General features: G+C 35.6%; 5 protein-coding genes across 7 annotated transcripts; 3 read left to right on the top strand and 2 right to left on the bottom strand.

The window, feature by feature from the left end:
* Nucleotides 1-36,521: 36,521 nt before the first annotated feature.
* Nucleotides 36,522-42,052, top strand: LOC141697024 (ubiquitin domain-containing protein DSK2a-like). Its single transcript, XM_074501206.1, has 8 exons — nt 36,522-36,877; nt 38,428-39,216; nt 40,099-40,295; nt 40,382-40,495; nt 40,635-40,693; nt 41,335-41,363; nt 41,450-41,545; nt 41,650-42,052. The coding sequence occupies exons 1-8, from the start codon at nt 36,640-36,642 to the stop codon at nt 41,796-41,798; spliced, it is 1,671 nt and encodes a 556-aa protein (XP_074357307.1). The 5' UTR covers nt 36,522-36,639; the 3' UTR covers nt 41,799-42,052.
* A 490-nt stretch (nt 42,053-42,542) lies between these two features.
* On the top strand, nt 42,543-43,864 carry LOC141698673 (zinc finger protein ZAT3-like). The gene has a single exon (XM_074503447.1). It carries the CDS (start codon nt 42,549-42,551, stop codon nt 43,698-43,700), a length of 1,152 nt encoding a protein of 383 aa, XP_074359548.1. The 5' UTR covers nt 42,543-42,548; the 3' UTR covers nt 43,701-43,864.
* Nucleotides 43,865-58,922: 15,058 nt separating this feature from the next.
* On the top strand, nt 58,923-63,821 carry LOC141698550 (protein NLP2-like). Of its 2 annotated transcripts, XM_074503250.1 has the most exons (5): nt 58,924-59,705; nt 59,803-60,661; nt 61,214-61,261; nt 61,350-62,364; nt 62,593-63,821. In XM_074503250.1, the coding sequence occupies exons 2-5, from the start codon at nt 59,837-59,839 to the stop codon at nt 63,474-63,476; spliced, it is 2,772 nt and encodes a 923-aa protein (XP_074359351.1). In that variant the 5' UTR covers nt 58,924-59,705; nt 59,803-59,836; the 3' UTR covers nt 63,477-63,821. The 2 variants fall into 2 exon arrangements, with proteins under 2 accessions (XP_074359350.1, XP_074359351.1); XM_074503249.1 differs by having other exon boundaries at nt 58,923-60,661.
* Nucleotides 63,822-64,781: 960 nt separating this feature from the next.
* LOC141697492 (uncharacterized) lies at nt 64,782-98,214 on the bottom strand. Of its 2 annotated transcripts, none has more exons than XM_074501897.1 (39): nt 98,060-98,214; nt 97,716-97,792; nt 97,374-97,473; nt 96,721-96,828; nt 96,286-96,402; nt 95,564-95,714; nt 82,992-83,236; nt 82,420-82,524; nt 81,362-81,438; nt 81,161-81,278; nt 79,879-79,962; nt 79,523-79,621; nt 79,319-79,420; nt 78,478-78,546; nt 77,881-77,976; nt 77,639-77,746; nt 76,758-76,871; nt 76,566-76,649; nt 75,892-76,020; nt 75,321-75,519; nt 75,018-75,149; nt 74,779-74,822; nt 73,989-74,072; nt 73,804-73,872; nt 73,647-73,723; nt 72,388-72,457; nt 72,076-72,225; nt 71,343-71,408; nt 71,066-71,210; nt 70,864-70,928; nt 70,467-70,532; nt 68,520-68,613; nt 67,810-67,846; nt 67,464-67,521; nt 67,084-67,194; nt 66,834-66,901; nt 65,616-65,682; nt 65,463-65,531; nt 64,782-65,083 (listed from the first exon to the last, which is right to left on the bottom strand). In XM_074501897.1, the coding sequence occupies exons 1-39, from the start codon at nt 98,108-98,110 to the stop codon at nt 64,982-64,984; spliced, it is 3,807 nt and encodes a 1,268-aa protein (XP_074357998.1). In that variant the 5' UTR covers nt 98,111-98,214; the 3' UTR covers nt 64,782-64,981. The 2 variants fall into 2 exon arrangements, with proteins under 2 accessions (XP_074357998.1, XP_074357997.1); XM_074501896.1 differs by having other exon boundaries at nt 82,420-82,602.
* Nucleotides 98,215-99,127: 913 nt separating this feature from the next.
* LOC141697248 (putative galacturonosyltransferase 3) lies at nt 99,128-105,606 on the bottom strand. The gene is made up of 9 exons (XM_074501530.1): nt 105,408-105,606; nt 104,706-104,758; nt 104,484-104,544; nt 102,387-102,452; nt 102,188-102,316; nt 101,834-101,968; nt 101,259-101,593; nt 100,233-101,178; nt 99,128-99,901 (listed from the first exon to the last, which is right to left on the bottom strand). Exons 1-9 carry the CDS (start codon nt 105,468-105,470, stop codon nt 99,626-99,628), a joined length of 2,064 nt encoding a protein of 687 aa, XP_074357631.1. The 5' UTR covers nt 105,471-105,606; the 3' UTR covers nt 99,128-99,625.
* Between the last annotated feature and the right edge of the window lie 28,682 nt (nt 105,607-134,288).

The following is a 134,288-nucleotide window of genomic DNA, read 5'->3' on the forward strand; positions in this document are numbered from 1 at the left end:
GATTCTGGAGATGGGACGAGTTTCTTTTTGTGAGGCACCCACTGTTGTGCCCATGAGTGTTGTTCGCGAGTTCTATGCAAACGCGTAGGCTGAGAAGAATGGCTTCACGGTGGTTCGAGGGAGGACTGTGCAGAGGCTATTAGGACGGTGATTGAGCAGCCCGTGAGGAAGGTCGAGCAAGATACGTGGAACGATAAGACTCTAGAGGACTTTGAACTAGATCTTATTATTGCTAAGTTGTGCCTGCCCGACACTCACTAGAAGATTAAGAGGGGTACGATCGAGTATTCTACGCTCCCGGCTTCCAGCATGAACATGTTTGCCCGTGCATGGAACGCGTTTATTTGTGCTAACATCATGCCATCTTTGCATGTGCATGAGATTACTGTGGAGCGTGCACGACTGTTATGGGGCATTCTTCAGGGCGATTATATGGATTTGGGGATGGTGATTTATCAGGGTATCCTGAAGTTCTTGAGGGGGAGTACCACGGGGTCTATTTCATATGCGTCTGTTGTGACGAAGCTGTGCATGGCAGTTGGTGTTTATTGGCCCGCACATGAGCAGTTGCAGATCCCGAGTGCTCCTATTGACATCACTACTTTGGCTACGATGCAAGAATGGGATGGAGGTAAGCCCGATCTGAAGGGGTTTGGTTATACTTTTGGCCACCTACCTGGTGGGAGGCCAGCTGTTAGGGCCACTCAGGCGAGCAGGACTGCATGGAGATCTCAGTTAGGAGATGAGGTAGGGCCATCGCAGCAGGCACATGAGGAGGAGGAAGGAGCTGCTATAGGAGCTGGCATGAGCATGATACAGTACAGGCATCTGGCTAGGAGGATGTATGCGATGCATGACATCCACAGCAGGTTTGCACGTAATCTCACCCAAGCATTGGGGACAGCTTTTTGAGCCACCGGTGTTGACATCCAGTGGCCAGTTTTTGGTGAGGATTCCGTGTATCCACCTCTGGACACACCTGACACTCCATCCATTGAGGGTGAGGAGCCTGATTCTGATTAGGTATGCCTGAATTCCATACTATTACCTTCACTAAGGACAATGAATATTTTAAGTTTGGGGGTAGTAGTTGAAGAAATATGTTTTATGTGAGTCACATATAGTTTGCATATTCATGATAGTTTAGTTCATATAGTGCATATTTTTCCATGTAGTATTTTTAAGTATTATTATTTTTTTGGTAGTTTTTATGTTAGTTTGTTCATATAGTTCATGCATTTGCATTATAACATGATCCCTTAGATGATTTTTCCGATTAATTTATGATATTGATGCTAGTGCAGTGATGTCGTATTTAGTGATGTTAAGTCTTATCGAATTAATTTACATGCTAGGGACGCTTGTATTTCACTAAGTCTTATAGGTTTCTTAATTATTAGATCATGATCATGGTTTGTTTGTTTGTCGAGGTTTAATCGCTTATTCATATTTAAAATTTAGGATATTCTCTTAATAATAAAATAACATGGATTTTTAGAAATTAGAGAAAAATTGAAATTCATTGCTAGTTGTTGTGGCTAGGTGTCAAATGGCTAGTAGCCAGATCATATTTATGAGTAGTCTAGGGTTGAACGAGATGGAGCGAAACGCACTCGTTTAGAAATTGAAAAGAAAAAAAAAGAAAAGAAAAAATTGAGAAAAAAAGAGAAAAGAAAAAATTGAAAAAAAAGAGAAGAAAGAAAAAAAAGAATAAGTGTTACTTATAATTGATCACGAGGGGGCTCTTTAGTACTCGAGTTATTAAGTTCTTAGGGGACTTTGTGCCTGGTGACCTAAGGCTTTTATAGTCTGGGATCCGCTAACCTAACGCTCGCTACATGGGTACTATTGTATAAGTCTTTTGTGGACCTCACTCATTGAACGATCAAATAAACATATGTGTGTTATTTTGTTTGAATAAAAGCATGAATCCATATAAAAATCCAATATTTTGAGTCTAACTTTTTATTTTATTTATAACCTTGTGATTGCCTTGTTGAGTAGTGAGTCATGATTATTGATCTAGTTGTGATAGTATATCTGTAAGCATTTGCACACATGCACGTCTCTAGTTTGTAAATTTATTTGTATGATTTGATTGATTTTTATACGAGTAACTGCATTTGTTGAGATGTTGCTCATTGATTGGTTTAGTTATTCTATTGGGATCGTTGCATTCATATTAGTTGCATTCATGCATTTTTATTTCTTGTTCTTTGAGTCTATTTATGTTTGAGGACAAGCATCGATTCAAGTTTGGGTATGTTGAGTGGCATTTATGACAATTTATAATTCTCTATTAAGCTTTGAATTGATGTGTTTGTACTCAAGTTGTTAAGTGTTTTAACGTGTTTTCAAGTATTTTTACATTTCAGGCATTATCTAGGTAATTAGGTGAATTAGAACTGTTTTGGTGCTAATTTGGTGTCAAGGTGGTGTTGGAATAAAAGCTCGTGGAAAGCCGACTCGAACAACAAAGAAAATCAGAAATCTGAAGTTTTTTCCAGAGGTACGGCGCGCCCGCTCTGGTCAAGCGCGCGGCCGCGCCAGGATGTCGGAAAGGCGGCGGGCCCGTGCTGTGATAGCGCGCAGCCGCACCGGTGCGAATTTGAAGAATCCTGATATTATTATAATTACAATTTGAGGACTTCTGGATTGCATGGGGCTGCTATATATCTATATTCAAATAAAGGATGTTTTCAAGAGAGAGACGTACCAGAGCGCAAAGAGAGCCGTAAGAAGACCGTTTTAGCACGGATTCAACGAAGACGAAGAAGATCTTGTTTTTACTTGTGAATCTTTGTTTTAAGTTGTAACTTGGATGCTAGTTTTCTTATTTATGAACCTTACTCTTGTTTTATACTTGGTTTTGTTATTTAAGTATAAAGACTACATTTGTTATACCATGCTTTCATCGGAACCCATGTTGATGATGAGTCTGATTATTGGCTAATCGTTATTGTGGGGTTCTAACGGATTTATTTATGGATTTCTTTAGTTAATTTGTTTCGATGCCTTAGTGTGTGGTGATTGTATGATAACCTTGTATTGGTTGTGCGTATTCATCTTATGAGCGTCGCGAACTTATAAGATAGTGTGTTAATCTTTAATGAAGTGATAGTGAATTTAAGGATTTAGAACTTGCCATGCTAGCATAGGTTCATGTGTTATTATGCATGATTCGTAGGTAATTGTAACCATCTTACTTGCCATGTGTAATCATGATAGATAACTTGTGCTTAAACCGTTATGTTGTCAAATTCTATAGACATATAGGGTCTCAATATAATTGATGTCTATTCAGCTTCTATCTCTTTTGTGGATGTCTGATAGTATATTATTTGTGCAATAAAAGTTGGCGTTTAGCAGTTCCGTGTTATTTGATTAGTGTCATCACCATTGCATGCTCAGGTTAAGAACAATAAGGCTATTGAATGAAGTATTTAATGAAGTTAGAATCCCATGCTTGTCTAATATAATATACAACCCTCTTTATTCTCTTAGTTATAATTGTTAGTTTAATTCTTTGTTATAAACAACCTCAATTTGTTATCGTCTTAGCATTGAATAATAACCATACATTGTTGTTTAAGTGCATAAATTAATTAGTTAACCAAAGCCAGTCTCTATGGGAACGAATCTGATTTATATCTTATACTACTTGCGAACTCATATATTTGCGTGTAATTTAGCGCGTGTTTAGCGACTAACAGTGTGGGATTTTGTTGTGCTTCTTTGCCTGCCATTAATGATTGTTCTGTGGATCTAAACTATTTGTGTATCAACAGCAAGCTCCGATACCAATTGTTAGGCCTTTACTGAATTGTAAAGGGGTTGAATACAATTAAATAGTCAAATCAAAATAATAGACACAATTGAAAGAACAGTTTTTATTATTGATGTATAAAACTAATTACGATATTCTCTCAAAGGATGACAAATATCCTTGAGAGCTGCTAGGTTATGTGAATAATATAAAAAAGTTCGAACACATCAAGTGTAAACCTAATTTGTGCTTATATACCGCACATCTACACAATTAATAAGTAATCCTGATACAATACAATAATGAATCCTAATACATATCCATCTATTAATTGATAAAATAAGTAAAGTCCTACACCGACATATCTCTGTGAATATTTCCTCCTTTGATATCTCCTGATTTCCAGTTTGACAATTATTGAAGTGACTAAATGCTGATGTCAAATACCGATCAGCAAATACTGATGGTAAATGTTGATGATGTCACTTTTGTCAAACTCTGATATCAAATATTGATCAATAAACTATGATAGTTTAAATACTGATATCATCAATTTCTTCTAACAGATAGCCCTTCAACACAAAATAGGAACATGTACGGTGAAAGTGGATCACCCTGCCGTAATCTTCTCTTTGGCATTATATGACCAAATCGTGTTCCATTGAAATAAACTGAGTAGCTAACCGTTGTTACACATAACATAATCTAATCGATCCTTTTCTTAGCAAAACTCATATGTTTCATCCTACCTTTCAAAAAAGACTTGTTTACTCGATCACACGACTTGCTAATGTCTAACTTTAACGCAATCTCCCTTGTTGAACCCGTTCGCTTTCTTTTCATGTGGTGCAGCACCTCAAATGCCACCAAAATATTATCGTGAATACTTCGGCCAGGTACGAATGCAGATTGGTGCTTTGTAATAATACTAGGTAGATGTTACTAATACAATTCGCCAAGACTTTTGCAATGATCTTGTATAACACGTTGCACAATGCAATAGGTCGTAGGTCTTTCATCTTATCAGCATGCTCCTTTTTAGGAATCAACACAATATTCATATCATTAAAACCTTCAGGAAACCTTCCCTCACTCATCCAGTACTTGCAACTTTGAAAAATTTCTACACCCAAAACGCTCCAAAAATTCCAAATAATGCCGGATTTAATCCACCTGGCCTAGAGCTTTTATTATGATGCATTTGTTTAATAGCTTCTGTAAATTCTTCAAAGGTGAAATATTCGGTCATTTTATCATTCTGATCCTATGATATTAGCCCCTCCATTTTTCCCAACCGCGAACTATGCTCCACAGAATCAGAGTCGAACAACTTCAAGAAATACTGTCCCACAATACTACTCATCCCTTTATGGTCAACAACTTCCTCCTCTTCCTCAGATTTAAATTCACCACATGATTTATTTTTTACGCTTAGAGGCATAAGCATGAAAAACTTGGCGTTAGAATCACCTTTTGCCAACCAAAACGTTTTAGCCCTCTGCTTCCAGTATGTTTCTTCGATCCCCTTCCAGTATGTTTCTTCGATCCCCAGCAGGTCATGAAGCTTGTTTTTCTCCTCAAAATACCTTTTCGTACATTGCTCATCATTACACTCCTTATATAACTCCAACACTTCTTTTTGTTTTCTAATCTTTTCCCTAAACTTGTTAAAAATAATTCCCCCACTTCTAAAACACCCTCAATCTTGGGGTTAAGAAATGAGGACCCACACAATTAAACTAATATAATAACAGCAGATATAATAAACCCTGATAATTATAACAGGATCTACACTGGATTAGATATGAGACAAGATTACAACTAACAACCAAAATATATATTACAACCCAAAATATACTTAAATTTAAATTTATTCGATTCCGACATGGAATCAATAGATAACCCATAGTATCTGAACCAGCTTATAAAAGTCCTCCAACTACACGCTTGCTCACACACACAACAATTACCTGCTCTAGCATCTGGAAACCTACAACTCGGTAGGGACCGCCAGGAACGCTCTTTCGAGCGGTGCGCCTAAGTCTGGCCATCTTCTTGCTTAACTTTCATGGTTAGATCAAAGCAAATAAATGAGCAAAGAAGCTCAGCAAGTAACTATATAGACAGTTCTATAATGCAATATCAATAACAATATCTGAGGCATTCAACATTCACTCTCTAGGTGGCAGTTTATTGGCTAAGTAAAGGTCATGAAGAAGGTTTCAGGCTTTCAGGATTCAAGGCTCAAGATTGGAAGAAAGTCGACATTCATCACAAATCATTAGCAGGACTCTGAAAGAGTTTCTCAATTGAAAGAAGCAATTATCCAAGTTTCGAGATTCAACAACTAATTAAAGTAACAGGTTTCACATATTTAACGAAGATACAAATCATTTCATTTCATTTCATTTAAAAGAAGCAAACTGCTTTAAAGATTATATTCATTTTATTTTTTATAAAACATAAAGGAACCCTTGATTGGAATATTCATCTATAAAATATAATACGGGTGATCAGCCCGTACCGACCTCCATCTGGTCATTATGGTACCTATGGCATTATTTCAGCCTTGTATTGGACTAGCCCCGCTAGCCTCTTATATGACTGGACTAGTCCCACTAGTCTCTTACGTCTCTATCCAATCCACCAGGAATTCGTTTGGAAAACCTTTGTGTTGGAAGTAGGAAAAGTTGACTAAGTTCATTTTATCATTACCAAGAATATGAAATCATTTGGACTCATTCAAGTCAAAAATCAAAATCCTAAGTTCAATTTAAGAATTCAAGGAAAGTGAACGAATCAAAAGTAAACAGGGATCAATACTAAAGAACTTGATCAAATTATAGATAGGGTATACTAGTTCAAAATCGAATTGGTTCCAAAGATCGATACATAACAAGGTAAACGGGTTATCGAAAAATCCAGGTTAATCAAAACATTACGTAAGAAGGTTCATAAAGGTTCTCTTAGGTTCACGAGATCAAAAGATAACAAAGTAATTGAGTAAGGTAATAAATGGCAGGGTCAATAGGGTTATTATAAAGAATCGACAGGTATTAATAACAAGTTGTTACAAGGGACAATATCAGGGTTTCTCAGAATCAATAACAGGTTTATCACAAGTGCTATAAAGAATCACTACTTTATTATGGCATTGACAACATCCTCTCTATAACCAAATCATAAGAGAAGGCAAAGTGACTTGCCTCAAATAGCTTTCCTGCTTTACAGTATACGAGCTACTGCCACCTACGACATCTTTTCCTTTACTAGCCTGAACGCCTTTTCTATCTGAATCTACAATTCAACATAAAACCCTAATTAGATACTCGATCACTCTTGACATTTCTCAGAACGTCTAACATTTACCCCAAATCACAATAACACTTAACTGATAAGCATATGCAACACACGTAGCACATCATATTACATACTTTTATACTCTTATATCACCGATTATCCCAATACTTCACATATAACAAGTAATCACGTAATCCCATAATTTTTGACAACTCAATCTTATCAAATCGTATCTAAGCTTACTCGCAATTACACCTAAACACTTATCATATAACATGCAATTCCATTTCACATATAATCCGACTAGCAACTCACGAGAATCCATATTCGATCTTAATTTTACATCCTATAATAACATTTAACCGAGTTTATTCAAATCATTCAAACCGAATTCTCAAAAATTCGAACCAACCAAGAATCATAGGTCAACACTTAAAATCTTCACTTAATCATATGTGATTTTTCAATCAAGATCAAATAGAAGAGAAATTGAAGAGAGATTATATCGAGAGAGAGAGAGAGAGAGAGAGAGAGAGGTGAAGCCGATAGTGAGAGAGAAAAAGAGAGAAGAGAGAATCGGGTTGATAAGAAAAAGAAAAAGGGGAAGGGAGCGGGAGTATATATAATGGAATGGTAGGGGTAGAATGGTCCTTTGCCCATTTCTAGAATCTTGTTTTCTTTTTTTTTAAAAAAATATATAAATCTCTCTTTAGCAAAATTTAAAACATCCTTATAAAATTAGAAAATATACTTAATCTCATTTTTGAAATAAAGAGCATAAAATTAGCTCTTCTCCCATATTTTAAAATAAATTTTTGAGCGAATAGATTATTTGTTATGGATTTTACAATAAATCTCCAATAATAGGAAAATATTTAATAAAATCATTTTAAAACATCAAAACATCAACATAAATCCAACTTTTATTTTTAAAAAGTCCCTTGGACTATTTTAAAGACAATAAAACCAATCTCACACCTTGATCACATTTCTATAATTTTATAAAATGTTTAAAGACCAATAAAATTCTTATAAATCCTTTTAAAGATATTTAAAATACCACTGATCTCAAATTTGGACATGCACAGATCAAATACATATCACATTTGCATTCTTAAACACTTTAATCTCTTTTTAATACAGGTTCCGTTCAACTTGACGGCTCGACAATACAGCTTAATCCCTTAGCTGACTCATCAAACTGGAACGAGTTACTTTATGTTCCCAGTTACTATTATACAATAATGATAATTATACCACAAAGTCATTTAACCTTTTATTAATTCACATAAATCCACATAAATCATATATATAGCACAAAACTATAATTTATTCATTTAATTACATCACGAAATTCCCAGTCGCTACAATCTACCCCCTTAAAAGGATTATGTCCTCAGAATCTAGTCTAAATAAATAGATGAGGATACTTTTCTTGCATTTCACTTTCTAATTCCCAAGTTGATTCCTCTATCATAGGATTTCTCCACAAAACTCTAACCAGGGGCACCACTTTATTTCTAAGCGCTTTCTCTATTCGATCTAGGATTCGCACGAGTTGTTCAACATAAGATAGATCTTGCTGAATTTCCACTAGTTCCAGTTCGATCACATGACTAGCATCCGAATTATACTTCTTTAGAAGAGAGACGTGAAACACGTTATGAAGATGTTGTATTTGCGGAGGTAACGCTAACTCGTATACCACTTTTCCAACTTGCGTCAATACCTCGAATGGTCCAATATATCTGGGACTTAGCTTTCCTTTCTTTCGGAATCTAGATAAACCTTTCCATGGAGATATCTTTAACAACACTTTGTCTCCGGGTTCGAATAACATATCCATTCGGTTCTGAAATGCATATTTCTTCTGTCGATCTTGAGCAGCAATTAATCTTTTGTAAATCACTTCCACTTTTTCTTTCATTTGTTGCACTAGTTCTGGACCAATTAGCTTGCGCTCGCCAATATCATCCCAATATGTAGGGGATATACATTTCCTTCCATACAGTGCCTCGTACGGTGGCATGCCTATACTTGTGTGATAACTGTTATTGTAGGAAAATTCAATCAATGGAAAATGATCGTCCCAATTTCTTTTGAAATCCAACGCACATGTTCTCAACATATCCTCGATCGTTTGAATAGTCCTTTCGCTTTGTCCATCAGTTTACGGATGATACGCCATACTCATTTTCAAATTAGTTCCCAAATGATCATGAAAATGTCGCCAAAATCTCGAGTTAAATCTCGGATCTCTATCGGATATGATAGACACTGGTACTCCATGACGCATTACGATTTCATCCAAGTACATTTTGACCAACATTTTCAATGAGAATCTTTCTTTGATAGGTAGGAAATGCGCAGACTTTGTCAATCGATCGACTATTACCCATGTTGTATCATGATTAGATTTGGTCTTTGGAAATCCTATCACGAAATCCATTGCGATATGCTCCTATTTCCATTCAGGTATGTCTAGTGGTTGAAGCAATCAACTCGGTCACTGATGTTTTGCTTTTACTCGTTGACACGTATAGCATTTACTTATCCATTCCACGATTTAGTCTTTCTTGTTCGGCCACCAATAATTCTCTTTAAAGTCCTTGTACATTTTCGTACTTTCAGGGTAAATTGAAAACCTCAAGTTATGCCCTTCCTGAAGAATCTCGTGCTTTAATTCCACAACATTAGAAATCCAAATACGTGAGCCAACGCAGTATATTCCTTTCTCATCCTTTTGAGCTCTAACATCTTCTCTTGTCAATTTATCCTTCTCGTGGTTTATCACTTGCTCTTGACAATATCGAATCTTTTCCAAAATCTATGGCTGAAATGTCATCGCATACATTTCTTTATTTACAAGTTCTAAAACTTGTATCTTTATTTCCAACTACTCAAATTCCTTAATCAACTCTTCGGGCGAAGTTAACACATTCAATATTTCCTTACGGCTTAGCGCATCCGCTACAATATTTGTCTTTCCAGGATGATAACTTATCATACAGTCATAGTCTTTAATTAACTCCAACCATCTCCGTTGCCTCATGTTCAACTCTTTCTGTGTAAAGATGTACTTTAAGCTCTTGTGATCCGTATAAATATCACACTTTTCTCCGTATATAGAGTGTCTCCAAATCTTAAGAGCAAATATAATTGCTTCTAATTCCAAATCATGTGTAGAATATTTATGTTCGTGCGGCTTTAATTTCCTTGACGCATATGCTATTACCTTTCCGTATTGCGTTAACACACAACCTAGTCCTTTATACGAAACATCGATGTAGATTACAAACTCACCCTTCTCATCGGGTAAAACCAACACTGGTGCAGTTACTAACCTTTTCTTTAACTCTTGAAAACTTTCCTCACACTTATCCGTCCAAACAGACTTCTCATTCTTCCTTGTCAACTTAGCCAATGGGACAGCAATCTTAGAAAAATCTTGTACGAATCTTCTATAATATCCCGCTAATCTGAGAAAACTTCTTACTTATGTGGGAGTCTTTGGCCTATCCGAATTCATCACAGCTTCTATCTTTGCGGAATCTACTTTGATACCTTCACTATTAACTACATGTCCGAGAAACTGAACTTCATTTAACCAAAATTCATATTTAGAAAACTTCGTGTATAACTTCTATTTCCTTAAAATCTCAAAATAAATCTTCAAATATTCCATATGTTCTGCCTCCGACTTGGAGTATATCAAGATATCATCAATAAACACTATCACAAACTTTCTAAATATTGCTTGAACACTCTATTCATAAGATCCATAAATACAGCTGGCGCATTCGTCAAACCAAACGCCATTACCAAGAACTCATAGTGTCCATATCTCGTTCGAAATGTCGTCTTGGGTATATCTTCTGCCTTGATCTTTAATTGATGGTATCCAGATCTTAAATCGATCTTCGAAAAACAAGTAGCTCCTTTCAGCTGATCAAATAAATCATCGATTCGTGGCAGAGGATACTTATTCTTAATAGTCAACTTATTCAGTTCGCGATAGTCGATACACAATCTCATGCTTCCATCTTTCTTCTTTACGAATAGCACTGGTGCACCCTACGGAGATACACTCGGGTGAATTACTCTTTTGTTTAACAATTCTTGTAATTGCATCGCTAATTCCTTAATCTCGACAGGCGCCATTCGATAGGGAGCTTTCGAAACTGGTTCCGTTCCAGGAGCTAATTCAATCGTGTACTCAATCTCTCGATCCGGAGGTAGTCCAGGTAATTCATCTGGAAACACATCAAGAAAATCTTTAACTACAGGAATATCTTCAATCCTTATGGATTCCTTCTCTACATCCTTTACATGAGCCAAATAAGCTTCGCATCCTTGTCGTAACAATTTTTTTGTTTAAATAGCCGTTTAGAAACTTCCTCTCTTGCCTCATTCCTATGAACATCACCTCAACACCATCCTTGGACTTCCATTTCACTTTCTTGCTTTTACACTCGATTTGCGCATCGTGGTTTGACAACCAATCTATCCCTAATATAACATCGAATTCTCCTAACTTAAAAGGTATTAAGTCAGCTGAAAAGTGCCGACCTTCTATAACCATATCGCAATTGTGACAAATTTTATTGACAGTAACTCTTTCTTGATTTGCTACTTTTATAATCAAATTGGGTTCAAGAGGGTACGCAATGCACTTTAATCTATGAATAACACTTTCAACAATAAAAGATATAGTAGCTCTAGAATCCATTAACACTTTGACTTCTACTGAATTTATAACAAGCGTACCTGATACCACATCCGCATTCTGCACTACATCTTTCATAGTCATATTAAATGTTCTTGCCCTTGGCTGGGCTGCTGGTGCTGGTGGGGGTGGGGGTCCAGCAATTCTAAGCACATTTGCCTTCTAAACAGGCTTCTTACAGTTTCTTACCATATGGTCTACCTTTCCACACTTAAAACAAGTCATATCGGGCCTTCCCAAACCACTTGGGCATTCCGTTGAGTAGGGTCCTTTGATTACATTTGAAGCACGTCACATTCATCTTATTACACCTCCCCGGGTGTCGCTTTCCACAAATCTTACACTCTTGAATCTGGGGTCTATTATCCTTCACTGATTGCCCCGTCTTCTGAAAATGATTCTTTTGATTCTTATTCCCGGGCTTAAACTTTTGAAACTCCTGGTTCTGACTTCTAGTATTTCTTCCAAACTTCCCTCTAAACTTAGAGCTTCCTTAATCTTGTTCTGATTCCTCAAACTTTCTTTTCTTTCCTTCATTTTCCCTTTTAGTTGCTTCTCTTTCTCCCTCTACGATCATAGCTTTCTATACCAAAGCAACAGAAGTCCTTATCTCCAGAAGAGCCACTTGACTTCGTATCCACGGCTTAAGTCCTTGTTGGAATCTTTTGGTCTTCTTAGCTTCCGTATTCATGTACTCAGGCACAAATCTGGCAAACTCCAAAAAATTCACTTCATATTCCGCCACTGTCATGTCTTCTTGTCAGACTCAAAAACCTCATTTCCAACTGGTCTTGCATAAAACTTGGCAAATACTTATATAGAAACATCTATGTAAACTTGTCCCATGTTATAACTTCTCCTTCAAGCAACGCCTTAGAAGATTTCCACCAGTAACTAGCCTCATCCTTAAGATAGTAACTTGCATATTGCGCCTTCTTATCATCCTTAACTTCCGTTAACTCAAAAGCCTTCTCCATTTCTCTCAACCAGGACTGAGCTTTAATCGGATCTGGAAATCCTACAAACTCCGGGAGATGAACGGATTGAAATTTTTTATAATTCCCGACTCTAGGGGCTGAGGGTTGTTGCAATAATTAAAAGAGACAGTTCATCATAGGGGTGTCTTGGTTTTGTTCTTGATCCTGGGTTTGAGTTTCTTCTTCTTGGTGATTTGATGAAGTGGCCATTTTATAAACCTGATGAACAATTATTTAGCAATACGATAGCATGGCATACATAACAATAAAGATTCTTTTCAAAATAGTTTTGCGGGTTTTAAGTTTTACCCAGTTGCGCATGCAATCCTATTACTACATAATTCACTCCCCGGTTAGGGTTTTCATATGACATAAGGTGTATTATCACAAAGATTTCTGAATATGGTTTATTTAGAAAACATGATATGTAAAACTGTTTATGAAATTTAAAATTTCACAATACAGAAACAAGATGCATAGATAGATAATTTATGGAGTTCATCGGTTTCTGGCAAGTTAACCAAGGTACATAGATAAATAGTTCTGATACCGTAAGTTCTGGGAATAAGGTACAATAACAATGTCGGGTTAAACAGAGGAAAAACTGAAAAATATCCCCCTATCTACCCCTAAATACTCCTACAACCAGAACTAAGTTCTGAAATACAATACAATATGAAAAGAAAAAGGGATCTCGGCATCTGACCAAGTATCCCAAAGCCTAACAACACTGAAAAGAAACCATAACCATAACAACAACGGGCTCCACCAGATGTCCCGTCTGATCTCACAATCTCACTAACCATCAAAATCAAGAATCTCCCTCAATACTGATATCATCCAACGAATGATCTTATGAACCCTTCGGGCCTCGGCCTCAGCATCACTGGAAGATGGTCCCTCGTCCAACCGTCTCCGGGCAACCTGTTCCACCATCTGAATACGAACTATCCACTCAGTCTCCAGCATTGACGTCTGCTGCCTAGACTCACAAGCCAGCCTATCTACCAATGCTCCCAACTTAGGGATACGGGAGTACACAAAGTCTCGGTCCTGGGCTAACTTGCCACCAACATGGGCAGGTACAGATACAACATGTTCTCGCTCATGGGTTGGGGTCTCTGGAACTGGTCTCAGGGGAGATACCTGCATAGGGGCCTCACTGCTCTCAGATGGATCCTCCTCAGAGTCTGAATTAACATATAGGGGCTCCACTAAAGGGGGTGGAATAGAGTCCACTAGGGAACCAAGCAAACTATGCTCAGAATCTGAATCGCTACCACTACCAGGGTCCTGAGATAAAACAAAAACAACAACCAAGAAACAGTATTAGGGTTAAATAAAACTTCCAACTAACTCGATACCTTAGCTCTAATTGCTATCTCGACCTATTTACCTAACTTAGACTATACCTAATAGTCTAACTCAACTCTATGTGAGACGAACACTCTCGCAATATATATACCCAAATTCCCTTTTTATCATAACTTGTCTCAGGGACTAGATCATGTAGCCCTGATACCAACTTGTGACGTCCTCAATCCCGGGGTTATAAAATGAGGCCCCACACACCATTAAACTAATACAATAACAACAGATATAATAAACCCTGATAATTATAATAGGATCTACATAGGATTAAGTATGAGACAATATTACAACTACCTACCAAAATATATAGTACAACCCGAAATATACTTAAATTCAAATTTATTCGATTCCGACATGGAATTGACAGATAACCCATAGTATCTAAACCAGCTTATACAAGTCCTCCAACTACACGCTTGTTCACACACACAACAACTACCTGCTCGGGCATCTAGAAACCTACAGCTCGGTAGGGACCGCCAGGATTGCTCTTGCGAGCGATGCGCCTAACTTTGGCCATCTTCTTGCTTAACTGTCATGGTTAGATCAAAGCAAATAAATAAGCAAAGAAGCTCATCAAGTAACTATATAGACAGTTCTATAATGCAATATCAATAACAATATCTGAGGCATTCTACATTCACTCTCTAGGTGGCAGTTTATTGGCTAAGTAAAGGTCATGAAGAAGGTTTCGGGCTTTCAGGATTCAAGGCTCAAGATTGGGAGAAAGGCGACATTCATCACAAATCATTAGCAGGACTCTGAAAGAGTTTCTCAATTGAAAGAAACAATTATTCAAGTTTCGAGATTCAACAACTAATTAAAGTAATAGGGTACACAGGTTTCACATCTTTAACGAAGATACAAATCATTTCATTTCAATTCATTTAAAAGAATCGAACTGCTTTAAAGCTTATATTCATTTTCTCTTTTATAAAACACAAAGAAACCCTTGATTGGAATATCCATCTATAAAATATAATACGGGTGATCAGCCCGTACCGACCTCCATCTGGTCGTTATGGTACCTATGGCATTATTTCAGCCTTGTATTGTACTTGCCATGTGAGGAATATGTTGTGTACTTGATGATAACTTGAACAAAATACTTAGTAGATTGTAGTTAAGTGAATTTGTAGCTTTCAATGGATGATCATTATCAACATCCATTGAAAGAGTAGCTAATGTAGCAATAAGACTAGTGGCACATTTCTGTATACTTGGATAGCTTAGTGAACTAGATGTTGTGGATTGTCCAAGTTATGTTAACTACTAGATTGATATGCAAGACGGGATGGTGAATTCTAAATATTAGATGCCTTATAATCTTGTGTAAATGAAGTAGAGTTAACTATCAAGAAGACAGTCTCAACAGATGATTTACAAAGCTTTAACGGATGATCAACATAAGTCTCGACGGATGATCAACCTGAGTTCCAACGGATGCTCAGATAAAGTTCCAGTGGATGTTTAAATTCAAAAGAGCAGTTGATGGTGACTTGACAGTCACATGCATTGATTGTATGCAAATAAAATGTGGCAGCCTGTTTGAAGGATTTAAAGAACAAAGAAGCATTTTTATTTCCATGCTAAACAGATGATATTCAAAGATGCTGGAAAGAGAAGTGTAGAAGCATGAAGTTAGACTAAATATAGTTTGTCTTATTATCTTGTCTTTTTATCATGTAACTTGGTGATATATAAACCAAGGTGTAGCAAGTTGAAGAGAATCCAAGAAAGCAAGAAAAACTAGAGAAATAGATAAAGCAAAATCTGTAAAGAATTTCTCTGTAGTTCTTATTGTTCAACTTGTAAGCAGTTGTGTACTATTTGTATCTCTGGTGGAAAAGTTCAATCCACCAGAAAGTTTTTAAATACTTGTATTTAATTGCTTTGTGATTTGATTTCTGTTATATTCTCATTCCGCACCATTGCAAATCAAACACAGTTATTTATTGGTAGAAGAATTTTTCTTAAATTCAAAAAGAAACCAGAATTACATTCAACCCCCCCTTCTGTAATTCTTGTTTAGATTGTTTGGGAGTAACAAGCCCCGCTAGCCTCTTACTAGTCCTACTAGTCTCTTACGTCTCTATCCAATTGGAAAACCTTTGTGTTGGAAGTAGGAAAAGTTGACTAAGTTCATTTTATCATTACCAAGAATATGAAATCATTTGGACTCATTCAAGTCAAAAATTATTCTTAAGTTCAATTCAAGAATTCAAGAAAAGTAAATGAATCAAAAGTAAACAGGGATCAATACTAAAGAACTTGATCTAATGATAGATATGGTATACTAGTTCGGAATCAGAATGGTTCCAAAGATCGATACATAACAAGGTATACAAGTTATCGAAAAATCCAGGTTAATCAAAACATTACGTAAGGAGGTTCATAAAGGTTCTCTTAGGTTCACGAGATTAAAAGATAATAAAGTAATGGAGTAAGGTAATAAATGGAAGGATCAATAGGGTTATTATAAAGAATCAACAGGGATTAATAACAAGTTGTTACAAGGGACAATATCAGGGTTTCTCAGAATCAATAACAGGTTTATCACAAGTGCTATAAAGAATCACTATGTTAGGTCACACACACTGTAGAGGGGGGTGAATACAGTATATAGCACAATCAAATCGAACTTTAATAACTCAAGTAACAGAAAACAAACTTTATTCAAAACAATAAACTCTGTTACAGTATGGAACTGTTCTCTCTCAGTGATGAACAAATATCACGAGAGCTGCTAGGGTTACAATGAATAATCTTCTCAATTGTGATAACACTTATAGTATAAACCCTATGTCTTTGTTTATATACTACACAGTTACAAGATAATCACTAATTGATATGGAATATAATTCAGCTTCCTAAAATATATCAATCAGATATCTTTTCTTTCCAAGTATTCTATTCTTCATAGAATTTCATCTTCATGCATATCTCTTCTTATGTTTGTCTCGATCTTCTTTCCTTTAACCAGCTGCCTTCCTTATCTGAACGTCCTTCAATACTTAAGTTCTGATATCCATCTTCTGATAATTATCTCCTGATAATATAAGTACTGATATCCTTAAGTCCTGACTTCCAGTAAGTACTGATTTATCCTGTTTAAGTAAGATCTGAAAATTAAACATGAATCACATTAGCCATGACATTATCAAATATATCTAACAATCTCCCCCAACTTATAAATTAGCATAATATACAAGTTTAACAGATATTTGATGATGTCAAAAACATTAAGTACAAATGCATGAGAATTTTACTAGATAACTACAACTTACAGTCCTTAAAGCTTTACCAATCTTTAACTTCTGATAACAACTTCAGTCTGTATTCATATCTGAATTTAAGTAGTTGCAGATCTTGACTTGGCTTCATCTTCTGATCTCTCTGATGTCAGGAGTTGTTCTGAGATAGTTCTTCAACAAACATCTCCCAGCATATCTGAGTTCATCAATCATCCTCCTTTTAGCATCTTTAAGTTCTGCGATATCTTCACCAGTTTGAAAGATTGCAGCCCTGAGATCATTAATTTTAGCTTTCTTTATGTCCTGATCCAGTCTGATCAAATATGCCTTGTCAGACTCAAGATTGAATTCCACAGCCCTGTAACCCAGAAATGTAGTTATAATCTTAGCAGAGTTGGGCTTCATCTCAACAATATCACCCTTGTGATCTCTGTACTTTGGAAGATATGTGCTGTCGGACTTAACAGAATAAAGCCTTTTCTGTCTCTGAATCTGATTCTTCAAATAGTTTGCAGCACTTTCTGTTATTTTGTCATTCACTTGAAATAAGAATAATACATGTTTCAATTCTTCAAAATACTTCAGTGGAATGGCATTTTCCCTTATATGATAAACCCTACCATCTGTCATGAAGTACAACAAGATGTGTTCTTTCAAGTAGGTATGGTAAACCATTTGTACAGATTCTAGTTGATTCAATCTCTCAGGAGTTGCTCCAATACCTGGTTCACTTAAGGAAGTTGGATCATTGGTTGTGTTCTATATTCTTCTTTCATCAGCACTTCCCAATCCAGTTTTATCTCTTGCTTCCTTTCCAGTAACCACTCTTGCTTCAAAACCACTTGCAGCAGTCTTCAAAGATTGAGTCTGTTTGGCTTTGGTGAATCCTGGTAGGAGTATCTTTGAAGGTTTAACATGAGCAATGTCAGAGGTTTCCTTTGATTTATCTTCTGATATCAAGATAACTTGAGCTATGTCAGAGGTTACTTGCTTCTTTGAGATATCAGAACTAACTATCTCTTGACTCTGAACAACTTGAGCCATGTCAGAGGTTATCTTAGAAACTTTTCTTGAAGTCAGAGCAAGATCGGCATCTTTATCAGTAATTTCTTCATTCACAGGAGGGACATAAACCTTGATAGGTTCACCAACTTTCTCTTTGCCCTTAGACCTTGGATCTATCTGCATTTGTGATTTAGCTTTGGTTGCTTCAGGATTTGTCCTTTCTTTTATCACAATGCCTTTGAGCTTTAGAAGTTTCTTTTTACCAGAAGCTTCAGATTTAGATTTGACTTTTTCTGATTTAAGTCTAGCTTCTTCTTCCATCAAACTCTCCAAGTCCATTCCTGGATTTTCCTTAAGAAATAACTGTCTTGACATTTTTTCATCAAGATCCAAAAGTTCATCAGAACTTATCCTTTTACCAGCAGCAGAAGTAATTCTTTTTCCAGCATCAGAACTTGTCCTGTGACTTGTGATTTCAGCTTTTCTTGATGAGAAATTTCTACCTTGACCATGACCTCCACCCATTCCAGAGTTTCCCTGGTCATCTTTTTCATCATCCTTCCCCTTCAGTGTCTTATCAGTTTTGCAGTTGGACTTAATTACTTTCTCCCCCCTTTTGGCATCAGTAGGTAACATAAGAGAGACAAGCAATTCCACTAAGGCTTGGATTTCATCGAGTTGAGATTGCTGAGAAGCTTGATTTTTCAAAATATCATCAATCTGAGACTGTTGCTTCTCTTGGGTCTTCTCAATATAAGCAACTCTGTCAAAGGTAGGTTGGAAGAATTTTTTCTTATCAAGTTTCCTAGTCATATCTTGCTTGAGCAATTCTTCCTTAACTTGACATAACTCTGCATGAGTTGTTGAATGGAGACCTTGCAGATGTCTAGTACTCAATGCAGTGACTCGAAGCTGTGTCTTGAAATCATCAGTAATTAACATTTCATCAGCTTTTGCCAAGTGCTCAGCAAGAATCTTTTCAGATGGAACAAAGGTAACTGAGTTCCATTCCTTAGTCCACTCCTGTCCTCGAGGAGTTTCACTCCAAGGTAATGGTGCATCTCCTCGTACAAACTTCTTGACTAGTTCAGATTTAGAAACAGTTTCTGAAGGTGCATGTCTTGAAGGACCTGCTTCATCAGCATCTGCATTTGGAGCAGTATCACCAGTAGGATCAGCATTTGAAGCATCAGAACTAATAGAATCAGCATCTTCTGATAGAACAACAGTATGAGAAGCAATGGAGGCTTCAGCATCATCCTCTAAGTGCTGATATGGTTCCAAGTTCTGATCAACAGCTATATCCTGATGCTCACCTATATTTTGATCATCAATGTCTAGATGCAGAGAAGATGTAGTAGACAACTCTGGAGTTTGAGTAGCATCAGTAACAGGTGTTGTTAATGGATTAATTGTTGTTGTTGGAGCTTCTAAGTAAAGAACCTCAGGCACAACCAGGTTCTGAATATCAATTTCAGCACTTGAGCCTGGGTTAATAGGAGATACAGTTTCATGTACAGGAGACACAGATGGTGTGTTGGCCTTTTCTGTAGCAGCTTCATGAGTTGGAGTTAATGGAGAAGCAGTGGCTTCAGCAAATTCTTGTTCTTGTGAGATCAGAGATTCCTGATCTCCTTTCTTAGCTGCTGCTTCCTCATCATCTGAAACTGGCCTTTTAGCCCTCTGTTTCTTGTATCTCTTTGAAGGTGGGGATTCCTTTGGAGGTTCAGCAGAAGTTATTCTTCTAAGCCTTTTGAGAAGCTTAGATCCCCCACTTCCAGAATCCTTCTGAGAAGGAACTTTCTCAGCTTCTTTAACAACAGGTTCTGATAAAGAAACCTGTTCCTCACTATCAGACTCATCTCTCAGAACAATCCTCCTTCTCTTCTGTGGTTTTTGAGAAACAGTCTTTGTCCTCTTGGGCTTGGAAGATGAAGGCTTCACAGTAGGTGCTGAGGATGAAGGTTGAGCTGTCTGTGAAGTTGAGAGATATGATTTGAGATATGTTCTGAGGGAGGGTTGAGGTATAGATGTATGAGTGGTATGTTCTGATGGTTGTTGTGGTGTTTGGGATGTGGTGGTGGGTTGTACATTAGTATAAACAGATCTATAGATTTCAGGATCAGCATTTACCAAGATCTGTTGTACAGACTGAGGAATCTGTAAAGGTCTAACCACCTTTTTCTTAAGGTCAGCATTTACCAAGTCATTAAAGGCTCGTTTTACGATTTTAAAGGGTGGATATAAAGAACTGGCTAGTTGAGGGGGATCAGTACAGCAAAAGTTATATATAAGCTGACAGAATCTAGCAAAGTAAACTACATTTATATCTTCTGTCATCCTATCCCCTATGAAACCTATCACAGCACTTGCAAAATCAAAATGAGTTTGGTTAATAATAGCATACCCGATGTGCTGACTCATTATTGGAATGGCATCAAAGTTTGAACACTTATTCCTGAAGGCTTTAGTGATGCAGTCGAAGAAGAAGCTCCATTCGTTTCTGATATGTGCCCGTTTCAACTGTCCAAGCTTAGCCAAACTCTTTTCATACCCCAAACTGTCCATTAACTCATGTAGAGCTGATTCCTCCGGTGTAGAAAAAATACAGCCTTCTGGTAAATGTAAGGCCTTGCGAATTGTACCAGGAGTTACCATATGTTCAGAATCATCCACTTCAAAAACAATACTGGGAGTACCAGTTGCACCGCCATTATCAAAATGCCCAGTACGCCAAAACGTCAGAACTTGTTGGCTTGAAAAGACTGAAGGCTGGGTCAATGCATACCCAATTTCACTGTGTGTAAGAAGATCTTGCACAAAGTGCAACTCAGACGGAGCTTCATCATGATTGAGAATTATAGCATAGTTATTTGGAACGAATTTAGCTCCATCAATGATCAAATCCTTAGGTGCCATGAGAAAAATCGAAAATTAAGAGTGCTTGTTAGGTGTTTGATAAAATGTCTGTATGAAAAACCAACGTCAGGAGATGAGAGAGAGTAAAAGCAAAGAAAGAGAGAGAAAGTGTAAAAGTAAATAAAAGATTGTATAATCTTCTTTCTCTCTTACTTATACTTGGTAAAAAAAAATATAACCGTTGGACACCTGTCAGACATGCAGCAATAATGAATAGTTAATGGGCACGGGAAAACAGTAATCATGACTTATCACATGCAGGTTTTCAAGGAAAAACCGTTCCACTTACCCAGTAATCCCATTAATTGAGGTAAGTCAGTTTTAATTCAAAATTTAAACTGTTCCCACTTATTCAATTATTTTCACTGCAAAACCAATATTCTGAAAATAAATTTCAAGTGTGAGAATGATCAAAATAAATCAAGGAAACAAGTACTGATATTTTAAAGTCAGAACTTAATTTAAATCAATGATTAAAATGATCATCAGAACATGGATATATCAGGATTTAACAGTGCATTTAAATGTGTAAACATCTCAGAGATAGAATCTTGCAAAAATAAGAAATTTCATTAATATATTAAGAGAATACATTCATGAAATTGAAATTACATCAGAGAATTACAAGACTGTCCTAAGCTTCTAATCCTAACATCAACAGCCTTAGTCCTAGCTCAAGAAGCATGGCAAGGATGACGATGAAGAAAAACAGGAAGAAGAAAATAAATTATTTCTTCTTCCTACTCTCTACAAAAAGAATAGCGAGTCTGATGATTCGCTCTTGCTGGCGGAGAGCTTCCAGCCTTTCCTCCTCCAATCATTCCAGATGGCGATGGTAGTCCATGTAAAAGAACAGGAGGTGTGTGAGAACCTCCTGGGGAACTGAGTCCCAAATCTCATCAGGAATGACAGTCACGTGCCATTCCTACTGCCATCCCTCACGGCTTAGCTCCATGTTGAAGGTCTCATAGTTTAAAAACATATTGTAGTTAACCATGATGTTGTGTATATGAGGAAAAAGAGAGTGAGTGTTTGAGGAAGGGAATAATGTTTAGCTGGAAGGAGGTGTTTGTTTATATAGGCAATAGAATGCCAGGAGACGCATGGATAATTTAATGCGGACAGGTAGAAATAATTCTACCCCATCTCCCTAGACTGGGAAGACGAAAAATAGTCATTGGAAGTGTAAGACAGGGTTTAATGCGCACAAGAAACAAGTAAAAAATTTCTGTGCATGTACGTGTTCTACTAACCCTAATTAGATTGACTGTTAATATTCTACCCAAACATATTCTGATTTGAAAAAGGAGACTATTTCAGATTGTAACCACAAATAAGTCAAGTAAAGGATCAGAATTTGAATATCAGAACTTAGACTTATATCAGAACTTAGACTTATATCAGAACTGAACAGTCATCAGAACATGATTTCTGAACTCGAAAAATGAATGCCTATCTCCGTAATTCTTCACCCAAATTCTGATATCGATTCTTCAGAACTTAATCATCAGAACGTTCAACAGAACCTGTCCTCAGAATTTATGCAATCTTACACATAAACTGTTCATCTACAACAACATGGATCACCACAAAAAATTTTATCATTCATATGGAGTGTTAGTGTGTGCATTAAGCTAAATATCAGACAAAGAGTAAAGTCTGATTCACTTCAGAACATCTTAGAAATAAGGCATAACTAAAACTTTACTGAAAATCTGTCATTATTCTGAAGCCTACTATTGAATGAGTTCATGCATGAGTCCACCTCAACTGTCTTGTGCTAATTTTGTGCATCTTTTTAAATTCCATTTTGTAGTGGCTTCCCAGTGTAAGTGAGTCACGACTGCTTATCAGAATTTATGCTATTATCAGAGTATTTCTCCAGTAATCATAGAGTGTGAAAAATCACCAAGAAAAATATTTATTTGCTTTTCTGATGCATATTACTTAATACCAGCAATGCACTTGGGTCGTCCCTTCCACATTTTTACTCTAGATCTCAAAGGAGTCCCTGATTTTTATTCCTTGTTTCTTTTCCTTTTTCTTTTGATAAGTGAGGTTTATCAGCACTTAGTACATTCAACAGATTTACTAGAATCAGAACTTAACAGATGAGAAGCATTATTCTAGTTTTTGACTTACTAATAAGATAGACAAAGTAAACTCAACTAAGCTCAATATCAGAATTTGCTTGTGTCAATAAATTTCCACAGAAATAATTACTTCTAACATGGGATCTCTAGTATATTGAAGACTACTAGGTCAGCATGTAGCACAGTTATCCTCATAGGATTGAATAGTCACATAAACAGACATATCATTATCAGAGTTTAGAAATTCACATCAGACAACAATCAGTACTTAAGCAATTTTCAAGTAAGCACAGAATACACAAGGAAAGTAATATCTGTAAATACTGATCATAAAGTCTGATGCATCAAAACAAAAACTAAGCAGATTTAGAGAAGGAACCTGAAACCATTCCAAGTTCATTTACCAATCTTGTAAAAGTAGCTTCACACAGTGGTTTTGTGAAGATATCTACTAGTTGTTGATCTATTGGAACAAAGTGCAATTCCACTGTACCATCATCCACATGTTCCCTTATGAAGTGGTACCTAATGCTGATGTGCTTTGTCATTGAGTGTTGAACTGGATTACTTGTCATAGCAATAGCACTTTGATTATCACAGTAAATAGGGATTTTAAAATATGACCCATAATCCAGTAACTGATTCTTCATCCAAAGAATCTGTGCATAACAGATTCCTGCAGCAATGTACTCTGCTTCTGTAGTTGATGTGGAAATTGACTTTTGTTTCTTGCTAAACCAAGAAACAAATCTGCCTCCAAGAAATTGGCAGCTTCCACTTGTGATTTTCCTGTCAATTTTGCAACCTACAAAATCTGCATCTGAGTAACCTATTAGTTTAAAATCTGATTCTCTGGGATACCACAATCCCAGATCAGCTGTTTCCTTAAGATATTTGAAAATCCTTTTCACAGCTGTTAAGTGAGGTTCTCTTGGATCTGCTTGAAATCTTGCACAAAGACAGGTAGCATACATGATATCAGGTCTACTAGCAGTTAGATAGAGTAGAGAGCCAATCATACCTCTGTAATTAGTAATATCTACTGATTTACCAGTATCCTTATCCAGTTTTATTGCAGTGGCCATGAGAGTGGATGCACTTGAACAATCTTGCATTACAAATTTCTTCAGCAAATTTCTGGTGTACTTAATTTGACAAATAAATGTGCCTTCTTCATTCTGCTTGACTTGAAGGCCCAGAAAATAGCTAAGTTCCCCAATCATACTCATTTGATATCTTGACTGCATCAGTTTGGCAAACTTCTTGCAAAGTCTGTCATTTGTAGAACCAAAAATGATATCATCAACATAAATCTGGACCAGAAGTAAGTCCTTTCCATGGTTGAGGTAGAACAGTGTTTTGTCTATTGTTCCTCTGTTAAATCCACTTTCCAGAAGAAACTGAGCTAAAGTCTCATACCATACTCTTGGAGCTTGCTTAAGTCCATAAAGTGCTTTATCAAGCCTGTAGACATAATCTGGATATTTGGAATCTACAAAGCCTGTAGGTTGTTCAACATATACTTCTTCCTCCAATTCTCCATTGAGAAAAGCACTTTTCACATCCATTTGAAAGACAGTAAACTTTTTGTGAGCAGCATAAGCCAAAAATATTCTTATGGCTTCCAATCTAGCAACTGGTACAAATGTTTCATCATAATCAATTCCCTCATGTTGAGAATATCCTTTTACAACCAGCCTTGCCTTATTCCTTGTACTTATGCCATCACTATCAGTTTTGTTTCTGAATACCCACTTTGTACCAACAACAGATCTGTTCTTTGGTCTTGGCACTAGGGTCCAGACTTTGTTTCTTTCAAATTCATTTAACTCTTCCTGCATTGCTTGCACCCAATCAGCATCTTGAAGAGCTTCTTCCACTTTCTTTGGCTCAGTCTGAGAAAGAAAAGAATTGTAAAGACATTCACTTGAAGTAGCTGTTCTAGTTCTGACACCTGCATCAGGATTTCCAATTATCAAATCAGGTGTATGTGATTTAGTCCACTTCCTTGCAGATGGAAGGTTTTCTCTAGAACTGGATGCTCCCCCATGATCCATGCTGTCTTCATTAACATTTTCTGAAGCTCCCCCTGAAACTATGCTCTCTGAGTTGGATTCTTCAGAATTTAGATTTTCAGAACTATCAGAACATGGCTTATCAGAACTTGACGAGTCAGAACTTGAAGGGCCAGTTGTCTGTTCTGATGCTTCTTGAGATGTGGTTGTCTCTTCAGTATGCTCCCCCTGCACAGGTGCATTTTCCTTTGGCGTAGTCACCACAGTTTCAATAACATTAGAGCTTAATCCATCAGAGCTTGCAGTATCATGATTTAGACTGTCAGGATTTTCAGTATCAGAATTTAAGTCTTCATTTTCAAATCTCAGCTGCTCATGATCATTGAAGTCTTCAAGCCCAGTAACCTTCTTATCATCAAAGTAGACATTGATAGATTTCATGACCACTCTTGTTCTCAAGTTATAGACTTTGAAGGCTTTTGTGGAAAGTGGATACCCAACAAAAATTCCTTCATCAGCTTTTAAATCAAATTTGGATAGCTGTTCAGGATGAGTCTTAAGAACAAAGCATTTGCATCCAAATACGTGAAAATACTTCAGATTTGGCTTCTTTTTCTTCACCATCTCATATGGTGTCTTTCCATGCTTGTTAATTAGTGTTGCATTCTGAGTAAAACAAGCAGTCTGCACAGCTTCAGCCCAGAAATAGGTTGGAAGCTTTGCTTCATCAAGCATTATTTGTGCAACTTCAATAAGAGTTCTATTCTTTCTTTCAACAACTCCATTTTGCTATGGAGTTCCAGGAGCAGAGAATTCCTGCTTGATTCCATGGTTTTTGCAGAACTCTTCCATTATCAAATTCTTGAACTCAGTACCATTATCACTTCTTATTATCTTCACCGAGTCTTTGACCAATTTATCCAGTTGTTTGACATGATCAATCAATAGAGATGCAGTTTCACTTTTTGTGTGCAAGAAATACACTCATGTGTATCTGGTGAACTCATCCACTATGACCATAGCATATTTCTTCTTTGCAATAGACATGACATTTACTGGACCAAATAGATTAACATGTAGTAGGTGATAAGGCTCAAGAATTGATGATTCAGTCTTGCTCTTGAATGAAGATTTTCTTTATTTGGCCTTCTGACAAGAATCACAAAGGCCATCAGGAGCAAATACTAACTTTGATAGTCCTCTCACAAGATCTTTCTTGACCAACTCATTTATATTGTTGAAATTTAAATGAGAGAGTTTATTGTGCCAATTCCAGCTTTCTTCAATTGATGCTCTACTCAACAGACAGATTGCAGAACCATCAGTACTTCTTGAAAACTTGGCTTCATAAATGTTACCACGCCTATATCCTTTCAGAACAACTTTGCCTGTAGATTTACTTACAACTTCACAATGTTCTTCAAAGAAATCCACATGATAACCTCTGTCACAGATTTGACTGACACTCAGCAGATTGTGTTTAAGTCCTGAGACCAGAGCTACTTCTTTAATGATGACATTCCCAAGATTGATATTGCCATATCCCAATGTTTTTCCAATGTTGCCATCTCCATAAGAAACACTTGGGCCAACCTTCTCCACAAAGTCTGATAGCAGGGCTTTATTTCCAGTCATATGTCCTGAACATCCACTGTCCAGAACTAGGATGTTTTTCCTGTTGCCCTGCAATCACAAAGACCACTAATGATTAGTTTTAAGGACCCAGACATGCTTGGATCCTTTGGCCTTATTAAGTCTGTTAATATTTGCAGCGGATTTAGCATCAGAGTTTATGTTAACATTTTTCTTATCAGAATTTACACTATCAGACTTTGAATCAGAACTTACACTAGAAGGAACAATGATAACTTTCTTTAAAAAAGGTTTTATTTGATAATAATCATAGTACAAACTATGATATTCCTTACAAGTATAAATGGAATGCCATAAACTACCACAATGAAAATAAGGATTTTGTGGCTTATATCTAACAAACTGACTCTTAACTCCTGACTTTGAAGGTAAGGAGTTTATGTTCTAATTTTTCCTGCAAAAAGAAGCCAGATGGTTAGAACTTCCACAGTTATGACACGTTTTCCTAGGAACATCAGGAACAGGCTTATAATTATTGCTTTTATTCACACCTTCCTTTCCATTCCTATTTTTCCTAGGTGACTTTACCTTGTTTGCATTCTTAACATCTTTCAGCTTATGCTTAAGCTGTTTCTTTGTCATTAAGCCTACGTTTACTTCAGTTGTCTTTTCCTGTTTTAGTTTGTCAGAAGTTAATTCCTTTTTAATTTCTGGTTTCTCATTATCAGACTTTACAACTACAGACTTTACAACTACAAACTTAACAATTATAGGCTTAATATCTACAGTTCCTTTATCATTCTTATCCTCTCCATAACCTAAGCCTTCTTTCCAGTTTTCACTACTTAACAAATTCTGAGTTGTTCTGCCAGAGTTAGTCCAAGTCCTGATAATCTCTCTTTCCTTTTCTAACTCAGCTTTTAGAGATTCATTCATTTTAAGTACTTCATCCCTAACATAGAAAGCATCATCTCTATCTTTCTGAGTTTGATGAAACATGACTAACTCTTTTTCTAAATAATCATTCCTCTTTTTGCAAGCAAGATTTTCAGAATTTAATCTTTCACATGTTAAAGTTTGATCTCTATAACTAATGAACATGGTTTTAAGATATCTTCTCAACTCATTAATATCATCAGTATGAAAGGCATAAGTAGTTTGAGGTACCTTTAATTCAGCAGCTTCAGAACTGCTTTCAGCACTTGCCTTATCAGCATTTGCCATCAAGGCATAATTCTCCTCACTTTCAGAATCTGAGGTGTCTGTCCAGCTTTTCTTCTTTGTGACAAGAGCCTTGACTTTGTCACTCTTCACTTTCTTGCAATCAGGAGATATGTGGCCTTTCTCACCACAGTTGTAGCATTTGACATTTGTATAATCTCCTCTGTCAGACTTTCCTCCTTTGCCCTCAGATTTTCTGAAATTCTTCTTATCAGAACTTGTGCCTTTCCTGGAAAACTTCTTTCCCTTCCTGAACTTCCTGTATGTAATCTTTGTGATTCCTTTCACCATAAGAGCACACAGCTTCATCATCTCTTCATCAGCATCCATCTCAAGCAAGCTTTCAGATTCTGAGTCATCATCAATTTCAGAACTTGATGTCTCAGTATCAGACTTTGTGAAGAGAGCTTTACCCTTGTCTTTCCTTGAGGTTGCTGCCTTGGGGGATTCTTCTTCAGCCTTAAGAGCAATTGTCCTTGACTTTCCTCCTTTCCTCTTGCTTCTTTGTTCCATCTCAAGTTCATGAGTCTTGAGCATCCCATAAATTTCATCAAGAGTTGTTTCATCAAGATTATAGTTGTCTCTTATTGTTGTTGCCTTCAAATCTCAGCATTCAGGAAGAGCTAACAAGAATTTAAGGTTTGAATCTTCAAGATCATACTCCTTATCAACCAGTGACAAATCATTCAAGAGTTTGACAAATCTATCATATAAATCAGTCAATGACTCATTAGCCTTTGAGTCAAAGTGTTCATACTCTTGAGTGAGTATTGTCTTCATGTTCTTCTTAATCGTATTCGTTCCCTGACATCTTGTTTCCAAGGCATCCCATATCTCCTTTGCAGTCTTGCAGTTTATTACCCTGTTTGACATTACATTATCAATAGCACTATGCAGTAAGTGTCGTACCTTAGCATCCTTAGCAATTGATGCGATATCTTCAGCAGTGTAGTCACTCTTTTCTTTTGGTACTGACTTTGCTGCTTCACCTGCAACTGCAACTGCGAGCTTGGTTGGTTTGTGAGGCCCTTCCTTGATTCTATCAAGATATTCTGGATCTGTAGCTTCCAGAAACATGGTCATCATCACCTTCCATATGGGATATTCAGATGGTCTCAATATGGGAACTCTAATAGTCTCATATCGGCTTTAAATTTGTATCTTTGGAGGTTCTTCAGTTTTGGTGGGCTTAGTTGGAGTTTCTACTTCAGACATGATTGTTTTTGGATCTTAAACTGTTTGTGTGTTAACAGATAGGCTCTGATACCACTTGTTAGGTCACACACACTGTAGAGGGGGGTGAATACAGTGTATAGCACAATCAAATCGAACTTTAATAACTCAAGTAACAGAAAATAAACTTTATTCAAAACAATAAACTATGTTACAGTATGGAACTGTTCTCTCTCAGTGATGAACAAATATCACGAGAGCTGCTAGGGTTACAATGAATAATCTTCTCGATTGTGATAACACTTATAGTGTAAACCCTATGTCTGTGTTTATATACTACACAGTTACAAGATAATCGCTAATTGATATGGAATATAATTATGCTTCCTAAAATATATCAATCAGATATCTTTTCTTTCCAAGTATTCTATTCTTCATAGAATTCCATCTTCATGCATATCTCTTCTTATGTTTGTCTCGGTCTTCTTTCCTTTAACCAGCTGCCTTCCTTATCTGAAGGTCCTTCAATACTTAAGTTCTGATATCCATCTTCTGATAATTATCTCCTGATAATATAAGTACTGATATCCTTAAGTCCTGACTTCCAGTAAGTACTAATTTATCCTGTTTAAGTAAGATCTGAAAACTAAATATGAATCACATTAGCCATGACATTATCAAATATATCTAACATACTACTTTATCATGGCATTGACAACATCCTCTCTATAACCAAATCATAAGAGAAGGCAAAGTTACTTGCCTCAAATAGCTTTCCTACTTTACGGTATATGAGCTACAGCCACCTACGACCTCTTTTCCTTTACTAGCTTGAATGTCTCTGCTATCTGAATCTACAATTCAACATAATACCCTAATTAGATACTCGATCACTCTCGACGTTTCTCCAAACGTCTAATGTGTACCCCAAATCGCAATAACACTTAATTGATAAGCACATGGAACACACGTAGCACATTATATTACATACTTTTATACTCTTATATCACCGATTATCCCAATACTTCACATATAACAAGTAATCACATAATCCCATGATTTTTGACAACTCAATCTTATTAAATCATATCTACGCTTACTCGCAATTTACAATTAAACACTTATCATATAACATGCAATTCCATTTCACATATAATCCGACTAGCAAGATAATCCATATTCGATCTTAATTCTACATCATATAATCACATTTAACCGAGTTTATTCAAACTATTCAAACCGAATTCTCAAAAATTCAAACCAACCAAGAATCGTAAGTCGACACTTAAAATCTTCACTTAATCATATGCGATTTGTCAATCAAGATCAAATGAACTAACATGCATATGTCCTATTTCATGATTCCCTTAAAACCGAATAACATCCATATTTTAAAATCAAAAATTTTAACTTAATTGTACTTAACTACCAACATATCATTCCATATTCAATCAATCCAAATTTCATTTCCAAATTAACATCGAAACAACTTGTAAAATCAACATGCCAATCAACTCGACATGCAAGGCTACAAATCACAAATCCAACTCGATTTAACCCATATTCTAATCATTTAAACCATTTTCTTTCAAAAACCGAAACTAAACATAAGATGTTCTTACTAAAACTTTACATGCAAGCAAGGAAACAAGTTTAAAACAAAATTTTGTGTATATTATCGGATGCATGTTCATCATCGTCCCCGTCGGCTCACCGGAGTCTCACTGCCAACGGCGGCAAAGCACGGTGGTGCCCGGTTTCGAGGTTTCCAACCGTAAATCGATTTTTGACACTAAAACAAGCATGTAATCACAGAATCATCATCAAAACCATGAGAAAATCAAACCCCTTCTTGATTCACTAAGACCGAACCACACAACAAAATAACTCAACTCGGGGTTTCTCCAAAACTCAAATACAATCACATGCATCCACATATATGCATACAAGAAGCAAAATCTTACATATATATGGGTTTAGAATTAAAAATGGATGAGAAATGGAAGAGAAATTGAAGAGAGAGTATACCGAGAGTGAGAGAAGAAGCCGAGAGTGAGAGAGAAAAAGAGAGAAGAGAGAATCAGGTGGAGAATAAAAAGAAAAGGAGGAAGTGAGTGGGAGTGGGAGTATATATAATGGAATGGTAGGGGTATAATGGTCTTTTGCCCATTTCTAGAATCTGGTTTTCTTTTTCTTTTAAAAAATCTATAAATCTCTCTTCAACAAAATATAAAACCTTCTTATAAAATTAGAAAATATACTCAATATCATTTTAAAATAAAGAGCATAAAATTAGCTCTTCTCCCATATTTTAAAATAAATTTTTGAGCGAATAGATTATTTGTTATGGATTTTACAATAAATCTCCAATAATAGGAATACATTTCATGAAATTATTTTAAAACATCAAAACATCAATATAAATACAACTTTTATTTTTAAAAAGTCTTTTGGACTATTTTAAAGACAATAAAACCAATATTACACCTTGATCACATTTCTATAATTTTATAAAATGTTTAAAGACCAATAAAATCCTTATAAATCCTTTTAAAGATATTTAAAATACCACTGATCTCAATTTTGGACATGCACACATCAAATACATATCACATTTGCGCTCTTAAACACTTTAATCCCTTTTTAATACTGGTTTCGTTCAACTTGTCGGTTCGACAACACAGCTTAATCCCTTAGCTGATTCATCAAACTTGATCGAGTTACTTTACGTTCCCATCGACTATTATACAATAATGACAATTAAACGACAAAGTCATTTAACCTTTTATTAATTCACATAAATCCACATAAACCATAATTATAGCACAAAACTATACTTTATTCATTTAATTACATCGCGAAATTCCTAGTCGCTACAACTTCTACATAAGTCGAAATATCAATAAGCTTTGCCAAAGTAAGTAGGTCTAAGAGCAAGTCCAACTGCCTCTTAACTCAATTCTTAAATATAATATAAAAAATTAGTTCTTAGTGAATTAAGACATGAATAAGGATGTTTGCCTCCAACATTACTACTTATACTTGTTCCTTATTTAATATTTTATTATTAAAAGTACATCATATCAATTAAAAATTAACATTTAAGAGAGAGAAAGAGATAATGGTTCCTTAATATATTATAAATTAATAGTTATAGTATCATTAAAAAGATGAGGCAAATACTTAAAAAAAAGTGAGAGGAAGCTCTTAACTTTTTAAGAAAACACTAAGAGGCTGTTGGAGCACAAATTTTGTTCAAATTTCTTATAATCAAAGTTAAGAGGCCATATAAGTAGTCTCTTGGACTTTCTCTAAGACTCCTCCAATAACCAACTACCTCATCTTTAAAAGACTCCTCTTTTAGCCAGACATTTTCAAATCAAAATCTAAACTGCCTTTTTGAGTGAGATAGGCAATAGAGATCGAGTTGAATAAGCTCGTGATCTGAAGTAATTGTATGATGAACACTCAAGTTACATAACGGAAATAAACTCCACACGCACTAGTTAGGGGTGTTCACGGATTGCTTTGGTCCGGATTCTCGTTTTTTCAAACCGAACCAATAAGAACGGTTTTCTAAAAATCAAAATCAAACCAGACCAGTTAAACGCCAAGACCAAACCAAACCAGACCATAAAATAATGGATTGGTTCGGTTTCAAACCACGGTTTGAATATAATCATTTACTTTTATTTCGTTTTTATTAAAATTACAACGTAACAGTTATTTAAGTAAATGTAATATAAAATTTATTATATATCAGTATTATATATTACATATAAGTACTATGATCTATATTTATAACTATTCAGTTTAGATATGACTTTCATATACTTTAGTTTAATTTAAATAATATTAAGTATATGAATTAGAATATAACTACGATATTTAACAATTAACTCAAGTTTTTATTTAAAAAGTAATTTGATATTTTTAAGATAATATACACCCACACATACACAAAACCATAATTTATAATCTTAACTTGTAGGTACAGGTTCTATGAAGTCCCCTATTTCATTAGATTCTTTGGAATCCATATATGTTCTGCAAGTAAAATATAGCTTAAATTATTGCAGAACGTATTATTTTTTTTAATGATTTTCAACAAATATCACAATTTTATTGAAAATCTTGCAGATTGCATAGATTTTAAAAGTAGAACGTTGCAAAATATATTATTTTACAAAACATGCTTAATTTGCAGAACATTAATGTTCATGTTGCAGAACATACATATTGTACTTGTAAATATATGAGATTTGCATGATTTTATTGAAGTAATGATATTTATAAAACAAGTTTTGCAAGATAACACGTTTTATAAGATATTTTATTTGCAGAATATAGATGGACTCTGAGGACTCCAATTAAAAGGTGGGCTCCATAGAACTTTACTCTGTAGGTATATACTAGAATTTTTATATATTATTATATAACAGTCCGGTTTGATTTAGATAGTTTTAATTTATTGAAAATCATAACCAAACCATTTATGTATGAACGGTCCGGTTAACCGAACCCTTAAAATGGTTATAGCGGTTTCGCTTTTTATTAATTCAAATTACCATGGTCCGGTCCAGATTCACGGTTTAACGGATTTTTTAAACAGCCCTAGCACTAGTAGCAAACGCTCTGTCTAGTCTTTCACACACCCAATTTACTGACCCTCTACTCTTCTCCCATGTGTATTTACCACCTGCAAGGTCAAGCTCCACCAACTCGTAGTCTTGTATGCACTTACGAAAACCATTTAAGAGGTATGCATGATGGCAATGAGTACTTTTTTTATCAGACACATAAAGCATGTCATTGAAGTCAACGATAATACATCACGGAAGACGGACTTGTTAGTTAGTAAACGAATATAATCCCATGCTTCCCTTCTTCTCGACCTTTCTGGAAAGCCATAATAGCATTACATACGCCACTGGTGCAAGCCACCTTTCAGGAAAATTACATCAATGTGATTCAACGATGAATCACTTATAACCAACTCAACACTACTTTTCTAGAACACTGCAAGCCCCCCACTACGACCATTACAATCAACTGAAAAAAACTACGAAAACCAAGCTTAGAACACAACTCTTTAATAATACCTTATCCTACTAACGTTTCTGAAACGAACAAAAAATCAGGTTTACTAGTCAACTAAGTCCCCAAGAACTCAAACTGAACGGGCGTTCCCCAACCCCCGACAGTTCCAACATAAAGAAATCATTGCAGATGGATAGCTTGCATTGCAAGCGTAGCCAATACATTATTTCGAGAAGTTACACAATCAGCTTCAGAAAGAGTAACTTCGTAATCATTATTTTGTATGATGTTCACATCTCCAGCTTTCAGCCCGCCAGGCGTGTCTATAACGTCATACATACCTGGGCCACCTCTCAGCCTTTTCCCATCCACAATTTTTAGCCCATCTAACTCTTCCTCCTCTATCCCAATAAACCGTATTTGAAAATTATCCCGTTGCCATGATTTTAGCGCCTGTCTTAATCAAATTATTTGCAATATTTGTATGCATAACAACCTGATCCTTATCCCTCTGATTACTCCTTCAAAAAATAATGTTTCCTTCTTTGTTTTAACTACTCTCCCGTGATTTCGGGAAGCTGTTACTCTTGCCAGCTCTCTCCTCCCAGTCCACGTCACCATCCTCCCAGAGCCACTTGCTCTTCGCCGGACCTGCTACCCTCCACGGTGGAGCTTTAAGCCAATTCCCAGATTCCCTTTCCACCATGTCCTCATGTATCAAGAAACTTCATAAAGTATCCTTCCGTATCCTACCCACATGAAAAACAAAAATCCCCCAGCCTTTCGTACTTACAAGTAACTATCACATCTTGGCCATTTTTCCTCAGGATCTTCTTCTTACGTTTAAGAGGCTTCCTAGCATCAGTTAAAATTCGTCTCCTCATACACTCATGTTATATACTAGTGTTATTCTTCTAATCATACTCCAAAAATTCACCAAAAAAATCACCTAGTTGTTTACCCATAGACTCTGACATGTACCATGTTGGTAAATCATGTATGTGTATCCACATCTTTCAATGCCATAATGGAATTGAAAGAGGTTCCTCTCCGTTGGGAATTGCTGTTATAACCAACATTGCATTATCAAAGGACCACGGTTCCCCGTTCAACACCTATTGAAGATCCTCCTTGTGATAGAAACTGAAATAAAAAATTTCTTTTTCAAATTCTTTTATATTGATACCCAAAGCAGGTTCCCAGATATCAACCAATTTCGACTTCATTGCCCTTACATTAATGTTCTTTCCAGTAAGAAACCTCCCCACAACACATAGCTCATACTTATCACCTATATCTCTACATCACCTTCGATAATGATAGCATCATTTTCCTCCTCCTCGATTCCCAGATTAAGATAACTGAACATTACGATCTTGATACCTAGCCACATGGACACTCACACATTTCGAACTCGATGATGAATTTTAACGGAGAGAAAAAAGCGCCTCTCACACGTCAAGGAAAGGGGAAAAAATACTATAAAATTTTAATTATATGTTACACCTAAAAATATTAGAAAATGACTCGTGTCTTGCACGAGTTGTTATGTCAGCTGCTTCATAGTTATGAACATGGCGTCTCAATATCAATATTCAATAAATTCATAAAATTATTAAACATAATAATATTCCAATTATAAAAAATATCTATATATGTACTATAATATAATTAACGAAATGATGTATATTTTGGTTCAACGGTTATTTCCATATTTTGACTATTAAAAATAAAAATAAATAGTATTATATACATGTTAAACTACTAGATATAATATTCTTATCCCGCTAAACTACGACCAAAACTTATCTTACTAAAATACGACTACAACTTTTTTCTAATTCTTTTATTATTTTTTATTATAAATATAGAATTATTATATATTTATAATAAAAATTATTATTTAAAATTATTTAAATATTAATGAAATCGGGCATCGTACGAGATTTAAACTGATATTCTTAAACTCGATAAAATTAAAATTTAATATTTTTTATTTGTGTCCATCAAAAAGCTAGTAATAATATTTTTGTAAAAACATCACATCCGTTACATATTTATCAACCCTATAAAACTTGGAAAATACTCCATCCTCTTACTCAGATCATCTCCTCTCTCTTCTGTATTAATAATTTTATCAAACGATTCATTTAGGGCTTTTAACTCACCCACCTCGATCTAAATCAATGGGCGCTGAAGGCGAGTCAACTCAGTCGGTCCCTCCCGCCGCCGCCGATGAAGAATCCGTTCAAATCAACGTCCGTTGCTCTAACGGCGCTAAGTTTTCCGTTCAGGCGAGTCTCCGATCCACTGTTCTCGATTTCAAACAACTTGTTTCGCAGAATTGCGATGTTCCTGCTGTTCAACAACGCTTGATTTATAAAGGACGGATCTTGAAGGATGATCAAACCCTAGATAGTTATGGTATGCGATTAGCTTTTTTCGATTGTTTCGTTTCGGTGTTTGTGTTGTTTAGATGTTTCGTGTTGTTAATTTTTTGGTGCTGAATTGAATTTATGGTTGTTGATTGAGGTGATTTAGGTACGTGTTTGTTGATGTGATGTGCAAGCTGTTGTGATTAGGTATCGGATATCGAAAGTGTTTGATGATTTTGTTTTGCTACTGTAATGATTATTGATGCTAATTTTGTTTTGACATTTTTTGTTGGATCTTCGGGTTGTGTTAAAAGGAAAAAATGGCAATATATGTACATATACATGAAGTATGTAATAAACGGAGTGTATCTGAATGAGGAGATGCTGATTGCTTTGACGTTTAAGTTGTCGTTATCTAAGTTTCTATTTAACTGTGTAGCTATTGCTATTGTGATGACAATGAATGCTAATTTTGTTCAACTATGTTTTTGCTGACATTATTTAATAGATGTCGGGAATAAAAGACTGAGACATTAATATGATGTATGTAAATGAAGATATTATGGATAAAGAGTTTTTTAATGAGGAGATGATCATTGCTTTAACGATTAGGTTGTCGTTATATGAACTGCTGTTTAACTATGTAGCATTAAGTTGTCATTTATGTAAAGTATGTATATGAAGATATACCGGATAAGAGTTTGTTTGGTAAACGAACTAACTGCTCGTTGGTTCTTGTTGTGCTGGTTAATGATAGTTACACATCAAGCACAAGATGCCAATAGTTCATGTTTTTTAATTGCAATTTAACATTATTACCATTTGTGGAAAACAGTACAGCATAAAGCTCTTACTGCTTCCCTCATGGTTTTATTGAGATGTTGGCAAGAAAGGGACATTAGCTTCTTTAATTTTTGCGAATGACGTGGGATGTTTGTTTGCATAAATAAAATGTCTTTCACTTTTCTTGCTTGTATGTAGTGACCCATTTTGGTTTTCTTTCTTCATAAATGCTATGTTTGTCTTTGCTGCTTTCTTTCTTCATAAATGTTATGTTTGTCTCGACCGTGGGACATGCTTCCGTAACCATTATATTTCTTCTTTTAATTGCTTGTCTATAGTACATCGCTTAAGGTTGCGTGTTTTCCAATATAATAAACTTATATATGGGGGTGAGGTGTTTGCCTACTTAAATGAAATCTTTTTTCACAGTCCCTGCTTGTCAATAGTGTCTCCATATGGCTTTCTCTCTCTACACTTAGATGATCTCAAATGCAATTTAAATTTATGCAGTGTTGTTTTCTTTTGTAAATATAAAATATCTCCATTTTTATATTGTATTATGTGTGTGTTGAATAATGGCGACGTATGCTATATCTTCCCTTGAATGTTTCAGTATCTAATGTTGTGGAACACTTTGTTTAGATTGCAGTTCTTCCGGTCTGCTCTGTCATCATTATTATCAAGTCTTGCATTGTTCTGTTGGTTACAACTATTGAAATTGTTCCTATGTTTTTTTGCATCTTTATATTCATTTTCATTGCTTACCTATTACTTATCATTTTACTAAATGTTTCTTTGTTTACTGGTGCTATGAAGGTCTTCAGGCAGACCACACTGTGCACATGGTTCGCGGGTCTCCCCCTCTTGCAACGCCACCAGCAACAGCTGCGGCGAGTGTTGGTAATCCAAATGCCAATCAAGATTCCACCCAGCGTGTTAATCCTAATGATGGAGGCGGGTTAGGAGGTGTGGGTCTTGGGGCATCACTATTTCCTGGGCTTGGCGGCATGGGCTTAGGTGCAGGTGGTGGCACTGGTGCGCCTGGTTTATTTGGAGCTGGACTTCCAGAGTTTGAGCAAGTGCAGCAACAACTGACTCAAAATCCCAACATGATGCGGGAAATAATAAATACACCGGCCATTCAAAATCTTATGAATAACCCAGACCTAATGCGCAGCTTGATTATGAGCAATCCCCAGATGAGGGAGATCATTGACCGAAACCCAGAGCTTGGTCATATTCTTAATGATCCTAGCATTCTTAGGCAAACTCTAGAGGCTGCTAGGAATCCCGAGCTTATGCGGGAGATGATGCGCAACACTGATAGGGCAATGAGTAATATTGAATCGTCACCCGAGGGCTTTAACATGCTCAGGCGCATGTATGAAAATGTTCAAGAGCCTTTTCTGAATGCTACAACAATGGGAGGGGGCGGTGGAAATGATCCGGGATCAAATCCTTTTGCAGCTCTTCTAGGGAATCAGGGTGGCGGTAACCAAGGCACTAATGCTTCTAATGACTCTGCCAATACTGGTTCTGAAACAGCTGCAGCAACTACTATTCCTAATAGCAACCCTCTTCCTAACCCATGGGGTGGTACTGCTGGTAAGCTTCAGCACATAGTTCTATATGTTACCTTCTCTGCACTATTTCAACCTGTCTAATTCACTTTTTTTTCCTGCCTTTCATAAAGATTGTCGGAAGTTTATGAATTTATTGGAATTTTAAGTAGGATAACTGGAAAATATATGTTAGTAGGAGGTAGAAATTGTTTGCCACTTTAAAGACCAAATGTCAGATAAGCTTGTAATGGTATGACCTTAAAGTTCCACGTAAGGATACTGAAATGATTTACTAATTAGAAGCAGGGTTCGTGTTGTAATAATTAGGTTACACACGGAAATAGACATATTGTAGCTTAGCGTCTGGAAAAATACCTGATCTTTTGTTAACAGTGGGTTGAGATCAGAAAATTTAAACCTTTGGGTAACTATTTTTAAAAAAATCATTTGTTTAGGGAAGTTGAATAAAACTCTGTAGTCTCACGTTTCTTCCTGACGAAAAGCCTTTGAATAACCACCTTATTGTACATTCATACTAGATGCTTGACAAATAACACATCCACCTCAAATGCAACCCATGGAAATTCTTTTAAATTCTCATAGATGATGATGATGATGGAGAAGAGGAAGAGAGAATTTAACCGCTGATCCAACCACTTTTTTTGAAGCATTTAATTTGTTGAATTTGGTTGATTGTTGTCCCGTGAGGTAGGCGTATTTTGTTTTACTACTACCTCACATACTTTTATAGAGTTACTATTTGAAACATTAACAGGTTTGTTTCAATGTGTGTATATTTTAATTTTTTTTTCCATTTTATGTATTGTGAACTTATTTTTCTGACGGTGCTAAAAAATTATTGTGGTTTGTAAGCTTGTAATAATATGTTACCTATCCATACTTTTGTGGTGCTATTTGTGAGTAGGTGCCCAAACAAACACAGCTGCAAGGTCAAATCATACAGGAGCAGCAGGAATTGGTGGGTTGGGAGGGCTGGGTCTCCCAGGGTTGGATCGCACGATGGGCATTCCAGATCCATCAGCAATGAACCAGCTTCTGCAGAATCCTGGTGTTTCGCAGATGATGCAGAGCATGCTTTCGAACCCGCAATACATGAATCAGGTAGACGTAATGAAAACTATAAATTTGGAATGTGGTTGTTGCTTAAGATAATAGATATCTTACTCAAAGTTCTTCTTTATTTTCAGTTTCTTGGAACTAATCCTCAACTCCAAAGTATGTCTGACATGAACCCTCAATTAAGAGAAATGATGCAAAATCCAGAAATTATTCGTCAGCTTACCTCGCCTGAAATGATGCAGGTTTATAATCACGGAGTCATCTGTTTGTTTCACTTGTCTTGATGTTGGAGTGGCCCGATATATTTTTTATTAACTATTTACTGATACCATATGTTGAATGTTGTAAATGTGTTGATGCTTGATATATTATCTCTTGTAGCGGATGTCAACATTTCATCAGGCACTTCTCTCTCAGCAGAACAGACAGCCATCGACTCAGTAAGTGCACACTTTTTCCCTAAATTTATATGTGGTTTGTGCATTTTTTTACTGTTTTCCACTCAAGTCTAAAACTGCATAATGATACTTCTTTTAAAGCTTTTATTATGCCTTTACATGTCATTGTCAAGACATGGATGTGTTTTTGGAAGCCTTTAATTGGGTATTTTTTGTCTTGATCTTGTTTAGGCAAAGCTTCAAAAATATTAACCTTTATGCCAGCCGACAACTTGCATAAATGTTGTCAGATTTTATATGAAGTTTTAACTTGGAAACTATGTGATTGCTTTCTAGTCGTCTATCATTCTTAGCTAGTTATTTGTGACAATTAGATAGGGTCAGGGGACCCATAAGGCATAAGCTGTTGCTTTCTGGAAAATTTTCCGATGACATCAGCATAAGTATTCGATACCTTTAAACACCAGTTTTAGGTCTAATATCAATCAGGGGTAATCCAATCAATAGCTTACTCTCCTAGAATTATGTTGGCCTTGTCAAGTGTCACAGAAAACTTCCTGATGTTGACCTCAGAATCCTAATTCTGCTATAAGCATATCCAGAGATGGGTAGGAATCTTTTTTGTTTCACCTAAATTTTATGATCACTAAACTTTATTATTCTCCTTTGCTGCTCTGTTGCAGGGAACCAGCTCAAACCGGAGGGATTGCAGGTATATAAGAAACAGAATGGTATATAGCTCTACTAGGTTTTGAATAGGTTTTTATTTTAATATGCATGTTTTTCTTCAAATTCAAGGTGCTGGAGCACAAAATAACATGGGGCTGGATATGTTGATGAATATGTTTAGCGGACTTGGAGCCAGTGGCTTGAATGTCCCAACTACTCCCGATTGTATGTTTTCTTATGATTGAGCTAAATATTTTTAAATTGCTTGGCATTTTTTTTATCTGCATTTGCAGCCACACTGAAGTTGTTTCCATGCTCTGTCCTTGTAGTGCCCCCAGAAGAGCTCTATGCTACTCAATTATTGCAACTTCAAGAAATGGGTTTCTTTGATACCCAAGAGAATATTAGGGCACTGCGTGCTACATCAGGAAATGTGCATGCAGCAGTGGAGAGATTGTTAGGTAACCTCGGTCAGTAGTATCAAGTCTACCTTTGTTACTTAGTAAAAACTTGTGGGTGTGTAAACAAGTTGAACAAGTGTCTTGTAAAGACAATAGACATGTCGGCACTTGTAATTCCATTTTGGGGGTCTGAATAATAAGTTAAGCATTTCCTTTGTATAACTAGTCTGTGAAGACACCCTCCGTTCGTATTCTTGTCAATGTAAATGCATTGTTTTTAATCATTTTTCTTCTGCTGTTAAATTATGCTAAATCATAAAATTATTACTGATGTTTGTTTCTTTGTTTTTTCTTCTTTTCATGCCTATATTTTGTGGAGTTCAATACTATTTCTTTCATCTATATATTACAAAAACAAAGAAAAAACTGCAAATAACATTTGTATTTCCTAAAATTAACTGCTCTTTTATGTGTAATTTCTCCTGCACAAACTAAGTCCAGTTAATATTGTTTTGTTCGTCATGCAGATATATGTTAAAAAAAATTAAATATATATTTAAAGTTATCAATTGACTATTTTACAGGAGTTTAAATATATAAATTAAGTCTGCTTATTCAGTTAATTATTTTTGAATTAAATAATTAAGAAAAGTAGAAGTTATGGGAGAGAAATAGTAGGGTGATAAAGACGCACAACTGAAAATAACCACCCATATTCTCAAGTAACCGCGCACTCTACACTACTTAAAACCATCTCTCATTTTATCAACCTTTTCTTTTCTTCTCCTCCTCATTAATCCCCATATTATCAGTTTCCACTTTTAATAATGATGATGAACACAAATTCTTCATCTTCTTCTTCTGAACCTCCTGATTTCACTCCTCTTAACTCTGATGATCAAGAAATGAACAACCCTCAGTTATTTCATAACAGCATTGGTTATTCCAATGATCAGAACTTACCAAAGAAGACGATCACGAACCCGAGAAAGAAAAGAACTAAGATGATGAGAATTGACAATGCTGCTACTGCTTCAACTTCTGGTAATGTTGCTGTTGCTGCTAATAAACCGAAATATAGTAAAAAACCAGACCCTTCTGCTCCAAAAATTACTAGGCCTTGTACCGAGTGTGGGAAGAGGTTTTGGTCAGTTAAGGCATTGTTTGGTCACATGCGATGCCATCCGGAGCGCCAGTGGCGTGGCATTAATCCTCCGCCTAATCTTCGACAAGCGTCTAATGTTGATCATCAACACCGCATTGCTGATGAGCGTTATGATCAGGTTTCATCAGTGACTGAAGAGGATCAGCATGTGGCTTCTTGTTTGTTGTTGTTGGCTAATGCTCCCCCTCCTCCTCCTATTGTTGTTTCTGATCAGACCATTACTGCTGGTATTCGTACTAATTATGCAGTTGGCTTTTCAGAACAGGAAATTAAGCAACATCAGAATGTAGTGTTTTGCTGCGGGAATAATGATAGTCCTGTCATGGATCATGGTGCTGGGACTTCTGGGGTCAATAGTTATAAGTTTGAGTGTTCTAGTTGTAAGAAAGTGTTTGGGTCTCATCAAGCTTTAGGGGGTCATAGGGCTAGTCACAAGAATGTCAAGGGTTGTTTCGCAATAAATAAGAACATTGATAATGCTGCTACTGAGGATTACAGCAGTATTGGGAATGTTGATCATGGGGATCCCTGTCGGGATCAGCAGGATAAGATGTTGGTGGCATTGGGGCACAGGTGCAGTATTTGTTTAAGGGTTTTCCCGAGTGGCCAAGCATTGGGTGGACACAAGAGGTGCCACTGGGAGAAAGGGGAAGATCCATCATCTCAAACTCTAGGAGGATCAGAGTCTAATTTACTAGTTGGTGCAAAGGGAGCTTCTGTGGTAGACTTGAACATGCCTGCACTACTTGAAGATGACCATTTATCTTCCTCATTAACTTCTGGACTCTGTCTAGACTTAAGGTTGGGGCTGTAAGCAAATTATGAGCTTCTCACTGCATCATAAGTGGCTCATTTGTACTTCTAATTAGATTTACTAGTTAGGTTGGAAAATGTTGTTAATGGCTCCAAAACTGGGAGCAGAATGTGTATGTGGATGTAGAACTTTAATAGATGATACTATATATACTAGCCTGTACTTTAACTACTAATAACAGAAAGTTCAAATTGGTGTATCTTTTCGTACTTTAGTTTCCTTACTTCTGTCTGTTCTCTCATCTCTTTAAGTTTCAGACTTTCAGATGTTTTTAATGAATACATGTGGGATTTCTTGTCAAATTATTACCAAGAATTGATCTGATTCACTCAATGTGATAGTAAACGGGGTTTTCTTGCTAGAAGAGTCACCTCTTTTCTGTACTTTCTAGTAAAAGGTTGTGTGCATGTTTTTTCTCCATATCTTATGTGTATTTATTTTAATTAAGCCATGCAAGTTGTTTTACTAATACTCAATATTTGTTAGTAGTATATAAACGTCAAGAAATTTATTTAGGTTGATGTCGTACGTTCTAAAATTTTAAGGTAGCCGAATATTACAGTTGCATTTTTAATATATTAGTATGACTTGCATGGCAAATCTAATAAGGCCCTGGAGAACTAATAGAACTCAGAGTAAATTAAGTATATCGAAATATATAGCATGTCTATCATGAAGGGTATTCCAGCATTCCCAAGTGGAGGTGGCCAGACGGCTGGTTTGACTCGGCCCGCACGTGAGCCGGCTCGCCTAAAACTCGCTTGACTCGGCTCGTTGCGTGCCGGTTAATTATTCGGCACTAACCGGCTGTAGAGGCGAACTGAACACGAATCAGGATTACAGAAACTGCGAACGGACCGGCACGGCACGCGACCCGGCCCGTGTAATTCGTAAACGAATAAGGGCCTGGATTAATCGTTATTCGGCCCGCGAACTGGCGAATAACCGGCCGCGAATGAATACCACGCGCTAAACGGTTACAGAACAACGGTCACTTGCAGGCTACGGCAGCTAACGTTCACTTCTCCAACTTTCACCTGCAAGCTCTGTAACCTCCTCCAACGTTCACCTCTTTATTCTCTATAAATAATCTCCCCCTCACTGTTAAGCTGTCTCACTCTTAATCAATCTCTCAATCTCTCTTACTCACTCGAATTCTCTCTGTTCACTCAAGCTCTCTGTTCACTCAAGAGTGAAGCTCACAATCACAACACAAGTCACAGGTTTACGATTACAATTCACGAGTTCACAACACAGTTACACAAGTCGCACACGTAAAGAAATTCAGGCGAAGTTACACGGTTTTTTCGAACAAATCCGGCAACACTGTAACAAATTCCAGCGAGTTCAATTTTTCCAGGCAAGTCTTTCTGAACAATGGAAGAAGGAAGGGGTACTATTTCTTCTCAGGGATCGAGTCAAGCAACTTCTATGCGACCTCCTCGACCGGAAGTTGGTAAAATTCTTCCTCGTTTTTTTGTTTTTATGTTCATATTCGTGTTCTTATATTTCTGTTTTTGTTAATATGAATTTTCATTTTTTTTTATGTTTTTTGGTGTATTAAAATTTTGCATTTTTAATACGTAGGTAGATTATGTACATAGTAATTGTTAAAACTGAATATGTTCGAATCAACATCTTCTTCTTAATTTTGTACATGTTCGAATATGTATATTGTTAATTTATATATATATTGTTAATTTATATATATTGTTAATTTTGTATATATTCGAATGATGTATATTATTAATTTTGTATATGTTCGAATTTTGCAGGGCCCTCTTGTACGTCTACGAGACATTCCTCGCACGTTTGAAATTATTTTTCGAGACAGGCAGTACCGGAAGATCCGAACAAATTCAAAAGCTTCTGTTTACTCTGTATTCAAAGTGGCAGAAATCAATCCCCTTTTCTTCACTCTAAAGGGGCTGGTACCGGTACACTTGATCGGCACTTGAAATTACATCACGGAATCTCGAAACAAAGTCACGAAAGTGGAGCGGCACGAGGAGAATCACCGCAACAAACACAAATTGGTGGTTTCGTGACATCGTCTCCCGGTGGAGGTATGCCTTTCCACTATAGTAGAGATAAAATGATCGAATCTTTTGCTACTTATGTTACACTAGACGAGTTACCTTTTTCTCACGGTGAGAGTACGAATTTAGAACACATGATGAGAGAATCAATAAACCCGGCTTTTAAAAGAATTCCTAGAAACACGTTTAAACGTCACACACAAAAACAATATTATAGTCAACTTCATCGGAATCAGGTATGTCAGCGAACGATCCACAAGAATAAGAAGAAATTGAATAGTTGATAATATTTGTTTGCCTTGTATTTTTAAAATTTGTTATATTTTATATCTTATTTAAAATGTAAACACGGTTTGTTTCGTTTTTCTAGAGAGCAGTCCTCTCAAATCAATTGTAACATTTTTTTTAATTAATAAAATTTATAGAGGTACCGTCCTCTTTTCCTTATAAACATGTTAGTTTTATAAATTCAAAAAAAAACACAATTTTGAAAAGAAAAATTGAAGTTACAAAAAAAATAGTTTCTTTCTGCACCTTCAGTACTATATAGTCACTTATTTGCAAAACAAACTTTGTTTTTAAAAATAACAAATTTGTTTTTATTATTTGATTAAATAAAAATGTTGAAATGTTAAAATGTGTTGAAAATTGAAAATGTTAAAAGTTGAAAATGTTAATAATTGAAATATTATTTGCAAGGCGCGGTCTTTCTTCGCTTCTCTGTTATACAAAGAATTATCTAACTGTTATTTTGATTCTAGCTATACAAACTTTAGAATGCACTGCTAAAAATATAAATATATAATTATTTTTGAGTCACTCACTCACAAAGTCACAATTCACCAACATTCATACTAAAAAAACAAAAAGAAACTCAGTGGACCACTTGCCTTGCCACTTGCCAACTTGCCACACAGAAGAATTACAGAACAAACCGTGAATTCGTCTGGATTCGCCAAAGTGAACCGCGATTCAATTCGTATTCGCCTATTCGTGGAACTCGCCTAACTCGGGAAAATCGTCTAATTCACGAGCCGAACACGGGTCATTGTTTCATCAAACCGGCCCGACTCGGCACGGCTCGTTCACTACCACGGGCCGTTCACGAGTTATCTGAGCATTGAATCGGACCGTCGAAAATTCGGCACGGCACGCCCGGCTCGATCGTCTGGCCACCTCTATTCCCAAGTACGCTATATACTCTGTCCAAGCGTATAGTTTCCAAAGTCTAAACAAAGCGTATAGTGCATGATCACATTAATGAGTATGCATGATGACATGATCACACTTTGGGATGGCATGATCATGCCAAATCGAAAATTTCAACAGTTGCAACTTGGTGAAGGATGTAGGGATTATGCATGATCATGCCAAAATCCTGCATGATCACACTGATTTTAATTATTATTTGTTTTTAATTAGGATTTGTTTTATTTCGTTTTAGTTTTTCTAATCCTATATACACAATCGTATGATGTAACATATTATAATCTTTTATTGAAATCAAAACTATTAAGAGTTCTCTCTCAACCTTTTTTGTGAATTGAAGAAAATCCTTGTGGATTCAAGATTTTAAAGGATTTCTCGTGTAAGAATCCTTGCGAGGATTAGCGCTTCATTCTCCTACGCTTCCGTTTTGCGTCAGTTGGTATCAGAGCTGACTATATCATATATTTTCGTTATGTTGAAAATCAATCTAGGCATATAATTAGTTGTATCTTGCTGTCGAATTTATTCCTAGGAGATTAGTTACCTGTGATATAGATTAATTATATTAGGAAAGATTTGTAATCATTTAGATCCTGATTTTGAGGAGCCTATCAAGGCACTGATGTATAGGAACTATTGTATATATGTTTGTATTCAGCCTCTCATAAGAAATGAAGCATTTCTCAATACATCTCACAAAGTTTCATGGTATCAGAGTTGTAGGTTAAAAGAACCCAGCCTTTCTCTCTTGTCAACCTAATACTCATATCCTTATCATTACTGAAGTGAGCTCTTTATGGGTGAATCCGATCAAACCTCCGGGAATTCATCTATGTCTACTCCCTCTTCTAACAGGCTCACATCCTCTCAACTTACCATAGAAACGAACCTCGTCCCAATCACCTCTCACAAACTAAATGGCCATAACTATCTGCAATGGTCTCAGTCAATGATGATGTTCATAAGCGGAAGATGCAAAGATGAATATCTTACTAGTGATATACAGAAACCAGATTCAAAGGATGCTGAAGACAGAATCTGGAGGGCGGAAAACAACCTGGAGGGCGGAAAACAACCTGGTCATATCCTGGTTAATTAGTTCCATGACAACTGAGATTGGAGAAAAAATTTTGTTGTACACCACAGCAAAAGATATATGGGAAGCAGCAAAAGAAATATTCTCAAGCAGCGAAAACACATCAGAGCTTTTTCAGGTGGAGAGTACTCTTCAAGATCTTCGTCAAGGAGAAAACACGGTGATGATCTATTTTATAACTCTTATTCGTTACTGGCAACAACTAGACTTATTCGAGATCCATGAATGGAAGTGTGCTGAAGATCGTGCATATTTTAAGAAGATCGTGGAGACCAAACAATCTTCAAATTTTTGACGGGGCTTGACAAATCCCTCGATGAAGTAAGGGGTAGAATTCTTGGTACTAAGCCTCTACCAAATTTGCGGGAATTTTTTTCAGAAGTGCGTAGTGAAGAAAGACGCAAGCGGGTTATGTTGGGCCATCAAGCTTCTTCGATTCCTGAAATCCCAGCTTTTACAACAATCAAGGATGCTCATCTAGATTCAGGTGCTTTTGTTGTTCAGAGTAATTCTCAGAACTACAATGAGAATAGGAGCAGAAAAGGTCGCCTTTGGTGTGATCATTATCGAAGACCAGGACATTTAAAGGAAATATGCTGGAAATTGCACGGAAAGCCTGCTGATTGGAAGCCAAACAAGGATCACGAGGCAAGGGGAAATGTTGTTATTTATGGAGCACTCAACATAGTAATTATGCTCCTTTTAGTAAGGAACAGTTAGAAGTTCTTCAGCAACTCATGCAGAAGGGAAACTATCATACTCAAACCTCCAACAGTTCTACACTTCATGCAGCCAAGTCATCCTCATCATCTTGGATTGTAGATTCGGTGACCGATCATTTTTCACAACTTACTCCCCGATCATTTTTCACAACGTACTCCCCTTGTACCAGCCTTCAAACAGTATGTATTGCTAATGGTACCCGCGCCAAAGTGGTCGGAATAGGAACTGTTTGTCTCTCAAATACTCTTACTCTCAATGCAGTCTTATTTGTACCTGAACTTGATTGCAATCTTATATCTGTTAGTAAACTGAATCATGATCTCAATTGTACCACTAAGTTCCTTTCTTCTTCTTATATTTTTCAGGACTTGAGCTCGGGGAGAATGATAGGCAATGCTGATTTTCATGTGGGCCTTTATGTCTTAGATATCAATACTCCTTCAATCCATTCAGCCAGTCATCAAGGTTCACTGAGTCATGGTTTCAAGTCTGTCAGTCCATCGAATAAAGAAAGTGAGATTATGATGTGGCAGTTTCTCCTAGGTCATCCTAATTTTATGTATCCGAAATGTTTGTATCCATCTTTATTCATCAATAAAAATCCGCATTTGTTTCATTGTGAAGTTTGTCAATTTGCAAAGCACACTCGAAACACATATTCACCAAGATCATACAAACCGAGTCACCCTTTTTCTCTTATTCACGGTGATATTTGGGGGCCATTCCGTATCCCTAGTATGACTGGTTCTCGATGGTTTTTATTGTTAGTTGATGACCATACTCGACTTTGTTGGACTTTTTTGATGAAAGAAAAATCTGAAATAAAACACATATTTCCAAATTTTCATGCCATGATTCAAAATCAATTCAAGACGAATATTCAAATCCTTAAAACCGACAATGCCAAAGACTTTTTAAATTTAAGCCTTGGTCCTTATCTTAGATCCCATGGAATTGTTCAACAGAGTTCGTGTGACGACACACCACAACAAAACGGTGTGGCGGAACGAAAAAACCGTCATGTACTTGAGGTTTCCCGATCTTTGCTATTTCAATCCAATGTTCCAAAAAAATTCTGGGGTGAGGCCATTCTCGCTGCAACATATTTGATCAATCGTATGCCTTCTCGTGTTCTCAACTTTAGATCACCCATACAAATGTTTCAAGGTCTATATCCCAACTCACATCTAATATCACAAATTCCTTTCAAACTATTCGGTTGCACTGCTTTTGTTCACGTTCATTCTCAATTTCGTAGCAAACTTGATGCTCGTGCATTGAAGTGTATCCTCCTCGGATATTCAACCAATCAAATAGGTTACAAGTGTTACTCTCCTGCTACTAGAAAATTTTATAATACAATGGATGTTTACTTTCTTTGAAAATATTCCATTTTACTCCAATTCTGGAATTCAGGGGGAGACCAACAAAAATGAATTTCAGAATTGGGATTGGTCATCAATTATTGAACCAAATTTGGTATCACAGTCCTCCAATATATATTCTCCTGCTATTCCAACTTTGGTTCCAACCCCAACTTTGGTTCCAAATATGTCTCCATCAAATTCCTTTATCGATCAATCTCTAGTTGCATATCCTAAACATCTCCTTCTTCCTAATGATGCTATAAAAGTTTATAAAAGAAGGAAAACCCGTGACATACCCGTACAAAAACAGCAAGGTCAAGAAACTCCTATATGCCAAGTCGAACCTGAAATGTACAAAATGAGGTAAGTACTGATTCAAAATCAGTTTCAGGTTGTCAACAGATTACTCAATCAAGTCCAGGTTTTGACCCGGAGTTGGATCTTCCTATTGCACAAAGAAAAGGGGTTCGATCATGCACTCAACATCCACTTTGCAGTTTTATATCCTACAACAATTTGTCTCCAAAATTTCAGGCATTTGTGACATCCTTAGACAAGATCACCATTCCTAAATCAGTTTATGAGGCCCTAGAGATTCCAGAGTGACACAAGGCAACCTTAGAAGAGTATAATGCACTTGAAACAAATGGCACATGGGTATTAACAACATTACCTCCTGGAAAGAGGACAGTGGGTTGTAAATGGATATTCTCAGTCAAACAAAAGGCAGATGGAAGTGTGGATAGATATAAAACTCGATTAGTGGCTAAAGGGTTTACGCAAACATATGGAATTGATTATCAGGAGACCTTTGTTCCTGTGGCAAAGCTTAACACAATTCGAGTTTTATTATCCATCGCAGTCAACAAGGATTGGCCATTATTCCAGCTTGATGTCAAAAATGCTTTTTTAAACGGAGACCTAGTGGAGGAAGTTTATATGGATATACCTTGTGGGTTTGAGACTGAATATACATAAGGTAAAGTTTGCAGGCTGAGAAAAACTATATACGGACTTAGACAGTCTTCGAGAGCATGGTTTGATAAGTTTGCCAAGGTCCTTATATGTGATGGATACTCCAAAACACAAGCTGATGATACTTTATTTCTCAAACACTTTACATATGGAAGAATCGTGGTTCTAATTGTATATGTTGATGACATAATTCTCACTGGGAATCATGGAGAAGAAATAAAGAGGCTTAAGATGCTACTATCCCAGAAATTTGAGATTAAAGACTTGGGCTTTTTGAAATATTTTCTTGGAATGGAAGTGGCACGAAGCAGGCAAGGAATCCCAGTATCTCAACGCAAGTATACCCTAGATCTCTTACGTGAGACGGGAAAGATTGGGTGCAAACCTGTTGAAACTCCTATGGATCCTAACACCAAATTAATGCCTCGAACTGATGAACTAGCAGCTGACAAAGGACGATACCAACGCCTAGTAGTTAAGCTAATATATTTAACTCATACGCGTCTTGATATAAGTTTTGTTGTTAGCATTGTAAGTCAATTTCTTGCCAACCCGTCAGTAAATCACATGGAGGCAGTAAACCGCATCCTTAAATACTTAAAGAAAGGTCCTGGTAAAGGACTTATGTTCAGAAAATCAGCAGACCAGTCCTTGAAAGTTTATACTGATGCAGATTGGGCCGGTTCCCCTTTCGACCGTATATCTACATCTGGGTATTGCTCATTTATTTGGGGAAATCTAGTGACTTGGTGCAGTAAAAAACAGAAAGTGGTGGCACGCAGTAGTGCGGAGGCCGAGTTTCGTGCTTTAGCCTTAGGCATATGTGAAGGGATATGGTTACGAAGATTACTTAAAGATCTTAGGATTGGAACTTCAATCAAGATCATGTGTGACAATCAATCCGCGATTGTAATTGCCAAAAATCCAGTCCATCATGATCGAACTAAGCATGTAGAGATCGACAGACATTTCATCAATGAGAAGATTGAGAACAAGATAATTTCACTCAATTATGTTCCATCTAAACAACAAGCAGCAGACATCTTGACTAAGGCTTTGTTTCGGCGCAATCTTAATGAACTAAGTACTATGCTTGGTTTGGAAAACATATATCGCCTAGCTTGAGGGGGAGTGTTGAAAATCAATCTAGGCATATAATTAGTTGTATCTTGCTGTGGAACTTATTCCTAGGAGATTAGTTACCTGTGATATAGATTAATTATATTAGAAAAGATTTGTAATCATTTAGATCCTGATTTTGAGGAGCCTATTAAGGCACTGATGTATAGGAACTATTGTATATATGTCTGTATTCAGCCTCTCATAAGAAATGAAGCATTTCTCAATACATCTCACAAAGCTTCACGTTAATTGATTTAATATGGGAAAACCAGTTACAAAAAAAATCGTGCAGAGGTTATGGTGGCTTTTAGCGCGGCTCTCAAGACTTTGACTGACAGATGACTACGTTGGAGAACAACATGATTAACCTTAACCAACAAAGTCGTGGGGAAAGAGAAGATCGGAATCGAGTCCCTCAAGGCAAAAAATATCATATTGGTGAGAATTCTGGCATGACTTTAAATATGGGTAATCGGCTCAATGATATTGTACCGGCCGATATATCATTATTTTATGAGTCTCTTGGAGTTGATGAATTTTTGAATTGGTATATTGATGTTGATAATGTTATGGGTGTTCCTAAGGGTAAGCAAGTGAAGATGGTGGCTATCAGGTTAAAAAGTGTTGTTTCTATATGGTGGGATAAACTTGTTATACAGAGGGATAAATAATTGAAAAGACCAGTTACAACATGGCGGAAGATGAAACAAGTGATGATGGAGAAGTTTTTACCGCAAGGCTATAAGGCTAATATGCGTAATAAACATGACGATGACATTGTTGAAAATTGTGAACCTGATTACGTAGACAACGTGTTTGATGATTGTCCTCAACCAAAATTGTATAGCTTGTTGGGCGAGGAAGAGAGAAAGAGTCTGGTCATGTAAACACCAAAATTTACTTGGAAGATTTAAAAGGTGTAGAGATAGTTGGAGAATCATGTGAGACAATGGAATCTGAAAATTATGTGCCCATGGATTGTAATGACATTGATGCGATTAAAGAACACAACAAGGATGAAGATGTAGAAGAAAACAATAAAAAGAATTTTGATGTGTACGAATATGAGGATGATGATTATCTACATGTTGAAAACGTGCATAATCTATCCTTGGATACTTGTAAATGGACGGATGATATGCGGCATCAAAACTTAATTCGGGCATTATGCAAGGTGAGTCCCCAAGCTTTTGAGATTGTGGTAGATTACCAGTATCATGATAAATTTAATTTGAGGGATATGGTTAATGAAAACAAGTTGCCTTCGTAAATTTATGTCGCACCAAATAATGATGTTTGGAGTAAAATATTGGTTGTCACTACCGTGATTAAAAAATATGTGGTTGACATTGCTGGTTTGAAGTGCAAAGATGTTGTGATTTTTGATAATTTTAATGTTGATTCATGTGAGTTAGCATTGGGTAGACTGTATTAGTATAAATTGAATTGGTGTCACAAAATTGGGGTGATACAATTAACTTCAAAAGTGATAACATGGAATACGTCTTGTATCCATATGAGGATAAAGGTGTCTTAAAGTTATCATATGACTGTTCGTTATCATTTGGTACAAAACACGAGTTTTCTTATGTCGATTCAAATTTCCTGCTCTCAAAGGTTTGTCACGGTTGGCTTGGATTGATTTTAGTGATACCTTTACGCTTAAAAGTGATTTTGGGAGAGAATTAGAAAGGTACAAGGTTTCAACAAGGTGTTTACCTTTAAAAGTACCCCCATGGAGAGATAAACACTAAGTTGACGTAATTGTTATTCCAAATGAGAACTCGAGGTCGAGCTCTTTTGAAGTGGATGAGTCTGATGTAGGAGGATTTTCGGTACAAATCGAGTGTTTAATAAGATGCGAGAAGAGCAAATGCATGATAAATAATGAGGATGCATGATGACATGATCACGCTTTGCGATGGCATGATCAATTCCAAACTGAAAATTTTCAACAGTTGCAACTTGGTGGAGGATGTAGGGATTGTGCATGATCATGCCAAAATCCTGAATAATCACGCTGATTTTAATTATTATTTATTTTAATTAGTTTTTATTTTATTTCGTTTTAGTTTTTCTATACCCATATACACAATCATATGATGCAATATATTATATTTTTTTATTGAAATCAAAACCATTAAGAGTTCTCTCTTAACCTTTCTTATGGATTCAAGAAAATCCTTGTAGATTAAAGATTTACCTCGTGTATTCAAGATTTTAAAGGATTTCTCGTGTAAGAGTCCTTGCGAGAATTAAAGCTTCCGTTCTGCGTCAGTTTCAAATTCCTTCTTTTTCCAATTATTATTTACAATAGAAATTTCGACCAAGCACTTGTACTCATGAAGTCTCAAGTGACTTTGGATATATGATCAGATAAACCTTTTAGTATAGTTTATATATGCATGTTTAAAGCCTAAGAAATTTGATCATGTATAACTACTGATGGAAGTCTTCACTCTGCTAGCTGCTTCTATGCTAGAGAGCAGCAATATTTTAGTAGATAATAGCAATTTGTATCCACAATTGTATATTTATTGAGATCAATACCTCATTTTTCTCAATTATAGAACCCACTCCACTCATTTGTTAGTTGACAACAAAAAGTCAATTATTAAAATTTGATTGACCTTGCCTTTTAAATATATGTTCTGGATAATTTTAGATATCTTCTATGGATAGATATGCAGATATGGCATTACAGTAGACAAATTCCTCAGCTAGTTGTCCAGTATGAAGTTTCTTATACATATAAGCATGGCTTCTTGGCCTCATCATACGAGGACCGGGAGATTGATTTAATTACTTAAAACCCCAAGAATCTTATTATAACTTTGAATCCGAATATTGGTGGCAGGATCATGTATATCCTCTGGTTTAATTGAACTAGCTAGCTTGTTTACATTCAAGAATGATAATGAGATACCATCTTCTTGTTATAGTATTGCGAAAACAATGTTCATAATAATTGAGCTGACTTTACTAAAAAATTGTGTCGTTGCTGATGTATGTTGTAATGTGGTGACTGGTGATCTCTGCGAAAACTGCTTATTATATTTCTTATTTATCGGCAGTAAATTAAGTTTCTTAAAAAGCAGGTAATAATATAACCAAGTTTAGCAGATTAATTTTCCATTTTTTAAAAATTTCAGATCTGCATGAGAAGACAAAAAATTCACACTCATGTTTATGCATGTATATCTTGGTCCCTGCATTGCAAGTTCATTAGAACTGTTTGTGCCTTGGGGTGTTGATTAATAATTATTTTGCTAAATCCGGGATGAGAGCAAGTAGTCCAGTGCGCACTGGCACAAGTACAAGTAGAAGAAAATTGGTAGCTAGTGGTTTTTGGAGCTTATGTTAGCTTTTGCATTCACTTTCCAGTAGTTGAAGTGAATATATATTCTTGGAATCTCTGCCATTCTGGAACTTGCTGGAGTTCCACTGGACTGCAGTTTGGTAGGATTCAATCGCTTTCTGTTTAGTCGGTAAGTAAAAGTGATAGAGATATAGATGTTTGTAGAAAATATAAACTGAAATAAAACAAGAACTTGACAGAATCTTAAACTGTTCCCATTTTTCTTGTGGGGGAGGATGGTCCTTTAACTTGTTTTCAGAATTTGTTTTAGTGGTTGACAAACTTTTAACTTTTATGCTCATTTTCGGAGACGATAAGCCTCAGAAAAGATTGATAAGCCTTGAAAAGTTTGAGCAAGGTTCAAGCAAAGAATCAACCAAAGCTACAAGTTGGAAATTATTCTCTCTTCTTACTTTCCAATCTACTACACTAGTGCTCTTGTACAACTTATGGACATATCCTTCATTCAATCATAGTATAATGTTTAGACAACTGTCATGACCTGGTCCTTCCTAATCACGGATGTTGCATGCTGCATTTCACATCTGAAAACAGATTTTGATCTTTGAGCCCTAACTAACATCGTCTTCTGTAGTTCTTGTAGACAAACCAAGAGCATTGCTCCAAAAGTATCACACTCTCCCTTCAGTAAAAGGATGAGGGTTCAAGTATCAGCGGAGACATGTGTGTGTGATTGTAATGACTTGAGTCCTCTTAAAAAAGCCGTGCCTCTAAAAATAATTACTTGTAAACAACACTTACATTCTTCCCCTGATAACTTTCCGAGAACTCACATCTTCAAGTATATATCACAACAAGGTAGGTAAATGGAGGAATACTGGTATATCAAAAGCACAAGAATCTACTTTTCAGACTTGAAGTGGGAATACATACCTACAGGTATCCATGATGAATATACATGCTGTCTTGAACTGATTCTATTGGCTTGTGCACTACACAGATCAGTGTATTATTTAATCATCTATTTCACACATTCCATATGTAATTAAGCTTTTGTTTAATTTTAAGCTGTTCTAAAGTAAATGACATCACTCTCCACTAGTCAAATTTCCCTTCACCTTGAGGCTGTGGCCTAACTATTCTAGCTACTGATTTTATAAACAAATTATGAGAAGACTGCAATATATTAAACCCCAAGACACAGGGATCCCTAACTATTTTAATTTAGCATTAAGCTGAAGACTAACATGTTGCTTATGTAAGAGTGAGAAACATGATTGCTAATTAACTCCTAAACTTTTTTTTATCTATTTTTGTATGTCTGTGATATGATAATATATGGGCCTTATCAAAGCATTAATAAGTGGAGCTGTGGAGTGCACATCATCAAACTCCTTAATTAATTTTTTTTTTAATGTACCCTATGTTTGGTTTGGCATTTTAAAATGCAAATTGATGTTATCTATCTGCAAGCAATTAAAGAAGATGCAAGGAAGTACAAAATTTAAAGGATTGTTTATGAGCATTATGAACTTTTGCATATGTCACAAGGTTGGCTACATATTTAAATAACACTGTACTTCCTTTTCAATGACTAATCATAACTGTTAGACTTATAATAATGTCTGTATGCTCTTTAGGTCAGAACATTTGATTGTGTAAACTTTTGGAACTAGGACTTTATCCTAATTTCAGAATGCAGAACCATCACCTTGACATGAAGTATTTGAAATAACAAAGTAAAGGATTTTTTACTTTTGTAGAGTTGATAGATCAGATTGCAGTAGTAAAGTTTTACACTTCTGATTAAGATTTGATGAAAAATATTACAAGGGACCAAATCTGTTGATTATGTCTAGTTGAACATATCAAAATTAGCATACTAAAACTTATATATGATAGGTTGATTATCTAATACAAGTACAATAGTTAGTTGTTTCCTCATCAGCAACATATGTGGACTCTGCAGCTGCTTCTGGAAATCAGGATCAAGCCACTTACACAGAAAATCATCAACCTATTACTATAGAATATTTGTGATGATGACGTCTTGCGATTGTTCCACGACTGGATTACACGTTTAATTATGTAAAACTATATAGTAACGTGGTTCAGGCCAAGAAATGAAGGGATGCGGCATCATGGAACCGCTGTGAAAAAGGACGTGGCCCCTCCAGAGCTCTGAGAGGGTGCTTATGAGTTAATGCAGAACCAGAAAGTAATCTAGCCTCTGGGTAAGCTAATGGGTAAGTTAAGCAAGCACATGTAGCTAATCAGAAAGAAACAACAAAAACGTACTAAATGATTGATATTATAATGTTGCATTTGAGGTGTTCAAGGTCTGAAGTAGAAGGATACAAGCAACAGTTTGCTAGCATTTTTAAGGGAGCTAAGAATTACTGAGAAAGTGACTTCCAAGTAACAATTTTAGGAAGAGGCCATTGATCAATCTGCTTCTTCATTATGAGAAAATGATGAAAATCTACTTTAGTTAGTTTTAAGAGAGCCTTTATGAAAATCCTACAGAAACTGAGATGTACCTGTAAAAGGATGATAAGTGAAAGGTAAATGATTTCTAGATAATAGTGAAAGATCCATGATTTCATCGATGATAGAACAAACAGTAACAGTAAAGCTGCATCATGACAGGCCTTCGAGCTTCAGATTTGAAACTTCCATTTAAATATACAAAATGTCATGTGTAATTACTTTTGCAATCTTCAAAAGGGTTTTACCCTGATCATATGTTTTTAGTTAAACAAATTAACATTTTTTTTTGGCTAAATCATACTAAGTATCTATAAGGGCATATATAAATAGATATATGAGAAATGTTGTCGCTCTATTTTTTAAAATTTGATTTGATTACCTGTAATGTTGATCAGATTATTACCTACAACAAGAGCTATTAGGTAAACTACATGAAGCTACCTTGTAACCAAGGTTAATGTCTGCACTTAAAAGTGAATCGAGGAGCTCATTGCATGTATCTATGTGAAAGAATCTTTTTTTTTTCAAAACTCTGCAGGACTTAAAACTAATGAAGTGATAAGAAGAGAAAACTAATAAACACTTACTGTTAGAATAGTTTTTTTGAGTAAACAGAACAGAAAAATGGTCAATAGACATCACCCTTTTAACATCAGCTTTTAACATCGGCTTTTAAAGAAGATCATCAAACTACCACTAACAGTAGTTCTGCATGAATTTTTGACTGCAGTGTTTTCCTTCCCATACTAGTGTAGAGGTAGGAAGAACAACTTGGTCTATTATATATTTCCTTTACTATGTAGGTCCAATCTTCAAGGACTATAATTAGAGATTCTTCCTTCCAACTGTAATATTATCTTCTCATTGCTAGAGGAGGGAGGTAAATTAAAACTGGTTTTCTAAGCCAAAAACAAACCTTGTGTTACCACAGGCAATACTCTATATATTACTAAATTTAATAACAATTTAAAGGGCAACATATTCTGGTGGATTTAGTTTCATTCCATTCAAATAATATCTTGAGTGACCTTTTCTCTGCTGGATTGCGTTTGATTCCATATTCTTGTGAATTGAATTTGCCTCCATACATTTTAACAAGGTTTGGAATATCTTGTGTGACTTTATATCTGCTGAGCGTACATAGAATTTTCAACATCATGATAATTTTCACAAAGTGAGTTGATTCTTCTTCTTTTTTCCTCCATTTGTTGATTTTTGTTTCATAAATTGTCTGTATTGGTCTTCAAACCACTATGGATTCTGCGTCTTCAGTGCTCTGAGTTTGTGATAAGCTTACGGTTTCAGAGATTTCTCCTTCTGTTTGATGATTTTGGAAACTGAGATAAAGCTGAACCACTCTATCTTATTCATGTCAAGGAAATTGTTGCTTCTATTCATATTTCAAGTTGTCGTAAATCTTGATTTTAATCTCAAGGAAATTGTTGCTGCTCATTCAGTACATGTTTCTCTAAATTAACTTCTTGATTACCTTTTGGAGTCTGCTATTTTTCCTCTAAAATGCATCTCTGATCGCAGTTCCAGAGAGTTTCTGTTGAGCAATGTATGTGCAAGCCAGATTGATTGGAATTTTGAAGACGGGTGATAGCCATCCTGCCTGGAAGTCTCTCTTTGTGTTCTTCATATTTAGCTTACTCCTGAGTTTTGGTTCGTGACACTTTATGTTTTAAGAAACTTCTTTATGTGACATGCAAAGTTAAAATTATCTTAAAATGGAAGGTGGTTCCCCTCTTAACATGTTCAGAACTTTTTCGAGCAACAATTTGGATTTGGATCTCATGGATGACCTCTTTGATGATGGATGTTGGTTAGAGGCTACGCCTTCTAACTTTTGGCAGCAGAGTCCATCACCAAATGCTGCAGATTTTTCTTCATGCTTCCCTACCGTCAATGCTAATGATATAAATCACTTGGTTCCATACTCGCTTCAAAAGGATTTTCAAGAGGAAAAAGAAAGATTGAACTCTACTGATAACGTGCGTTTTGTTTATCCTCTACTTGATGAGCGTGATGGAAGTGAAAAGGCCAGGTGGGATGGTTCAACGTCTTCAACTCATTCAAGGAGTATCTTGGTTCAAGGTATTAAATCAAACACAAGATTGTGGATTGCACCGAGTGCAGATCCAAATCCAGAAAACTCAGTAAAGAATAGACTTATTCAAGCATTTGAGCATTTAAAAAATATCACAAGAGATGATTTCCTCATTCAGATTTGGTTGCCTGTAAAAAGAGAAGGCAAAATAGTCCTTAGCACTATAAATCAACCATTCTCTCTTGATCCAAAATCCAAGAGTCTTGAGTGTTACAGATATGCTTCCAGCAGCTACCACTTTGCAGCTGAGGAAGACTCCAATGAGTTTTTTGGCTTGCCTGGCCGTGTTTTCTTAAAGAAGTGGCCAGAGTGGATGCCTGATGTCCATCTTCTAAGAAGGGAAGATTACCCACGTGTTGATTACGCTCTACAATACAACGTCAAGGGATCTCTAGCGATTCCTGTTTTTGAACGAGGAAATGGTGCTTGCTTGGGTGTTGTTGAAATTGTGACAACTGGTCCAGACGTTAACTGCCTCCCTGAGGTTGATGATGTCTGCAAAGCTCTAGAGGTTTTATATTTTTCTCCTTCTATCAGTTTTTGCATATCACTTCTTATTTTTGTAGCTGAACCTTAAAGAACTACTCCATAATTTCGGTAGATCTACTACAATTGTTCCGTGCCATGTCCCAGCAGCATCCAACTGGTTTCTTCTTATATTAAACATGTGAAGCCTCGTGAAATAATCCATGAAGAAAATTCAAGCATTGTGAATATCAGTAATTTTGTAAAATGTTACATAAATTGTACAAAGAACATCTATACTTTCTCTCCTATTTCGCGCTGCCTGCTTCTCTTCTTCATTATCCATTCATCTCTTCCTATTTTTCTTCTTATGCTATAGGTCATCTTCTATTCATTTGGTAATCATCTCAGGAGAGGAGACAGCCCTAAGTTTGAAGTTGCTTTTGGTTTCATTTACCCAAGTTTCTGTTAACCCTATACCATGCATATATAGTACAGATTGTGTAATTGACTTGAGTGAGAAGAAAACTGTTCCTACAAAAAAATTTCTTGCAGCGTAAGCATTTGTAACTCACGAGTGAAATGTATTATTTTGCAGGCAGTTGATCTGAGGAGTTCTGAACTGTTCACCCCTCCCAAAATAAAGGTTTATAGCTAACATTGAAAATCTTTTCTTTAATGTATTCATTGACTGAAACCTTAACTGATACTATTTACATACCATTATATGTCAGGATGACCATGAATCTTACCAGGCAGAAGTAGCAGAAATTAAGGATATTGTGACATCTGTCTGCAAAACTTATAATTTGCCTTTGGCTCAGACTTGGACTCCATGTAATCATCAAGATACAGATCAATGCCGCTATGATAAGAATCCGGCTTGTCTTTCCATTGTCACTTCTGCTTCCTATGTACATTATGAACAAGTCTTGGGTTACCATGAGGCCTGCTGCAATCACCACCTGCTTTTAGTTGAAGGTATTGTAGGGAGAGCACTTGGAACGAATCAGCCATGTTTCGCGACTGATATTAGTGCTTTTAGTGAGGCCGAGTTTCCTTTTGCATATCACGCCAAGATGCTAAGACTAAAAGGTGCTGTTGCAATACGTCTCAGAAGCATCTGTACTGATACAAGGGATTTCATTATAGAGTTCCTCCTTCCACTTGGCTGCAAAGATTTAGAAGAACAAAAGCGGATTGTAAGCTCAATATTATCACAGATACAACAATCTTGCAATAATTTACGGTTTGTTTCTGATCAGGAGCTTGAGGCAGCAACTCTACTTCCAGAAAGAGAAATGGTTAATCCTTTAAAAGGCAAGATATTTGAAGAAAATGAAAACAAGTTGGTGCCTTCTTCGTCTTTAGAAGAAGCCTCTCTAGATGAATCATCCTGGATTGCTCAAATGATGGAGGCCCAACAGAAAAATAAAGGTATTCTTGTTTCCTTGGGGCATCAGAAGGAGGAGCTGGAGGAAGATTTCACGGTAAAAACAGACTGGATTACCACTAGAGGAGACCTGTACCCTGGGATTGGACCTTCATTGGAAAAAGAAAATTTCCAAGATGGATCCTCAGTAAGTGTGAAGGATGGTGTAGACGTGTCTTTTATAAAGGGGCAGCGTCGCTCTGGTGCCAAAAGAGCAGGGCAATCTAGAAGAGTAAAAGCTGAGAGTACTATCAGTCTGCAAGTATTAAGACAGTATTTTGCCGGTAGCCTGAAAGATGCTGCTGCAAGTATTGGTGGTACGGATACTCATCCCATAAAACTAATTTTCTCATTCCAAGAAAAGCCACCATATTTGAAAAAATTGAATCTTCTGTGCTCAGTCCCAAAACAAGGCTTAACAATTTATATGTTTATGCTTTCAAGTTCAACAGAAAATTTGGGTTCTGCTAATTAACTATCGTTATTGATAATGTCAACAACTATTTCATGCTCATTATGAGTTTCTTGGTTTGTTATGTCTGCAGTGTGCCCCACCACATTGAAAAGAATATGCAGGCAACATGGCATCAGTCGATGGCCTTCTCGAAAGATCAAGAAGGTAGGACACTCGCTTAAGAAACTCCAACTTGTTATAGATTCGGTGCAAGGTAACGAGGGTGCTATTCAACTCAGTTCCTTCTATACAAACTTCCCAGAACTAAGTTGTTCAAATATGAGTGGAATTAGCTCCTTGTCTACAATTAAGATGGATAATTATCTGAAGCAACCACAGAGTCAACAAATGGGGAGCTTACCGTGCCCTGCAACCACAGCTTCAAAATCAACTTCTTCCGGTCATAGCTCCAGCTCAAGCTACTGTTGTTCCACGGAGGTAAAGGAGTTGAATGTCAACGGTAAAGTATCTGCTCCAGAGAATGCTTCACCAGCAGCAGGGGTGCTAAAGAGAGCATTTAGTGATGTGAAATTGCATAACTCGGGTCAAGAGGATACAAAGTTTCTTGTAAGATCACATAGCCAAAAAAATATCAGCAACCTTTCCCCACTGCAAAACCTTAATGACAACCAGGCGCTACAAAACTGCATGACTTTTCGAGTGAAAGCCACATTTGGGGAAGAAAAACTTCGTTTTAGAATGCCAGAATACTGGCGCTTTACAGATTTGCAGGAAGAGATATCAAGGCGTTTCAATATAGACATAGAGGATGTCCATAAAGTTGATTTGAGGTACCTGGATGAAGATTCAGAGTGGATACTCTTAACATGCAATGATGATCTTGAGGAATGCATCGACATATACAGATCATTCAAGGCTCGTACAATCAGACTCTTGCTGCGTGAGGCACGTTATCCCACTCTGGGAAGCTCACTTGATAGCTGCGCACCATCAATTCATGATGCTGTAATTTGAATCTGTTGTTACATTGTGGCTGATCTGGCTCATCATTCTGCAGTTCTTTCAATTAGTTCTTTGCTTTGGCATTGGGTGGCAATGATTTAGCATAACAAAGAATCTTTTCGGCCATCATGAACTTAAGAATACATGATGATGGTACGACATCCATTAATATTTAAAACCAGATGATATCAGTTTGCCCCTTGTTCTACAGGGACCAGTTAATTTAAGGCTACATATAATATTTACATATGTATAGTATAGCTGGATTGTAGCACTTGCTACTGTTTCTGTTATGTATTACATGCTTGCATTTGCTTTTTTCCGGTATCATCTATTGTTAAATGAAGCTAAGCAATATTTGCACCTCTGCGTTCTTTTCTTTATAACTTTCCTTGTGTCTTTATGAAGCAATGGACTTTCAGAATCACCAGCAAAACACTGACATGCCGAGTAGACTCCTTAACTTATCACATGCATTAATCGCGGCAAGAAGTGTTTTTTTTGTGAATCTAGGGGCTGGGTACACTTACCACCCTAGAGTTAGGTTTTTTTAGTATATTTTGTCTTATGACGCTAGACCTCCGCAGTAAATTTTCTTAAACGTTTATTGTGGACCGGAATCCTATCATAAAACTTCATTTCCCTAATGTACTCTATCATCACACATTAATCAAAGTTGTTAAACTTAATATAAAGAACCTTTTGTGAGCATACTCTTCCAAATTTCCCAAAAACGATTCACTCTGCATAGATTGACCGAACGCAGAAAACCTTATATTGGGTAACCAGTGCCTAAGAAAATATTATGTGTATAAGATTTACCTATGTACTTTAGTTTTGTTGTTTTAATTGCTTGACAATGTAGGAATCATGGGTAGTCCATATTATGAAAGAGGTAATTTTGACAGTGATAGGCAGGTAGACGAATGCGCGGAACGTTTGAAAAATACCCGAAACGTAACCAGGAACAACCGGAAATAGCGTGCGAGAAACCATCTCAGCCACCGCAGATAACAGGGGCCATTCATATAACCACTATATTAGAAACACGCAACTGCAGCTCTTTCTACTTGGTTGGCATTATATGTAAATGCAGTAAAAAAATTTACACTTAACAGCATCCGTTGGAGATTTACGTGCATAAGCTCTCAGTTCAGCTCAATTATTTTAACCTTATTACAACAACAGGGGTAAAATGCTGATAAAAGCACTACCACCAAGAATGCCCTTGCTAGCACTTTAATAACACATATCTAATTTGTGTTTTTATTGTTTACTCGAATTTGTAATAGAATCTAACTGATTTAAAAGACTAGGTACAAGAAATTAGATTATATACATGTATAAATTTAGGTGATTATATTTTTACATTTTATGCAAATTTCTGTAAATATTACATCCAATTCTTGACCAGTACAATTAGCTAATGTATCTATATATACACACCTACCTGGATGCCTTCAACGAAAGAGAATTGGAAGCTATTAATTCTATGTTTTTTTCATTTAGTTGTTATACTATTGTTCATCATATCCTTCACGTCGATTAGTGAATGAGACCGTCTCAATCTCCTGCAACGTTACAACGGTTGATGGTGGCCCACATAGACTTAATAGAACCTGAAAGCCACAAAAGAATGATAGAAGGTAATATGTTAGTGTTTATTGTTAGTTATTAGCACCTGGAATCTGAACACAGAAAATAATTCTCCGCCAAACTGCTTGATGCATAATTGGTGCAGCAACTGTCAGTTACTCAACAATCGCAGATAAAGGGAAAAAATCATATTTCTTGATGAGCAAAACTGTAAAGGAACCACAACGGATCCGAAAGCACCACAGGTAGCGTTAGCAACAGGTTTTACATAAGGTGAGCTGTCTGATGTGTCAGGATGCCAAATGGAGGAGCTTGAAACAAAGAACCTAACATTGTGCAATATAAATAACACTAAATAGAGAAGCTGGAATTAGTACAAGGATGGCATACTGATTTACTTACTGGCAAAAACACTAGGCCATGCAAGAATCCAATTAGAACCAACCCCAAGTACATTTGAAAGTAATAAACCTGTATCAAGTGCAAGAAATTAAAGATCAACTCTTAAGGAACATACAAACAGTTACTCCATAATGAAAGATCGATAAGACTGACCACAAAAATCTCCGATTTTGCAAAAGAAAGGACAATGACCCCAACAAGCTTTGTAATTGTGATTCCACTGCAAATTATCGGGCAATAATATAATCACTTATTGAACTTCTCAATAGAAAACAAATTTGACCTTAAAACAGAATCCTTCCTTACTAATACATTTTCTCAAGCATCAAACAATTCTTTTATCTAGTCCAAGTAAAAAAGAATGCCAGAGATATCATTTCTCCCAAATGTGGATCGCATCGAACACGAGGTTTTTGACCTCATGAACAGTTGCAAGAATAAAGCACAAGTATAGAAACAATTACAGATCATCTGATTATGAGGCTTGACCTGGGAACAGGGTGGAAGAATGAAGACAATCATAGAAACGGGCAGAAAACATGAAACATGAGGTTAATGATAACATGATGCCAGAGCTTCATCTTGGCTCTAGGAAGCACGGGCACGGCAAAAGGGAGCCGTTCGGACACGTCGCTACTCGGCACCGACACGGCTGAGTACGTGTCCGACACGCCACACAGAAAAACGGCAGGGGACACGGCTCCGACACGGGGCAGACACGCGACCTGACACAGCCCAGGACTTGGCCCACCCAAAAAAAATGCCCAATACCAATTGATTTTACCCTAATTGTGCGACATTCTCATATTTTATATGTCCAACTCTGTTTTCATCATGATTTCACTACATGAGGAAGATGTTCAAGAGATGGCAAATCTCTTTCTTAATGAACCAGAAGCGGAAGCTGCTGTTTTTACACGAGATAGACATTCCTCTATTAATGAAAAGTAGAATTTATCGTATTTTAGTTCATCGTTAACCGTGAAAGAAACTTTTATTACTACTAATTCACTATGAATAAATTTGTTCAATGTTTGACATAGAAAATCATATATTTTTTTTTACTTCTATATTTTTTGTTGCCGTGTCCCGTATCCAGGACACTTTACCAATTGACGAATTCCTGTGTCCCCGTACCCGTATCCCATGTCGCCGCATCCATGTCCGTGCTTCCTAGTATTGGATAGATATTCAAATGCGAATTCTATTGCAGACCTTTTTTACTGTGATGAGCAAATTGGATTGCCACGATACATCGCCAAAATGATGCGAATAGATAGCTGCTTAATTGCATAACTTAAATTTGTCCTTTAACAATATTTAATATAACCAGGTGCTGCATGAAAACATGGACAATTTAGGGTAACTAACCTTAGTACAGAAGATCCCATGGTATGCAATGCCTCCTTAGTTCTTTTCTCTCTATCTCCGGTGCTTACCTGTAGAAGACAAGGAATAAAAACTCACCAGTCATTTCAAGAAAATCTGTCCTTAATAGTTAATACTCTTTCTGGCAGTAACAGATAGAGTCTCTATATTATTAGATGCAAGGTTAGTACTGCCATCTGGAGGTACAAGAATAAGTGAGAAACAAAGGGTCTTTGTGAAGTTTGGTACTGACCGAGAACGCATGTAATATATGAACACAAAACTCAACACCAATTCCAATCGACATCAGTAGGTTCACGACGGAGACAGCATTCAGTTGGATTTTCAGAAGAGCCATTAAACCCTGCATATATTCGTAAATCCTTTTTCTTGAACTTATTTTCAGTGGTTAAATACTGGTAAGAGCATATATGATACATGTAAATGACTGGAAAAGGAAAAGACAAATTTTAAGTGAAAGATAATAGAAAGATATTCCCTCCGCACTACAAAAAGAGTTTGGTAATTAAAAGTAAAGCTCCACAAATTAGGGGATGCTCGTATGAACTGGGGCTCTTTGTTAAACTAAAGGAGCATTAAATTTATCTACAACAATTTCCTAAACACACCTACCATGAGATTTAAAACAATCATAGCCAAGACGAGTATAATGATAGCAGCACTCCAAACACTGCACCAAAACAGGATATTGAATATCTCAAAAAACATATCACCCAAATTCTAATACAAAGAGCAATTTTATACGTTTTTCTTCATTGTTAACTTAGCAGTCTTGGTGTTTGAACACACACACACACTCACTCACTCAGAAACCGGTAAAAGATGGCAAATGCAGATTATTATTATTATTATTATTATTATTATTATTATTATTATTATTATTATTATATTATTATTATTATTATTAATATTATTATTATTATTATTATTATTATTATTTAGAGATTGTCAGGACAACCTTGATGTCATTACCAGGCAAACCACGAATACAGCTCCTGTAAAATCAGCAGATGAAAGTTTAATAAAAGCAACTGCTCCATCATAATGCAATAAGAGCAAACTCACAAAAGCATGCAACAATAGGGTGTAAAGAAAGGTATGAAAGCTTAATTTAAGGTTAGAGAAAATAAAAAAGATCACATTAAAACATATTAAACATAGCAAGCATGCAAACTTTTTCTGGACTGGATCTACAGTGTTCCCCTGTGGATGAAATTCTTTTTAACAGGCCGTTTGATGGCACAGGCATTATCCTTAACTTGAATGTACATACATATAGCTCTGCATGTGTGCTAGATATATATATATATATATATATATAGAGAGAGAGAGAGAGAGAGAGAGAGAGAGAAGTCTATCCGAACCCAATTAGCACTTATTTCTCAGATCAGGCTAACGATAAGAAACGATTGCCAAGAGATGTGTCAAGAATAATCATTAATTTAGTATACAACATTTGTGGAGGGTACCTCACTACCTCTTTGAAATGATATTTATATTTATGTTTAATCAGACCAGTAACCTAACTATGATCTCGGAAGGAAACATCAGTAAGCGGAAAATCAGTTTATTTTAACATTAAAAGCAAAATAACTCAACAAAATTATGTGTGTAAATCAATATATGTCTCAGATATACATCACAATAATTTCAGAGATAAATACAAACCGAGTGCTATGCCAATGTTGATGAGAGCTGTCTCCCAGATATCCAAATATTGCTCAAAGAAGATATAAAACACAGAGTATGGATAGACATTGATCTGCAAAATCAAATTGCAGTAAGGAGTCTTTTCCAAATATGTTACGCTAATTTTTGAGCTGCAATTAAGTTTTTGCTTCACAATCCATCTTGTTTCGTAAAAGACTATGGAAATATTCAATATATTAGAATCAATGTTGAAAAAAGTGCAAATAGGACCTAAGCGGTGAGATCACCTTCTAGCGTTTAAGCGCTAAAGCGGACGCTTAAGCGGTTTTAAAAGCGGACCATTAATCGGATTATAAATTAATATATATTAAAAATCTATATTTTTTGAATAAAGAGATAACATCTACAAATTATAATAACCAATAAAATCATTATTCACAAAGTCATAATCAACTTAAATAATACAAGTAACATTCAAAAATATCAAATTAAACTCTTCAAAAAAGAAAATTGACTTTTTCTAATTATTTTTAATTCCCCCACTTAATTGGTCAAACACCGCTTAAGCGGTCAAAATCGGCTTAAATCGGCTTAAACTTCACTAAACGCTTAAAAATCCGATTTTGCACTAATCTAAGCGTTTATACCTCCGATTCCGCTTAAGCCCCCGCTTAAGCGTCCGCTAATGTGCTCTTTACAACACTGATTAGAATAAAAGACAGAAGTAAAAAAATTCAAACTAGTAGAGTACAAGACATGATCATGATGTCACATTTCGCAATTATAATTTACATGCTGTCACAACTATAATTTAAATGTGTCACGGAGAAGGCAAGATACCATAGATAATTTTAGATCTGTTGGATCAAGTTTTCTGAAGCAGCTTATGGCTACTATGCAGTCTATGCATAAGCTTCAATGAGGTACGAAGAGTGATGAAAGTATTTAACAAAAAATAATAGGATAGTATCTCCCGTGCAAAAAAAAAAACTGTCCACTGACTAGTTTCACTGCAAGCATGCATGGAAAAAACATGCATGTTCTAAGAAAGAAATAAAATAGATATTCATGTAAGTGTTGGTATTCTGGAAAGTCTATAAAAGAGGCTCAGGCACACGTTTTAAACAGAATTTTCTTCTAAGGTTGGGCTAAAACTTAAACAACTTATTATAAAAGCCAATGGGGCACAATTTTTGCTTAATATATCATTTCAACAACTTATCCGTTTGACTGAAGGAAAATTTCGAAGATTTAACAACATTTTAAATGCTGAGTATCTTATATTTAAGTAATAGGTGATTGCCAATGTTTAGAAATGTTCTAATTGATATGTGCAATAAACAATACAGAGAAGTAACCACAAAGCTTCTTTGTGAAGTAAAAGGATTCACAGCTCACATTCACACGTTGTAAGGTGGTGGTTATCATCTTATAAATAGGACCATTACTCAATTCTGTTGTGGTACACAGAATTAGTAAGAAACACATCACTATATACTACACTCTTCCACTTCTAATGTTTTTTTGTTATTTATTAGTTTAGATATTAAGTTTATAACAGAATATATATTCTTGTCATTATTTAGTTTCTTCTTTACTCTTAAGAAGAACTACATGCTAGAAAAAAGGATGTTACGAAGCATCACGTTTTCCTATGGGCTGTCCTCTAGCAACGTGATTAGAGATGTAGCTTTACAAGTCGGGATCAAATACAGTAGAACCTAAATAAACGAATATTTGGTAAATAAATAACCTCATCAAATGAAGAAGAAAAAAATGTAGGTCCCAACATAATAGGAAAAGTGTGTTTTAACCTCGATAAATGAATAAAATTGTTACATCCTGATGGTATTCATTTTTTCGAGGTTTAAATGTGAACTTTCAGATCAAAATATATACTTGACAAAGTAACATTAAAGTTCATTAGGGTTAAGAAGTATTCAAGGATAGTTTGCTGGAACCAACCTTCAAGGAACGGGATAATCTTGAGCAGAAATCTCGTGCAGCACGCATCGAATTAACAAAATCGTCCTGTGATACAAGGGTGGTTTAGATCAGACTATTTAAGCAAGTAAAAATATTAGGGGATGAAAGAGAGAATGAAAAGAGAAAACAAGGAAACTGCAAGTTATTTTCATAGGAAAACATAACCAAATTGTACGTTGTAAATGATCCTAAGTCAAAGTCACGTGTATTATTCGTATATGTATTATTCGTATAAAAACTATCCAAGTTACAACCTAAAAGATTTCATACTTCTAATAAAAACCTTTCTAAACCTGAATCAGGATAACAGCAAACTCTAACCATTAAACAATACGAAAATTGACAGGAAATTCAAGTTAAGTAAAGAATTGCCTACTTGTTTATTAAGCGGTGTATGATATGTGCGAAACTCTGACGCAAGTATAATTCCACTTTCATAACCTGAAAACGGGCATTAAAATATGTTATTAACTTTATCTGCTACTTATCTAAATCAGAAAGATTTATGCGTGTAGTGATTACGTAGAACTATTTTGTACTGAACAGACTTTTGATTGACACTAGGTACAAGTACAAACCAGTAAGATCAACAGAGCTAGTATATGCTCCATGGCCACCCTTAGCACAGTCAGCAGAAGGTAAGGCACTGAGAAACCATGGTAGCTTTTCTCTAAATTGGACAGTAGATGGACGATCATTGAACAGATCCGAGTGAAAGAAGCACTACAGCCATCCATAAATATCAGTTCATTGCATATATTCGTTTTCTTCATAAATAGCGTTTAGCAAGAGGGGGCTATAACTAAAATGAAATGTATGAAGAACAGCCTTTATGATACAAAGATGGGACATTACAGTTGTACAATCTTTACAAACTCCTCCAAAACCGCAAGGACCTTCCTCAGGGGAACAGCAAGGGGGCTACAAAAACGAATCAGCTTCATTTTCAGTACATTAAATGGATTCGAAAAATAAACATGCCAGCAATTATGCTTTGAAATGGGCATAATAACTTCCTAAAGGATACAAAGTAATGCACACTACAGTATATAAAACAAAATAGAACACGTGTTATGTAGTCACTGTAGTAGTTAAGAAACATGTATCAGTGATAGAACTAGTCAGCATGGCCTATGTTGTGGCCTATGTTGCTTAGATTCGGCTATGGAGTGACAGACATGACAGAAATCAGAGTGTTGGACCTGATATTTTTGAACATTGGTGACATGAGGACCCTGAGAAACCTCGAAGTTTTTTTCAGAAAGGACAAATAAATTACGATTCACAAAGGAAGCTCCCAATAATAGAGGGTCAGCTTAAAACCACTTACATATTAGCAATCATACAAGTTTTTAGAAATTGTTTCAAAAGAGTAGATAAATGCTCCACATGTCTAGCAGTATGATTAAGATTGATTTAAGAAGTTCAGTTAAGATGTATTAATTACAACATAAATATGCATACACACACCCTCCTCGATGCATGTCTCAACAGTGCATGTTCTGCTAACTGCCAGATAGTTCATTAGACATGCCTATATTATATCTTTAGCGGACATCAGAAACATATGTGGAAGATAAATACTAACCTGATCATCCGGGGGACAATAGGTATTATTGACAAATTTCCTGCAACAGCCAAAAGCCTCAGGTGATATCCACACAAGAAAATCATCAAGCCATGAGGCAGCTGGCTTTGCAATGTAACTAGTCTTTGGTGTCAAAGATGCTCTTGAGATCTGCAGAAGCAAATATAGTTTCACAAAACAGTCCTTACCATGCACTATAATCAATTCAATAAATATTAAATACAGTATAAGTAGATATGTATCCGATGTAAATGCAAATACTTCCTATCAGATATCGAGACTGATGGATGTAAAGTCTGATCGTTGGTGTACCTCATTTAGAAGAGAGTTTGAATCACACTGGCTAATGGAACACAACTGATTGGTGTGCCTCGACTCAGAGCTGCATTCAAGGGGAAATGAGAAATAATATACGCAACTGCTTTAAGTTAGATATGCGTACAGATAAGATAACACAAAAACTTATTAACTTGAAGCCATGAGATGCAAAAAAAATTAAGACCAAGAATCGGAAGCCACTTGTCAGAAAAGAAGTGTTGATATCTTTACAAGACCGCCGCTTTAAAACATAGGCCGATGTGCATTCCAGGTACTACTTCTAGCATCAATATGTTGCCATGTCTTGTCTTGTTACCAAATCATCAGTAAAATTAACTATGTAAAATTAACTATCTTATAATGATAACTAAAAACTATTTATTGAAGACATGGGCATGTTGTTGTACTAACTGTTATGACAACTAAATACAATTATTAAAGGGTATATTTATGATTATATGCTATATATTTTTATTTACTTGGACAGTCTTATATATTTCAGACTAAATCCGTTACAGACAATTATAATAATTTTTGGTCATGGCTCCTTACTGTTGGTTAATAATTTCAGACTAAATCAGTTACTATAATGTCCACCTATTGTAGTAGTTTTCTAGTTTGGTTAATAATTTTCTCATTTTGAATGTGTTGTGGTTGTGTTGCATTATAAATTTGTATTGGCAATTAAACCTGGTTGATCTTGCTTGTGTGAAAAGTTTATATATTATACTAACTCAAGTTAGATTTCTGAACACTCCGTTTTATATAATTTATCCTGTAAGAGACTGCGAATAATTTTTATACCATGAGACAAATTTATGGAACTAATTAAATTACAGGAAAACACAATTCCACTATCATATTTTCATCTCTACCTTAGTGGACATACCCGAATATTTTATAAAAAATTAAAATCAAGGCAAATATTGCTGCAGAAGATTGGATCCTAGCGATTCACTCGACCCACAAAAGGGCTTTCAATAAGCTGGAGTGTTAAGATGATATATGATTTTAGCAAGTCCTTCTAACAACTTAAGGTTTTGGGAGAGATGGGAACTTGACAAAAATTATAAATCTAATTTACTTTCTTTGCTAACATACATGGTCCCCAGTCACAGGAAATAATATAAACACCAGAATTTGTTATTTTCTCAGCATTAAGTTTATCATCTAGAGGAACAAGCTAACTTTAGGCTGAGAGAATATAAGAAATAGCATTACACTAGTGATGCATGTATAGAAGAAATTAATACCTATAATTATAGTCTTTGACCACAAAATATAATGGTGGACCTACTCTTAGATACTCTGAAAGATCATTAAAATATTCCTGCCACATTAAATTTCGATTATACAGGCGAAAAATAACAGAAATGGTGAAAAACAACTCAAACTCATAAAATTTAAAACCTGAAGATAGGAGTCTCTAGGAAGAGCAACCTGCTGCTCCAAACCAGGTTGAATTCTCGTGCACAATGCCTGTGAAAATTGAGCCGATTACTTCCAAAAAAGAGTAGCAAAATTCTGATGGTAACAATCAGATGAACAAACACGTATACCAGCATATGAAGACAAACTGAGAAAGAGAAACTTACAATGCTTGTTAAGGATAATGCAAGAAAGACAACCATCACAACAATTTTGACTGGCCGAATTGTAAGAATGCGTGCATGGACTTCCTAAAACATGGAAGTATAAAAATCAATGCCAGGTGGGAAGCTGAACTGCAAATCATCAGTTCAATGCCAATTAGATGCGACAAAGTTCAGGTACATTAGTCTAAGTCTAACAATCAGTTAGCTTCATAGTAAAGTCAAACCTTTTATCAGAAAACTAGTTCTTTAATATTATGAGTAATTCTAGATGTCTCTAAAAAATTTCCCAAAACTTTTCCAAGACGTGAGGTGTCTGTTTTTGATTGGTTATTTTCTCATATATGTAAAGGACCCAGCGTGTGTTAATATGAGTCCCCCTAATTAAAACATGCCATGTGTATTTTGGGAGTTATTTTGGTACCTCTAGCACTACTCTAATATTATTTATCTAGACTTTAAAATCATAATAACCATTAGAACTTTAATCCTGTTCGGAGTGGAATTTAAATTTAGCAATTTTAAAGCCATAGATAGAAGAGTCAACCAGATGACTCGATTTGAAATAATAGAAATGGAGCAATGGAATAAAAATAACTTTCCCTAAAGAAACCAAAGACTAGGCTAATTTTCAAGATCGGGATATTATATATGAAACTAAATGTTTTAAAAGGGTCATACAAACGAAACACTGCATTACAAATGTTATTATCCAAAGTAACCAAGAAAATGACTACAATCTAAAGTATGAAATTGCATAAATGATGAAACTACTTTGGAAACATATAACTACCTCCATATATCGAGTCAACAAACCAGGATTCCTCTGAATAGTACCTACAACCATTTTAATGTTCAAAACAAAGATAATAGATGACTGAAGTGGGCACTGGCAATTAAAGCGCAAGAATTTAGGAACTTGTCCTCAACATATAAACATAACAAGGATTCTGAAATATAGGACAAATCAAAAGAACACTAAAAAGATGAAGTTCAAACACATTGAAATACTAATAGAGCATTTTTGAGTACCTTCGTCATTTGAAAAAACTTTTATGCATGGAAAACAGTCAACCCTTTTAGCTTCAGCTCTCGAGAAGTCAAAAACAATCAAAGCTACAAAAGCAGTAACTTGCAAAAGAAAATCCAAAAGAACAGCCAGAGCTACAAGGTCATCAAGATAAAGGTCACGAAAGAAGAAGATTTAGAATAACCCATATCTCAAAGTTTTCTATATGTCTTCAATTAGTAAAAAAATGTTACAGATCTTAACTATTTCAAACATTGGTACAAAAGTAGTAATCTGTAAGCATAACACAGTGGAGCTTTTCTCACCTGCAAACATAGAGAAGACGCGGCATGCTGGCATAGAGATGAACCCTCCAACTGCAAATGCCAAGACTTCACATAAACTAGATAGTGTTATTGAAGGACCTACGTCGGCGAGGGCATTACTTATTCGCACTTCTAAATTCAGCTCTTCTCGTTGCCGTTTCACAGCATGTACCAGTATACACATGTTATCCACTCCAACCTGATCAGAGATAGAATTATGAAATTTTTAGAAAAAAATGAAAATCACATCACAAGGAGGCTAAATGAAACACTTAAAAGAGGAAAAAGAACTTTCCAGGAAATGGAATACTTGTCAAGGGATATATAGCCATAAATCGGAAATTGGAGAATCGTCTATTTATTTAATCTTATATTCTAATGTGAGATAAAACTAAAATTGTCCAAGTGAGTGTTTCAAACTTTATCTTCCTGGTAAACTGTCATCTATACAACTCTTACCAAGGCACTTTACACAAGATGCAGATAGTCATAGAGCTAAACTACCTTAACAAAAACAGAGAGTGCATCCCAAAACATGACAATACAAAAACATTAGATGCATGACACCTACAGCTAGAACTAAGAATGGGATGACTTCCAATATGATTAGTGTAGACTTCACTCCCACTAAACTAAAGAATCCAGCAGAACCAAGGACAGAGAGCACCACAACCATAACTCCTGAAAGTGCAAGTGAAACCTGAAAGAAAAAATATTATGAATCATAGTAGGCCTCACAGAAAGACAAAAATGAAGCAACAAATCCAATCGAATACAATCAACAATCATTTCGTGTCTAGGGTGCTGGAACTCTTATATTTTTCATTGTACCGGATCTAAATTTATCCTTGAGACTCATATATAACTTACTTTATAAATTAGCACTGGAGTATAGTTGGAAAGCTATGACGAGTATTATAAAAAAAGTCTACGATATCAAAGTGGAATCTAAATTAACTAAAGCTCAAGTTCATAGTACTTGAGCTGAGTGCTCAGGCTTTAAGATGCATGCAGAGACGTTCCAGAATATAGATTAAACATATGACACTCCACAAAATATGGTCACTTGTGCAATTTTATATTGGGGTTTCATTAATAGTTCTCCCCAAGGTCAACCGCAATATTAAATACTGTGCTCCTTACAACCATCATATGTGGACTCATAGTCAGTTCTTTATATTAAAAATTATTTCATCAAGGAGAAAGAAAAAGCCGAATGAGTGAACAGAAAATGTGAAGGCACACCTTTGTTGAAAGGAAGATTGTGGACAAATGATGTACATCCCCCAAGGTCACGGATATATAAGCAAACATTACAAGATAGCTAATCTGATGAAAGGTAAACAATAAGTTTGTAAAAATTCAGAAGTGTTGTATTTGCGAAAATTGTTAAGTATTAGAGAAAAAGAACTAATATGCAAATCTTCCGAGACTTACTAATATTGTTATAGCATCTGCAGTACTTTCCCTTTTTAGTTCTTCCTCGATCGAGCTTTCAGATGAAAATGAAAGAGTAAGATTGCTCGCCTGAACTGTAGGCAGTATCTCGTCCTGTAAGGAAAACTTCTTCAGGACAGTGTGCACTACTTAAAATTATTTGGGTTAGAAAGACCATGTAAAGATTCTAGAGATGCCAATTAATACAAAAAAAATACTAAATCAGTAATGACATGAGAGATTTCAAAAGCACTAGTCAGACAATGATTACACAAGTTGATTCTAGTTGCGAGAGATTTTTTTCTACATTTTCAGGCATTATAAAAATGTGTGTTGCTTGAGAGATATTTTTCTACATTTTCAGGCATTATAAAAATGTATGTTGCTTAATGTTTACATGTTCCATTTCAATATAAGAGCAATCCTTCAGGAACCACAAGTAGATAACTGTTCAAGGTAGCACAACCATATCCTATCAAACAAAATAATCTCTAAATTCAACCATGACACATAAGTAACAAATCCCAAGATGTGCTAGTCATTTAGGAAAGTTGAGGTGTTGCGTGACAGTTTTTGCCACAGAATAATTAAAAAAACTATATATATACTAGTTTCGGTCTCGCAGGGAATATAATAAGATAAGGGGGTACAGTGAGTCCTCGACTATGATTGTTTCTACATGTAATTTGGGGGGCAGTTATAAAATCAAAGGGAAGGACTTTCTACATGAGGATCTACCAAGTCCCCTGTAATTTGGCTATTTATCAGCTTTCTGCATGCATTATGTATAATATAACAAGACCCCCTTAAGCACCTTGCAATTCAAAAAGACAGCTATAGAAAATTGAGAAAACTAAATCTGTAATTACAAATGCAGAAACCTTCAATAATTGTATGAAAGCTTTTTCCCAAGCAACTGCTTTCTCATTTTCATTTCCCACTTCATTAACAGCATTAATTACTGGATAGGTTACAACAAAAGCTGAAGCCTGATGTGCCAAATAAGAACAGAGTTAGTTTTACCCAAGGAGTAAAGTAGAGCAGAGATATCTTTACTAGCGCAATGTCAGCCTCTACATATTTTTATAACTTTCAAATAATTAAAGGAAATGTGTATTATTACCTCAGAATAATTGGTTCCGGAAAATCCTCCCAAAACAACGCTTGGATCAAGTGGAGCCTTAAATGCGCTCATACATGTGTCTGCAGAAGCGTAATGCTGCACAATGGGTTAGCATGACTCGTAAAATTATCTGTCAATAATATGTGCATAACATACAACACTAAAGTTATGTTTTCCCTTTTTAAAAGAAAAAGTTAGTCTATTCACAAAAGAATTAATTCAAAAGTTAGAATGTAATATAACATCCAGTTGGGACCTTCATCTAACACCTTAAGGGTTTAGATGAGTTGGTTACTAAACAGTTATCAAGAATATATTAACCTTTTTTGTTGCTAATTATGTCAAGTACACCACAGCTAATTATTACAAGAAAAAAAAGTGGATTAAATTTATTGTTATAATACATATCTTCGTTTCAAAAACCCTCCATGCTCTTCTTCAGTTAGCCAAGTTCTAAGGAAGACCATAAGCATGTATGTTAATTGGTCTAATTTTTAACCTCTTTAGTTTTCCCTCATTTATCTCCTCGACAAATAACAATTTTAGGCCTCTCAAGAAATGAATTGCAAAAAAAATGCCACAGTTGTCAGTGCGTACCTGCAAGCAGTACTCCACATGCTCCACGCCACCATAGTCATCATAGTTCCCAGGATCCATTTTGAAATACTACCAGAAAATTAATTATAAATCAATGACACATGGAAAATACGTTAATACGAGTACAGCATTCCCCACTTCCGTGAATTACATCTACCTTGAAAACAGTATTAAGAACACATGTGCTTTAGTGTTCCAAAAGTGAAATCCTTTAACGGAAAAAGAAAATATATTATGTAACATAAACAGCTAAATTCAATATTCCAACGAGCATTATTAAAAAAACAAAATGTAAAATCAAAATAGACCCGACACCGACCTAGAATTACGTGAAGGAAGATGAAAATTAGCAAACAACAAAAAAATTGAGGTAAACGAATATAATTAATCAACAAGGCATCCAGATTAAGAAATCCAAGCATAGCAGGACTAAAAAAAATTAGATGTAAATAATCAACTCAGCAACTATTTTCACTTGAATGCAATTTCATACTCTCTCTATTTCTATAAATAACATTGCTTATATTAGGTTGACTTCAAAAAACAGGAAAACTGGTTATATCAAGCACTAAATATGTCGATATCTCTGAATTGAACACTACTTAGGACTGTTTTTACTCTCTTTTCTGCTCAACATTGATGATCCAGGATCTCTCACTCCAGTAAACAAGATCTTTTCACAAGCATCCATTATATGCCAACTACGTAGTAAGTCCAATTATTTTTGAATTAGGCAATTGATCTTGCTCATAAACAACAGATAATGCAGTAACTGCAGAGAGGAGTAACACTGGGTGAAAGCCATGACCCAAAGGTGTAGAATGAGAAAAGATGTGACCACCTGTAGAACACTTTGAGTGGCACAGTCTTGGTCAAGAGGCTTCAGGCAAATGTCCTTGAAGGCTACAGAAATCCCAGAATAATTTGCCTGAACTCCGTCTACCTGTCCATAACATAAATAAATATAAATTTGCATTTGCTTCATGTTTCATGTTTCAGACCATTACATTCATACAAGATCAAGACCAAGAATTCAGAATATTACCTTTTCTTGAATATCAAAAAGTAACTGGAAGTTATCATCAGTCAGAATTGTAGGTGACTTTTTCCCATGTCTCGAGTCCGGAACTGTTGCTAATATTAGCTGCAGAAAAAATCAAAATTGAGGTATATACTGAGAAGCACACCACTTTTGTATATATTTGAAGTAGTGAAAATAGTAAATGCATAAAACAGATTACGAAAATGGGTAGAGATACTTCCTGAACAAAAAGGAAGTTTCAAAGGTGACTCACTTTGGTTAGAAAAGGTCTCGAATAAACTTTATGTCAATTTTCTATATTTATTTATCAGAGGTATAAACACGAGAAAATCCAAGAGGTTATGAGGATAAAAAAGCACCTGTTCAATCCTGTAAAAAGGAGCTAGGTGATTATCAAAGTACTTCTTCTCTTCTGCTGCCCTACTACCACGACCTACCCAAAGCTGCAAGTTTAATCACATTAAATTTATTTGACAAGTATGGTACATACAATCATATAGCTTTCAAGATGAACAATTTATGAATCTCACTGGAGTAGTGGAGTTAACTGTATTTATGCTAATTTTACTAGTAAGAATATACAGTTATGAACTTTTGAAGTTATCAAATGACCAGGTCACTTTTGAACAGTGATGTATTTACCTTAACCTTACTAAAAACAAATGTTTTTTGATAGAATTGGAGTGTCCAAGATGACCAGTTGTTCTTTGGACAGTTTATTAATAAAGCTTTCATCTCTGCTGGAGGTCAGGATATGGTTGTTAAATGTCATTTAACAAATACCTAGCCTAATACAGAATCAGAGTATAACGTCGAGCTAAGCCCTATTTCATATAGATTTGTTGCCTAGAACTCGTAGGCACTACACTTAAAAATTTGTAAGAGTCGCCTCTGCATACAATCCTGCATTAGCCAAGGTTGGATCTCGGTACTGTTGGCACGGAAGCTGTTAGGTTATAATCAGGATAGAAGGTGCAATTATAGTGCCACTTAATAAATCTGCATGTTTGTTAGTAGGACTCTTCAGTTTTGTCATCATACCCGTGTCTCACATGACATGCCAAGCATGTGGATTTTGGACCTAGTCCATGTTAAAAGCCAGACACTATAGACTCTTGTTCTTGTACAAAATTTAATCTAAAGAATCTAGCAACTTGTTTTAATTTTCCTTAATAAAAATTCGCATAAAAAATATCAAGTCTATACATACATATTTTTTAAATTTTATGCATTACAAGCATGCCGAGCCCTTGCACCCGGGTCGTCTTCAATACTTACCATTACCAATAATTGACAAATTTATTTATTTTTGAATCAATAATTGGCAAATTTTAGTGTTGCTACAACATAATGTTGTAGTTTGCACATAAGTTGGAGTACTCAGACTCTAAGAAGTCACAATATTATAATAATGTGAAAGTTGAAATATCTATTAGGAATCAGCAAAACCAAGGAGATGACAGAATAATCAAAGGGAGTCAACAGAAAACTATGTTAACATGTCCTGTATGCGAGAGCATTATTGTTAGAGAATAAGGTTCATTATGAACTATCCGCAAATGTGTTCATCAAAGAGTTGTCAGTAAACTTTTCGAAACAAGTTGTCCAAATATTGTTGAAACATCAAAAGCAAATTTGGACCTTCTCAGGCTGTGTTTCAACTTCGAAGCGTAGTAAGCCAAAGCAAAGTACAAGAACAACTGCTAATGAAGAACACAAGACAAGAGTAGGATTTCTAGCGACCCATACACCATATCTCCTGCAATTAGTTGCAAAGATGACTGGGTAAATCTTGAAATACTACATTAATAGAGAATAAACACAATGAACATTAGTAGTGACCTGAAAAAACTTGACATGCGCCCTTGATTAATTGATAGTTGGACTTCGTCTGTCAATTGAGGAACCATTTGATGAACCTATTAACAGATATGTACAGATTAATCAAACTTTTCTGAATATTACATTGCCCATGGAAAAGATCATCTCTATCCTGCTAATATTAACTTAGCAATTGGAGCATTAAACATATAAATCTCTTAAAGGGATGCACAAATGTATAATTGAAATTTGCATGCTTATATCAGTATTTTAACTTTGCAACTGATTCATCTACTACTCTTACAATGATTTGATCATTAAGGTTAAGGAGCATATAGGATCTAGTTTACAGAACATTTTTCTAATAGATTCTGCTGAAAAATTTAAATTTAAAAAGTTTATTTGCTGCAACTTCATTCTTTATATGGCTATGAATTTCTAAAACTAAGCTACTTTAGGTCTTCGTTTATGTTATATTGCTTCAGGTATCCTTTTAATAAAAAAACCAACTAAATTCTTTTTAAGGCATTTCATAGCTAGTATGTTTCACGCATCAAGTCCTTAGACTTTTAAAACTTTTTGGATCATCTACTCAGCTGAGTCAAGTAACCTGCAGTGGAGGGACTATTGGGTTAAAGCATTACAATTAATAAATTATGTTCATAGATTATTGTTTTACGAGTGTTCAAGCATATCAGATTATCCAACCCAAATTACTCTGATGCAGATAATGACTTCACTGTTCCGCCTTAAAAGTTCGAAAGATACATAGACCTTGCTATTCACTGTACTAATAAGCTAAATTCTGCCGACAACAGAATATAGAAGTACTCAATAGCCTCACTTGGTAGCTTAGTCAGGTTCGTAAGGTAAGGTGGACCCCCAAATAGTGAATACAAGTTCGAATCTGACGGATCTGATGGTCACATGTTATCTTTAAGAGGAAGACCATATCATGTATGCAAATTCAGTAAGGTCGATAGCAGTCCCTGGGTTTACATCATGCATTTGGGGAATATTTCCAATGTTAAAATAAGTAAATATCAAAATTGATAATACAATATATTGCACAAAAGCACCTTCATCTCATTCTTCATGAGATCAACATAACTGATGTCACCTTCATCCCCCTCATTCAGGAGTGGTTCCATACTAAATTCTAAAGTCTCCATTTCTCCGGTATTCTGAAATTTACTCCACCAAGAAAAAGAACAAACCAACACAATGAACAAAAGAAACATTGTTACATCGATGCATTTGATCTGCAGGTATCATTAAATACACAAGTGAGTTGACAAAATATGTTTGAAAAATTTAACCCAGCAAAAAAAAAATCAACAAAAACGTAGTTTCTTAATACAAATCAAGACACCTTGACATATTGCTACAAAAGAGTGACACGCTGAAAATATTAATTTTAAATCCTACTACTAGAACAAAAGTGAAATTTTTTTTGACTACCATCAGGCTAAATAAACACTCCCAAAGACAAACGAAAATGCTCCATCAGAAAACCATAGTACTGATAATAATTGACAAATCTGTATAGTACAAAAAGATCTTATATTTTTAAATTGTAATATATTATTATCCTGTTTTCGAGTGGACATACAACATTATGAATCTTTATACAGTATAATCCAAGACAAACCTCAAAAACCCCAATAATTAACGAGCAATATTCCTTTTTTGGTGGAGAAGGTTTTGGATAGGAGCATGCAAGAGAAGAAGGACAATCACCACAAGAGCACCCAAATGAAGGGTCACCACAAGAATATGTAGAGACATTCATATGCTCTAATCGAGATAACACAGGAGAACTTGAACGAAAATTAATCGCATAGGGTGAACCAGGAAGACCAAGGTCTGCTCGCTTACCAAGAAATGCAAACCATTCTGGAAAAACATTTAAAAGTAAGTGATAAGTCGCAAGAAATATATATTTTGTTGTACATATCAAGTATAAATGATACAATTCCCATATTATAAAAGATTTTTTCTACCATACAATACTTGGTATTTATAACCACAAAATTAAACTTTAAATTATAAGAATTCATGAAGGTTAGCTATATTTCACAGTTCTAACTCCCAAGTATAATATTGCGAAAAATATGGTTTGTGGACAAGGACAACAACAATTTTATTATGCGCTTCATGATCTAAACCTAGTGTCTAAAACAAATACAGAAAGAACAAAATTAAAAGAAAGGAAGAACAAAGAGAAAATGTAGTCGACTGCCACACCCAAAAAAGTAGGGGGAATCCGAAATGTATTTGTAGAAATATCAGTACTTAATGAAGGAATATTGGTAAATATCCTATATTGATTTGTATATATTCTAATAGCTGATAATTAGGATAGTGAATAATGTATTAACTGATTTTCAGGATCTAGATTAGCACTTTTACCTAGAATAAGTTGTGATAAAGTATGTATAAATAGTGGGTGACTTGTGTACTTCAGATATATAAAAAAAGATATTTATTCCTTCCAAACCTGAGATTCATTCATACAAAACTACATGGTATCAGAGCTTTGGTAATCAGCTCTTTTCCACGAAAATTCTGGGCTTCACTATACACTTTTCGGCTCAGTTTTTTTTTTCAATCTCGCTTCAAAAAAACATAATTCTGGTTGCTTCAACCAAAATTTCCATATAAATGGCTCTTAAATCAGCCAATCTCATATATCAATCAGCTTCTATTGTCACCGACGATTATGACAAAACCAAACATGTCTCAGATGATGAAATCAATACAACTTTGACATCACCTGGACAGTTTATGCAGCAGCTGACGGATTCAAATCGAACCTCGAACAAGGCTAATGTCATTGCAACATGTCATCCAAGAACTATGCCTCGTACATATATTGCAACCTCCAACAGCGGTACTTGGATAGTTGACTCGGGTGCTTCTGATCACATGACAAGTGATATTCAAGTCTTCAACACCTTCAAACCATGTGCAGATTCAGATTCCCACAGTCAGAACTGCCGATGGATCTCTCTCAAGAGTGATAGGAACTGGCTCTGTAACGTTATCAAACAATCTTCATCTCAAATCTGTTTTATTTGTCCCGGCATTAAGTTGCAATCTTCTTTCAATAAGCAAACTTGCTCGAGATATGAATTGTATAATCAAGTTCTATCAAAATCATTGTGAATTTCAGGTTGAGGGCTCGGGCAAGGTGTTTGGTAGTGCTGAAATGCATGATGGACTCTATATTCTCAAGGATTCTCATACATCTAAACAGGAGAAATCAACTTCTGGTAAAAATTCTAATTCAGCATGCAAGTCTGTTGCTGTTTCAAATGAAAATCAGATCATGATGTGGCATTTTCGCCTTGGACATCCAAGTTTTGGTTATCTTGAAAGGTTGTTCCCTCATTTATTTGTCCACAAAAAATCAAAATTCTTTCATTGTGAAGTTTGTCAACTTGCTAAACACACTCGAAACTCGTATCCTAGTGTTCCTTGAAAAAACCTTCACGACCTTTCTTAATTATACATAGTGATATTTGGGGACCCTCTCGAGTAACTAATATCAATGGATCTAGATGGTTTATATCCTTTATTGATGATCACACTAGGACAACATGGACATTTCGTATGAAAGAAAAATCTGAAACTGCATTTATCTTCAAAAGTTTTCATTCCAAGATTCAAAATCAATTCAAACAAAAAATCCAAATCTGAAAACCGACAATGGAAGGGAATATTTTAACTCCATTCTAGGTCCGTACTTATTAGATCAAGGGATTATTCATATTAGTTCATATGTTGATACTCCACAACAAAATGGAGTAGTCGAAAGAAAAAATAGACATCTTCTTGAAGTTTCGAGATCAATCATGTTTACAAATCATGTTCCTAAACATTTTTGGGGGGAAGCTATACTCACATCAACCTATCTTATAAATCGTATGCCTAGTAGAGTATTACAATTCAGAACCCCGAGAAATTTGTTAGAAGACAAATTTCCTCATATTTCATCTTTCTCTTCAAATCTTCCATTGAGAATATTCGGATGTACGTCATTTGTCCATATTTATGATCATAAACGAACAAAACTTGATCCAAAGTCTCACAAGTGTGTCTTTATTGGGTATTCAAATAGTCAAAAAGGATACAAGTGTTACTCTCCCGTAACGAGAAGAGTCTATCACACTATGGATGTCACCTTTTTTGAACATCAATCTTTCTTTCCCACGCCTGCTATACAAGGAGAGTGTTCACATGAAAATCAGTTACGAGAAATATTCAATCATAGCACATTTCCTCAATCTGATTTCTGGACACATGAACATCAAAACATATCTTTGTCTATCCATCCAAATTCATCAAAATCAGCCGAGTTTTCTCCACCTTCTTTGCCTATACAAGCCAATCTCAATCCTGTAAACACACCTAATATGTCCTCAGCACAACCTATAATCAGTCCAAACTCAGTTTTGTCTTCAGAAAATCCAAATGTTTCTTCAAACATAACACCACTTCAAACTGAGAAATCATGTGAGAAAGGTAACAAAGAATTACTTGTTTACAGTAGAAGAAAACCCGGAAATATAGAGGTCAATATGTAAGACAAGAAATGTTCAGACATTAATCAAAGCCCTCCTAACCAGGAAAATCTTAAAGGTAAAGATTTTATAAGTCATGAGTTAGTCTCTCCTGCTATTGATAATCGTGATTTACCTATTGCTCATCGAAAAGGTGTTCGAAGTTGTACTAATCATACTATTGAAAAATATGTTGCTTACGGGAAATTAACACCTATGTATAGATCTTTTGTCTCTTCTCTTGATTGTGCTCAGATACCCAATAACATTCATGAAGCCTTAAAAGATCCTAAATGGAAGATGGCTGTACAGGAAGAAATTAATGCTCTCGAGAAAAATGGTACTTGGGTTCTCACTCATATTCCTCAAGGAAAGCGGCGGACTGTTGGCTATAAGTGGATATTCACCATCAAGTATAATTCAGACGGGAGTATTAACAAATACAAGGCTCGATTGGTTGCCAAAGGATTCACTCAATCATATGGTGTTCACTATCAGGAGACATTTGCTCCGGTTACAAAACTTAATACTGTAAGATTTTTGTTATCACTTGCGGTAAATTGTGATTGGCATTTACATCAGTTGGATGTAAAAAATGTTTTTCTCAATGGGGATCTCAAAGAAGAAGTATACATGGACATTCCTCCTGAAATGAAGAAACCTTACAATGGGCGATTGGTGTGCAGGCTTATTAAAACTATTTATGGCTTAAAACAATCTCCTAGAGAATGGTTTGGAAAGTTCTTAAATTCACTTATTAAGCATGGATAAACTCAATGTCAGGCAGATCATACCATGTTTGTCAAGTTCTCATCAACAGGAAAAAGGTAATTATCATTGTTTATGTAGATGACATAATCATAACTAGAGATGACATGGATGAAATTTCGAAACTTAAAAGACTTCTTGCCTTGGAATTTGAAATTAAAGATCTCGGACCCCTCAAATATTTTCTTGGTATGGAAGTAGCTCGATCAAAAGACGGGATTGTTCTATCTCAACGAAAATACATTTTAGATCTTCTTAAAGAAACGGGAATGTTAGGGTGTAAACCAATTGACACCCCAATGGATCCAAACTTAAAGGTAAATCGAAGTAAGGATTCAACTCCAGTAGAAAGGGGGAATTACCAAAGGCTAGTGGGAAAACTACTATATCTCTCTTATACAAGGCCTGATATCGCCTACCCTGTCAGCGTGATGAGTCAATACATGCACAATCCTTGTGGAGCACTTGGACGCAGTTTATCGTATTCTGAGATATTTGAAAATGACACCAGGTCTCGGATTGTATTTCAGAAAACATAATGACCGAGACATGAAGATTTACACGGATTCTAGTTGGGGTGGAGAGCTGACTGAAAGGCGATCAACCAGTGGTTATTGCACCTATATATGGGGCAATTTAGTCACTTGGCGAAGCAAAAAGCAATCCGTGGTCTCAAGAAGTAGTGCAGAGGCAGAATATCGAGCTTTGGCCTTGGGTATTTGTGAAGGGATGTGGATCAAAAGGCTGATGAAAGAATTGAGGTTAACTCTCAAAATCCCTTTAAAGTGTAAACTGATAGTACATCTCCAATAGACATTGCTAAAGACCCGGTTCAACATGATCGAACTAAACATATTGAAATAGACCGACACTTCATTTATGAGAAGTTAAATTCGAATTTAGTTGAGCTCAACTACATTTCAACAAAGAAGCAAATCGCTGACATCTTTACAAAGGCATTGCCAAGATCGAGTTTTGAAGAATTCATTTCCAAGATGAATTTGTATAACATATACAACTCAGCTTGAGGGGGAGTGTAGAATTATCAGTACTTAATGAAGGAATATTGGTAAATATCCTATATTGATTTGTATATATTCTAATAGCTGATAATTAGGATAGTGAATCATGTATTCACTGATTTTCAGGATCTAGATTAGCACTTTTACCTAGAATAAGTTGTGATAAAGTATGTATAAATAGTGGGTGACTTGTGTACTTCAGATATATAAAAAAAGGATATTTATTCCTACCAAACCTGAGATTCATTCATACAAAACTACAATTTAATTTGCCACTAAAGCAAAAATACAAACAATGATAGGACTCTTAAGAAGCTAGATAACATAAAGTAACTAGGGACCTTAAATGCTAAGAAACTTGTAGAAATGTGACGAGACTTCGAAACTTGTTTAAATTTACACTAATTTTAAAATCTTTCTATTTAAAAATTTCTTTTAACTTGACACGGATCCCAATCTACTAACAAATAAAAAACAACCACCAATCTAACATTCTCAAGTTTTCCATTTCAATCTATTAGTCCTCGTTCTCCTTGCATGTATCTTTCTGGAAAAAAGAAAGATTATTTGGTAACATTACTCCCTGGTATGAAAAATCTCGGTCGTAATTATTCCAAGGCATAATACCTAACAAGGTGTATGATTCAAATGTTAATATTGTTCATCTGTAATATATATACAGTTTGACCACATACAAGCACAAAGCCCAAGACAATGTTACGGGGTACGCAATTCGATTCGAGACGCGGTATGAATTCGGATACGCGGAAGGTTGTTTTGGATGAACCCGGGACGAGGGAACGCACGGGGACGAGGGAACGCACGGGGACGAGGGAACGTACGGGTACGATTTATTTTAATATTGCTACAACAAATGTCAAAGAAATCAAACATTTAAATTTCATAATTTTACTTTAAAATAAATAAATTCATATACAAAGATTTAAAATAGCATGATATATATTTTTGACGAGATAACGACTCAAAAAATAGGTATTATAAAAGAAATACAATCCTTATTTAGAAATACTATTTTTATTAAGATATGAAAAATAATGAGTGAACGATTTATTTAAAAAAATTGTAGTTAACAACTAGAATGCGACTCAATAATCTGACACGGACACGGATCGGGGTGTCTGACTCTTTAAACTTCAAAATCAATGACGCGGGGATACGTTTTAAAAGGATCGGACACGGGGATTTGGACACGGGGATATGGACAAGTAAAACTTATATAAAATATAAAGATGGTAAAAAAATAATATGTAAAGAAAAGTCAAAATTTAAATATAAAAAAAAGTAAATAAAATTCAAAACAGAAATTAAAATTTTAAAAAAATTAAATCCTAAATTAAAGCATCGCAAGTTACGGCTCATGTTTCTTTTTTCTTTCATTTTTTATCATATACATTTAAAATATGGACATTAATATAAAATGTACATAATTGTTGTGGAAGACAGCTGGCAGTCTTTTCATCTAAAAATGAACTCAAACCATACACCTGTCTACATCCATACATCATAAACCATTCACTTTATACATACAGGCCCAATATACATATACAGCCGTTACTTTTCTTCATCTTCTTTTCTAACTCTTCTTCTTCTTCTTCTTTCGTCTTCAATTGTTCATCTCTGTCATGCCTTCTTTTTCCACCGTAATCTTCTTCTTTTCTTGTGACGAGTCGGGGTAACTACATGGGTCGTCGGATAGGTCGCCGGAAATGACGAACCAAACACGAATTCCGGCGATCTGAGACGGAAACGAACCGTGTTCCGGGACGAACGATTTGATTCGCGATTCTCGGGACCGTACCGCGTTCCTTGTATCAATGGCCCAAGACCTAAATGGGAATAGTGAAGGAGAGAAGGAAGAAGCAAGGTAGAGGTATAATCTTCTTTATTTGGTAGCCGGTAAAGGTATAGTCAACTTATCAAGTCAAAGATTGCAGGTTAAATCATGTCCCGCGTAATTCATAGTGCACAAACATATTCCATGGTGTAATATCATGTAAAATCCATAGTGTAGATCGTTGAAAAAAGAACCATCTTTTCCCATATTTCAGGTTGTCCTTGAATAAAGACTTCAGCCATATTAAATGCTAATTCTTCTGGGATTAAAATAAGTCCTTCTCAAGATCAATCTATAACCTGATTTTTAAAAAATCAGACATCTGATGGGTTCCACGAGGAGTTGTGCTTAAAATATTAACGAACCAACATAACTCCGCCATTCACGTTAATCTTCTTTGCCTCATACTTCTTCCAAATTAAAAATCATGAAATCGAAATTCCATAATTTTCTTCTCTACTTGGCATCACCAAGAGTTTGACCTAAAAACTTCTATATTTATAGATTACATGTGAGGTTCGTTCTACACTGCTAGCAATTATATTGGTCTAAAACTTCAGTGTAAATCCAAAATGGTTTCAGTTCTTCCTTTTGTGCAGATTTCTCTCATAAATAATTTCTTCGTGTTCTTGTACCAATAGTCTCCATTATTTCACAGTCGTTTTCTGGTTCTCACTTGATTACTAGATTGGTTCTCACTTGATTACCAGATTGTTTGTCTTGTGGGTCACACTGTAACTATTAGGATATTATATGTTATGATATAGATATAAGATCCTGAAAATGGCCTTCCTCCAAAACCTTGAGGGGTTAGAGTGACTGGTTCCTTAACATGGTATCAAAGCTCAAGCTGGCAGAAGGACTCAGGTTCGACTTCCCATCATCCCCAATATTTGTTAAAATATTATTGTAAGATCCTGGAAAGGGCTTTCCTCTAAAATCTTGAGATTTTCGAGTGACTGGTTCTCTAACAGTAACACTTGACAACCATAGTCATTGATTCCTGCTATATATAGTCTTCTGGAATCGCATAATAGAGTTAATGTCTTGTAACCATTAGGTAAATTCATGAAAATTAGTCTTTTATCACTTGTGTTCCTTCGTGAGGAACTTAATGAAGTCTCGTTCTCTCTATTTTCGGTTCTTTCACCCACAATTATATATGTTTTTGGTTCATTTTTTTAAATGACTCTTTATCCTACAAGTTATGTATATTGATAGTTGTGGTTTATAATATGTTCGGGATAGGTTGAACACGTGAATGAATCCAGATAGAGGAAGGGTTGATATTGGCAAGGTAGATGGACTCGTAAAGAACACTTTTACTGATATTTATTGCATGGAACTAATAGATTTGAGAATTGGCATTTTGAAATTTGTATTAAAAAATGTAGTAATCTAGTTAAAAAATGTGAGAATTATTTATACAAAGAGTTTTAGTTTGCCATATGTGCTTTACCCTATTCCACATCTAGGATAGTGTAATAATTCGTTCAGTTTACAAGACGGTGGCAGGGACATGAAGGATAGTGGTATTATCCCATAATGGCGGAGGTTCGAAATTATCAAATCAAATAACCAAAATGCCTACTAAAGTGTAGAACAAAATTATCCCGCAAAACAGGTTAATGCACTAAATTATAATTGTTACCATGATGAATGAAAACAATAACTGGATCCACCATAAATTATCTTCAATTTGGTCTTTAGCAATTAAGACTTCGTACGTAAGCAAAGTAACGGAATATGTCCATAGGGCCGTAATTTGAGTCGAGCCATGCAGGTATCCACTAAACGAGTTCAAGTTTTCTAATAAACGAGCTGAGTCAAGCCGCTCGTTTAAGTTAAACGAGCTCAATCTCTGAACGAATCCGACTCATTAATAAAATGAGTTGAGTTTAAAGAGTCAAGCCGGGTCTACTCGCGAGCTCAACAATTAAAAATAAATATAAAATCTAAAATATTCAATATTTAAATAACATAAATTTTAATAATTATTTATTTGAAATTATAAACGATTCGAGCTCGAGTCGAGCCATGTTTACAAGTTCGAGCCGCATTTTAGTCAGGCTCGGTTCGTTTAAAACGAGTTCAAATTTATGTTCGAGTCATGCTCGTAGTCGTATACGAGTTCGGGCCGAGTCAAGTCTTGTTAAATAGATTTGAGCTCGATCTGCTCGCGAGCAACCCAAATCGAATTACAAACCTATTTGTTCCAGAACTACAAGTCTTTATGAGCATACGCACTGCCCCTCCAGTTTAGTTGATTCAACAGGTTTATTAATGGGAAAAAGTAAAAGAGGCTGGTTTTTACTCCCATCAATTTTCAATGCTCCTATAATTCATTAATAGGAACATCAAAAATCAACGAAGTCTTTAACGGGCAGCAAATGGTATGGCCCACCAAATTCTTACTTCAGACACTTCAACGTCTATAACAACGGCTATATGTTGAGTAACGGTTATTATAATGGTCACGTATTAACTTATAAATTTAGATTTTTTGTCTTCATTTTTTACACACAATTTTATATTACCCACATTTTTAACTTCTCAATCTCATTTTTCCTTTCATATTTTTATACATATAAATATATAATGGATTTAATTGGCTCGCTTCTTAATAATGACAATTATGTGTTTCAGGTTCGACAATCTATTGATCCATTATAGGTCGATATTCAAACAAGAATAATTTGTGGGACCTTTAAATAATAAAGTTGAAGTCAAATATACAATATGTATACTATATTATTAAACGAGATAGCTAGTATTATGTAATTATCTATATGAGGAATAGAAATTGATGAATTGATGGAGTTTTGTGGGTGTATAAAAACTAACAAAAAAAGCTGATTTAGTGTGAATTATTGCAAACTCCATCGATTCAATTGATGAATTGATCCATGTCATGGGTGCATATGCTTTTATAAGGAGTACAATCCTATATATTAAAGATGTTGTGCCCGTTTGACAAATCTTAAAATAAATAACTTATTAATTAAAATTAGTAATTGACTTATAAGTGATAAGTAGATTAATTCTTATAAGTTGTATAAAGTGTTTGAATAATTTTACTTATAAGTCAGAATTGTTTTTACTTAAATGAACTAAAACAAATAATTTTTCATGTACTTGTCTTAATTAGTGAATTTTAAATTAGATTAACATTTAAATATATATATATATATTAAAACTGAAGTTGAAAAGGGAAAAATTAAAATAAATTGAGAAAAAGTACGTTGTTCCTACATTTAACTTATCAGCTTTTAAGTTATAAATTTGACTTACAAGTTGGGTCGACAAACACTCGTCAATAAACTATTGTTGCGGGCTTATAAGCTACAAGTAACTTATAAGGTAACACCCAAACGTGATCATTGTGTTCTCCCATATTTTCTTGCAGGTCCCATACATTAGCATTAAAATTGTGGTTGAATATGCATAGTCCAACATAACTATTGAAGCCATCAAATTTTTTTATTAAAGAAGCCCCGAGCACCATACGCTCCATAAGTTAAATCAGGGCCCCTCAAACTTAATATTAATGATAGTAAATTAATGTCATTGCAACAATTTGATGAATATGTTCAATAAAGATCTCACATCTTACACTTGCATGACCCATAACTTCGCCCTTGGTTCGAAATATTGAACAAGAGTACTATGAATCATCCACAATATACAACACCGTAACTCGATGATCACAGCCTTCGTGAGTACTGTATTGCTCAATAGTGCTGAAATGAAACATACTACTAAGCAATCCCTGGTAAAAGATATTTTCAAATTTCCATATATTCAAGGGAAAATAAATTTTTTCGTCACCCGTGTGTTTAGAAACTTACCACTCAACTATAATTTTTTTTGTTTTACTCACTAATGTTAGGTTCGGATGTTTTTTAGTCACTAACGTTAGCTTCGTATTTGATTATTAGTATTTTGTCAATTTTTTATAGCATTATTAAAATATAGTGATAACTAGTACAAAAAGTGTCATATGTGTCTTATAAGAAAGCTTATATGTGTCTGAGTTTGCTAGATGCATATGAAGAAGTCGTATAATATCTGAATTATATATGTATGTTATAGGAAGAACGCATATTTTTTTAAACATCTGGTCAAAACAGATGTATGTACATTGTAAACAGACGCATAAAATCAGTTCATATAGGGTGTTACTTTTTAGGTGGGGTACTAAACTCAAAACCAAAATTATTAGGAAGAGACATCGCAATCCGTACTAAAATTATTGGGAAATAAAAAAATAAAAAATTCAATATAATCAAATTAGCAAACTAATCATATAGTACTTATAAAAAAATTAAAAAAATACATATCAATATTTTACCAAACGACACTTTCAAAAACCCAATGAAATCACCAATCACAACTCCTTCATGCAACTCTTACCGACCCAAAATCAAAACTATAAACCAATTCATTCTAATAGAATTGTGAAACAAGTATATATATATAAACATAAAAATATAATAATTTTGTAATAATGTGAATTTGATATTAAATCAAACAACTCTCACAAGATATTTATCTTACAAACATAGTTTTATAACTTATTTTTAAGATTTTTTTTGTATATAAAAATTTAAACTTTAAATTATTATTTAGAAGAAAAAAAATTAAAAATAATTCATGAAACTACATCTTTTAGGAGCCTTAAAATGTTTGTCAAACTCTCATCACCAAGGTAAACGTCTTGGGGACATATGAAGTACTATATATAAAGATATAGACATATATCAAATCATTAAAATATTACAGACTACCACTATATTTTAATAATGCTACCAAAAATTGACATAATGCTAATAATCAAATCCGAACCTAACGTTAGTGACTAAAAACAAATACGAACCTAACATTAGTGAGTAAAAGAAAAAAATAATAGTTGAATGGTAAATTCCTAAAAACACGATAAGTTGGGTGACGAAAAAATCCATTTTCCCTATATTCAATTGGCTTCCAACGTTCATTATTATTATATTGTTTTTTGCTTCTTTTGAAATTTATTGATCTGGCTACGCCGTTATTTAATATAATTACTATTACTATATTAATTTCCACGTGAACTTTAGTTGATATAGATATTTGTAATTTATACGTCGTGTGCATAAGCCACTAAAAGAAATACTTAATGATATTTTACAAGAAATGATATTTTATTTTGGTGTTTGTTTTACAATTAACTATCCAAATATAATTGGAATTTTTTTTAATAAAATTATTCTTAAAAAACCATTGAATGTGATTTCGATCCATTACAAAGTTTAGGAAGGAGTAGTTTTTGCTTATTAACCATTGATTTTTTTGCTTATTAACCATTGATTTTCAAAACACGAAGGCTATATTTGTCTAAAATCAATACAATTTTTTGCACTAATTTTATCGAACCTATATATGTTACAATTATCTACCTCGGTAGTATTAATCATCTAGAAATTATCTATGTTACAATTGTAACTAATCCATGAAGAATGAGATGGCTTAAGGACTAAATTTAGGACAAATAGGTCTTGTATTGCAAAACTTATTAACATTGGGAAACGAAGATAGCTAAAGGCCATAAAAGAAACTATGCATTAAGAAAAGAAAGAAAGTGCATTCATCGGACTACACTAGAGGCGTCAGAATTGAGCCAAGTAAATACGTGACAATACACCATTGGTTGGAAAAAAATTGCATCAAACAAAACCAGGGGAGAGAGAGGAGACACACACACTTGGAAAGCCACACCCATATCCTTTTGAGATTATAATGGAGTGGATTATTATCTTATGTGAAACAAGAAAAGGTTTCCCAAGGAACGTTTGCCTCTGCTGGCACCTCATCATATACATAGGGACATAAGTAATGGCAAATGTATATCGTTAACTAGTAGGAGCATCAAGGACTGCTCCAAGACATACAATATTACGTGTTGGAGACATCTGAAAATCATATGTATGTATAGGCATACATATAGAGATTGGATATAGATATAGGTTTTTCCTACCTTTAAAATCTTGAGCACCGGCGCCAACAAATTCCATAGCCCTAGTATTCATTGTCCCGAATTTCACATCCTTGCAGGAATTATATAGCCCTTCCCCAAATGTATCAGTTAAAAAATAATCAATGCCATTTACTGTCAAGTTGCCGTTGACCTAGAACATGTAATAGCCAGTTTAATAAAAGATGAGCAAAGCATGACAATCGGGTCTCCTGTTTTTCACTGCATAACCCCGGAATTAAAGTAACTTTTTATTTCAGTCCTTGCATTTTAAGAAGACAAGTATAAAATTTATCCATAAATTTCTACATCCGGTAGTACCATATCGGTACCATGTACAACTCAGCACTGGATTTGATTATTGATATTTAAAAACTGAATTTTAAGTCTCAACCGAGTAAGAATGATTATACACACACACACATGTATAACAAACTAGGTCCATAATGCACGGACGAGTATATGCATGGTACTTGAACTTAATTTCAAGGTAATTGTGATGACTTTTTAGTACCACAGAATGATATGTTCTTAAGATCTCGCATGGAAAAATCTCCTTCCTTTTTTAATTGTAATCTAAAATGGTACTAATGTATACGATCAGATGCATATGTAGTTAAGAACCTTGTACACGATTATTAATGTATCATAAGTTATGGAAAAGAACGGCATGAAAACTCCTTTAATTTATTACATTAACAGGCTACAAAGACATAATATCTCACCTCAGATACCACAGTCACATTGATAAAAAGGCTTTGATGTGGGGAGCAAGAAAGCTCACAAAAAAGGTTTAAGAAATTTCTTAAACATGCTGGACAGCCCACGAGGAGAGGAATTGCCTGAGATTAAATATCCATAAAGAATTAAAGATGCACTAGTAATCAGGTATACGTTCCATATATAGCCATTATTAGCTCTCTAGACAATGAAAATAGTGCAAAAGTTTTAATAATGTAGTTCCTAATGTAATTAAGAATACTTCCACCAATAATATTCATCACATGGTTCATAGAAAAAACCACGTTACCAGTAAATTTAGATCTTAGTAACTAGTTCATCAAATAGTTCTTCGAAAAACCAAGAACCTTTCCAGTAATTCTAAATCTCGGTAATCATTTGATTTTCAAGCTTTTACAAAGCAACAAGAAAATACTTACTTGTTGAACCTGAGTCCGTAGAGTATCAAACTGAGCCTCTGTACAACAAACATTGCCAGTTATAGTTGGACAAAGGCTTTGGACTTTGGAAGAAAACAGATCATCAGGCTACAAAAAACACATGAATGGCATCAATAAATCAGCAAATATTGGCAGGGAAACATTTACTAAAGTATGGACGTTAGACATGGGTGTTGATCAAAGTGTCGGATTCTTAAATTTATAAAATTAGGAATTTTGGATATAGGTGCTGCGTGCACCCATAAAATATGATTTTTTATATGATTTTTTACTTTTCATACTTTCTAAAATATATTGTCTAGAACAAATAAATCAAATGCACTAAATTAATTTGAAATAAAACAAAAGGTTACAAAAACAAGGGATGTCTAGAGGCCTTAGATTAGATTTCGGACTCCACTACAATGGGGTAAGATGTCCGGTTTCAAGAGGGATCAGACTTATTAGAATAATACTATAAGATCCCGTTGGAGCCTTCCTCTAGCTTCTTAAAGTTTTAGCATGACTGGTTCACTTAACAAGACTCATATCACATAGCCACACCCATGTTATGTCCAGTCACACACAGTATCAAAGCTAAAGAGCCCGGTAACAAAGAGAACCAATAATGAGAAATGAGGTCAGAGGTCAACCTTTACAGATTCTGAACCCAATGGGCAATTTAAAACTTTGCCGTCACTCCTTTGTCCACATATATCATACATAGCACAGTAATTACTAGAATGTCTTTCCCTAATCAACGGAAAAATATTAGTGAACAGAAAATGCCAGTGGAGTAATCTTATATAATGCAACGCAAAATCGATGATCAGAATTAAATAAGCAACAATGAATTAATTAAGTGAGTTTATCTAACTTTAACAACATTCACGAAAAATGGAAACACGATGTCAGAAAACAAAAATTAAAACTTTCCGCATTATTTCAACTAAATCAAACAGGAACAGTAGAGTAGAGCATTATGGAGGCATTACCTATATTTGAGATGGGGAGAATTTAAAGAAACTTCCCCTAGCTGTAAATCAACTGAAACTGAACCTATAATATATACCTGAAAAATCATACACATAATATATATGCAGTAATTAATAGATTAAACAAGCAAAAAAGGGCAACCAAATGCAACTGTGTTATTAAAACTTAAAAACTAAACACTGTAATCTTCATTAATTTATTTTCTTGGGCAAGCAATTTGTATGAGCTGATACACCATCAATATATAAAATAATTAGATGAATTTCAAGAGAGAGTAAAAACTAAAAACCCATCATTTAAATAAAGAAATAATACTTAATAAAGATAATAAAAAAGAGCTTGCCTTGTGAATTAGTAGCAGTAATAATAAAAGAAAGGGGAGTTTTAACGCCATGATTGTGTTGTCTGTATACGAGAATACAAGAATCACATACAACACAAGTACAACTAAGTGGAGTTTCTTTGTTTTCTAGTTTCTCCTATGTTTAAACTGAATTTTTGTTTAATTGTCAACGCCGACGCTTGTCAAACGTCACGCGCGCACCTGTGGATTTTTTTTCCTTTTCTTTATGGAAAATAAACGTACCAAAAATACTTATTTCTAATTTTTTGCTCCATGTGCTCAAAATTTTGTTGATAATTTTAACCAGTTACATTACTGGATTACATTACAATTCATGAATAATCAAAATATCTCTTTTCTAGGGTCGACCTTCAAAAATGTCTAAAGGCGCGAAATAGTACCTCCAATACCTACTGTATATGCACGTATATGCACGATGAACATGCATATTCGATTTTACAAAAAAAATACGAAATTCATTTCTATTTTTTAAGGAATATACATAATACGAATTTTTATAATGCATGTTTGTTATAATTTTTTGAAAAATTGAACGTTCATTTCCCAAATACTTATTTACGAATATTTTTGAAAGAATATCCAACCTTTAGTTATTTGGGGCAATTAACCCCCCGAAAATGATTATTTTAGTACAATACTCAATATTGAACAGGCCGACAGAATACCAAAATTTTGGAACCAACTGCAAAACAGAGAAAAAACACTGATTTGTGGTGCTTAAATCACACCATGTAACCACATTGTTCTTTCAAATTTAACCAACTTCCAACAAATTTGAATACAAACTCAACCATACTTCAAAGTACCCATTTTATCTATTTAACTCTCTTTTTCATTAAGATTGACAAAAATTATTTCATATACTCTGTTCTATATAAATTGATAAATTTCATTTTTGGTGTATTAACACAGATATATCACAGAGTTTGTATCTCAAACTATAGCATACACATACTCGTTTTTTATCCTAAATTTACGATCAATGATACATAGATGCATCTAACTGCACGTCAATCTAACCATAAGTGCAAGCTTGTGTAGAGAGAGTTAGACAATAAAAACTAGTTAAAATTTGAAATTATTTAGTTGCAAAATGCAACTAGCATTAGATTTAAAATTCTATTCTAGGACTAAAATATTTTTTTTTATGTATTGGAGCAATAGCTACTATACCTATTTTGCATCTAACATTTGACTTGCCCAAAGGAAGATCACAAAGCCATTGTCGCTAAGTAATATAGATAACTAGTGTCTATCAACCCTTTAGACTATCATCTCCCTGCAATCTGCATTTGAGCCTCTACATAAATATTTTTGCCTTGAGGGTGCTCTGCCTGGCTGATAAGTTCTGCAGTCAATTCTGCACAAACTATCTGCATGCTCTAAATCTAAACTTAGTACCACAAAGCACTCAAATTTCGAGGAGACGCAACGCAATTGGAGCTTGTATGTGCAGGGCTTCATAGCAAGCTACGTACAAGCAAGATGCTGAGAAGTAACGGCGCAACATATAAACGTAGCAAATGATGTGCATTAGCGAAACCTTTACGAGCCAATGTTGCAGAGCTTAAGATATGGATTATCAAACATAACATATTTAGACCAATATGATCTGTATTTGTCTATAGCAAGATCCAGCCACGGTTTGTAGTTTCCATTATAGTGGACGACACCTGCATTCTGTATTGCTGTTTGGTTGAGGGCCGGATCATAGCCGAGTCCCAGCACATGCCAGCTCCGGTCCAATGGATAAGTCAGATTATAAAAAGTTAACAGTCCAGGAGGCAATGTTCCAAGTTTCCAAAGAGTTCTATCTTCATTCTGCATGAGCCAGGAACATATCGACAAGTTTAAATCCCTAGGAACAATAAAGTATAAAGTAATGATAACAAAACTGCTTATAAATATATTTGTTCATGTCTAAATTGAGAATCAAATAAAAATGATCAAATAGTAGACACATATACTATAACATAATATAGGACCCGCAAAATTTGTATGAATGCTGTGGTTTTGCTGCCCCAACAACTACTCTACAATTCATATGTGTGTGTGTGTGTGTGTTTGAGGGGGAACCCAAGAAACATAGTACATAGTGTATTGTGCATTGGTTAAAATTTAATGGTGAGAATATGTAAGATCAAAAATTTACCATGTCTTGCCAGCGATGATAAATGCCAGTGATATTGCGGAGCCTCCACTCCTTCAGATCAAACATGTTCATACCAAATGCCCAACCACAAGCATTTGGATCAAAATTCTGAGATATTTTTGGATTAGAAAAATTCAAATACTTATCCAATCTATGAAAGCTCTCCTTACAGGTCTCTATTGCACCATTCACCATCCCTTGCAGATCAACTGACCATAAAGGGGTCAGATCCTTCTGAACAACAATATCATCATCAAGAAACAGAATTTTCTGTAGCTTTGGATAAACTTCAGGGAGATAAAACCTAAGATGATTCAGCATAGATAAGTATTTTGGGTTCCTATACTTGAGATTGTCGGATCCAGAGGTGGTGGAAGATGCTTGATGTGCGTTAAAATAATATTCTCTCATCCGGGCTGATTCAAGCTGACGCAGAACAGTACAGTACGAAGAATTGAGCCATGTAAACTCGTCGACATTCTTAACTTCGATAGCTGCACTAGCAGGAGGGTTGACAAGAAACCACATTCTCATTGATACAAAATTTAACTTATCTGTCACTATATGGAAAACATGCTTTTCGGGCTCCTTTGCATTTAATACTGTTGAGTTTATGACTACAGATGTTGCAAGAACATTATCCGAAAATATGGCGTAATGGTAAAGAGAGGTATCCTCGAGTTTTTCACTGTTTGGAAATGCCTTGTTTTCATAACCTTGCAGTAAATAATCTGTTGCTAAAACTAGAGGCAGGCAATGCAGTGGCCTTGGAACTGTTTTTGCAGCTAGCTGTGTCAAGAATGCACTTTTTTTCTTTTTTTCACGTATGTTTGTTTCTGTCATCTGAACCATTGTCCTTAGCGTCCTTGCTACTTCAATACAGTCATATAGTTGGTCCTTTGCTAAGGACAGCATGTGACCCATCTCTTTTGCCCGGTCAAGTGCACTGTATATGGAACAGAAAGTTTATACAAGAACACTTACGTACATGCATAAAGGGAACACAAAAGACTTTAAGGAAAGTACCATGGCAGTAGTTCAGCATCAGAATTTGCATCCCCAATTGCATGGTGACTTTTTCTAGACTGTTCAAGTAGAGAATCATAGAGACTGTTGTAATTCTTAGCTTTAGCAATTTTTGCATAAGCTTTAGCCATTATGATCTGATCTCGCATAAGTTTCAGGGTAGAATCAGAATTTGGATTTTCGTATTCTTTCCTCCATATACTGTATCTACCCATAACAGTAGTGTCCAGCCCTCTAGCTCTTTCAACTGCAGCTGCATTCATCTCGCTGTCCACCTCTTTTCCTTGTTGGATTAGCTCCAAAGTTCGCCGCTCCTTCCTTTCTTGGCGTAACTTCTGAAATATGTGAAAAATACGCAAAACGTTGTCCACCGTAAGTTCTGCTACTACATTTAGTGAAATGCCAAAACAAAAGGCACCAGAAACCCGAATCAATACTTTAAATGTAATACAAGAGTATTAAATTAGATCTTAGTATTCTAAAAGGACAGAAAAATCTACTGCAGTAAAAGTAAACTACCCAACTTAATTGAGAACCAACTATAAAAATGACAAAACTGAAGTACTAATATTCACCTGACGCTTGATCTTCAGTGGATGAACTGGAAAAAGCACAAATTGTTGGATTTCATCTCCACTTGAACTTTCATTAGTTTGATGATCATCGCTTACTTCAAATCTTGTTTCAAATTGTAATGGTCTAGCAAATGGCTGAAATTAAAAAAAAAAGAATTATATATATATATATATATGTAGATAGAGAGAGAGAGAGAGAGACTCATACATATATGCAATATTCGTACAAATCATATGAAGAATCGGTCGGAAATATACAATATTCATAGTATTATAGTTCAACCGACCTAGCTGCATACCACGAGTATAAAAGATATGAAGATTCAGCTTTAATATACCGGTGATTAAAAATACCTTAAAACTCTGTGTATGGTCATCAATAGGGTCCTTCCACACCCAAGAAGCCGACAAGTCCTTTGACCTCACACTCCTGATTCGAACATCACCGGAGATGTCACTGTATGTCACTATTATGTCAATATCCTGCAATGATATTGAATAAAAAGCATTATCATGATGACATCATCATATTTATAAAATATGAGTTGTTTACCTTGTCAGGCAGATGACTGCTAATTGCAGCAGCTGTATCTGTCTGCTCTTGTTCCAACCCAGTAGTCTGTGATATGGGGAGAAGGACCAAACAGTGAAACTTACGATTAAAATAGACGACATTCAAAATTTCACACATAAGTGCCGTACTTGCTAAAAATGACTAGATAATTTCACTTAAATGCATGATTTAGCATGAATATATACAGAATGAAAGCAATAAGAGTTTGTTAATACCTCATGAGAAGGGAAAATCACTGAAATATCACTTAAATTATGGATTAAATGACTTATTCATCATTGAACAAGGGGCCAACTTGCAAAGTGTATCATTACACTCATAAACGATGCATCTAATTAATTAAATTAGGAAAGAACTTCCAAACAGATTTCAGATATCAAAATAATGGAAGTGAACACTTTTCAAGTTTATTTACTGAAAGGTCTGTTCTTACTTATTTAGTTACTCAGATCAAAGATTTTAAGTGTGATGATCCAACTGCAAGTAGGTTCCTAGTTCAATGATAATTAACCATTTTAAGCCCTTAATTTACTGGAACGGATGGTAACTAAATGGCACAATGCTAATAAAACACACACTGAAAGAAAATGATAAAGCTGAGCTATTCTGGAAACAATCAAAAGATGTATAGCATTACCAATAAAAAAGAAGAACAATGGTAACATGTTCTGAGTTAAGAAATAGATAGCAAGGCAAAGACAAGGATAAAAGAAACCATGCTTATATTAATTAGACTCTTGGCTTTTGACCACTGTACTCGTGTCAGATCCTCAGACACAACACTTATTCAGTGTCAGATCCTCAGACACAACACTTATTCAGTGTCAGATCCACTTGACTGAAATTTGGACGCTTTGACAGACTGAAAGGCTATATATAAAATGAACTTTGGATGCAAAAAAGAAGAGTAGAAGAAGAATGAACACGGCCACCTTAGTATCACCGCAAGGGCATATGTTGACAAAAGAACCCAAAATAATAGTTTTTTGAAAATACACCAGTGATTTGCAAGGTTATATAGTAAATTAGATTTAATTTGAGTTGCATTTTTGGAATCAAGTATGCATATTAGCATCCAATTATGCAACTCCTTTGGTGTTTTGTTTTTTTGCATTTGGTTCCAAATTATGGCAATGCAACCAAGTTTGACATTGCAGTGGACTTGCTCTAAGTATTGAGTCGGACACTTGGAACCGGGTACTACAGTTGGTATGCAGTCCAAGGAACATAGTTTGCCACCCAAAAAACCAAATGGAGCTCAACCAAAAAATATAACTGACACGCAAAAATTTTATAACTTTCTTTTATATAAATCTTCATATCTTTCTAATACAGATTATCTGTCTTATCCAAATCATGTTTTCCACCAAAAAGTCAGATATAGCATGAAGGTAAATTGTGACTAGATAGCGATACAAGCAAAAACCTAATTACTTAGTCTGCTAACAACTGTCCTTAACATGCACATCACCAAAGTCCATCTGAGACCGAAATTAAAAAAAAAAGAGTTAAAAGAAATTCAAAATGATTTATAACTGAAAAAATATCGTGGAAACTTATTAATATGAATTACTTCTTCAGCATTTGGCATGCTTAGTCAAACTATGAAACTATAATTATTACATTAATGTGAAGGCATGAACACTTGCCTTTCCTGTACAAATTCACACTAACGGCCTTAACTAAAATTTTACAACTAAACTTACTACAGTAAGGACTTAGGACTTTACCCAGCAAGACGGTTCCAGTGAACCAAGGGGTTAACAAACAAATTAAATTGGTAATCCAATTTTATGCAATCTCTAATTCTGCTTAATGAGGATCTACAGTCTACAAGATCAATAATCCATACTTGAATTGGCTCTCACATGATATTTGAGTAATTGAGCTACATCTTACCAACATTCTAATTCATTAATCTGGTCAAGTAGGGTAGCAAAGACGAGTATAGCTTAGAATGTGATAAAGTGTTATAAACATTATGTACTATTGGCTTAAGAGATAATATAATTCACAAGTAATGATTAGCGACAACATTGTGATGTAATCTTTGGAGAAGCATAGAAAAATAAAAACCTTTTGTCCGAGCCATTGTGGGCAATCAAATGAGGGCCAAGAGCCTTTGAAGTCTTCTAGACTGCAAAGAAATAAAATGAGTGTGATACACAGCCAAAACGTAGTTAATTATGTGAAGCGGTCCACTTATAACAACCCTGTATAAGTTTACTCTATTTTAGGAATTACATGCATCTAAATTTGATCCATTTTTTTCAGAAAAAAGATGTTTAACATACATACCCTGCTAAAGTACCAGGAAACACCGCTCCAATCAGAACAACATGAATTATGACCTGTACATATACACATCTGGAAGTATAAGAGAATACAAAAATGGAAAAACAAACAAAAAAATTGACTATACATCGCAAATGCCATAATATGGAAAAAGTCAAGATTACCATCACCGAAAACACATAAACATGTAATATCCTAATATTCAAGCAAAAGAACATATTTAAGGTTTCTGTGAACCAATACATCCATTCCTACGTGAACCAATTCTCAGCACATCTTTTTCCATATTTTTTCATCTCACGTACACAAGTCCTGCATATACAAACATAAAGACACAACACTTTTTCCCGCGTTACATTTACATCAGGTGTTTTAACAAGACTGATTATACTAGTCTTCGGTTATTTCTCGAGTTAGAACAAATTACTATAATTCATCCTTAACCTACAAACTAATCTACATTTTTCACAAATTTTACAAAGCTCCTCTAGAAGTTCACTCAAATCTTCGAGAAATTGTTAAATCACAATATTTCATTTCGAGCGATTTAATACTTTAACCAAATTATACACTAGTAAATCACCAAATTACACACTAGTACGTGAAACAAGTAGTTCATCTCATAAAACAAGTGAAGCTGTAAATGAAACTAATTAAATAAAAAAATTGAAAATTGAAAAGAAATGTGAGTAAATTGTAAGTTACCTGAAAGATCAAATTGGTGATCCGTGATGATGATATGAGTATTGATCCACAACAAGATTTCATGGATGTGTATGTATATGTATGTATAGTGTGTGTACAAAGAGGGATCGCTGCAAATCTACGTAAGGGCTTGTTTGGCACTTGTGATTACTGGCGAGTTAAAACACGGCAGCACTTCTTGCTCCCAAGTTAAAAAAAAAAAGGTAAATTTTCTTTTTACACCAAGATACGTGTTTGTTCTTATAATCCTACTCCCGAGTCCCGAGCTCCCGAATTATAAATAGAATTGAAAGTAAGCGGTGATTTATGCAAATAACATACTTTTATTTAAAAAATGGTATAAAACTTCTAATCACTTCTTAAAAAAAAATGAAAAATGAAGTACGTGTAAAGAGAATGAAGAGTGAACTATTTAGGGGTGAGCATAAAACCGCAAAAACCGCCCGCACCGCATCAATCCGCACCGCAAAATGCGGTTTTTAATTTTCGTGGTGCGGTTGCGATTTGAATTTTTAATAAATCGCGCGGTGCGGTGCGGGTTGTGGTTTTAAATTTCTAAAATGTGGTTCAAACCGCACCGCACCGCACCGCAATATTTAATATATATATATAATAATTATATTTCATGATTTCAATTATTAAGTTTGATTCCATTTAACATATTAAGAGTGTTTGCTTAGTGATCATCTTGTTTCTTTCTGCAAGATCAATTGTTGCGTGGTAATCATCCTATATGTGTTTCTTCAAAAATAATGAGACACGTGGTAAACCACCTATTTAATAGTGAACTCATTTAATTGTCGAGCCAACTTCTACGTTAAACTTTACAGTGTGGAATTTCTAATTTGTATTATTGAACAATATTGCAGACTTTTATATATTATTCGGAAATTTAATTAATTTAAGTTTTGTATTTATTTAAAATTTTTGAACTTGTAATGTATAAATCGCAGTGAACCGCACCACACCGCACCGCATTTTTGTGGTGTGGTTTATGCGGTTTTTGAGGGTACGCGGTGCGGTTGCGGTTTGGAAATTTGATCAAACCGCATGTGCGGTTTGAGGCAAAAACCGTACCGCTCGCACCGCACTCATCCCTATAACTATTTATAGGGTTCCTGTACATTAAAAAATATATTTGATTAAAATTCTACGTATCTATACTATACTATAATAGCCGGAATAGAGATAATTTGGTTCAACGATTTGATTCAACGATAATTCCCTAATTTTGATTATTACAAAAATAGATAAATAGTGTTATATATGTAATAAACTACTAAATTATTAAAATACTACTAAATATAGTATACTTATTCTACTAAACTACGAATACAACTTATCATATTATTAAAAGATATAAATAATAGTGTTATATGTCTGCTAAACTACTAAATTGTTAAACTACTAGAAATAGTATATTTATTCTACTAAATTACGACCACATGTTATTTTATTATTTTTATTATAAATTTATAATCATTATATATTTATATAAATATTTTAAAAATATAATATAACTGGATAAATAAAAATTTTAAATATTAATGGGAACCCGTGCATCGCACGGGATTTATGCTAGTCTTTATTAATAAGCGAAATCCTTTTTAAATGGTACTTTTTGGTTTCACCATTTTTTGGTACCACCAATTTTTGGTTTCATTTATTCATTTATTCATGTATATCTTATAATTCTATTTTTGTATGTCTTTTAATTTTAATATTACATTGTTTATTCCTTGTTATACTTTTACATGTATTATGATTTTATTAAATTTTGTTTATTTTTGTTATCTTATATTTCTACATGTCATTCTATTAAGTTTAGTTTTATTTTTCTTTCCTTATACTTCTACCTATTAAGTTTGATTTTATTTTTATTTCACCCTTTTAGCTTTAACCTTTGTGTTCTTAATTCACTTTATGTATTACTAATTCAATATATTATATGTCTTATGTATTACTAATTCAATATATTATACATGTTTGATTTCATCACCTTTTGATTTCATTATAACTCTAAATGTATAACTTTTATTCTTTTTTTTACTTATATATGACTTATAATATCATATGTATTATTTTACCCATTTTTAATTGCAATTCTTATATTAATTTCAACTGAATAATCATATTTCCTACATGACTCAATGGTATATTTTAATGAAATAATAAAAAATTTAAAATCGTATAATAATTATAATCTTTTTATTTTAATCATAATACAAATATCGTAATTAATAATTTGGATTGGATTTTCTGAGTAAAAATTAGAAATTTTGACATAACACTAATACTATTATGATTTTTAAAAATTATTTAAATAAATTAACTTGGTCGTGCTTAGCACGGTTATCAACTAGTCTATACTATATTATTATAGCGAAACATGGTTTCGTTTGGTAGGTCGGTTAACACCTTTCTATTTTAGTATGTTAACACCTTCCAAAATAAAGTTTAAACAAATTTAATTTAGTTAAAAAAACTAAATCATGTATTGATATAACTACAAACTTTTTAAATTATTATCCAACTTGATTTCTCATTGCAGTCAACTTTTTTCTTATCTTTTTTGTAGGAAAACAAAAACCTTCCAAATTTTTTTGGTAATTCAAATTATAATATAACAAAATAATTAATAAATTAAGAAAAAAACAAAAAAAATAATATTACAAAAAAATATCTAATGATTCACATACACCATTGTTATTCAAGACTTACACTTTCATATAATCTCTGCACAACAAAGCCACTAATAAGTTGTAGTAGCAGTATATTTTAAAATTTTAACTATCTAAATTTTGAATCAATAATAGGAGGACATTTTAAAATTTTAACTATCTAAATTTTGAATCATTCAATAATACAATACATACCAAATAATACGTAAATATTTTAACTTCATTAATCTCAATAATATATAAATATTGTCTTTTACAAATTATTTTTATAAAATAATAAAATTATAAATATATATAATTAGTCCTGTTACAGGCTAGTATAATTAATAAGCTTTTTAGTATTTGAATGTTGTCCAACTACCAACCAAATAATTTTTAAGGATGTGTCCTAAACTTATTCTTGCACACCCTATTTAAATAATATAATTAAAATGCCTTCATTCCTTATTTTATATCTTATATTTATTTGCCACCTTTTTCACAAAAGAGAAAATTTTGTTACTTAAACAAATTGGGGGAGACGTGAAATCAACATGATTATAAATAAAATAAGAATATCTAGCCAACTCAATAGCTGCCTTGTTTGCTTGTTGGCTAATAAACTTAGATGAGGTTCTGCAACTTGAAGTAATAATCTTGAGTCACATCCCTTACCTCTAACAAATTCAAAGACTGTCGATTAATGACTTGCTTTGTTAACAATGAATCTGTCTCAATCTACAGGCTTGTATTAGTCATCTGTATTGTCACCAACCATTAGACAGTCTAATCTCAATGACTTCTACCTCAAAAACTGAATCAGCAGTTGAGAGTCGCATAGTTCTTCCTGCTACAAAAGATCCTTGATGATTACGTAAAATCATGCCAACAGAAAAAGTGTCTGAGCCAGGAAAACAAGATGCATCCACATTGAGTTTGAATGCTCCTTCCTCGGGTGAACGCTAGTTACAGTCATGCTTATGAGGTTTCTTCTTAACACTCTGAATTCATGGAGTGTAGTGTAGACCCGTTGTGCTTCCTTCCATTCACTTACTAGCAAAATCAGGGGACACGCATTTATCTTCCCACGCCTTCTTATCTCTTCTGAACCAGATACCTCAGAGAGCAATACGGTCACTTCTTCAACAGGAGCATTTCAGAGCTTGTGTAGGAGCCACTCTGTCACCTCCTCAAATATACTCATATCATAGTGAAGCCCACTTTATCCCAGCATTGCATAGCAAAATCTAAGTCAAAAAATAGATAACACATATGTTCAATGTCTCTATTGCACATTGGGCATAAACAGGTAACTGCAACTCCCTTACTACTGAGTCTTCTTCTTACTGGGACAATATTACGACAAAAATGCCATATGAAAATTTTCAACTCATGAGGTAGAAGTAGCCTCCAATTTTTACCACATCTCTAACCTTGTGATATATTATTGGTGCCAATATTCAGAGCTTGCCACAAATGACAATCTGCTTTCGCAGAGTAGATACCATTAGCTGAATTAGCCCATACAACTTTATCACGGCTACTAACTTGAGGTACTTGAATTGCTAATATTGCTTTAGCATCCTCTTCGAGGAACTGCTGCTGCACTCAGATAACATCCAATTGTTTCGTATTGGGGTAAAAAAGATTTGAAACCACTTTGCTTCTACCTTCATAAATATGACTTCTTTCAACATGAAAATCACTTTGTCTCCTTAATCATGGATCTCTAACAGCCACAATATAATTGTCTGTCTCCTACTACCCATCTGAAACCAGTTGACAAAGCCTCATTAACATGCCACATCCCTGACCAGATAAAGCTTGGGTCTTGGCCCTTTACAGCTTTAAAGGGTGAACATCCGGCAAGTACCTTGCCTTGTAACAAAGCAAGGTTCCTGAAGCAATACTAAAATCGTGCAAGTTCCTGAAGGTAAACCGTCTTTTTATTTTGACATGCTAACATCATTCCACGACAGCCAGTTGATGCTCAGAGCTCCACCAATAATTATTATACATTCTCTCTTAGCTTCTGAAACATAATTTTGGTAATAAAAAACATGACATACAATACGAGGGAATCGATTGTGCAACATTACGTATCACGATGGTTTCACCCGCACGTGAAATTGGTTTTCATTGTCAACTTTGTATTCGTTTGCTAGCTCTCTCCTTGAGAAATCCAAAGACATGTTTTCTGATCTCCCCACCAACGACGGAAGACCAAGGCAATTACTATTCATAATACCATTATGAACACCTAACACATCACACAACTCTACTTGCATACTCCTGCTCATATTTGCACTAAAAAAATACCCCTGATTTTTTATGGTTCACAGATTGACCCGACCATTTTTTATAACTATTTAGCAACACTTTCACTGCTCTTGTTTCCTCTATGATAGCCTTAAAAAACAGACATGAGTCATTTGCAAAGAGAACGTGAGAGATAACAGGAGTTGAAGGATTAATTCTGCAGCCGCTTATACATCCACTTGATGAAGCTTGGTCCAAGACATTAAAAAGGCCTTCTACGTAAAATAAAGGAGATAAGGGGAAAGAGGATCCCCTTGCCTCAAACCACATTTAGGAACAATGGGCCCGATACATGCATCTGGGTATATATAAATATGAAGCATTTCACATTTAACTTATGTTCCATCATCTTCCCATTTTTTATCATGTACTCATAGTTTCTCCTATTTAGATTATGTGTCCATACAGGGAAAGAACAACATTCGCTCCATCGTAATTCATGCATCTGGATTATGCAAGCTGTTACTTTTATCAAACTGAACAGCTAAATGAGAAAATAGAGCACTAGAGTTGTAGAGGATAAAACCAGATTCAAATATCTCATGAATTGGAAAATAGAAAGCTGTGGTACTAGCTTTATAAACCAAACTACATAGTAAGTACTAAACCTAACAGAAAAGATACCTTATCAATAAGACAAGAATATCCTTCTGAGATTATTACACATAAAAATATTCACCCAAATATAACTAGGCAGGGATTAAAATAGTGACACTCTAAGTGACACTTTAGGCTATGTAAAAATGTTGCATTGACTGAGGTGTATGGTCTCCATTACTCCCCCTCAAGCTGGAAGGGGAGATTTGCTGCAGCTCCTAGCTTGCTCAGCAAATGATAATGTTGTTTAGTGGATATGGCCTTAGTGAGTATGTCAGCAACTTGAGAGTGTGATGGGATGTGCTTAGTGACTATAACTCCAGACTTCACTTTATCCCTGATGTAATGACAGTCCACTTCACATGTTTTGTTCTCTCTTGGAGCACAGGATTAGCTGCCAGGGCAAGAGCAGCTTGGTTATCACAATAAAGCAGTGTTGGTGGTAGTTTAGTAATCCCCATGTCTTTGAGGAGAGCAGAGAGCCACGTAACTTCACACGAGACAAGGGCCATCGACCTATATTCGGCCTCAGCAGTTGATCGCGCCACCACATTTTGCTTTTTGGTTTTCCACGAGATGGAGAAGAACCAAGTAGAACACAGAAACCGGTAGTGGATCTCCTCGTCATTGGGCACGTGGCCCAATCACTGTCACAGTACGCCCTTAATTCAGCTGTATTAGATGAAGCGAGGAGGATTCCCTGACCAGGATTCAAGTTGACATATCTCAGAAGTTTCACAGCTGCGTCCATGTGCCTGTAGTTGGATGCTGCATAAATTGTATTAAGATATGAACCGAGAAAGAGATATCTGGACGGGTTATTGTGAGATATATAAGTTTCCCAAGCAGGCGTTGGTACGAGTGAGCATCTCTGAGATATTCTTCACTGTCAGCACTTAACCTCAAGTGTATGTCCATGGGAAGTTTTAAAGGTGTAGTAGTTGTGAGGTTGTACTCAGCAATGAGGTCTGTAGCATACTTCTTTTGAGAGATGAAGAATCCAGCTGAAGATCTGCTAATTTCGAGCCCCAAAAAATAATGAACAGCTCCCAAGTCCTTCATTTTAAAGGTACTGGATAGCATGGACTTGAGATGATCGATGACCTTGATGTTATTACCAGCAAGAAGAAGATCGTCAACATATACGAGAACCAGAGTGATAGTCGATTCTGTAGTGCAGGTAAATAAACTATAATCTGACAGAGATTGAACATACTGTAGATCCTTCAAGGTGGTTGACAATTTCTCAAACCAATTGCGTGGTGCCTGACGAAGTCCGTACAGGGACTTCTTCAATTTACAGACCAGATTATATTTTGAAAGGTCCAATTCCCCTTGATTTAGTACAATCCTGCTGCCAATATGGGTGTAACCTTGAGGAAGTTTCATGTAAACCGTTTCATACAGTTCCCCATGAAGAAAGGCGTTAGTAACGTCCATTTGCATCACATGCCAATTTTGTAACGCAGCCACAGCCAACAATGCTCTCACTGTCGTCATCTTAACCACAGGGGCGAAGGTGTGTTCATAATCAACACCGTAAGTCTGTCGACAACCTAATATGACCAACCTTGATTTGTACCTCTCAATACTTCCATCAGGAGCAAATTTTGTCTTGTAAAGCCATTTGCACCAAATAGCTTTCTTAGTTGGAGGGAAAAGAACAATGTCCCACGTGTCATTTGCTTCAAGTGAATCCAATTCGACATTCATGGCTTGCACCCAGTTAACATCTCGGACAGCTTGCTTGAAGCTAACTGGATCATTTCGAGCAGTCAAAGAAGCCATGAAACAATGAAAGAAAGACTCAACAGGTTGAGCAGCAGCCGTAATCAAGTTCGCAGACGGGTTTGGGAAAGGTGCAGTAATATTCGATTCCATCCAGGTGGGTGGTTTGTGCACTCTGGAGGATCTTCTAGGTTGAGGTGTAAGCTGATGTTCATCTTCAACATCATGACTCTCACCAACTGCAAGTTAGTCATGCGAATCAGATAAGGGAGACAAGTTTGGATCACTGTTTGGTGATGGTGTTTCAGTCGCAGTGGTTACATCAAATAACTCATCATCAGCATACAAGTTTGTGGTGATGGTTGGCATAGGTGTTGGAAGAGGAAGCATATATGGCTTGGGTGTGGCTGGGTTTAAAGGGTACACATCTTCATGAAACCTTACATCCCGTGACACAAACATTTGCATAGTTTTCAAATCCAAAAGTCGATAACCTTTTTGGTTTGGAGGGTAACCCACAAAGACACAGGGTATTCCTCTAGCTGCCAATTTATCACTGCTATGTACCGGGTTAGTGGCAAATGCCAGACAACTGAATGACCTTAACAGTGTGTAATCAACAGGTTCAGTATAAAGCATTTCATAAGGACATTTATTGTGAAGGACTTAGGAAGGTAATCTGTTAATAATGTAAGCTGCAGTCAACATTGATTCACCCCAAAGAGACAGCTGCAATCCTGATTGAAACATTAAAGCTCGAGCAATTTCAAGCACATGCCTATGCTTTCTTTCAACACGCACATTCTGTTGCGGCCTATAGTTGCACGATGTCTGGTGCAATATTCCTTGTGACTGAAAATAGGCTTGACACACACCATCTTTGAATTCGAGTGCATTGTCCGACCTCACCACTTGTATTGAGGACTTGAACTGTTTTTGAACAAAACAGTGAAACATTTCCAGAGTTTTCAGAAAATCTGACTTGTGCTGCAGCAAGTAAATCCAGGTCATACGTGAATAATCATCCACGATGGTGAGAAAATACTTGAACTTTTTCCTGTAGGAACCTTGTAAGGCCCCCAAGTGTCTGTATGAATCAGTTCAAATGCTTTAGAAGCACATGACTCACTTGCAGAAAACGATAATTTTACAAACTTTGCCATGGGACATGTCAAGCAGACTTGCTCAGGCACACTTGTATAAGGCCTTACACATTAAATATATTTCAATTTAGATATGTGTGCATGACCCAATCTATTGTGCCACAATGTGTACTGATCTAGCAGAGATGATTTATTCGCAGAGAGACACTGTTGGGTTACCTTTGTAGACATGACTGCAGAGGATTGATTTGATAGGCGATAGAGACCATTAGACACCAGACCTTCACCTTTTACTTTATGAGTTTCAGAATCCTTAATTGTGCACATAGTTGGAGAGAACATCATATATCAATTGTTGTCTTGAGATAACTTGCATATAGAAAGCAAATTGTGAGTAAAGGTTGGCACATACATTACATTGAGCAATTTTAGACCATTCTTTAGGCACACATCCCCAAGATGAGACACCACAGCCTTTGCACCAGTAGGCAAATTCACTGTCATATTTGTCTTTGTAGCTCTGACATTGAAAAGAAGATTGAAGTTGGAAGTCATGTGATCAGTAGCACTTGTGTCCATGATCCATATATTAGATTTCAGTTGCACTGTATTACATGATATCATGCCAGAGAAGGGGCTCATGGCATCTTCATCAGATTCTCAGGTCATTGACTGAGAGGGAATGAGTTGCAACAATTGTTGCAGTTGTTGAGGGGAGAACATAATGGGTTGAGATGAATTGATATCAACAGAGTTTGGGTCAGCACTAATGTGCAGCAGTAGCCCCTTTAAATGGAAAGGATTGCCTAGTATTTGACCTAGGAGAAGAGTGATGTTTGTAGGTTTGGGCAGAAAAAAGTTTTGGTTTATATTTATAATGCCACTTGGGGTATCCAATGACATCCCAACACTTATCAGGAGAGTGACCTTTGACTTTACACACACTACAAGGCACACCTCTTTCACTGTTCACAGAACTTTTACTAAACATAGCTGACATATCATTTTCATAGCTTAAAGGTTGTTTCAAAACATCTCTTTGTGTTTCCTCTTGTTGTATAGTTGCACATGCTGTTTCAACACTAGGCAGAGGTGTGAACATTAACAAATGACTACGCTGAGGAGTAAAAATCTCATCCAATCCATTAAGAAACTGAAACAACTTACTTTCTTCCTTTTGAGTATTTATAGCTTTTAACAGTTTTGAGACATCATCACTAACAGTGGTCATTGTGGGTAATAAATTCATAGAGTCCAATTCTTCCCATATACTACTCAAAGAAGTGAAATACTCAACTATGGAAGACCCATTTCATTTCATACCAAAGAGCTCTTTATTCAACTTATATTTTCTAGACCGATGCACTAACTGAAAACATTTTTCTAACTAAGACCAAATTTCAGAGGTAGATGTGATAAACAAGACAGATTTTTTAATCGAATCAGAGACATTATTGAGGATCCAGGAGGTTACCATACTGTTGCAGGTGTCCCATTGGATGGCTTCAGACGATTCGGTAGTATTCCTCACTTCTGTTCCAGTAACAAAACCAATCTTTCGTTTGGAGGATAGTTGTATCTCCATATACCGTTTCCACGACCGATAGTCACCTGCACCTTCAAGTTTCGTTACACTAATCGATAGTGGGTTATCTGAGGGATGCAAAAACAGAGGGTTCTGCATATCAGTAAAGGAGAATTTACTTCCACTGGCCATAACAACACACAAGCATTGATAGACTCTACTCAACACCGTTTTCAACACACACAGATCTTACACAGGTTTGAACACACACAGAGCTTTCAGGGATGAGAAGACACTATTTGAATTGAACACACTCAGTTTATTCAACTCACTCTTCACTGGTGTTTCCTCATTAGCAGCTCTGATACCATGTTACTTTTATCAAACTGAACAGCTAAATGAGAAAATAGAGCACTAGAGTTGTAGAGGATAAAACCAGATTCAAATATCTCATTAATTGGAAAACAGAAAGTTGCGGTACTAGCTTTACCAGGCAGCATATAAACCAAACTACATAGTACGTACTAAGCCTAACAGAAAAGATACCTTATCAATAACACAAGAATATCCCTCTGAGATTATTACACATAAAAATGTTCACTGAATTATAACTAGGCAATTAAAATAGTGACACTCTAAGTGACACTTTAGGCTATGTAAAAATGTTGCATTGACTGAGGTGTATGGTCTTCATTACAAGCATCTATAGTCTATGGGTTGTTATGTATCGATGAAAAGCTTTGGTACTACCTTTTCCGGGCTACCGTTTGTCCCTCTAAATTGCTAAGAATTTTCAAATTCAACTCTCTGTTACATATACAGGGTATATATAAATATGAAGCATTTCACATGGCTCCTTATAATCTGCTACTCCGTCCCTCTCATTTCTTTACGATTTTTTTCACGTACTCGACACGCATTTTAAGGCAGCTATAAATTATATTTCTGTAATTTATTTTTAAATTTTTTTTTGTATGAAAGTTTAAATATTATATTTCTATTTAGAAGAAAAAAAATTAAAAAAAAATATTATGCAACGAGCATTAAAGTGCGTGTCGAGCCCCCGTCCCCCAATGTAAAGTATTGAGGGGGAAAGGGAGTATCATTTTACTTTGTGTACAATTTTCATTCGGATTAGACTACAAGATTCCGGACAAGACTGAGATTACACGCGGTTACCATAGATTTGAAATGATTTGGTGCCACCTTTTCCTGGCTAACTGTTGTGCATATGTTGTGTACTTGATGATTACATAAACAAAATATCTAAGTAGAATTTACTTAGTGAAATTATGTAGCACTCGACGGATAAGAATTATAGTCCCGACGGATAACTCATTATAGTCCCGACGGATGATTAACTTATTATCCATCGAGTGAGTAGCTTATGTAATAATAAGTTTGTAGCACAGTTATGTATGCACCTTTGTATAGAATCTGTAGTAGCATATAAGTCATGTTGACTTTAACTAGATATGCAGAATAGGTTGATTAATTGTACATAAATGATGTCTTGTAATTCTGCATAAGTGAAATAGAGTCAAGTGCCAAAATAGCTACCGACGGATGATTAACAAAGCCATCGACGGATGATCAAATGACTATCAATGGATGTTTAATATAGCAGTCGACGGATGATCAATTAAACCATCAACGGATGTCTTGAAAATCGACGGATGATCATATGAAGAATTCAAACAGCAGTTGAACAGTGAAAGCTGACACACAGCCGTCGAGATGTATACAAACACATTGTGGAAGCCCATTAACTGGGTAATTGTTAGGAATATGTGTATTAGTTTGATGATAAGTTAAACAAAACACTTAAGTAGAAATCTAGTGTTTGTAGCCTCAACGGATAAGACCATCTTGGCTATCCGTTGAAGGAGTAGCTTTACTTAGCAATAAGTTTAGTATTGTAGCACATTTCATTCTCCGGATTCAAGTTGTAATTTTTAGATGTTGTAGGAAATTATCAGTCATGTTGACTACTAATGGATATGCAAATAGGAGGGCTAATTATAAATATTTCATGCCTTGTAATTTTGTATAAGTGAAGAAGTATCAACGGATATTGAAGACCTTCAACGGATAAGAAACAAAGCTTCAACGGATGTCTCTAATGCTTCAACGGATAATATCCATCAACGGATAAGTGCTTCAACGGATAAAGACTTCAACTGATAATGCATCAACGGATAAAGCCTCAACGGATAAGGCATCAACGGATGAAAGCTTCAACGGATGCTTAGTTCATTAGCAGTTGATAGTGACAATTCAAAAGCTGACAGAGGCACATGGGTTGACAGAGATAAACTGGAATGTGGAAGCCTCTAGGAGGAATCAAGAAAATGCAGCATTTCTATTCTGATGTAAACAAGGGAGTATTCAAAGATTCACAGATTATCGTAGATTGCATTGGATAGAGAAATGAAGAAGAAACATGTGAAGAATCTTTTTAATTGTATTTTACAGTTTTGTCTTCACTTGTAAACTTGGTGATATATAAATCAAGTAGCAGCTAGTAATTAGATAAGAATGTTCCAGAGCTGTTTAGATTATCCAGAGAGAAAATCATCTAGTTTGTACTAGGAAGCAGTTGTGATTTAATTCTTTTGAATCACAGATTTTCTGAAATAACACATCTCTGGTGGAATAACAAATCCACCAGAAAAGTTTTTAAGTTCTTTATGTTCTTTACATTTGTGTTTGAATATATATCTGTATGTATTAGATTCAAGCAATTCACACACTTGTTCTCAAAAATACTTAGCCTTAGAAACTGCTCAAAACTTGAAAAAGTTTTGAGATTTACATTCAACCCCCCTTCTGTAAATCTCATTGTTAGTCCACTGGGAATAACAATTGGTATCAGAGCAAGCTCTTAACATACAAAGAGTTTAAAGATCTATTCTGCTAACATCATGAGTAAGAAGGATATTGGTGTAAATATTCCAATCATGGAAAGAGATAACTATCATCACTGGAAGGTGAAGATGCACTTACATCTTCTCTCTCAAGATGAAAGCTACATCAACTGCATTGATAATGGTCCTCACATCCCACACAAGGTGGCAACAACTGCTACTGCAACAGTTGTTGTTGGACAGTCTATTCCCAAGCCAAAGGCAGAATGGACTGTTGAAGATATTGAAGAGGTCCACAAGGACAAGAAAGCCATGAACATTCTGTTTAATGGTCTGGATCAAGATATGTTTGACAATGTCATCAACAGCCAAACTGCTAAGGAAATTTGAGATACTGTGCAGCTTATCTGTGAAGGTACTGAGCAAGTTAGAGAAAACAAAATGCAGTTTATCATTCAACAGTATGAATATTTTCACTATGAAGAAGGAGAATCATTGAATGATACCTTCAACATATTTCAGAAACTGTTGAATGGATTGAAGCTGTATGGGAGAGTGTACCAAGTCAAGGACTCCAATTTAAAATTTCTAAGGTCTCTACCAAAGGAATGGAAGCCTATGACTGTTTCTCTAAGAAATTCTCAAGATTATAAGGACTTCATACTTGAAAGATTATATGGAATTTTGAAGACTTATGAACTTGAGATGGAGCAAGATGAGCTATTGGAAAAGGGAAAGAGAAAAGGAGGATCAGTTGCACTTGTAGCTGACAGTGAAAAAGTTGAAGGCAGGAATGAGGAAAAGACAATGCCAAGTCTCAAAATTGGCACAAGCAAATCAGAATCAAGCAAGGGTAAAGAGCAAGTTGCTGAGGATGAAGACAATTCCAGTCAGGATGACTCTGATGATATTGATGAACATCTGGCCTTTCTGTCCAGGAGGTTTGCAAAGATGAAGTTCAGGAAAAATACAAAATTCACTAAGCCAAACAAAAACATGGTGGACAAATCAAAGTTCAAATGTTACAACTGTGGCATTAGTGGACACTTTGCAAGTGAGTGTAGGAAGCCAACTTCTGATAAAAAGAAATTTGAGCAAGTTGATTACAAAAAGAAGTATTTTGATTTGCTCAAACAAAAGGAAAGAGCTTTTCTCACTCAAGATGATTGGGCAGCAGATGGGGTCAATGAAGATGATGATGTGGAATATGTCAACCTAGCCCTGATGGCTAATTCTGATGAAAATGAAACTAGTTCATCAAGCAACCAGGTAATTACTACTGATCTCTCTCAGCTTTCTAAACATGAATGCAATGAAGCCATAAATGATATGTCCAATGAATTATATCATTTGCGGGTTTCCCTTAAATCTCTAGCTAAAGAAAACACTAGGATCAAAGAGAATAATGTGTTTTTAAGTGATAGGAATGTTGTGTTAGAGAATCAGGTAATTGAGCTTGAAAAGATTAAACTTAAATGCTTGATTGTTGAGAGTGAACTAGAAGAAGCTATTAAGAAAGTAGAAATTCTTTCTAAACAGTTAGAAAGTGAGCAAGAGGTAATCAAGGCCTGGAAAACATCTAGGGATGTTAGTGTTCAAATTGCCAAGGTTCAGGGAATTGAATCATTCTGTGAGGATGCCTGGAAGAAAAACAAAAAGGAGTTATAATTAATTGATGGATTGTCAACGGATGTGGAATCAACGGATGATGAAAGTTATCCGTTGAAGGAAGAAAAGGAGCATCCGTTGAAGGCTCATCAATTAAAATAGGCAAGTAATTTTAAAAATAAAAACCTTAATAAGAAGAATGATTCTACTCTCAAGAACTTTGTCAAAGAAGGAGCTAGCACATCCAAAGATGCCAGTAAGGTGAATATATGACACATGACTTTGGATCAGCTGAAAAATAGGCTTAAGTTGGTTGAGGATAAGAAGGAAATTAAAAGAAAATCTAAAAGAAATGGGAAGGTAGAGATTAACAAACATAACAATTACACACCTGATAGGTATGCTCCTAGAAAAAGCTGTGTGCATTGTAAAAGTGTTAATCACCTATCTGATAATTGCAAATCTGTTAAAAATGCTCTCATGCCTTCAAATTCCTCCATGCCTAACATGTCTATGTCACCTCTGCATGATATGCCTGTTATGTCTCATCAGAATCCTCATGCACATTTTGCAAACATGCCATATATTAATAATCCTTATTTTACTGCATTTAGTATGCCTCACATGCCATACAATATGCCTATGTGGAATAACATGTTTGCACAATCTATGCCTTATCAATCAAATGTGCTAAATGATTCTGTGACTAACCCTACACTTCAACCAACCACATCTGAGATCAAGGTTGACTCAAAGTTACCTAAGTCAAAAGATGCAGGAGGAATGAAGTCTAGGAAAAAGACTAACAAGGCTGGACCCAAGGAAACTTGGGTACCAAAATCAACTTAATTGATTTTGTTGTGTGCAGGGACAAAGAAGGAATCTATGGTACTTGGACAGTGGCTGTTCAAGACACATGACAGGAGATTTCACCCTGCTCACAGAGTTTAAGGAGAGAGCTGGCCCTAGCATAACCTTTGGAGATGACAGCAAAGGATTCACTATGGGATATGGCTTGATTTCAAAAGGAAATGTCATCATTGATGAAGTTGCATTGGTTGATGGTCTCAAACACAACTTATTGAGCATCAGTCAACTATGTGACAGAGGGAATACTGTTTCCTTCAATTCTGAAGCCTGTATTGTCACAAGTAAAAAGGACAATAAAGTGGTTCTAACCGGATTTAGAAAAGGGAATGTGTACTTAGCTGACTTCAACTCTACAGATGCAGAATCCATTACTTGTCTTTTCAGCAAAGCAAGTGCAGTTGAAAGTTGGCTATGGCACAAGAAGCTGTCCCATTTGAATTTCAAGACAATGAATGATCTAGTCAAAAAGGACTTGGTTAGAGGAATGCCTCTAGTGGAATTCACAAGGGATAGACTGTGTGATGCTTGTCAGAAAGGAAAGCAAAAGAAAGTATCATTTAGTAAGAAGCTTGAATCTGCAATTGATGAACCATTGCAACTGCTACACATGGATCTTTTTGGACCAGTCAATGTATTGTCAATTTCAAGGAAAAGATATTTCCTAGTGATTGTTGATGATTTCTCTAAGTTTTCATGGGTCTATTTTCTTGGATCAAAGGATGAAGCTAGTGAAATCATTATCAATCATATCAAGCAAGTCAACAATCATCCTGATTTCAAAGTAAGGAATATTAGGAGTGACAATGGAACTGAGTTCAAGAATTCAACCATAAAGTTGTTCTGTGAAGAAAATGGGATCATGCATGAGTTCTCAGCTCCAAGGACTCCACAACAAAATGGTGTGGTGGAAAGGAAGAACAGATCACTAATTGAGGCTGCAAGGACAATGCTTGAAGAGTCAAAACTCCCAACTTACTTTTGTGCTGAGGCTGTTAACTGTGCATGTTACACTCAGAATATTTCTCTAATCAATCAGGCAAAAGGCATGACTCCCTATCAATTATTCAAGAGAAGAAAACCAACTTTAAACTTTCTGCATGTCTTTGGTTGCAAATGTTACATCTTAAGGAATCAATCTGATCACAAAGGGAAGTTTGATGCAAAGGCTGATGAAGGAATATTTGTTGGTTATTCTGCTGGAAAATCTTATAGGGTCTACAATCTAAGAACCAACATTGTCATGGAATCTGTGCATGTTGTGTTTGATGATAAAAAGATTGATGGACTAACAGATGAGGGACATCATGAAGGACTCAAATTTGACAACATTAAGATATATTGTGATGATAGTGAAGATGAGAATGATGAAGAAGGCATCTCAAGAAGAATTCAGAATCTGCCTTTGGATAATGCACAAAATGCTGCATCCGTTGAAAGTCATAATTCAGCTTCCGTTGAAAGAAGCAATGCAGCATCCGTTGAAAGACAAAGTGCATCATCCGTTGAAGTTCATAATGAAGCATCCGTTGATCACAGTCTGTCAACGGATAATCAATTCACTTCATCAGTTGATAGAGCTCCCAATTCCTTTCAAAGGATCAGTAACTCAGGGGGAGTTTCAACCAAACAACATTCTATCTCACATCATGACAATACTGAGACAACCTCATCTAGAGCTAATCTACCACCTCAAAGAAAATGGACCAAGAATCACCCTTTTGAACTGATTATTGGTGATGCTACATCTAAAGTGCAAACTAGAAGGGCTACTCAAGATGAATGTCTGTATAGTAGCTTTCTATCACAGGAGGAACCTAAGAGAGTGGAAGAAGCTCTATTGGATCCAGATTAGATTTTAGCAATGCAAGAGGAGCTAAACCAATTCGAAAGGAACAAAGTATGGAAGCTGGTACCCAAACCAAAGAACAAGAGTTCTATTGACACAAAATGGGTATTTAGAAACAAGATGGATGAAAATGGCATTGTCATAAGGAATAAAGCCAGATTGGTTGCTAAAGGCTATTCTCAACAAGAAGGAATAGATTTTGATGAAACATTTGCTCCAGTTGCCAGACTTGAGGCCATCAGAATCTTTCTAGCCTATGCAGCTCATGCCAATTTCAAAGTCTATCAAATGGATGTCAAGAGTGCATTTCTAAATGGGGAATTGGAGGAGGAAGTTTATGTAAGCCAACCTCCAGGATTTGAAGATCCAAACTTTCCAGACTATGTGTATTATCTGTTGAAAGCACTTTATGGACTAAAGCAAGCACCTAGAGCCTGGTATGAGACTTTGTCAAAATTCCTTCTAGATAATCATTTCACAAGAGGTACTGTTGACAAAACTCTCTTCTTTAGAAATGTTAATGGCTCTAAAATACTTGTTCAAATTTATGTAGATGATATTATATTTGGATCTACAGATGATAAGCTTTGTAAAAAGTTTGCTAAGTTAATGCAAAGTAAATATGAAATGAGCATGATGGGAGAGCTAACTTATTTTCTTGGTTTACAAGTTAAACAAGTTAGTGATGGAATTTTTATTAGTCAAACTAAATATATTTATGATCTTTTAAAGAAGTTTGACTTAATGGACTGTTCATCTGCAAAAACTCCCATGGCCACTGCCACCAAGCTTGAATTAAATAAGGCTGAAAAGTCTGTGGATATTTGAAGTTATAGAGGCATGGTTGGCTCACTTTTATATTTAACTGTTTGTAGACCTGATATAATGTTTTCTACATGTCTCTGTGCTAGATTTCAAGCTGGCCCTAAAGAATCTCACTTAGTGGCTATTAAAAGAATCTTCAGATATCTCAAAGGGACTCCAAATCTAGGAATTTGGTACCCTAGAGAGTATGGTTTTGATCTAATTGGCTACTCAGATGCAGATTCTGTAGGCTGTAAAATAGACAGGAAAAGCACAACTGGCACCTGTCAATTTCTAGGGAACAAGCTTGTGTCATGGTTCAGCAAGAAGCAAAATTCTGTTTCTACATCAACAGCTGAAGCTGAGTACATTGTTGCTGGTAGTTGCTGTGCACAGATACTATGGATGAGGAATCAACTATTTGACTATGGTTTGACTGTTGACAAAATTCCAATATTCTGTGACAACACAAGTGCCATTGCCATTACTGAAAATCCAGTGCAGCACTCAAGAACCAAGCACATTGATATCAAGTACCACTTCATTAGTGAACATGTGATGAAAGGTACAGTGGAACTTCATTTTGTTCCAAGTGAAAAGCAGATTGCAGACATATTTACCAAGCCACTTGATGAATCAACATTCACAAGATTAGTAAGTGAGCTAGGTATGCTTAATTATTCATAAATTTATGTCCTCTATATAATCTGCATTGAAGCCTGAAATGAATTTACTGCAAGAACAAAGTTGGCTTCAAGAAAGACCTATCCTATCAACGGATATTCCCTATCCGTTGAAAGCCAAAATTGTTCTATCAACGGATGTTCATTATCCGTTGAAAGACAAATACATTTATGGTAATTTTATCCCTCAACGGATAAAATAGTGTTGGTCATCAACTGATAACTATTTACCTTATCCGTTGAAGTGTCACATCAGTTACTTTCAGTAAATCACAGCCGTTGATTTCTTTACTTAACCGTTGATACAGATATACACTGTTATATGTATTTGTTTTAAAGGCAGTTTAGAATTTTTACAGTTTTATTTATTCTTAAACGGCTGTAATTTACTTAAAAGTATCATTTTATTTACGTTTTAATTCAAGAAAGTATAAAAGCCCATTGAACTCTTATTTTTCACTTTACGCTTTCTTGCAATTTTCATTCTCCTTCTCTTCCACAATTCTCAAGTTTTTCTCTGCAACCTCTACTCACAACAATGGCACCAGTAGTCAAAATTATGTCTCAAACAAGATTTGTTTATGAAAAGAATAATTTCGTAGCCTTGGTTGAAAAGAATGAAGCCCATTCTGATTATCACAAGATGATGGACTTCATCAAACACTACAAACTGAGCTATACAATGCTGGAAGCCCCAACCATCTACTGTGAGGTGATTGTGGAGATTTGGAGAACTGCAGAGTTCAACTCCACAGATATGATTATTGCCTTCTCTCTCAAAGGTAAGGATTATTGTATTAACTGTCATGATATACAGTCTTGCTTTAAGTTGGCTGAGAATAATGCCATGACACCACACACTGATAAAGATGTATCTGCTATGTTAGATTCCATAGGCTATGCTTTTGATTCTGCTAGTTTAGGTAGTATTAGAAGGAAAGGCCTTAGGAAAGAATGGAGTTTTCTTGGAGATGCCTTTATCAAGATTTTCTCTGGGAAGATTAGCAATTTTGATGCCATAACTTCATCTCTTGTTAATATGCTCTACATGTTAGTTTCTGATAGGTACTTTAATTTTAGCAATTGTGTCATGCTAGAATTAGATTCCAGATTAGGTAACAAAGCTAATAGACCACATAACATCTACTATGTTAGATTCTTTATATTATTGGCTAACCATGTTACTGAAGGATTGGTCATATCAAATGAGAATAATAAACTCAAATGCTGGGCACAAGAGAAAAGGGTCCTTGCAGACCTTTTGAGAATGAACCTCAACAGCCAGGTGCCATTGGTATATTTGCCAATCATGAATGCACCACATGTAAGTGAGGTAAACACTTCTATAACTCCTACTATCTCCAACCCCATTGTTTCTTTGTCTTCAAGTGTGGAAATGGGATCTGTGTCTTTGCCCAAATAGGTTCCTACCAAAGCCACCAAAACTAAAGTTTCAAAACTCAAGTCAAAGAAAACTACCTCTGTTGTTTCTCAAAAGACAACAGTTGTAACAACTACCATAAACCCTGAAGGGAGTGAAAAGGGTGTGAGTGGTGAGGGGAGGGGTGAACATCAAGAAACCCCCCAGGATAAGGTGGGAGAGGTGAGTGGTACCCAAGCCAGCCAAGCCACAGTCTCTCAAAAGACTGTGGTGGTTCAAAAGGAGTCTAACACATCCCTAGTTGCATCCTCCCAAAAGGGTGCAACTATTGAAAATAGTCCCCAACCAGGGACACAAACCAAAAGAGGGAGGGACACTGAAGCCACACATTCACCAATTAAAGTCTTTTCAAGGAAGAAGAAGGCCAAGACCCTAGTTTCCACACAAGGGGCACACACAGCACAGATACATCCACCTGTATATGTGCCTTCACAAATTCAGCTTGATGTGATTCCAGCAAATGTGGAGTCACATCCCCATTCTCTCATAATAGAAACACACCAATCATCAAACTCTCTATCACCCTATCTGGATGTGGATATGATATTCACATCAATTCCTGATTCTCCCTCATTAAAACTCAGGGAGGAGCCCCACTCAAAACCTGACGATCATCATCTTTTAGATGATTTGTTGGATCATCAGCCAATTCTTTCAGATGTAGTTGAAGAATCTGTGTTACCTCACTTAAAATCAATTCACACAGATTCAACAATTATGTCACTTTCTATATCTACATCTTTTCCTTCTTCAACGGATATCTCTCATCCGTTGACAAGTGGTTGTTCTTCAACGGATAAGCTTAACAACAGTTATCCGTTGATACCATCAGTTTCCACTTCAACGGATACTCCCTATCCGTTGATGGTCTCTACACACATAACAGAAACAATTCCAACTGTAGAGGACATGGCTACTGTACAATCACTTTTAGGTTTGAGGGAAGGGAGTGATCTTTTGAGTGAGAGGTTGGGTTGCTCCCAGGCAAAAGGAGAGGCTGAGAGTCACCATATGCATGCTATTTCTTCCAGCATGGCAAAAGTGAGTGAGGGGAGTGCCACCTTAGAAGGTGAGGGTGAAGGTGTGAGGGTGTGTGTGATCCAGGGGGGAGCCCTTGATGCAAGAAAATAGAGAAAAAGAGAGAAAGGTAGGTACAGAAGCTATAAGGGTGGATCCAGCCATTGCTAGTGAGTCAATGAAAGTGGATGATGCAGAAAAGGAAAGACAATTTCAGCAACATTACAAAGCTGAAATTGATAACATTTCCTTGGATGCTGACACTTTTACTCATCCTGTTTCAGCCTATCAATTATTGGCTGCTCAGGGCAATGTGGAAGCAGAATAGACATTAAACATTGTACACACTTCAGAATCTCTTCTCAGAGACAAAGCTGCTGTTAACAAGCTGCCTTCTCAAGCTGGTGAGCCATCTGAAGAATTTGGAGTAAATTCTAATGATGATGACTCTGATTCTTTGGATGAGAGCATGAACTTAGGGGGAGTAGCAGGCCCAAGTTCTGTTCCAGATCTTCCTGAATGGGCATGGGCAAAAGCATCAACACCAGGAGAGTTTGGTGTCACTTTGGTCAGACAAGTCATGACAATTCAGAAGGCCCTTCAGGAGACTACAAATGCTGGTACCAAGGCAATTCTTCAAGCTCATCTGGAATCTCTGCATCTCCTGCAGTTGCAGCACTTCAAACAGAATCTAAGTGTGGATGAGCTCAAGCAGGATATTGCTGATCTAAAATCCTACAATGCTGAGAAGTTGGATTCAGTCATACCTTATGGTACTATGCAAGATTTGTTGGGGAGACTGAGGAAAGAATCTGATGCTGACAAGAGACTGGCCAGATTGGAAACCAGAGTTCAGATCATTGAAGACTCTATGGTCACCATTCTTCAGAATCAACAAACTCAAACAAATCTACTCATGCAGCTGGCAAATGCACAAGGCTTGACCCCTACCCTTGATGATAACAAAAAGGGGGAGAATAAAGGGGAAGGGGAAGGAGAGCCATCAACAACAGTTCAAATTTCTCAAGTGCTAGTTCCTGCCATCACCACTTCTCCAATTATTCAAATCAAAGGAAAGCTTGATGGAATTGATCTAATCCAGATAGCAGCAGCTGAATTACAAGTCAAAGAGCAAAGGAAGAAGATTGATGAAAAGATGCAACAAATATTTGGTTCTACAACTTCTCAATCACAATCTGTGAAGCATAGCACAAAAGTGGAATCAATTATTATGGAGCTCAAGCCAGTAGGGAGGAATAAGGTTGGAGAGACTTCTTCCAAGGATCTGAAACCTATGGTTCTCAAGCCCAACAACAGATCCAATAAGGACTCTACAAAGAATCCTCTGAAAGAAGTGGATTTTCCTCTTCCAAAGGCTGATGAGGACAAGCTTTTGGGTAGAAGTATCTCAAAACTCAAAGAGACCATGGATGTGGCTGTAAGGAGGAACATAGCTATTATCTTCAGAGAGGGAAAGAGCATATGTTTGATGCAAGGACATCCCAAATTCTCAATAGCCAAGAGGGAAGAAACCAGAAGGTTGAAGGAAGAAGCCAAACAGCTAAAGGCTGACAAAAGAGCACAAGCAAAGCTTGAAAAACAGCTAAAGTCAAGTCAGGCTGAAGAACAGAAAGAAATTGAAGACAAAAGTGAAGATGAAGCTATGGGGACATGGTTGATACTGATATGGAGGAAAGAAGTAAGGGAAGAGAAGAATGGCAAAAAGGGAACAGAAAGAAGGTCAATACAAAGAGAAAGATGGTAGATGAGACTGAAGAAACTCAATCAATATCCAAACCACTACCCTCTATTCCTGAACCCATTGTGCCTGACCCCTTCATGAACATTCATGGTGAAACAATCATTCCCAAGGAGGAACCAATTGATTGGGACACCATCAAATTGCCCACCTTCCTAACATCTTCTCCACCATCAAAGAAGCAGAAAAGAAGAATCAAATCAATACCCTCTAAAGCCTCAATCAAATTCACACAGAAGCCTAAGCCTAAGCCTCAAGCCTCTAAGGATGATTATGTTCACATCTGTGACATAAAAGAATTTTCAGACATTGAACTCTATTTGGATGAGCTGGAGGAAGTAAGGGGAATAGCTGCCTACAGACAGCTACCAGAAAGACTAGTGTTCAAATACAAAGGAGATGGGGAAAGAACCTGGCCTCTTTACAAAATTATGAATGAAGGCTACTCTACCTTGATTAGAGTCTACTCAGCCATACAAAGGGATTCTGGCTTTACCAGGACTGCCAAGACTGAGATTCTCAACAAGATTGCCAACATAAGGAAAACTTGGAGGGAGCCCAATGCTTTGCCTAGAACATTACTCATTCAAGAAAGAGGAATTACAATTCACAAATCACCTCATTGCCTGATGGAGTTCAGAGACAACAAAGGAGCCAGAAGATTTTTCAGAATTGAAGATCAGCTCAAGATTGCCAGTAATGAAACTCTCAAGGATATGCAATCTAAGTTAGACATCAATGAAGAAGATGAAGCTGAATTCTACAGACAAATTCAACTTCAAATAGAGGAGAATGACAGGAGGCTAGGAAAGAAAACAAGGAATCAAAGGAAAAGAAACTAATCTGCTCAGGCTAAAGGATCACCCTTGGAAACAATGTAACTCTTCAATTTCATCTCAGCATACACATTTTTGTAGCACTTTTGAATTTCTGCTTTATTACAGTTTATATATTTGTCAAGTGTTTTGTTATCATCAAGCTAAACCCAAATTTATGCATGCAGTTCTAGTAGACATAAATAGGGGGAGATTGTTAGGAATATGTGTATTAGTTTGATGATAAGTTAAACAAAACACTTAAGTAGAAATCTAGTGTTTGTAGCCTCAACGGATAAGACCATCTTGGCTACCCGTTGAAGGAGTAGCTTTACTTAGCAATAAGTTTAGTATTGTAGCACATTTCATTCTCTGGATTCAAGTTGTAATTCTTAGATGTTGTAGGAAATTATCAGTCATGTTGACTACTAATGGATATGCAAATAGGAGGGCTAATTGTAAATATTTCATGCCTTGTAATTTTGTATAAGTGAAGAAGTATCAACGGATATTGAAGACCTTCAACGGATAAGAAACAAAGTTTCAACGGATGTCTCTAATGCTTCAACGGATAATATCCATCAATGGATAAATGCTTCAACGGATAAAGACTTCAACTGATAATGCATCAACGGATAAAGCTTCAACGGATAAAGCCTCAACGGATAAGGTATCAACGGATGAAAGCTTCAATGGATGCTTAGTTCATTAGCAGTTGATAGTGACAATTCACAAGCTGACAGAGGCACATGGGTTGACAGAGACAAACTGGAATGTGGAAGCCTCTAGGAGGAATCAAGAAAATGCAGCATTTCTATTCTGATGCAAACAAGGGATTATTCAAAGATTCACAGATTATCCTAGATTGCATTGGATAGAGAAATGAAGAAGAAACATGTGAAGAATCTTTTTAATTATATTTTACAGTTTTGTCTTCACTTGTAAACTTGGTGATATATAAACCAAGTAGCAGCCAGTAATTAGATAAGAATTTCGAAGAGCTGTTTAGAAATATCCAGAGAGAAAATCATCTAGTTTGTACTAGGAAGCAGCTGTGATTTAATTCTTTTGAATCACAGATTTTCTGAAATAACACATCTCTGGTGGAACAACAAATCCACCAGAAAAGTTTTTAAGTTCTTTGTGTTCTTTACATTTGTGTTTGAATATATCATCTGTATTAGCTTCAAGCAATTCACACACTTGTTCTCAAAAACACTTAGCCTTAGAAACTGCTCAAAACTTGAAAATGTTTTGAGATTTACATTCAATCCCCCTTCTGTAAATCTCATTGTTAGTCCACTGGGAATAATAGTAATAGAGGACGAAAAGCAGCAAAGCTTAAGACTGATAGTTTTTATATTTGTTCAGTCTTTTTGACTTTGTAATCTTGGTATTATATAAACCAAGAGAGTAGCAAATAGAAAAATAACTAAGATAGCTGAGAAGCACAAAAAACAGAGAAATCTTTGTAAGCAGAATCATTAGCATTTCCTGTATTCTCAGTTGTTCCTTTTGTAAGCAGCTTTGAGCATTCTTGCACACAGAGTCCTCTCGATATATTATATATATCTCTGGTGGAATTGTTTAAATCCACCAAAAAGTTTTTAAAGACTCTTATTTTTAATTACTTATATTTTGATTCAATTAAGTTTCTATTCCCCATTGTGCTAATCAAAACATTATATCTATATTCGAGTTGAACATTTTTATTTCGAGAAAAAGGTTCAAAAATTCCATTCAACCCCCCTTCTGTAATTCTTGCTATATTGTTAAGGGACTAACAATTGGTATCAGAGCAAGCTCTTAATCTACAAAGAGTTTAAAGATCAAAACAATTCAGCAAGATGAACAAGAAAGATGTTGGAGTCAAGATTCCTTTTCTTGATAAAGATAATTACCATCATTGGAAGGTAAAGATGCATCTTCATATGCTTTCTCAAGATGAGGCCTATGTGGACTGCATAGAAAGAGGCCCTCATGTTCCAATAAGAGCTGCAACAGGAAACGAGCCATCTGTTCCAAAGCCAAGGCATGAATGGTCTGATCCTGACATTGAACAAATCAGGAAAGATAAAAAGGCCATGAACATTCTGTTTAATGTTGTTGATGCAGACATGTTTGATAACATCATCAACTGCAAAACTGCCAAGGAAGTTTGGGACACAATACAGATAATTTGTGATGGCACTGAGCAAGTAAGAGAAAATAAAATGCAGCTCCTGATTCAACAATATGAGCATTTTTACAATGAAGAAAGTGAGTCCCTCACTGACATTTTTAGTAGATTCCAAAAACTACTAAATGCTCTTAAGTTGCAGGGAAGAGTCTATCAGACTAAAGACTCCAATCTGAAATTTCTCAGATCTCTTCCAAAGGAATGGAAACCAATGACAGTCTCATTGAGAAACTCACAAGATTATAAGGAGTTTACTTTGGAGAGACTGTATGGCATTCTGAAGACCTATGAGCTTGAGATAGGGCGGGATGAAAGAATGGAGAGAGGAAAGAAGAAAGGAGGATCCATTGCACTAGTTGTTGATCTGGAAAAGGAGAAGGAAGTGAAGATGGAAGCTGTAGAATCAACTTCAAAGGTCTGTGAGAATAAGGGTAAGGGGCTAGCTGCAGAAAGTGAAGAATCTTTGAGCCAAGATGACATGGAGGACATTGATGAGCACCTAGCATTTCTCTCAAGGAGATTTTCCAAGCTCAAGTTCAAGAAGAACTTTGGAGCAGCCAAACCAAATAGAAACATGGTGGATAAGTCAAAATTCAAATGTTTCAAATGTGGCTTGGCAGGGCATTTTGCAAATGAGTGTAGAAAGTCAGATTCCAGTAAGAAAAGGTTTGAGTCTGTGGATTATAAACAAAAATTCTTTGATCTACTCAAACAAAAGGAAAGGGCTTTTATTACACAAGAGAATGACTGGGCAGCAGATGGTGTGAATGAAGATGAAGATGTCAGCTATGTCAATCTAGCCCTAATGGCCAAGTCTGATGAAACAGAGACAAGTTCCTCAAGCAATCAGGTAATCACTACAAACCTTGCACATTTATCTAAAGCTGAGTGTAATGATGCCATAAATGACATGTCTACAGAATTGTATCATTTGCGTGTTACACTTAAGTCTCTCACTAAAGAAAATGCTAAAATCAAATAAAACAACTTATTTTTAAGTGAGAGGAATAATTCGCTTGAGTCTCAGTTTGTTGAGTTTGAGAAACTAAAAATTGAGTGTAAGATTGCCAAGGAGGAATTAACAGAGTCCTTGAAAAAGGAAGAAATTTTGAAGAAGCAGCTCGAGCGTGAACAAGCATCCAGGGATGTTCATGCTCAAATCACCAAAGTTCAAGGAATTGAGTCTTTTTGTGATGAAGCCTGGAAGAAGAATAAAGAGAAACTAGAACCTATTTTAGTAGATGGGTTGTTGACAGATGTAGACTCGACGGATGATGAGGACTATCCGTCGGATAACAAAAAGTGCTATCCGTCGAATGATGAAAATCCTCATCCGTCGGCTGTAAGTAAACCCATTAGCAAAGCCAAATTAATCAAGCTAAATGAAAAGTATGGGTCTGTTTCCAAGAACTTTGTTTCAGGAGAGTCAAGTCAAGCTAAGAAAGGGAAAAAGGCTAATGTTGGTCACATGACTGTCAAACAGTTAAGTGATAGACTTGAGAAAATTGAGGTAAAAACAGAGACTAAAAGGAAAAAGAATAGGAATGGTAAAGTAGTGATTAACAAACACAATAACTACACACCTGATAAATATGCTCCTAGAAAAATATGTGTCAAGTGTGGTAGTGTAAATCATTTGTCTGTTAATTGCAAATCTGTCATGCCTACTCCCATGTCTGTTCAGTCTCAATTTCCCAACATAAATGCCATGCCTCCCATGCCTGTTAATGCTATGTCTACACAGAATATGAATGCACAGTTTGCTAATATGTCATTTGCACCTAATCCATATTATGCTGCATACAATATGCCTCAAATGCCATTTAGCATGCCTTATTGGAATAACATGTTTGCACCAAGCATGTCATTTCCTGTTAGCCACAATATGCATGATAATTCTGTTGCATTAAATGGTTTCAAAGGCCCAACCCAAATGACTAAGGAAGAATCTGAAATTCCCAAGACAAATGAGTTAAGACCTAAGAAACAGAAGAAGAAAGCTAACAAGGAAGGACCCAAGGAAACTTGGGTACCAAAATCAACTTGATTTGATTTTGATGTGTGCAGGGAAATAGAAAGAATCTTTGGTACTTGGATAGTGGCTGTTCAAGACACATGACTGGTGATTTTACCCTGCTCACAGAGTTTAAGGAGAGAGCTGGCCCAAGTATTACTTTTGGAAATGACAGCAAAGGTTATACTGTGGGATATGGCTTGATTTCAAAGGACAATGTCATCATTGAAGAGGTTGCCTTAGTGGATGGTCTCAAACACAATCTGTTGAGTATCAGCCAGCTTTGTGACAAAGGCAACTCAGTAACCTTCAACAAAGAAGCCTGTGTTGTGACTAATAATCAAAACAACAAAGTGGTTCTCACTGATGTGAGAAGAGGAAATGTGTACCTAGCTGACTTCAACTCAACTAAAGCATAATCTGTAACTTGTCTTCTCAGTAAAGCAAGTCAAGATGAAAGTTGGCTATGGCACAAGAAGCTATCCCATTTAAACTTCAAGACCATGAATGAGCTGGTAAAGAAAGAATTAGTAAGAGGCATTCCTCTAGTGGAGTTTACAAAGGATGGACTGTGTGATGCCTGCCAAAAAGGGAAGCAGATCAAAGCATCATTCAGAAAGAAACTTGATTCAGTAATTGAAGAGCCTCTGCAACTGCTTCACATGGATCTGTTTGGACCAGTCAATGTATTGTCAATTTCAAAGAAAAGATTTTGCCTAGTAATTGTAGATGATTTTTCAAATTTCTCTTGGACATATTTCCTAAAGTCTAAAGATGAGACTAATGAAATCATCATCAATCACATAAGGCAAGTTAACAATCATCCTGATTTCAAAGTTAGAAGAATCAGGAGTGACAATGGAACTGAGTTCAAGAACTATGTCATGAGAGCATTTTGTGAGGAAAATGGAATCTTACATGAGTTCTCAACAGCAAGGACTCCACAACAGAATGGAGTAGTGGAAAGGAAGAACAGATCACTTATTGAAGCTGCAAGGACAATGCTTGAAGAATCAAAATTACCAACATATTCTGGGCTAAAGATA

Source organism: Apium graveolens, chromosome 11, assembly GCF_009905375.1.
Source record: "Apium graveolens cultivar Ventura chromosome 11, ASM990537v1, whole genome shotgun sequence".
Classification (NCBI taxonomy): domain Eukaryota; kingdom Viridiplantae; phylum Streptophyta; class Magnoliopsida; order Apiales; family Apiaceae; genus Apium; species Apium graveolens.

Bases quoted from the DNA above. Each gene is read 5' to 3' on its own strand.
- LOC141698673 (XM_074503447.1), top strand. From the start codon at position 42,549: ATGATGATGAACACAAATTCTTCATCTTCTTCTTCTGAACCTCCTGAT.
- LOC141698550 (XM_074503249.1), top strand. From the start codon at position 59,771: ATGGAAGGTGGTTCCCCTCTTAACATGTTCAGAACTTTTTCGAGCAAC. The intron at 61,262-61,349 runs GTTTATAGCTAA...ATTATATGTCAG, and splicing joins TCACCCCTCCCAAAATAAAG to GATGACCATGAATCTTACCA. The intron at 62,365-62,592 runs GTACGGATACTC...TTATGTCTGCAG, and splicing joins TGCTGCTGCAAGTATTGGTG to TGTGCCCCACCACATTGAAA.
- LOC141697492 (XM_074501896.1), bottom strand. From the start codon at position 98,110: ATGGCGTTAAAACTCCCCTTTCTTTTATTATTACTGCTACTAATTCAC. The intron at 74,823-75,017 runs GTACTCAAAAAT...AAATGGTTGTAG, and splicing joins AGTTTTTTCAAATGACGAAG to GTACTATTCAGAGGAATCCT. The intron at 70,533-70,863 runs GTAGGCAATTCT...CTTGTATCACAG, and splicing joins ATACACCGCTTAATAAACAA to GACGATTTTGTTAATTCGAT.
- LOC141697248 (XM_074501530.1), bottom strand. From the start codon at position 105,470: ATGAAATCTTGTTGTGGATCAATACTCATATCATCATCACGGATCACC. The intron at 104,759-105,407 runs GTAACTTACAAT...GTATATGTACAG, and splicing joins TCACCAATTTGATCTTTCAG to GTCATAATTCATGTTGTTCT. The intron at 102,453-104,483 runs GTTTTTATTTTT...CCCATATCACAG, and splicing joins CACAATGGCTCGGACAAAAG to ACTACTGGGTTGGAACAAGA.
- LOC141697024 (XM_074501206.1), top strand. From the start codon at position 36,640: ATGGGCGCTGAAGGCGAGTCAACTCAGTCGGTCCCTCCCGCCGCCGCC. The intron at 40,296-40,381 runs GTAGACGTAATG...CTTTATTTTCAG, and splicing joins ACCCGCAATACATGAATCAG to TTTCTTGGAACTAATCCTCA. The intron at 40,694-41,334 runs GTAAGTGCACAC...GCTCTGTTGCAG, and splicing joins AACAGACAGCCATCGACTCA to GGAACCAGCTCAAACCGGAG.